The sequence below is a fragment of the Melospiza melodia genome, chromosome 18 (genome assembly GCF_035770615.1).
Source record: "Melospiza melodia melodia isolate bMelMel2 chromosome 18, bMelMel2.pri, whole genome shotgun sequence".
In the NCBI taxonomy this organism is placed as follows: domain Eukaryota; kingdom Metazoa; phylum Chordata; class Aves; order Passeriformes; family Passerellidae; genus Melospiza; species Melospiza melodia.
In genome coordinates this window covers 2,317,002-2,424,244 of record NC_086211.1, presented here as the reverse complement: position 1 = coordinate 2,424,244, position 107,243 = coordinate 2,317,002, and the positions used below count along the sequence as shown (strand labels likewise).

The 107,243-nt window shown below is 48.2% G+C and overlaps 5 protein-coding genes across 8 annotated transcripts; 3 read left to right on the top strand and 2 right to left on the bottom strand.

Moving 5' to 3' along the window:
* Nucleotides 1-2,432: 2,432 nt before the first annotated feature.
* Nucleotides 2,433-58,764, bottom strand: TOM1L2 (target of myb1 like 2 membrane trafficking protein). Of its 4 annotated transcripts, XM_063171645.1 has the most exons (16): nucleotides 58,645-58,764; nucleotides 39,971-40,055; nucleotides 38,992-39,070; nucleotides 37,248-37,397; nucleotides 32,956-33,090; nucleotides 31,876-32,034; nucleotides 31,080-31,196; nucleotides 28,330-28,463; nucleotides 25,751-25,799; nucleotides 24,636-24,759; nucleotides 23,688-23,805; nucleotides 21,366-21,441; nucleotides 18,237-18,302; nucleotides 10,703-10,762; nucleotides 8,196-8,232; nucleotides 2,433-7,664 (listed from the first exon to the last, which is right to left on the bottom strand). In XM_063171645.1, exons 1-16 carry the CDS (start codon nucleotides 58,694-58,696, stop codon nucleotides 7,516-7,518), a joined length of 1,590 nt encoding a protein of 529 aa, XP_063027715.1. In that variant the 5' UTR covers nucleotides 58,697-58,764; the 3' UTR covers nucleotides 2,433-7,515. The 4 variants fall into 4 exon arrangements, with proteins under 4 accessions (XP_063027715.1, XP_063027716.1, XP_063027718.1 ...); XM_063171646.1 differs by lacking the exon at nucleotides 10,703-10,762; XM_063171648.1 differs by lacking the exon at nucleotides 18,237-18,302.
* A 371-nt stretch (nucleotides 58,765-59,135) lies between these two features.
* Nucleotides 59,136-75,112, top strand: DRC3 (dynein regulatory complex subunit 3). Its single transcript, XM_063171408.1, has 13 exons — nucleotides 59,136-59,197; nucleotides 60,255-60,428; nucleotides 62,345-62,461; nucleotides 63,755-63,921; nucleotides 64,502-64,648; nucleotides 65,839-65,958; nucleotides 67,037-67,149; nucleotides 68,445-68,619; nucleotides 71,011-71,142; nucleotides 72,288-72,358; nucleotides 73,150-73,273; nucleotides 74,601-74,732; nucleotides 74,845-75,112. Exons 2-13 carry the CDS (start codon nucleotides 60,272-60,274, stop codon nucleotides 74,953-74,955), a joined length of 1,566 nt encoding a protein of 521 aa, XP_063027478.1. The 5' UTR covers nucleotides 59,136-59,197; nucleotides 60,255-60,271; the 3' UTR covers nucleotides 74,956-75,112.
* Nucleotides 75,113-75,947: 835 nt separating this feature from the next.
* On the bottom strand, nucleotides 75,948-81,598 carry ATPAF2 (ATP synthase mitochondrial F1 complex assembly factor 2). Its single transcript, XM_063171644.1, has 8 exons — nucleotides 81,409-81,598; nucleotides 80,132-80,176; nucleotides 79,672-79,817; nucleotides 79,157-79,254; nucleotides 78,257-78,337; nucleotides 78,019-78,131; nucleotides 77,152-77,267; nucleotides 75,948-76,551 (listed from the first exon to the last, which is right to left on the bottom strand). Exons 1-8 carry the CDS (start codon nucleotides 81,551-81,553, stop codon nucleotides 76,414-76,416), a joined length of 882 nt encoding a protein of 293 aa, XP_063027714.1. The 5' UTR covers nucleotides 81,554-81,598; the 3' UTR covers nucleotides 75,948-76,413.
* A 158-nt stretch (nucleotides 81,599-81,756) lies between these two features.
* On the top strand, nucleotides 81,757-89,939 carry GID4 (GID complex subunit 4 homolog). Its single transcript, XM_063171643.1, has 6 exons — nucleotides 81,757-82,110; nucleotides 83,307-83,366; nucleotides 84,113-84,220; nucleotides 84,950-85,051; nucleotides 86,003-86,133; nucleotides 87,356-89,939. The coding sequence occupies exons 1-6, from the start codon at nucleotides 81,757-81,759 to the stop codon at nucleotides 87,417-87,419; spliced, it is 819 nt and encodes a 272-aa protein (XP_063027713.1). The 3' UTR covers nucleotides 87,420-89,939.
* A 660-nt stretch (nucleotides 89,940-90,599) lies between these two features.
* Nucleotides 90,600-100,782, top strand: DRG2 (developmentally regulated GTP binding protein 2). The gene is made up of 13 exons (XM_063171642.1): nucleotides 90,600-90,701; nucleotides 91,732-91,892; nucleotides 92,739-92,828; nucleotides 94,171-94,231; nucleotides 95,137-95,227; nucleotides 95,927-95,999; nucleotides 96,118-96,208; nucleotides 96,383-96,480; nucleotides 97,263-97,339; nucleotides 97,991-98,079; nucleotides 98,851-98,909; nucleotides 99,321-99,374; nucleotides 99,462-100,782. The coding sequence occupies exons 1-13, from the start codon at nucleotides 90,638-90,640 to the stop codon at nucleotides 99,546-99,548; spliced, it is 1,095 nt and encodes a 364-aa protein (XP_063027712.1). The 5' UTR covers nucleotides 90,600-90,637; the 3' UTR covers nucleotides 99,549-100,782.
* Nucleotides 100,783-107,243: the final 6,461 nt, after the last annotated feature.

The following is a 107,243-nucleotide window of genomic DNA, read 5'->3' as shown; positions in this document are numbered from 1 at the left end:
ACAGACCTTTAATAACCCATGCAAGATCCGGGGCACAGCCTTCCCTGAGGGATGCAGAGGGACAAACCCACACAAACACAGAAGGGGGGAAATAACACACTTAAACACAGCTTAACGTCTGCACAAGCTGCGTGCAAAGCTGGGTTTTGCCAGTCCCCATCCCCATCCCATCCAGAGGGTCCGAGGATGCCGGGAGCCCACCGGTGATGCTGTCCCTGCCCCTGGGCTCCCCCAGCCGCCCTCAGCATCCTCCGCGTACGGGGAAGGAGCGGGCGGCTCCAGGGCCGGCTTTGGGCCGATGATTCCGCTCGGGGTGGGGCTGCCGGGGGTTGCGGAGCAGGGAAACCCCGCCCGTAGGACCAGGGCCACGCAGCCAATAGGCAGAGCGGGGCGAGTGGAGTGATTCTGCATCACGGCCCGCGATTACATCATGTCAGTCCTGCGGGGATGGCGGCCCGGCCACGTGGGCGCTCCGGAGTCGCTGAGACGTTTTCCTGAGCTCAGGCTGGGAGGAAACCGCAGCATGAGAAAGAAAACAAACCGGCCCCGGCACGGTTGGGCTCTGGCCACCGGGGCTACCGAGCCGGCCGGGCAGGCTGGTGCGGCTCCGCGGGCATCGGGAGCGTCTCCGTCCCCGAGCGGCTCCGGCCGTGCTGAGCCCGAACGCGGCAGCTCCAGCACGGAGCAGCCCCGTCCTGCTGCCCCTCGCTCTCCCAGAGCGAGCCCCCGGCTGTTTGCCACATGCCAGCACACCTCAAACAGCGTGCCGTGCTCCGTGCCCAGCCTCTGGCATCCTGCCTGCCCCGGGGCTTGTTTTGCTCCGGCAGAACGCGGCGTTAATCATTAATTTGTGTCGCAAACCGATTCAGAAGCCTCTTCTCTCCTTCACTGCGTGTAACTGGGCTTTGCCAACTGTCCCTTCCTGAGCTGCCAGCTTTGGTGGCACTCCAGTGCAGCCCCCACTGCAGGTTTATTTACCCTCGGGTTAAAGGGGGAAAGGTAAATGACCTGTGGCCATTTCCTATTTGCACTGGCATCCAAACCTGCTGCCCAATGCCAGAGAGCGGCGACACTCAGCTTGCCCCAGGCTCTGCCCACGTGGGGCTTGGTGCCATGCTCTGTGCCCGGCTGGCAGCCCACGGTGGAGGGCAATGTGCGATGTGTGGAAGCCCCCAGACCATGGTGGGAGTTTGCACAGTTGCTGTGGGAGCAGGCTGGGAGAAGAGAATCCCATCAGGGTGCACAAACCTGGGCTCGGTTTGTGGAGTTGGATCACCAGAGGCTGGAGGGGCACACATGGGAAAGGCAAATCCCTGTGTGCTTGTGCTGCTCCTACACTCTTGCCTTTGCACCTGCTCTGGCCCCTGTTGAAGGCAGAATTTGGGGTTTTTGAGGGTTTTCCTTCATGAGTGTAACTGTGGGGATGCAGAGGACAATGTGGTGAAGACCTGGAAGGAGCAGCCCCCTGCTCCCAAATCCCCCAATCCCAAATCCCCCACTCCCACAACCCCTGCTCCCAAATCCCCCACTCCCAAATCCTCCCCTCCCACATCCCCCATTCCCACAGCCCCTCCTGCCCAGCGCTGGACATTTCTGAGCCGGTGCTTTTTGTGTCATTCTGCGCTGTCAGGGCAGCAGCAGCAGCTCCACACCTTTCCCAGCAGATCCAGGCCAGGAGCCTCCCTGAATGTACCCAGGCACATGATCAGTGCGGGGTAAACAAGCTGGGGCAGGGCTGTTTAATGCTAATCTGTAGCTACAGGGAGGAGAAACCCTATAGCCATTCCAGCTATTCCACACCCCCTTCCCCAGATTTAAACAACCAGGGCGGATCTCCACGTGTAGAACAGAGGGCACCATTCTGCCAGCCTGGTTTGCTTTTGGCCAATGCCACTTCTCTGGGGTTCCTAAGCTGGTGTTCCCTCTCTGCCCATCAAAGCCACCATCATAATGGGGATGTTGGAACAAATTCCAGGCTGATGAGTCAGGAAAGTGGCTCTTGGATGGGCTGGGAACATCACCCATCTCTTTCCAGGTCACCAGGGGGGTGACCCACAGTTGCCCTCCAAGCACTATCAGTTAAGCCCTGCCAGGTGGGCAGGCATCCCACCGAGCACCCAGGTTGTCACCCATGTGTCTGCCTGATGCCACCCTCCAAAGATGTGCCACAATTTAGTGGGACACAAATTTAGCAGCACTGGCAGCACAGCACCGAGGGCAGCACGAGCCATACAGTGACACAAAGAGCAACTGCTGTGGAGAAACCTCCTCCCATGGGAATACCCAGGCTCTGAATCCTGGGGGAGAATGAGGACTCCCAGTTTTGACATCTGGGCTGCACGTGTCCCCTGTGCTCAGGCCAGGCAGTGGAGCCAAGCGAGTCCCCAGCTGACAGACAGACAGACAGACAGACAGACAATAGCAGCCCCAGCTCACACTAACAGTGTATTTATTGGAATATCTCACATGCAGGAACCAAGGAGATGATTTCTGGAGCAAGTTAAACAATGGCAGATTAATACAGTTGTCTCGTCCTTAACAGAAACACCTTCTACTTGAATACAGTGATGTTTTAGTGTTGGGTTTCTCTGCTTCTTGTGTATTTTGTTTCTCTTTACATAGTCAATCTCTTTAAACAGTTATGTCCCCTCTCTCCCCCTACCCCATTCCCAAACAAAAAAATATCCAGTATCTTCAGTAAATAAATATTATCCACTTTTATCTGGAAAGCCTACAGCTGTAATATACAGAGAAGCTATTACACAGGTTACATTTGTAGGGTTAACAACAGCTCATAGGAACATGTAGGGAACGAGGAGCTCGTACTCATAAAAACACGGAGCAGGGTGGGAATTTTGGAATAGTGAGTTTGCCATGGGCTAAAGAGAACCAGCAGCAGAGCCTGGTGCTGCTCAAGGCCAGCTGGCTCCTGGTGACACACAGCCTCACCTCTCTGCAGGTGAGGAGGAGGAGGAGGAGTGTGGAAGCTGGGGCAGGCACAGCCTGCTCTGGAGGCTGTGGGTTGGGATGGGTGGCTGGGAGGGGCTCTGTGGGCACCTCGTCTCCTGGGCTGGTGGGAGCCCACAGCAGAGGATGGGTTACCTCCAACACAGCTCTAAATCCACTCACTGCTTCACTATTTCCATAAAAATAACTGTTGTGAGCTGTTTTTTTCCAGGGGAGGCTCTGCAAGGCTTGTGGTCAGCCCTGAGGAGGTAAACAATGACGGGGATGGACGGCAATGGAGACAGCACAAGCAGCTCCCACTCCAGGGCTCCCAGCCACCACAGCAGACTCAACAGCTCCCTGGATGGAACGGAGTGTTGGAAATCCATCTTGTTTGCTCTGCTGGGCTGCACATGCTGTCCCTGCAGGTGACACCAGGAGAGCAGGGCACAGAGGAGCAGGGACAGGCTGTGCTGGCCAGGAGGGAGCATCACCCCTGCCCTGGGCCTGAAACCACGGCCTGGATCTGTTCTTCCACCACTGGAGGGAAACATCTCGCCACCACAGCCAGCTCCCAGGCCTCCATTTTAAAGTGGAAACAGCCAGTGTATCCCATCAAAAATGCTGAATGAAGTAAAACAGAAATTCTCACTAAAAATTTACTTCAGCTTGGAGGTGCAAGACCAGCCCTGGGAATGACAGAGCTGGTCTGAGCAGCTCATCCTAGGGATGGAGGTGTGATAATCAGAAGGGAAAAGATTTGTTGGAGGCTACGTGAGGGTCCCAGTAAGGACCAGTCTCAGCATTTACGCTGTTCCCTTTAGAGACACCGTGCTACGTTTTTATGAGCAGTTCTCCTATGAGCCTTACCTACACCCTAAACACCCTAAATGTCTGTACAGCACATTGTTACCTATTACACCTGCTGAAGATGCAGCTGAAATCTACACAGAACAATTTAAAAAAAAACCCCAAAACCCAAAGGATATATTTAAATAGAAACCATTGATTCCTTACATCTCAGCACATGAAGAGTTAACAGAAGAGGTTAAAAAACACACTGGAAAGAAAATATATAGACAAAAATAAATATTTTAACCTAGAACAGGGCGCGATTAGACCTTACAAAGGACCCCGAGAATAATTTAGTGTCATTGAGAGTCAAGCTGTGATTCCTAATATGCCTAGAAAGCACTGGGATGTTATTTCTTATGGAAAGTGGATCAGGCTGCAGCTCCATCCCTGTTCTCCCAAGCACTGGAGCCACATGAGTCCTCTGCCCACTTGCACAGAGGAAGCACTTTAGAGTGAAAGCAGAGGAGGGATGAATGGAGAGGTTGGTCCCCTGAAGTGAAAAACCCCTTCCCTTTGCCTCACACAGTTCCCACTGCTCTGGTTTTCAGCAGACCACGAGAGGACAGGGAAGATGAGAGATCCTGATACAGGACATTTGGGAAGCTCTAGCGTAGCTCTTGTATTTGTTAAAGAAGGTTTTGGGCTAAACCACCTGCTCTGCCACACTCTGTTCCTTCGGTGCTTCCAGCCCTGAGAGCCCAGTGTGGTGGATTTGGGCTCCAGATCCATCCCAGGTCTTTCCAGAAGTGCATTTCCTGCCTAGGAAGGCATCTCCTGGGAGCTGCCCTACTTCCAGCAGAGCCACCACTTGTGCTGGTGGCACCTGTCACTCCCTGCAAGCTTTCCAGAGGATAATGCACAGTGTCAGCAGGGACCACGGCTTGCCTGGGGCTGCACACACCAAAAGAGCCCCCTGAGCTCTGCCAACACACTTTGCTCTGTATTTTCCCCCCAGCCTCAGCCTATTCTCATTCCACCTCTTTTCCTCCCAGCTGGAGAGAGAAATCACCGACAGCTCTGCAGAATCTTCCAGAAAGGGACCAGATTCTCCCTAAAGCAACACCTTGGAGGTCCCAGGACAGGTTTAGTGTGACAGAAAAAATGGGGCTTGGTGACAGTGACATCCGTGCCACTCTGCACCATCTGACAGCGTCCCCATGCCTGAGCAATGTGATTATCCTCTCTGGCTTGGCAGGGAAGCTGGATTAACATGCTTAGAATCACCTGATGTGGCCATTTACAGGGTCAATGTGTTTCAAGGATTTAGAAAAGAAAACACACATTTAAAACAGCCACAGAGCTTTCTGCACTGACAGCAATACCAGCAATTCATTCTGTGCTGGCAAAACTGCTTGGGCCATCACCAGATGCTGTCTGAAATCAAATCAGCCTTGCCACAGAAGTTTCCTCAGCTCTCTGGGAGCTGGTGGCCACATCTGACATGTTGCAGCAAGCTGGCAGTGCCAATCCCTGAGCGTTGGGCTCACCTTGTGTTGAGCAGTGAGGGCAGTGGGTGAGAGCAGAAGTGTGCAGTGCAGCCAAGGCAGAGTGTTCCATTGGCCATGGAGAAGATGGAATGGGAGAAAGCCTCTGCAGACCCACACAGGAGAGCTTCAACTGGAGAGAGGGCCAGCAAGTGGGGAGAAAAGCTTGATCCCCAAGTTATCTCCATCCTTGAACTGGTTTTGCCTGTCCATTTGTAAGCTGTGCTACACAGAGCAGTGTTGAGGTGTCACATCAGCACAGAGGGGCGGCAGGACAGCCCTGCCTGGGCCCAGCTACATATGGAGGGATCCTGGAGGAGGCTACAGGCAGGGCAGGACAGAGAAGACAATGAGCAGGGAGAGCACAGAGTGAAACCTGACCTGGGATGGCCTGGAAATCCTGCACCAAACATCTCCCTTCAAAGATTAATGTGTCCGCTGTCCAAGTCCATCAGCTCTGCAAGTCAGGCGTTTGGTAACAGGCTTTGTGTGTCACAACGTCCCAAAGGGGGTGGTCCTCAGAGAGCGTGGTATGGGCTGATAAAATGCTGTGCTCAGATAAAAGCTTCTATCACTTGGCCTAGAACAACTTTCAAGAGAGCTTGACACACATCAGCATCCTGGGAAGCTCAGACATGTCAGGTCAGAAGGAGGTTGCCTAAGCCAAGGAACACCCTGAGGAAGAGGGGCTGGAGCCTGCTGCCTGCACGGGCTTTTAGCTGATAAAGTGCCTCTCTGTCAGGATGGGAGATTCTCCTGCCATGCACTGCTCAGCTCTCTCTTTGATCCTGCCATCCTGCACCACTGGCTCCCTGCCAAGGAACGCGCTGGGGGACGCGGCCGTGGCTGGAGCTCCAGCCCTGCCTGTCAGCCCAGCAAGGCAGGCACACACGCTGGAATCCCTTTGGCAGCCCCAGAGGAGCAGGAATCCTGGCCATGCCTCTGGCAAGCAAGGGAATATGTTTGTTTGCACAGAGGCTGCAGCCCCGTAGGAGCTGGGAGTTAATGAAGGGCACAAGGATCAAAAGACATTCCAAAAATCACAAATAGCACAGTCACAATCATTTCAGCACTTTCTCAGGCCTAAAGCTGGAAGGAAATGAGGAGTTTCACCTCCAGCCAGGCTGGCACAGCTAATCCCTCCATGGTAACCACTTCCCTCAGTGTTCCACACAAACCTCTGAGGTTTGCTCTTTTCCTCATGCCTACCCCCAAGAACCAGCATATCTGTCCTACCAGGCATGGCAGGGAATCCAGGAAGCTCAGTTCACACCCAATCCATAAGCAAGTCCCATCCACCTGCACGGATGTTTACACCAAATGCAGAGCTCTAGTCACCAAAGAAGCAATCTAAGGTAAGGAGAAAATAACCAAGCTATTTTAAAAGGCAAACACACCAGGAAAATTCCTGTGTGAGAATGGTCTCCCAAAGAGCGAGGTGCTTCCTGTGCCATCGTTACAGCATCCACTTAGCCCAGCATTTTCCATCCTTATCAACTGCCAGAGCTACTGGACATGGCCAACAGACTGCTTCAAATTAGAGCAAGCCCAGATAAAACACAAGGCAAAAAATACCCTGTGAGATTTAGAAATGAAACGCCACAGAAAGTGGGGAAAAGCGACCACCATATGGTACCAGGAGATGTGTGAGTGGGAGAGTAAAGGATTTTAACTTGTGAAGCACATGTTGAAAGGGGAACAGTTGTTTCTTGCTGTCGAATCCAACACGAAAGCCAATACATTAACATTTTATCTAAAAATAAAGACACACTCCTCCTGAACATTCCAGCTCAGTCAATTACATGCTGATTGACAGAGCCGTCTACTTGGCAGGACCTGCCTACAGAAGAGGATGATCCCTACATAAATTGAAGGGCAAGGCTGCTCTCTTCCCCCTGGGCTTTTGTTTCAGCCCAGTGTGACGTACTCGTGCATTCTGAAGGGGTTTTCAGCATCAAGAGCTGGTTTTGTGCAGCTGGGACAGGAAGGAGGGGATTAAGCGAGTGCTGGAGAATCGTGGTCTGGCAGGAATAGTGTTGGATTTAAATAGAAAGAGTCAGCTCGTGGGGGTGGATCATTTGGGGAGGGAGGGAGGGAAGGAGAAGCAAACTATGGAATGGGGGGGACGGGAGTCGTTGTTAGCCAAGGGCTGTGGGAGGACAGGGTGGCCGTGCGGCGACATTGGCCGGGCGGAGCTCGGGGCGGGAGGGAGGGCGGCTCCGCGCCACCTTCACAGTGCAAAGAGGGCGTCCTCCGAGCGCTCCTGCTTTTTCCTGCTGGAAGGATTTGTCGGAGGGGTGGGGGCTTCCAGGGGAGGGGATGGCAGGTTGGGAACCATCTCCGCCGCTTTGGCTCGCTCTTCTAAAAATTTGTCAAACTCTGCAATGTAAAAACAGAAGGAAGACAGGTAAGGATGGGGGCCGTGGGTTTGGCCCCAGGGACAGAGGTTGGCAGGGGCTGAAGTTCCAGGGCCTGGCATCCTGTCGGGCTGTGTTTGCAGGCACGAATACCGGTACAGCCTGACTTCCTCGGGAAAGGGTACAGCCGTCCTTGGAGACACCCGAGCTCAGGCAGCAGCTGGAATCAAACCCACACTGTGCCACCGGCTGTGACAGAACCAGGGAAACATCATTCCAAAGGGCTGAGCAGCTTGGGGACACATTCCTGCTGGCACAAACACGGAGCACAGCCAAGGAAGATGGCAGGGAAGCACTTACAGCCAGGAGGGCTCCCCACACCATAAATAGGAACCTTTTGCTGTGAAATGCTCTCCTCCCGCCTTTCTGAGCATAGAAGCATTTGCTGGGGAACATCAGGCAGGGAGAAGGCAGCACCTCAGCAGGGATCACAGCAAATTCCATCTGAGCACTAACCTGGGAATGGCTCATAGCCAGGGGCATCTCTGCTTACCTTCACTGGTCACTCCTTCTTCCAGTTCGTTGCCTTTCTGCAATGGAACAAAAAGGCACATGAGCACAGGCACTGCCTCCCTTCCCTGTCATCCCCTCCACCTTTAATACAACTGGACAGTTTCCACCACTTGTTTCCACATATTAACCATGGGAGCAGGGTGACCTGGGGAAATCACAGGGCTCCCACCTCGGGAGGCCGGTGGGGACTGACATTTCACTGTGCTGCAGAGCAGGAGGGCGAGCACTGAGGTGCCTCTGAAGATTGCTGGTGGACAGCTAAGCTTTCCCTGTTGGATCTGAATGCCAGTCCAGCGCTGTTTCCCCTTCAGACACTAATTCTGGTCCAAATCTGAGCTGTGTGAGTCACACACACACTGTACCAGATGGCATCTTTTCTGTCACACAGTCCTTTAAAAAGTCAGCTGTGGTTTGCATTGTGTCTTCAAATAAAATGCCCTTTTAGCTGACAAAGGACACGTGCAAAATTGTTTGGGGTCAACATTCCTCTTGTGAGAGTTCATTTTAGGCTTCATACAAAAATATAGCAGCTTTCATGTGCCCATGCTGCACAAAGACAAGAGCAGGGTGAGCTGGATGAAGGATACTGACAGCAGTTGGTGTTTGTCCATCAGAATCAAAGGCTGGGAATGCCACAGGGTCACTGCATTTCCACCAGTTTGTGCATTTCAATGTGCTTTTCAAATAATAAATTAAAAGTCCAGGGATAGGCATCCTTGTCAATCTATCAGGATGTTTAAGATGGGTAAAAATACCGGTGGAAAACCTGATGTTGAAACTGCTTTGAAAAGTAAGGTATTTTCTATACTTGGCTTCTCTGCCAGAGTGGGAACACACTGGCTGTCCTCACATTTTAGAGCCTGAGCATCTCCTGGCTTCCTACTGCACTGAGGTTTCCAAAGGTTCACAGCAGCCTCTTCACAGGCAGAGCTGCTGCTTGTCCCAGTGTACCCCAAAAAAGGGTAAGGAAATACCAATTATCTAACCTAACCTGCAGCTTCCTCACCTGGGAAGCAGAGAATTGAAATGAGCTGTTAACAAAACAAGGAGGAGGGGACCCAGAGTGAAAAACAAAAATCCAGTCCAAATTTTCACAGGCATCTCTCTGCTGCACCCACACAGGCTGGGATGGGGGACCCAGGGACATCCCCAGGCTTGCTCAGGCATTTCCAGGACACTTCTCTGCTTTGTTCCTTTTGAGCAAGCCTGTGCTGGGGATGACAGATGCACAGAGCTACCTCCATATCTTTCCTCAGGTCTCCTCTCCCTCTAAATTAATTTAAATGGCAAAGACAAAAGTTTATTGGTTAAGCAGAGTGGACATGCTACATTTACTGAATTTCTTTAACAAAATGAGGCCAGTTTGTAATGAAATTTGGAAGTGACTCCTGTAGCAAGGCCTGACAAACCTACCTGCAGCTGGAACCCAGTGACATTTCAGAGCCAGCCAGTCAGTCTGCCAAAATCAAACACTGAACCTGGAATCAAACACTGAACCTGGAATCTGTTTAAGCACTTCAGGCACCTCGGGAGAGCTGCAGGATTTTCTTCCTTGCCGTAGAGCCAGCTCCTCCAGTGCCAGAGCACAGGCTGACGTGCCAGAGCGTGCCTGCAGCTGAATCCCACAGCTCAGGGGGCTGGGGGACACCCTAAGGAGTCGGGAGTTTTCTGCCTCAAGCTGGGAGAATGGAAGGAGATGATCCTTGGGGATGTGGTGAGTGCAAGTTCAGTTCACTAAAACCATGTTTTGAAAGAACAGTGTGAACACAGCCCACCACCCACCCCTCAAATTGCACTTGGCTGATTTGAGTCATATGCTTACACTGAAAAAACCAAAATAGAATAAATGTGTACTAGTTTATCCTGCTTAAACCAAATGTGTGTTGGGACAGCAAAACAAACTCCAGGGTGAAGACAAAGCTACTTTTAGTTCTGCTTTTTGTTTGTTTGTTTAATAATTACTAGACAATAATCATTTAGGAGAAAGTTATAAACACTGAAGAGAGACTGTTATAAATCTTTATTATTACTATTATGAAACATGTCAAGATTGCCTGCCAGTTTAACAAAGACATCTTGATTTGAAAGGAATCTAAGCCCTGATCCAGCATCTCTTAAAAGCATGCCTCAACATAAGCATGAACTTAGATCCTGTCTAAATAATGAAGCTTTAAATATGGACTTTAAGAAAAATTCAGGCCATATTTAATGCTTCCCTATTTGAGGATCACAGTCCCACATTTTCTGGAACATGTGCTATTCTGTGATGTTCACATGGAAAAGGGAAAATAAAACAGCTCAGAAAAAAAGTGTTTTGATTGAATTGCTGAACACGACCCTGACTCCTCTGCTTGGATATTCCCTTCAAAGGGAACCAAAGTCTGTTTGGGAAGTTTCACTGCTTCCTGCTATGAAAAGTACCAGGAACTCAGCAATGCATTGAAAGTTACCCGTGCAAGTGAAAAATGAAAATATAAAGAGTCTCACCAAGTCGGTACTGAGCCACTCCTCAATGTCATCCATGACAGAGGACTGTGCAACAGGGATCTAGGGAGTGCAGCGAGAGAACAGCAAGGCAGGCAAAAACCAAAACACATCCACAATCATGGCCACAGAGCGATGGAAAACGCCAGAAATAAGATTAAAAACAAAACAAAAACAAAGATGTAAGATGTGCTGGAAAAAAAAAAAAAAAGAAGGCAACAAAATATAAATGGCATTTCAAATAAAGAAACAACTTGGAAAGGAAATTATGAACAACAAGGCTAAAAAAACCAGGAGAAAGATTATGGGGAATGACGTGACTGGATGCCAGTGTAAGATGAGTAACTTCTCGACCACATATTAAAACCATCAAGGTGGACTGATGATTCTAATCTTGATCGTGAAATGCTTTTAAGGGTAGAATACTGGATATCAGTTAGGTTTTGAAATGTTAAATTTACACCTTTTGTTTTTATAAAATGTGTATTAGCCACAGTGAAGGGTTAGAAAAAAGAGGGGCTCAAAGTCTTCAGGCAACACTCCTATGAAAACAAAATGGTTTTCCGTGCAGGTGGAGAAGTCAGAGCCCAGGGTGCAGTCATGCTTCCTCCCAGATCCTCCTCCCACCACACCACCAAGCCCTGGCAAGCCCTGGCACAAGGGTTTAAAGCAAAACTGTCCCAGCTCCCAGTTCCCACTCCTCAGCCAAAGGTGACCCCTGGCAGCAGAGCCCAGATTGTGCCAGTGCAAAGTGTGGAGTCTCAGGTGAGGGAGGAAGAGGATGGGGCAGAGGAGGAGAGCACAGCCCCAGAGCTGCAGCAGGGTTCTCCAGAGCAGCTCAGGCTCCAGGGATAGTTTAACACTCAGGCATGGAAGGTTTGCCTCTGCTCCTGCAGTGGAACTGCTCATGGTACCAGTGTGATTACACCGGGCAGCACAGAGGCAGCTGAAGGGCAGCGATGTCACGCAGTGCTGAGGGTAACTGGGTCAGCAAAGGGAAATTACTGAGTATTAGGTGTAGAATTTCCTGACTTAACTACACTGCTTAATGCAGCAGAGGCCTGCCGAGGTAAACAGGAAAACACCACAATAGATCTGGTAAGGACAACCTGAGAAATAGTTGGAAAACAATGTCAGACATGTGAGTTCCAGGCCAGGGCATGGCAGCTGAGCAGCAGGGCTGGCAGGGAGGAGACCTGGCACTGCTAGAGGGACTCTCCTAGGCAGAAAAGCTGTCAGGAGCTCCCCACAGCTTTGCCTGAAACCTCTCACAGGAATCCCACCCTAGACATGATAAAAAACCTTGTGGATGTGGTTAGGACATGGTTTAGTTGTGGCCTTGGCAGTGGTGGGTTAATGGTTGGACCTGATGGTCTTGGAGGTCTTTTCCAACCTTAATGACTCAGTGATTCATTAAGAAAAGCTGGAAGAGGCTCTGCAGATTAATTTCCTGGGAGATGGAGTTTTCTCAGGCACTTCTAGCTGGGGGAGATGGACAGGTGCTGGATCACACAGGCTGAGGCTGTTTAGCAAAGCTCCTCAGGAATTTTTGCACAGAATCAAGTGGCCCTTTGTACTGAGGAGGCCAGTTAAGCCCTTGCTTGAGGTGAGGTGTGCTAAAGTGGGTTAGTTGTGTCCAAGAACTGGAAAATCAGAACTCAAACCAAAGCATCTCCCTCAAAGAGCAGCACCAGGAAGGTGGCTGGGGTCTGACTTGACAAGTTGCTGGACAAAGAGACAGTCCCCAGGGTCACAGGTACAAGTGACATTTTGCTTCCAGCGAATTCATAAAGAACCCAAACAGAAAATAAATTCCTACAGTTTCCTCTGGAATGGGCCAGATTTAGGATAACTGTCCCTTTCTGGTTTCCTGAATCATGCACACACAACACTATCACAGCTGGCCACTCACAAGGGAAGAGCTCCAAGCACCTTCCAACACATTCCTTCCCAAGGACAAGCTGCATCTTGTAAAACTGTCTCCTTGGTTTAACAGCTTTATAAACTACTGGCTTCAGAGATATAAAGTAATGATTTCATTCATCCTACAGCAACCTAAAACCTACTGCAGATGTTGCACTGCTGCCTCTCTCTTGTGTTGCTTAACCCTGTGGAAGGTGCAGCCTCTGAGCTGTTGCTTGGGTTGCAGCTCAGAAAGGTGATTATGTTTCTCTAAGGATAAGAACATGTACATGGAAGGGAGGAGGGAAAAACCTGGTTTATTTTTCCTTTTCTGTGAATAAAATTTACAGGAACACAGGGGGCTCCAAGAGAGCTGGAGGGGGATTTTGGATGAAGCCCTGCAGTGACAGGACAAGGAGGAATGGCTTTAAGCTGAAAAAGGGTGGATTTGGATTAGATATTAGAAGAGATTATTCCCTGTGAGGGTAGGGAGGCCCTGGCACAGGTTGCCAGAGAAGCTGTGGTAGTGTTCCAGGCCAGGCTGGATGGGGCTTGGAGCAACCTGGGATAGTGGAAGGTGTCCCTGCCTATAGCAGGGGGCTGGAATAAGATGATCTTTTTTTCCAACCCAAACCATTCCAGGATTTTATTAATATAAGAGCAGCTGTTCTAAAAAGTGTGGGAGTACACTGCCCCTGTATTAGAAGGAACAGCAGCTCAAATCTTGATTATCCTCAAAACATGACAGATGACTGATCAAGTACTGAATTCCTGAGAATCACAGGACTCTTGAATTTGCAGAAGTTCTCGAAGAACAGCTCAGCAGCACAAGAGTTTGTGCTGTGGTGTTTCGTAAGAATTTTTAAAAATGGAAATAAAAAAAAAAGCAAAAAAAAGGAATTCTACTTTCAGCTACAGCTACTTATAACAAACAAACATAGCCCTCAGAAGTGCAAGAGCACTTCTTGCAGAGAAGCAGACAAAGCTGTAAGATAAACATCTGAGTGTGTCAGCCGTTTGCTATTCAGCACTGACCTTTCAAAAAGCTTTCCCTGTCTCCCAGCACACCCACAGAAGTGCTGAGGGCTCCTATCTATTGCTCCTTCCATGCACAAACTTCCAGTTTACCTTCCTGAGACTCTGAGCCCCATCTCCTCATAAAACATGGGTTACATGTGTCAGGTTTAATTTGTTCAGGAATAAAGAGGGAGGAAACTCTCAAAAAGCAACTGGAAGTTTAAAATTAGTTTAAGGATAACATTGTAACATTTATTTTTCATTTTAAACTGAGAAGAGAAGGTACAGAGAAGCTCAGGTTATGCCAGTCAGTTGGGCACTTGGCAAGTCTTCCCCTTTCAGAAGCCCTAAACTGAAAAACGTGCAGGGGAATTTTGTTACAACTAACCCCTAAATCACAACAGAGAAAATGTAAAAATAAAATAACTAGTTTGCACATTAAAACAAGGCAACAGTTTCTGGGAACAAGCAGTAGTTGCAGCCACAGACTACATGGAAAGAACTCTGGAATGGGACACTGCCTTGTTAATATTTTGATTATGCAAACTTGCATGGTCTAGTGAAGCTTTCAGTCTTGGCAAGAGAGCTCCCCAGATAGTGCAGGCTGCAAGAGCTGTTTGTGTAAAGATATTGTGATTTTTTTTTTTTTTTTTTAAGGCTATACTTACAGGAAATGGAAATTAAGTCACAAAATATTTTTGGGTACTTCAAGTAACTGGCTCTAATTAAAAGCTGGTCTGATTGTTTAAATTCCTTTTTTATTTAGTCTTTGGAAAATCCTACAAATGGGATCATCTCAACAGTCCTGAAAGAGAAATGGTTTTAAAAGGAGGGCTGGGAGAATAAAAGTAAGTGCTCAATCCCACAAAACCCATAGGAACCTGGAATTCAAGTTCCTACTTATCTAAGCTAGATTGTGTTGATGTTCTCACTAGCAATCAAAAGCCAAAGAGTATTGCCAATATTTTTCCTCAGAAGTCATAAAATCCAATATTCTACCCTTAAAAAGACAGTTTAAGGTTATTATTATCACATTTTATTTCTATTAAAAATGATCCCACTGGAAAAGAAGCAGGTATGAAATGACAATTCAGGTCTCTAGGTGAGCTCATTAATGTTCTTAAAATGTTTAACAAGGTTTATGCTAATTGTTGCTAGACTACTGCCTTGTAATAGCTTAGTTAATTCCACTTCTTTCTAGGTGTTTAACAAAGCTGACACCAGTTCTTGGTTAGTTGCTACTCACTCCCCCTTGCTGGTTAGCAGTAGTAAAGGTCTGTCATTCCTACAGCAGCACTAGGAGCACACTAGCAGGCTACTCCAGCTTATTACTACAGCCTTACCATCTATTTAAAGCTGTTGTCATCTTGAAATAGCTGCTTGGCCTCAATATTAGACTATGCTTGACTTCATGTGCAAGGATTAAATGAACTCCTTGGTTACTCCTGAGTGTGTTTGCACACTGCAGGGCAGGAGCTGGGCTGCAGCGTGTCCCCAGGCTGTGCCCTGGCTCTGACAGCTGTACAACAACAGCCAAGCTGCATGTGGCAGGCGTGTCCAGGCAGTGCCACCACCACTGCCACTGCCACCAGGGCTTGGGCTGTCCCTGCACAGAGCTCTGCAAACACCACAGAGACCCCTGTGGTGTTTGGAGGCTCCTGCTTGCCTTCAACAGGGAGAGGGGTCCCACCACATGGGAGAAATGAGACCTTCACGTGCCTGGTTATGGGCTTATCCACAATTCAAGCACTTCAGTCTCCAAGAAGATGATGTTATTCAACAGTCTCATGTTACCCAAGTCATTTCCACATCTCAGATCCTATCTCTCTCTTGAAGGCACATAGCGGCATCCCACTTGGTTACTAATTAACAGAGGTTTCATTTAATCTTCACTCACCTATCTTCCCTACAAAGAGGGCTCTCCTGTCTAGCCAGGCATGCTGCTGCCAGTCAAGATAGAATGCTGAGTGGTGTTCCTATCACTTTCCGTGAATTCTGGTTCAGTTTCATCCTTCCCCTGCCACTGTCCCACTTAATGTCCGAACATGGTGTGGCTTAAGCAACACCTACTTCTCACTTTCATAACAAATAACCCATTTGGTATGTGAGTGGGTTGAGAGATTATTCTAAGAAAGGAATATATTAATGCAAATCTCTGTCCAATCTCATGAGAAGGGAACTGAGACCACCTAAATGTGGCTCTGTGGTAAAGTCTGTGCCTGATTGCTGCTGATAGGGACCCCTGTATGAGACCTGCAAAACCCAGATCTGCCACTGAACAGCTCACCTCCCATCCCTCAGCCATATAAAAACCAGAAACATTTTCTGCCAATATAATTTTGTCTATTTTAGTTTTGTAGGTAGAGCTGAGATGGATAAAAGTGTGGCTTGTGTCTGTCTCCATGGTTCTGGCATCATCTTGATGGCAGAACTGAGCCACAGGTTAACTGGAAACAAGAACAACACTGCCAAATTCACTGGGACTGCAAAGGTGTGTGGTGAACTGGGATGCAGAGAAATGGAGTGGGAAGGATTCAGCCCAAAGCTGAAATGTATCACAGCTTGTAGAGAACAATGTCAGGTTGTGAGGGATGTGAGAACCACTCTGGCAGGTGGAGAATTCCTTTTGAGTGGGTCTCAGTGCTGTGCAGGCACAGGGAACAGCAGTGTCAGCTCACCCCTTTCCTCACCAAAGCACAAAAAGTACCCACAGAGTAGGCAGAACAAGTTCATACCTGGGATTCTAGTTATCCACTGGCATTGTAAATGCTACAGGTCATATTAATAAACACTGTTAAGAACTACAGCCAGTTAAGAGAGAAACTGAGTTAATGATTAGTTCAGTTTTATTTTAGGTATTTCTCTCTTGTGTTTAGCATACAAACAAGGTGGCAGGTTTGTAAGAGCAGTGACTGGTTGACAGCCAGGCCCCCTTCCCTCCCCAGATCCATATGCCTCCATGAATGCTGCAGTATCCTTTTTCCAGACTGAATAACCACAAGCCAATGAAGGAATATGCTGTTTGCTTTTTTAATAAAGCACTGGTGTGAGTGGTGTGAACAGCAGGGGTGCTGATTTCATGCTCCCCAGCTCTTGTAAACAGTGGAAAGGCAAAGAAGAAGAACTAACTCAATCACTGGATTATTCATTATGGATGAACATCTCACAGTGGCACAGCACACCCCTGGCTGCAACAGAGCCACTGAACAGCGAGAGCCTCTGAGCCACAGCCAACAGCATCAGAGGCACAGCTGATCCTGCTGCTCATTTTACAGCTTTTCACCCTCACCTTGTGAGCTCTGGGTGCCTGACAGCACCAAAATGACACTCTGGCTCCCAGGGACGGGTACCCACAGTGGGCTTATCCACCTGTGTGAGCAGCCATGGAGCTGCTTTTGGGCAGGCAGAGACAGCACCTGTCCCATCACTGTGTGCGCACCAGCCGTGCAAAACTCTGTCAAATTCCCAAGCTGGCCCTGAGAAATAATCTGGATTAGCCCTAAATCCAGAAGAATAAATGCAAGTGTTTCACAGAGTAGATACTGCACACTCTGGATTTTCTAAACTTTAAGCTTTCTGGGATGTTTCTCTTTTTTAAGCACTGGGCAGCCCAGTCTGGGGCATTCAGGGCTCTCCCTGGAGTGAGACATTCCTGTTCCTGGTGCCCAGCCCCACATGCTGCCCTGCCAGCATACCCCAGAGCAAGGGAATTCTCCCTGCACTTCTCTGAACTCAGCTGCAGCCAGGACTGTCTCAGGAGGATTTTCTATAGTTAGGTCACATTATTGGTACTAATCTCAAACACTTAAAATGATGGATTACATGGTCCAAAAAAAATGGTCTCAGAACTTGGCTTTAAGGCACAGCTGAGGGTATTTTTCCTTTCCTCTGGCTTCTGCACCTAAAGCAAGCTTTGAACTTCTCTCTGCAAGCACATTGATGAAGGACAACTTCAAACAAGGTCAGAATGTGCACAGGTTCAGTGATCTTCAGAAGCCTGATTTTATCAAGGCACTGGCATCACCAGACACAGGAATTAAATCCTTAAAGCCAGAAACACTATTGTACCTTTTGGAGTCTGATTCCTAATGCCAGTGGGGTTGAAGATGCCAATCTGGGCAGCAGTTCTCCCATCCCCTTCCTTGCATAAAGAATGATCCCTGCATTACTCAGTTCAATTCAATATGATCCTACAACTTCCCTATGTTTACTCCAGACCATGAAACTAAGCACTACCAGAAAAAGCTGCTTTACAGACAGATAGCAATGTCCTCTTTATGAATAAGATCCATGAGACTTGTGTTTATCCCTCGAAAAGTGGATACTGCATAAATAAATCAAGACAGTAGAAGGAACCAATTGGATCCCCATGCCTCTTCTGAAGGTGATGTGGGATCCTACAAATGATTCAGTTATTTACAGGTCTTTGTGCTGTATAAACCAGAAATTGGTGCAAATGTTTCCCTTTGCCCCAGGTAATGATGCAGGTGGGAAATAAACTCCTTGTACTGTCCGATTTGAAGCGGTTCAACAGGGCAGGACGAGAGGTGAATGGAGGATGGTTATTCTAGGTCAGGGACTGGGGTGGGCAGGAGGAATTCACTGGTGAAGTCCTCACCATTCCTTGTGTAATTAGCCACTTGTCTATGGGCTCCATGTCTGAGTTCCCACCTTTACCTCTCCTCTGTGTTGAGAACAGAAAGGTCCATAAAGAGAGAAACCACAGCAACAACCCGTGATAAAGTAATAAAACAGTTAAAAACTTCACATACACAGACACACACACAAACACACACAGAGTTGCCTACAGTAGCTTCTGGCAGCAGCTGTGTCCCCCTCTGCCTGTCAGCTCTGTCCATAAGGGGACAGACCTCACCCAGAATTCTGCACTTCCTACAGACAGCTCACAGCGTTTTAGCACTCCCTCCATGATGTCCTTAAAAATAAAAATAATAATGATAAAACAAACCAATCGCTGGCTAGTAGTGAGGCTGATGTTTGTCATCTTCTTAGAAGAAGGAAAAGCGAGGCTGTACAAGCTGCTGCAGGCAGTGAGACTGCCCTGGAAACTCTTGTGTGACAGTCTGTGGAGTCCCCCTTGTTTATGAGGCTGTGGGTTGCAGCACCCCCTGCTCATGTCCTTGACCTCAGCAGACAGACTGTGCCCCACACAGACAGCACAGCACCTCTGCAATGGTGTTGAGTGGAGGCAAGTCAGGGCAGTTTGCTGCAGTGTCCTGGCAGCCTTTCAAACTGCCCCTCTTGAAAAGCACAGAGGTGAAAGGACTGCTGATGCATCCAGCTCCCCTGAGCAGGCTGCAGACTGCATGGCACAGCACCACCAACACTCTGAGGTGGTTTTGTGTCCTTCAGCACCTCCTCCCTGAGCCAGGGGATGCAGAGTCATCTCCAGCTCTGGAGGGGCTTCTCTGGGCTCAGCAGAGTGCAGTGGCTCCAGCCCAGACCTGGGTGAGCTCAGCAGAGAGCCATTGGTGTGTTATGTACATCCACCCAGATAACTCCCTGTCCCCACTAACACAGGTAATGGAGAATCAGCTGCAATCTTTTATGTCTCACTTTATGAGGGGAAAAAAATAAGGGGAAATCATTCCAATTTCATCTACTCTCTGTGTAACAGCAGAGAATTGTTTCTTGGACACCTCTCCTCCCGTTTGTGATCATGCAACAACTCAGTGGCAACAAAAGCAATTCCCAACATGGAAAAGCAATATTAAGAAAACAGTGTATTTTTAGCTCATCTTGTTTCCAGCTGCTAAATCACATTAAAAGCCAGCTAATGCCACGTGATCAGCCCTGTCTCTGCAGACCATTCTGAGAATGAATGCATTAGAAACGTTGGATGTGCTGAATTCTGCCACTGGACAACTATGCTGGAACGAGACGTGTGTGAAGAATGTGTTGCAAAGCTTTTGGCTCCTCCCCAGAGCTGTTCTTAAATTAGCTCTACCCAAATTAAAGCCTGGCTTTTCGTTTACTGAGCACTGCCAGTTTTTTGCTCCACATGCTGGGGCTGGTAACTTTAGGAGAGTTTAATTCTTATTTCCTTTAAGAAGAGACACCCACAAGCCTCGCAACAGTTGAGAAAAAGTGTTTACCAATTACAGAGCAACTGCATTTCAAAACAAGCTCTTCTGATTACATGTTACAGTCTCCAGGACCTTTGAAAAGAGGCTGAAAGTCTCAACATCTCATAGCCCCAAGTTCCACAACCCAAAAGGCATTTACCCCAAAAAACTTTGACCCTCAGATGAGCTTAGCCACAGCCCTTTGAACTGACAGCACTTGGGGCAGAGCAGCAGCTCTGCTGGTGTGAATGACATGTTGTGCTGGTGCCTAAAGCAGAACTGGCTGGGAAGAGAAGTGTTAATAAATAAAGACATGACCCTGAGGCCACTGGGGGATACAGCCCTCTTGACCAGATAAATGCAAGGCCCTTGCATTTGGTTAGCCAGGAACAAAGAGCAGGATCTCAAATCCTTCCCCAGGTCCTGCCAATAACAGTTCAGTGATATTGGAGGCTTGGGATGTCACACTGGATTCAGGAATTCCTGTGAAGGAATATTTCTGCCCCTGCTCCTCATGCTTCCCCTTTTCTCTCAGTACTGCTGCCATGAGATTTTGTGGGGCTCAGCTCCAGCTGGCCATGGGGCTGACCTGGGTGATAAATTGCCCTTCCTGCAGGAGGACAGGGACAGGAGGATGCAGGCAGGTTTGTGGGGTGGGGGATGCTCTGTGAGAGCTGAGGCCCTGCTCCCACTGAACGATGGCCTGGGCAGGCAGGCAGCTGTGATCTGACCCCAGCTGGCTCCCAACACAAATTCCCCCTGGCTTGGAGCACAAGCTGCCAGGCATGCCAGCTGCCCAGAGCACTCCCACTTCATGAAAGAACCAGGGTGGGATCAGCCAAGGCACGGGGAGGCAAATCTCCCCGGTGAGAGGCATGTGCACACTGCATTGGCTCTTCCATGCTATGCTGGCTCTGCCGTGCTCCCTAGTGGTCAGCACAGCCCAAAACTGGACTGGAAAAGGCTCTGGCTCTGTTCTCTAAAACCTCACACACAGCTGTGTACAAAAGAGCAGCAGAGTTTTTAAAAGCAGGATGGTAGAAAGGGGTTGAGGGATGATCTGAAAGCTCCTTCACTTCTGCCTTCAGCGAGGGATGCAGACAAAGCTGCCCAAGCTCTCTCACCCGTGTTTGAAGTGTCAGCTGCTGTGAGGTGACAGCACATGGGGCTCTTCTGCCCACACAAGAGAGCAAGAGCTGCCCTGGGCAGACAGAACAGGCTGCAAGCAAGGGCAGTTATGGCAAGGAATGTGAAGCATTAAAAGTCTGCATCATTTCTCTCCCTGTAACTTGTGTATCCATGCACTTGAAGCAAAATCTAGTAGATTAAGACTTTCATAAGCAAAACCAAACCAAGCCAATGCACATCAGTGTTCACAGTATATTCCCCACTTAATTCTCCTCAGCAGTGATTCCAGGCAAAGAGCTGGACTCCCCAGACAGGCTGCAAGGACACAGGAGAATTTACCCACTGTGATTCTGAAGTCTTTTAGACTGAAGTGCAGCATCCCTTTAGAGATCATTACTGAGAAAGTACTTACTCCCAGATATCAATTCAAAATAGCCATTACTACCACGTTGCTGGAATACAGAATGAGAAGCTCAGTCAAAGCAGCCAGCTTGGATTCCACGTGGATAACAAAACTCAGAGCTGTGACCTACCCCTCCTGTGTTCTGTTTCCGGACATCCAGGGCAGATGCCAGTCCTTTGACAGCCTGTGGGTCCTCGTACGTCACGCTGGAAGAGAAGAACAAACCACAGAACTAGCAAGAAACTCCAGCAATCACCCATCAGCAATCAGGCCTGTGTTGGAAGGGATGTTAAAAGATCCTCTCATTCCACCCCTGCCATGGGCAGGGACAGCTTCCACCATCCCAGGTTGCTCCACACTCTGTCCAAACTGGCCTTGGACACTTCTAGGTATGGGGCAGCCACAGCTTCTCTGGGCAACCTGTGTCAGTGCTTCAACACCCTCACAAGGAAGAATTTCTGCCCAATATTCAATTTAGCCCTTCAAACTCTCTTAGTTTCAAGCCATTCCCCTTTGTCGTGTCACTCCAGACCCTTGTAAATAGTCTCTGCTCATCTTTCTTGTAGGCTCCCTTCAGGTATTTGAATTAGGTCACCCCAATTCCTTCTCTTTTCCAGGCTGAACAATCCCAATTCTCTCAGCCTTTCCTCATAGGAGAATAATACCCTGGATACCCTGATTTACTCCCCTGGAAACCAGAAAGCAAATTCTTTTTCTTAACAAGACTTGGAGGGTACTGTGTGCACCCCAAGAATACTGTGTGTACCCCAAGGAGAGGAGCTTGCTCTGTACAAAGGCCACCCATCAGTTTTGGAAAGCACCTTGAAGCAAAGAGAGTAAGATCAGCATTATGAAAGGCAGGCAAACAGGTCACAAGGCACCCTAAGAATGTCCAGGAGCAAGTGGGGGACTGTGAAAAGAGGCCTGATTGCAGATTATGTTTAACAAAGACTTGGAGATGACATCTGGAGCCTGACCTTGCCGTGTGCATCGGGGGGAGGCAGAGCGAGACTCAAAGAGAGATGGAATAAAGCAACTGCAGTGAAGCAGACAAAGAAATGCACTATTTACAGAGCTGTTAAAAGCTTCTTAAATTGCAATGCAAAAGGGACATGTAGCAGTCAGGTGACAGAGGCAGCAGCAGCAGCATCTCCCAGAGCACAGTGGTGAACCATGAGCTGCAGCAGACACAAACACGTGCCCATAAATCCGCTCCTGGGAGGGGCTGCTGAGCAGGGGGAGCCCTCTCTCCTCCTCCTGCTGGCTTCTCCCAAGCTGTGACAGCACCCAGAGCTCTCACACCCAGAGCTGTCACCTACACACCACAGCAAGTCACACTCATGCCTCTCCTCCTCCCTGCTGCTCTGTTTATACAGTGCACAATCCAGGGAAGGCAGAGCAATCCTCCCTTGTGAAATCACGGGTGATCTGTGCTCCTTGTTCCATTAGGTACGGGTGGGAAGAGTAGTTTTGTGCTTCATTTAGCACAAGAGACAGAGGGACCTTGATTAGATCTCTCCTGCAATGCCTCTCCTTTCTAACTCTACATTAAGGCTCCCAGCCCAAAATCTCCAGTGGTGGCTTATCCCTCTACATGACAGAATTTCTTCTGATACCATGGCTGAGGCAGTACCAATAGCTATATTGATAACTGCAAATAAAAGAGCCCAATAAATTTGTAGGCTCAAGTTTTCTGAATTTTTGATAAACTATTTAACAGCATTTCTTAGCTTGAGACAAGATATTGATGATGTTCTGACTGCTTCCTCTAATGTCTGAAGCCAGGAGGCAAGAAATAATATATGGAAGAAAAATACCTGAGTGTGTCTTTTATTGAAGATCACTTGACAGGGATCAAAGATTTCTTAATAAGTGCATAGATTTATTTTACATTAAAATAATTTGACCTGTTAAATGCCCTTGAAAGTGCCAGATTTGCAGCTCTAGAGATGCAAGCCCTATGCATATAAACAAATTAAGGGTAGCATGAAGCCAGGCAAGCTACACTGCCTTGACAGCCTGTGAGAGTCTGATTGGGGCCAAAAGGAGAGTTAACTGGATGGTAATTCTGTTTCCAAGCCTTTGATGACAGTAATTCAGCCACCAAAGCACATCCATGACCTTCAGGTGAAGGACCCTTCTGCTCCTGTATCTCAAACATGGGTGGATGGGATGACAAGCCTTAGGAGAAGGCAGAAGTACAGGCAAGCACACTTCCAAGTTTCCAGTGAGCTCATTAACTAAGTCAGTACCCAGCCAATCTGCTCTGTCCAGCAGCAAGAACTTCATCACTTGCTCATATTGATAACAACCAAAAGGATAGGGATTGGATTAAAAGCACAAAAACATACACCAAAATTACTTTTTCAGTCTAAAGTCAAGAAGTTTCATACTTATGCCCTTAGAAAACAGCAGTGCCATGACTCAGTGCTGAAGACAAACTCCAACTTACTTCTTTCTCTGGTCAGCCAAGGAGCTGCCTCTTGTCTGTGCAAACATGTCAAAGTCATCACGAGGATTACTGTGCTGGAGGGAGCTGAGTGTGCCACTGACACTGTTTGTGCCCAAGTCTGCAACCAGAGGAGAAAAAATAGTGAACCAGTGAAATAACAAACCATATTGTTATGGTTATTATTATTATTGTTATGGTGGCAAACATCATCATTAACAGCTGCAGCACTGAGGACAGTTTTGTTCAGGAAAGGCTGGAGGATGCTAATCAGGTGTTCTTAAAAGAAAAACATAGAGATTATCTAATTCATCCTGGAAGCAGCACTCCATAAATGCTCCTCATCAAGAAGCCAGCATTTGGGAATTGGTGTGAACCTGCTGCCAATATCCTGAGATATTTAGTGGTCAAGTGGTCACTAATACAGTCCAAAATTTTGGACATGGACAGTAGTTTTCTCCACAATGTTTCTCTCAGTTTCTGACTGTGAAAGCAACACTTTCAAACAAAGGGATATGGTATTGGTGCAGTGCTGAAAGAGGTGGAGAACCTTCAGTCAAACCCAGTGATCCAACCACACAATCTTTGGTTTGATTTAATGCAAACCACCTAAGAGTGTCATAAAACCTTTCACCCAAAGGTTTCAAATATTATTTGTAGAAGGGGAATCAAGAACATCACCAGGCTGATTTCACAGAGAACTATAAGCAGAAATAGCAGTAGTAGTACAAGTTCTGCCATGAACAACAACCTGCACCCTCTCCATCAGTCTTCCCTCTACTTAATAAATCCCTCCCTCTGTGCCAGGCTGGTTCTCAAGTGCAGATTGCCACAGTGCAAGAGAGTGGGAATGCCTTCTAATCCCCCTGTGAGCAAAATACCCAAACCTTTTGGAGGCCACATGGCAACATTAATAGGTAGAGAAGAGCTTGTTCTAGATCAGGCACTCACCAAGCCCTGCAAGCTGTGAAGAAAGTGAAGATGGAGGTGCTGAGTTCCCAACCATTGGGCTCACCACAGCTGGAGAGCCAGGACCCAAATCTATTAAATTATCTTCTGTCACCTCATTCAGTACCTGTCAGGACACAAGAAACACAGAAGTTTCAAATGCCAGAAATTTCTTCTTGCAGTACAACATTAAACACCACAATTGTCCACATTAGGTATAAACTGTTTTCAGAAACAAAACTTCTTTGTTGTGACTCAAGTGTCAATACAGAATCTTTGCTGAAGTTTGCATCACAATGCAGAAGTGGTAAAGCACAGTAAACAGAGGAAATAGTTATGAATGCAGAAGAGAAAACATAATGGAAGTACAGATTCATCATGTACTCAGACCTTGAACACTATAAAACAACTACAAAAGAATTTTCATTTAAAGAATAATTAGAACACTTCAGCTTGGAAAGGGGCTGCTTAAATAGGAGATAAGAGTGGTTCTTAAAATTATGAATGGCAGGAAGAAAATTAACCTGAACAGTGGCATTGTAAGACACAGTGAAGAAAAATTAGGTGAAGCAAACAAAGATCATTAAATGACTTGACCAAATGTAAACAAAATATTTTTTATATATAAATGCAAAATAAATATGTAAAAATGTATAGTGAAACTGTGGATCTTACTGCTTAAGGGCATTGTGAACTCCTAAAGTCCACACAGACTCAAAAGCAATCAAAAAAGTTAATAGAGGAATGAAAATCCATCAAGGATTGTAAACACAGAGATGTTTTACTGTGAAGTGACTTCCTGAGCTAAAAGTTGTCCCTTGGGATTTGCCACATTCTTAATTTTCCTGGCATCCACCATTAGCCAGTACAGGCAGGACACAGAGCAGGGCAGGTAGAAGGTGTGATACTACTGATAGTACCACAGCTGATATTAGAGAATCAAAGCAGTGAGGTGTGATACTACTGATAGTACTGCAGCTGGTATGAGAGAATCAAAGCAGTGAGGTGTGATACTACTGATAGTACTGCAGCTGGTATGAGAGAATCAAAGCAGTGAGGTGTGATACTACTGATAGTACCACAGCTGGTATGAGAGAATCAAAGGAGTGAGTACTTACTCCATTGCTGGCATTCTGTGTTGAGCGTCCTGATCTGTATCGTTCAAATCTGTTCAGGAAAAAAAACCCCAACACAGATTATCAAAGCCACCAATAAATAATAAAAAACACGAGTTTATAATCAAACCATGACATCCTTTCCACTGAACTTAGTTTTCTCTGGCTCCAAAGGGAAGCCTGAAAGCTTTAACTCCAAGCCAAGACAAAGGGAGGATTGCTGAGAAGTTGCACTCTTGGCAAAGGTGGATTTTAAGTTGACTAATCTGATCTTGCAGCACAAACATGCTTGAAAACCACTGCAGGATTTGTCTTTTGGTTTGGGGGGAAGGGGGGTGGTTAATCATTAAGTGCTTTGTGACAGACTGTTGTGTGAGCCAAGGGACAGGAGGAACTGCAGCAAGATTGATGCTCACAGCTCAACAAGCCAAGCACTGCAGCTCGGCTCACTCCCACTTACCAGCTCCCTCTTGCTGCAATAATGTAAATGAGGAGCCATGTGTGTGTGGCACGAGTGACAATGGGCAGCAGATTCCCTGCTTAAAACATCCTAAGACAGCTCTAAGATGGTCACAGCCTATGCTCAAATAGGTTGGTACTTTCCAACAAGGAAAAGTAATGATGTTGGATAAAACCTTTGTACTTCTAAGGAGAAGATGTCGGGTTAGTCAAGCTCTGATCTCTTCTTTACTCTGTGCATCTGGGGCCACAAACCTAAACCCAGCTTTTACGAAAGTCTTCAAGGCCAGGCTGGATGGAGCTTTGAGCAACCTGGTCGAGTGGAAGGTGTCCTCACCCATGGCAGGGGGTGGGATTAGATGAGTTTTGAGGTCCCTTCCAACCCAAACCATTCTGTGATTCTATGAACTCAAAACAGCAGGGGAAGTGCCTGCTCCCATGGCCTGTCTGAGGCCAGTCTGATCTCCTTCCTCACCATGGAAAAGCACCATGATTTCTTGGAGGTTTGAATTTTTCAAAGTAGTTTCAGAAGCAGTCTCTCTTTCCAGCAAAAAGCCCGTAATATTCATATAGTCCTACAGGTTTTCTCCCAGATGGACAAAATACAACAAGGAATGTCACGCAAACTAAAATGTTTTCTTAATGTAACAGAGGAAAATACAGACTTAAAAGGCAGCAAAACCAAATTCAGGCCCAAATTTCAATTTTAGGAAACTGTGGGTGTTTGCTATTACTGGAAATCCAACTCCCTTTGCTGGAAACCTAAGACACCTCCCACCTCATTTCTCACCAAAAGGCTTCTGTTCATTTACATCCCAAGGCTTCACAGCAAAGGCCAGAGCTCCTGCTTGAGTCACTAACAGAGCTTGGTCCCTGTGCTAGAAATCAGCATGATGGATGGGGAGCTTTTGGAATAGCACAGGAGGAACTGGAATTTATTGAATGCTCAGACCAGTGCAGCTATTCCACCACAAATGGCTTGCTAACATCACTCAGCTCCCTTTTCATGAATAATGACTACAAACACATCAGCCACAGTCAGCAAAGTCGCAGATGGGGGGGAAACAGAAAAAATATTAAGGGTGACCAGACTAAACCTCACTGATAGTTACACTCTGCCACTTGTAAAACCCTGCTTGTGCATGAAACACACACCATTTCACACAAAAAGCCAGCATTTGTTTCAAAGTTTGCCCCATCTCCTCTGAACGACGAAATCAAAGGCAAAATCGAGGGCACCGAGTCGTCTTTGCAGCCTTTGCCGTGACAGCACAAATTCACAGATCTAGAGTCTAATTTATTTTTAAAGGCTTGAGAAACAAAGCCCTGCGCTAAGAGCAAGGAACAAAGGGTACTCTTTGGTGCCTCGCTCCCCAGGCCTGTCATTAAGGGGAAGATTAAACTTTCCCAAGACTGCAGCATCACGTGTCACCTCCTGCAGCAGATGTGCCTGACAGCGCCTTTGTCTGACATGTCGAAAGTCCTGTGCCCCAAGTCCTGTCCCTGGGGATCATTCCTGCACACCAGCTCTTCGAAACATTAGCTGTGCACAGACAGGCTTTTTTTGTTTTTCAAGATTTTAAGTGCTGCTTTAAAACAAACCCTTTGCACGCTCAGTGCTCCCGCCCACCTCAGGCAGCTCCCCTTGCACCAGCACTGGGACTGGAGAGCTCAGAGATCAGAGGGCAGAGAGAGCTCATGGGAGCCTCCCTAAGCAAGGAAGCAGCACAAAGATTTGTGCAGAGCCTGGGCTAGCAGGGGAACTTGTGATTGTGGCTGTGCTATTTTTGGTCCCAGGTCTCTACACCTGTACAGCCCTGCACAACAGGGACTCGCAGACTCGAGCGTTTTCACAAGGTTGCCTTGCATTTTATGGATATGCCCTACAAAAATTCTATGATAGCACACACAAAAAAAAAATATCAAAGTATTAAAAGAATCAACTGAAACAGGAATGTTACCCTAAAAGGCCATAAAATACTCTGTAAATGGTTCCTGTGGTTTGGTTCTCTGTGTCATGATAGACCCTTGGCCCAGAAGGCCCAATTTCACCAAATGACCTATTTTATTCTTATGTGAAAACCCTGAATGAATGTAACTGGTTGCTGGGAGAGATGCCCCACCTTTCATATCGGAGGAAGACGTTATTTAAATCATCATTCACATGCAGCAGCTCCTCTGTGACTTCTTCATTGGACACTCGTGAGATAAGCTCCACAATTCTCTGCTGCATGGCTCTGCAGGTTCGGTTCAGCTCCTAGGAGGAATGCATTGTGCACACACAGTCTGATAAGCAACAAGCAATAAGTAGATTTAGTTGAGCTCTGTTCACAGCCAAACATATCCCCCAACTGAGAAACACTAAGACAAGTTTATCTTTGCATGATTAAATGTCACCCAAAAGCACATCTAATCAAACGCCCTTCAAGAGATGCTGGCATAAAACCTTGAGAGCCTATTCACAATTCAACTTCCTGATTCTTCTTTAACTCTGAGTACTTCAGAAAATAAATATCTGTATTTTAGTCATCTGTTTTAAGAATAAAACATGTTAATACAACACATTCCCAGAGGGGAGCTTTCAAGGAAAATTCAATCTGCTCTTTCTGGCAGCATCATCCTTAAAAACTAAATGATGTGTAAGATGGAACATGTGGGGGGGAAAAAAAGCTCATCAGGGCTACCACAAATACTACGTGTGTGCTAGGATGAGAACTTACCAGCTTCAGAGAACATGAGGGTAAGGACAAATCAAGGAACAGGAGCACGAAAAGGTGAGTGTTTCACACACCCTCCAGCACTGAGACACACAGAAATGTTCCCTTCCACTGAGCAAGTGCACTGACAAGAGACTGCACAAAGGCAACGGGGAGTTTCAGAAGAACATTTTAAGGAATGCAGAGGGAGGGCATTTATTTTAAAAGCCTGTCATCAAGAAATCTAGATTTCAGTTTGCCTAGACCAGGACTTCTCATGCTTCCAGGACATCTCCTCCATCACCAAATACTTAGCAGAATTCTGTAGTCCTGAAAGGCCTCAAGACCAAAGGTCAAACTGGTCTGCTGAGGAGAACAGCAAGAAGAAACATGACGTAGGGCAGGGTGCCCCTGATCAGGCCAACGGTTTTACTTCAATAAGCACTGACACATTCCAGCTAAAGCATGTCCCTCTGTCATCTTCCACTCCTCCCAGCTCCACTTCACAGCAAAAATTCAGCACTAAACAAGGATGACTTGTTGGTACACAACCTTCAGGATGAAAGCAAAAATGTGTTTGTTTTCCTTGCATGGTCTGACATCCTAAGCTCTGGATAAATTTCACCTAGTGCAATCCAGCTGCCTTAACAGCTTGAGGAATGTGTTCTCCAATGTCAGTTTTGATCCCATCACTTTGGAAGCAGATTGTGACATTTCAGAGGTTTGTTTGCTGCCTTTCCAAGAGAGCTGACAGTACCTATCTATTCTGCTCAGAGCTGGCTCTCTCACAGGCTGTTTACATTTGATTGTTGGAGAAAATGTCAGGAATTATTTAAGGAGGAGGGCTATATAAACCTCAAAGCAAGGAGTCCCTGCATGCAGCACCCAGCTCACAGCTCTCAAAAGGCTAACCAGCCTTTGTGATCAAAAATGGGCTCTCCCCAGCTCTGTGATTCAGATTTAGGCTGCATCAGTCACAGAAGGGAACCAGCTGGAGTAAAGAATCATTGCTGTCACTCCATTTTATGATCAAGTTCTTTCACCTTAAAGCTGTGCTCTAAGGTTACACTGTCAAGATGCTGGTGGTTGTTTCTCAGTGTAAGCAAACTGTTCGATTTCGGCCTGTCATGGTTTCCTGGGAGCTGCTTTTGTTTTGAGCAGCTCGACCCAAATGGGCAGTGACTGAAAGGCTCTTTATTGCAGAGCCTCTCATCAGCTGCCATGATGGCTCTGAGACAAACACACAATGCCACTGCATGGGAGAGACCAGTTTTTGGATGGATTTCAAATTCTGATGTATCACAGAGAGCAATTCCCTGCCTTCCTCCGAATGGACTGCTGTGGGAGCCCATCCTCCCTGCTGGAGGATCAGAACAGAAGGCTGTTTCTGAAGCTGTGGAAAGGCAAATCCCACCTTAAGGGCAGCAGCTGGAATGTCAGATTGCAGTGCTCCTCATCTGTGGGACTCTGTGACTTTCCTCAGCCCAAAGGCCACCCCATGACCACCAGCCTTGGGAAACAGGTGTCAAGCCTGAGGCATGAGCTCAGTTTATCCTGTTTTCCTTCTTGAGATGCACAGTGCTGCAATGGATTGCAGAGAAATCCCTCCTCATTACCCAGTCTAGCCCTCTGGACACCATGGAACTTCATCTGAGCACCTGCCTTAAGACACCACACCTTCAGAAAAACACATCTTCTGGAAAGACAGTCAGTTCATAGATAAGATTTCAAGTGGCAGAGAATGCACAGACCCTTAGCATTCTTTAGTCCAGATGGAAATATGGAGTGCTTTTTCCTGCATGGTGACTGGGAATTTTTGACACTGTACAAATGGTGATGGGAGTTGTAAAAGAAGCTGGAATGCTCAGGGCTTACAGAACCTGTGGCAATTCTAAGCTCCTTACTGGTAAAGGAGACGTGATATTCAACATTGGGAAAAATTTCTAGCCACACAAAGAGGAAAGCACTGGAACAAGTTTCAAGGGAAGTCAGGAAATCCTTGTCACTGGAAGCTTTAACAAATGAAGAAAATCAAGTGATGGCACTTGCCAGGGTCAGGCACAGCCCAGATCCATTATGAATCCAAGCACAGGCTGTGGAGTGAGCTACAACAAAACACACCCCCAGAGAAACACAAACACAGAAAGGATCAGAATCATATTTTCTAGGAAACTTACCTGGAGTAACTCAAGGTCTGAGGAATCCTCTTGTCCAGGTACCATTTCTGTCAGCATTTCAGACATCACTTTTGTATTGCCACGAACAATATCCAGCTCACTGCGCAGCCGGGCAATCTAAATTGGGGTAACAAGACAGCAAAACACTGCATAATCTTTTAGTTGAAGCAGTTCATTTTCAAGAACTGACTTTGAGATATCTCTGGTTCTGTCTGACTTGATATCTCAGGCTCCAGACATTCTAGCAGGGAAAAACCAAAAGAGATAAAAAGTTTACCCAGGAGAAAAGGAAGAGAAAAAGAGAAGAATTATCATCACAAACCCAGATGTGCTGTGTCTGTATGGAAGGGAAGAAATTGCAAACAGCACCTAAAGCCAGACCTTGGCTGTGGTGCCTCATTCCAGTGTGGGGAAAGATGTACATATTTTAAGTAGAATCTTTGGCTCTGAAGTTATAATTTTGCAGGGAGAAAAGAAAATCCTGTATTAGGGCATTTGCAAGGGTTTGACTTCCTGCATCTGCAAGACATTCTGTGCCTTGAAAGGAGAGGGGTTAATGGGAATAACTGCTAAAATACTGCTGAGGGGGCTGGACCAGCAGATTGTGCTGCCATTACCAGGCCACAGAGACACATGCACAGCCCAGATTTTACAGTATAACAGGAGGAATGGTTACTAAGTACAGCCAGACCTAGGAGACAAAGTCCAAAGGGTTAAAATGAAAGTTCCTCTGCAAATTAGTTTCTAATTTGATTTGCTGAAAGAGTCCCACTCGAAAGAATCAACATGCCAATACCTGTTCAGAGTTAGCAGTGATGGGACCAGTCACGTTCAGGGCTGGGGCCTGAGGAGCAGAATAGGCCGTTGGAGAGGACGAAGAGTAAGAACTGCTGCTCATCCTTTGCTGAGACTGGGAATTGTGCATATTTGCTGCAGGATCAACTTCAGGAACACTCTGCCACATCAGAAAGACAGGAGTTCAAAAGCTGAGCTGGGACAGCACTTGCTTTGTCAGCAACCTCAGGCCAAACAGGCTCAAATATAGAACATAATTGCACCTTGTGGGAAAGGTCAGTGCAGCTACTGGAAAAGACTGGCAGCTTCAAAAATCTTCCATGCCCATCTCTTTTGACCCAACCCACAAGCATTTAAGTCCATTTAGTTTTACAAGAAAAGCGAGAAGCAAAATAAAAACAAGAGCCAAAGAGAAATAATTATAAATTCTTTTAAACTAGGAATTAAGTTGCAGGCTTCCAAAAAATGATGTGATACGTAGATACTGAATTTAATTAACCTTGACACAAGAATTGTAATCTCTCAGTCCTTGATCACTTGCATTTGCTGCTTCAAAGATTCATTAACTTCTGTTTTCAGAGTGAATAATCAGAACACCTGTGATCATTAAGTTACTTCCAAGCAGCAGTTCTGTCAACTTTCCAGACCTAACTTTCCAGAGATGTAAAGTTCTCACATTACTGTGGGATCAGAGAGATTCAGACTCTGTACACCCCTAACAGACAGGCAGACCTTGGCTCAGGGTTATCACTAACAGAAGCAGCCACACTTTTGAGCAAAAGAAGTAAATCTCAAATAATAAATCTTGCTGAGCTCTCTTTGAACAAATTAGTTGCATTTGTTTGGTGGTTTTATGGTACAAGATTAAATGTAACATTTTACAACTTCTCAGATTGATGATTGACTCAAGGGAGGAGATAGCTTATCAGTCTGTATTATGCCCCTCTTACATGCCCTTTCACTATTAAAATGTCCTTCCAGGAGTGAGAAAATGAGACAAATTCACAGAAATGGGAGGGGAAAAATGAGTAGTTATCCAATCCTGGGAAAACACCCCCGGAATTGCAAGGCTGCAGCTTACCCTCTGTGGTGTGTGTATTGGAGACAGAGCATCAAGATCTGCCATGGGGAACTCGATGCCTTTCCTCTTGAGTTCTTCATAAATATGCACTACCCCAGTTAAATCGGGGCTACTTCGGAAGGCATCAGCCCAAGCCTGGAAAACACGAGGGATTATCCATAAACCTCCCAAATGAAGCTCCAGCCCCACCCTGGCCTCAGATACTGACTGGAAAAGCTTTCATAGATTTCAGCTTCAAAGGAAAACTGGAATCATCAGACCTGGTCTAAAAGGTCCTGCAAATATTAAGACAGTCACCCATACATTTTATTCAGATATAAAACAGACAGGAACCCAGTGCAGAGTAGCTGTGAGTAGCTCCTGACGTCATCAAAATCTGTGAACATCATGAAAGTCTCTTCCCATCTCCTCTCCTCAGCAGCGATTGATGCTGATCTTTTCTAGCATATTGTACCAGAAAAGGTCTGTGTGAAAAATTCAACAAATCTAACCAAAATTCACAAAGCTGTACAATCACAAGTAATCTCCATTCACTTTGTGAAACATCCTCATTTGCTGCCAAAGGAAAGACACAGCCATCAAGTTATCTTCAGTGTTTTATTTGGACCAGACTTAAATTTAAAAAAAGGTCCTTTCTGAGGTTCTTGTCCTGTGAAAGAGACAGTCCCCTGAGCAGCAGAACTAAGGACGCCTGGGCTCTGACAGAGCATATCCAACACTCAAGGCACCCAGTGGGTCACAAAGGATGAATTTAAAAGAGAGAAATTCCCACAGCCAGAACATTCATAATATCTCTCCTGCATGAATTCTCTGGTGTCTAAAAAGACTTCAATTCACATTTGAGCTTTTCCTTCAGTGGGAGTACTAAGTGCTCCTCTTGGCTAGCCAGCCTCCTGCACTCACAAAGCTGCAGGGAGCACAGTATGCTAAAAGCCTCAACCCCTTTCACTTGTGCTGGAAATGAACCAAATATTAAAAAGGTAGAGGAAGGAAAAACTGAAATATTATGACTCAATTAAAAAATGAAGCATTCCACAAACCCCCACATGTGTAAGAGCAGGGTATCAGTGTGCTGGATCCAGAACTACTGCGAGACGCATGTGGGCTCAGAACTTAATTCATTTAGTCATCACTTTTACACTAGTTCTTTGACTATTTTTACTTTAAAAGCTCTTTGAGCCGTTTTTTATATTGGAGAGAACAGAAATCCAAGATAGAAAAGTAAGATCAAAAATAATATAAATTTTTAACTTGCATTCCTATCCTGTTCAATTCTAAGAGAGCATTTCCTACCATCCGTGCCTGGGAGACAATCCATTATCAGGTGCAAGCAGACAATCCTGGGTTTGCTTCTCAGCTTTGTTAAGAGTAAATTAACTGCATCAACTGTTCTGATGCAGTGCAAGTCCAAACAGCCCTGCTTGAGCCAGGGAAAACAGCTCTGACAGCACACAGCCATTGTTTCCTTGGAACTGACCTTCCAAAACATCCCCAATTCTGATGGAGGTTTTGACTGCACAAGTAACTCCACCTTTGCCATTTCACTGCCTTTTCAATTTACATCAGAAGCCACCTGAATGATGCTTCTACATAATGGTGTTCATCACTTCAACTCTATTTGCAAGCAAGAGTGAAAAGTGTTAGGCAAGGGATGTTCTATTTAATAATCATCACTCAAAGGAAAGTTGGAGGCAAAAATATGCTGCATTCTGTCCCCAGATTTTAGTGAAGCTTGTTTGTCCACGAGGAAATACTAATGCATCCCCTCTTTCACTGGCTTCCTGTGGATTTTGCAAAATGATCTCATTTCATCTGCACTCTACTTTTTAAAAATATTCTCTCTCCTGCAATTCTCTTCCCTGGAGAAAGGAGACACTTCCATTTGTATTCTTCTTCACCTGAGCTGGGAGCATTATATACATTAGTGTGTCTCAGAGGTCACAGGCAGGACAGGCACCATTGTCCTAAGTGCTGTCTACACATATTGTAAGACAATCCCTGTCCTAGACAGCTTACAGCCCAACCAGGCAGCTGCAATATCAGCTCTGCTTTATGGATAATGAGCTACACTAGAGCTTAGGAGACCTGCCCATTGTCCAAACACGTGTAGGACAGAGGGGAGATTGAATTCAGAGTTTCTATAACTTTAGGCCAGATGTAGATACTTCAGGATAAATCCCACTTGGAACCTCAGTGTGCCCAAACAGGTCATTTAAACACCATTGTAAATCAGCCCCCTAAATTTGGGACTATGTCAATGTTTGGACGCTGGGTGACAGGCCAGCTCTTACCAGGGGCACACAAGGAATATTTCCAAGGCCTCCTAGCAGGGTGAGGAAGGAAGGATAAGCACTGTGTAACATATGCTAATTCATGTACACTGGGAAATAGGTTGAGAAAGTGAGACACAAGATGCTCAACATCTCAAAACAAGTCTCTAGATAAGAAACTAGATGGCAGCTTTATCTCCCCTTTTTATGGAAAGACCCATGAATTTGCCAGCTGTGTGCCTGAAGATGTGTGCTGTTTGTACAGTTCTCTTCCATGCTTCCCAGTCTGGGCTATTAATCCTCTCATTTCTGTTCTTATTAATTCCCCAGTAAAAAACACTGGATATAGAAAGGGATAAATACAATGTTGGTGGGACAAAGCTGAGATCAGCCCTTTGGGACAGGGTTAACTCCAACCCCAGAGCACAGCCTGAGCTGAGTGAAGCTGTCATGGGGTATTTTGGGGAGGTGTGTCCATAGGGCACCTGGGATGAGTGGCTGCCATCACTCTTCCAAACGTGTCAGGCAACCTGGAAAACAAAGTCCCCTGCCACCTCCAGCTAAAGAGACACGTACAGAACCCACCCACAGGCAACCTTCATCATTCTCAGGCTTTTTATATCAAAAGGCATTTAGTACCCAGAGTGAGGCTTTTAGCTCTACTGCACTAAGTCTCCTCAGATAAAGCTCTGTTTAATATACTGAGGCAATGACTGTGGCTTTCTGATTATGTTACAAACACTCCCATTTTAGCTGCATTCACCACTGGGAATCCATTTAAACCCAGAGCCCAGCAAAACCAACATTCCCTAAAATAACACGGAAACACACCCAGTTTGTCTTTATGGGGCAGTTTTTAACCTCATCTCCTGGTCACTGCATGCATCCACTCTCCCACCAAGGGAGGCAGAAACCTGAGGGCTCAGTCAGATGCACAAGAATTGTTTTTAATAATTTCATTAATTTTGCGCTATTTTTTTGAAAAGCCACAAAATCATACACCAGAAATAAAGGGACCCCACAGACCCCAACTCAATGCCCATTAATTTGACTACCCTACCTATCTCCTGTTTGAAAATCACTTATTTACATTGTCATGCTCTAAGGATGCCCTATCCCTGTATCCAAATAAGAAATAAAGCAGCAGAAATCCAAGTGCATGCTTTGCCATAAAAATCAGAAGTATATCTGGCAAATGATGCTGTGCATTTGTAAATACCTCCCCACAAGGAACACTGCAGCAGGTTTATATCATTTTAAATACGCAGTGTCTTTTAGTCTCTGGTGTATGCAGTAGCCTGTGGAAGCTTAGTGATAAAGCTTCCTATAATTGTCAGATTTCCTCCAGGCAGGCACCAATGTTTCCTCATGTGTGGCTAATGGTTTGTGGAATTAACACGGCTGTTTATTGTTGTGCTGCACAGAAGGAGAAGTGGCAGACAGGCCCATGGCTGAACTTCCCACTGCAGGCAAGGATCTGACAGTGTGCTTTTACTGCACAATAACCACAGAAAAGACAACAAAACCATCTTAATTCCTATATGGTCATTTACTTTTCTATAACCATCTTTGAAAGGAATGCAGAATGCTTTCAAATGGAGGGAAACAGCTCCATTTTCCGGTCAGGGAAACAGCCACAGAAAGGCAAGTGTTCTGCAGCTGCCACCAAAAGCACAATCCTCTGAAATCTCCTGGCTTCAGATGACAAGCTCATCACCGAGGCAAGTCTCCAGCTTCTAGATATGACTGGTAAATTGCAAAATCATCCATTTACCTTTTATTAAATCCTCCTGTTTTAGCATGGTACCTCTCTTACTAGAATCCAGACAGCCCTCCCTGAATAAAATATCTATGTGTGTACATGTCTGCTTTTCCCCACCAATCTGGATATATTGTTTGAGTTTATATATAAAAAACCTGCCATATTTTTAACGATGACAGCATGTTTAGTGATGCGTAGCATCGAAGCAGACAGTCCTTATTTCAGGCAGCAACATATGGAAGCAGAGACAAGCTGTGTACCTGAATCAGTGCTAGGACTTTATCCTGTACTATAGTGGGGGGGTTGTTCTTGGGTGAGATGATTTTCACCAGAACTCCATCGATGAAGTCACGATTTGCCACCAAGACATGGAAGCGATGGCCGCAGTTCTTCACACAGGTCTCCAACACCTACACACAAAAAGAAACCCAACATTCATTGTTGGAGCAAAGCTTGATCACACACACAGCACCTGATTTTTTAATTTATTTTAGATTTTTTGATGGGAGGGCAAGCAGATAGAGGGGAGATTACATTTATACTCTTACTACTCTTCTTCCCCAGTTTTGCCAAAAGACTTCTCTACACACACATTCAGCTGTACCTCACCCACTGTTAACATTTTGGGCATTTTTGTGATCCATCTTTCCTGTTTTCAAGGTAAAGAAATAGTCAGTTTCTTTGTCTTCAAAGCAGAACTTTCCAGCCAGTGCAGCTGAAGAACAGCCAAGTACACAGCAGCACATCAGGAGCAGGTAAGACAGAGGACATCCTGTCACAGTGAGATATTATCGTGCCGTGCCACTCCACCATTTTCTATGTGCCTGGAACACAGCTGGACCCAGTTGCTCCGAGCTATAAGCCATGTTTTAGAGCTGGGAATTCAGGTGAATGATCTTCACTCATTCAAAACACTCCCCTGTGAATGCTCTGACAGGTTATACTTTGACACATTTTCCCCCTGCAACCTAGCTGGAGGCACCTTCCACTTGCCATTCAACTGCCATGGAAGAACAGCTGTTGATTTCTCTCTGAAGAACATGATTAGCATGGAGATAAATCCAACGCGTCACTTCTCCTTACAGCCATGCCTAATAACCACTGCGGCTCTGTACCCAGGAATCTGTAATTACTCTCCTCCTTCAGCCACTTTCATCAGCCATGATGACACGGGCTCATTCCTGATGGATTTTGCTCTTTCCTGCACAATGGATAATCTCATGGTTTGGACTTTGGTAATCTGTCAAAATGACAATCCAGGATAGGAAATGGCAAGAAGACAGAAAGTACGGTCACGCCTCGTCAGGGAGATGCAACAAGAGCTCTGTGAAAGAATCCTGCAGATCACCTCCCCACAGCAGGATAACTCGATCTAGCTACAGCCAGAGCCAGCCCAGCACCCCACTCAGGAGGGCTGCACTACCCAGGAAAGCTCCAGCTAAAGCCATCAGCAGGAAAGGTCACTGCTAAATTATCCCACACCTTAGCAGTGCTGTCTGAATGCACAGAATATAATTTACACTTTATTGAGTGAAATTAGATCAGCATAAATTAATGCATTGTCTCCTACAGAGATTCATTCACAAGGGAAATTGTGCATCAGCTACTTATGAAGCTGAAAATATGGCAAGTTCATCATCCTCACTTGCAGATACGTCCACAGCTGCTGGCTTGGAGTGGAGGAATGGTTGGAGACAGGGAAATGAGAGTAGAAAGGAAAACCTCAAAGAGTAACAGACCCATTTGAGCCACTTTAACTCTCCTCAGTCAGTACTTGGGATGAATAAGAGCCACGAAAAGAAGCAGAAATCAATTGAGTTGGAAAACCACTATGCAAAGCTTCTAGCAGCTCTCCCCAAGGAAGTGAGGAGGCAATTGGAGAGAAGAAAAGGGCAGAGCAGTGGCTGTTAAAGGAAATAGTGTGTACATTCAAGAGAGTGCCAGGAAGAGGAAAATGACAAAAGGGTTCTGCCCTTTGAAGCATTCCAGCCTGCCCCCACTCACCGTCAGCGCCAGCATGACCTCTCTGTAATTTTTGTTTCCATTCAGCCTCTTCTTCAGCGCTCGAATGGCATCCTTGGGCCTGGAGGAGAAACACACCATTTTAACAGACAGCTCAGACAGGCTTTTCACATCCCATAAACGGTGGGAAAATGAATCCTTTGCCATTTCCAGCTGGACATAAGAATGTGGGTTAATTTCAGATCATCTGACTACAACCAAAGCAGGGTTATGGAGAAATATGTGAGGAGACAAGGTACCACAGAAATCAAGACTGGAGGAATGCCCCAAGTCTCCAAAAATTCAGGCTGTTGATTTGGCAGGGAAGACTGACAGCCAGTCTGACAAGTCCAGGGAATAAGAGCAGTGATCAGTTCTGCAGACTGCAAACAGCAAAGCTTTCTGGTGCTGGAGGTGTGTCAGAAAAGCTGTCTACACAAACAGCTGAAATTAAAGGCACTGCAAAGAGATACACCTGCTGAAAAACAAAGGTACCACCGTCTCCAAAAAGTTTTTCATGCCAGCCCTCCCAAGCAGAGACTGACTATAGAAAATATCACGGAATCATTTGGGTTGGAAAAGCCCTCAGATCATTGAGTCCAACCATCAGCTCACTGTCCTACATCCCAAAATGCCACATCCACGTGTATTTTGAATGCTTCCAGGAATGGTGGTTCCACCATTTCCCTGGGCAGCCTGACCACCCTTTCAGTGAAGAATTTTTTCCTAATACATCATCTAAATAAGTTGCTCTCCTGGCACAACTTGAGGCCATTTCCTCTCATCCTGAATCCTACAGGTATCCTCCATCATACAGTATTTTCTGAGAACAGGAGAGGTCTAAGGAGCAGGAAAACCAAGCAAGCTGCATTGAAACCATGAGCATCTGTCTCCAGCCTCACTGCACCTCCTCACATGCTGAGTACAACCAGAGGAAGATTGTGTTCAGGGACCTTTCCAAGTCTGCTGAAATGGCACATACCCTTCTTCTGTCTCGTTGATAATGTCACAGATCTCCATGTTAAGTGTCCAGTCTTCACTCTGCAAAGAGCCATCTGTGGCCTTTTCTGTAAAGCAAAGAAAAATACATCTTTTCACATCTTCCTGATTAGGTCTATACCTCAATCCATCTTCAGTTACTCTGAGCTGAAACTATTCGGTAACAGACAGAAAAAAACTAATCCCTGCTGACAGTAAACAATGTCAATCCTTCCATCTTGGTTTTAGGGATCAGCATAGAGGTTTCCAGACAGAATCAATTATCCCTCCAGCCCACATAGATGGGCTGTTTTTCAAAGACTCCTGAATTCCTGGGAGAGTAGGAAAATGTCAGCTAATTCCAATTTAAACTCTTCAGATGCTGCATTGCTGGCAAGTTATGAGCTAGGAAAATATCCCCCCAAACCAGCACGACCTCCTCCCTGTTTCAGCAGATAATACCTCCACAGGAATTGAGGGAGGAAAAATACCAACCTGGCGACAGAATTCAAGGAATTTCAGCATGAAAAGACCCACCAGAACATGAAAACATTTAGCACATAACAGTACAGGTCATGATATCATGACATCTGTCCCATGCTATGTCCCTCTCCATGCTGGGGCTCTGTACACACCTCTCAATCTCTGCCTTCCTCCCAGACCTTCCCTCACTATTTTTGTGGCAGGTTAAGTCACTCTGGCATCACTCAATTCCCAGGGAAGGATGACCTATAGCACTGTGACAGTGGCAGATGCCAACTGCTGGCAGTTTAATTTATAGGTGTCTGCAGAAGTAGCATAACCATAACTTGTAGTAATCAGTTGACAAGAACTATTTCCTCCTTGGGATTTCCTCCTAAATCAATATAGTTCTGTCTAGCAGTGCCTGGAACATCCCTGGAATTTTTCACACTCCTTACTTGCAGTATTCAAATCCTATCTGCTACCCACACTCAGCAATGATGTCAAGTTGAACATAAAAGCCTGTCAGTAGCAAGATCTAAAAAGGGGACCTTTGAGCCAAGCATGACCTTCTCTAAATTACTCTGGGTTTTCCTACAGATCCCTGGCATCCAATGCTGGAAGGCAAACAGGGTAAGCAAATCCACTTTTAAACATTTCAAAGCAGAAACAAAACCACAGGCACCATCCTCTCCAACTCTCCTTCTGTCTCCATGTAACCCCAATCTGTACCCCAGGACAGGGTAGATTTTGTTTGGAAAGACCAGGCTCCAAGGACTTCACACTTCTCTTTTTGTTTACCAACAGTGTTGCTTCCTATTAATATTTCCATCACTGTGACTGAGGATACAGATGCCCACAGGCCATAATTATGAGACATTGTTTGGAGAAAAACTGTGCCTGGGTAATTCAAATTTCAGTGACTTGTCTACCCCAAAATCATGGTTAAAGCAGCTCCACCAAGGACAGCAATTACAGAAGTTTGAGACAACCCAGACAGTTATGCAAAACCTCAGAAGGGAGAGCTGAGCAGAAGGGAGAGGACACCATGGAAAAGGAGATTATGGAACAGGAAAATATTGGTTACAGACCTCACTTCTCATTCTGAGAAGCAGCACTGCAGTGTCTCATTGGGGAGGGAATTGAGGCAGAAAATCTCCCAGCTGGATCCTTTTCAGCCATCACCACCTCACGGTAAAATTCACTTTGGTCAATGAAAATTCTTTATGCTTGAGAGATGCACAGCTTCCATAATGTCCAATAAATACTGGACAGTTTACTGAGCATTTTTAATTTACTGCATTTACAGTGCAGGCAGAGCTGTTTAATGTTTTCTAGGATACAGGAATTTATCTTTGTGCAAAGCTACTTGTAAGCATCACTTGTTAGTTGCTTTGTGCTCTTACAGCCGACATAAGGTTTTATTGCTACAGAATGTGATCTGCCTTCACCTCCATATAATCCTTATCAGTTAAGAAAACATTTTATGCAACATTAGAAAAAACCCCTTAACATTCAGAGATGAAAATAAAAAACATCACTACATCTGATCTGCTAGAGAAGGTGATCCCCAGAGCTGCAAAGGATTTACAAGCCAAATGTTCCAAAATAAGAGATTGTGCCTTAAATAGAGAGTTTTCCCTAAGCCAGGCACATCATTTGTTTCCTTAATCTTAAACTACATTAAGAAATTTGTGTGTTCTTGACAGTATTTGGCATCAGGCAGCAACTTAGCAATGTTCAGCCTCTCTGGTCTGCTATAATCACTTTTATATATGATTTTGTGAAATGCTGATGCTGCACAAAGTTGTGCTGGCATCCAATTCACTCGCTGGTCTTGTAAAACCCATGGAATTAAGGTTTATTTTGACAAAATGTGGATATGGCATCACTCCATAGGTAAAAAAGTGATATTTTGAAGATAGCAGAGTGAAAAGATGCTGCTGCAGCATTGTACAGAGGCTGGCACCAGAATGTTCATCTGTGGTCCCTGATAACCTTGGTCATATTCCCTTTTTGAGATATTCCAGGAAAAACAAAATCCCCTTTCTCTCAAAAAACTTGGTTACTACCTCTTTATTTTTGCATTTCTGCATACACAGCTGAGACTGTGTGGGTTTAAGACATAACAGTTGCCTTCTTGAGAAATAGTTCTTTTCCCCTTGGGTAATTTTTAATTCGAGTAAGAGTCAGAAGCTAATTTTAGTCTCTTCTTCAGCAACAGAGAGCACACGAGCACTTGTCATCTGGAGTTGTGTGTCCTTTGTAGGGTGTGTGACCCAGATTTGCTGCTGCAGAGCTCTCTCAGCTGTACAAAGGAGTTCACTGGCTGCAGAGAAGGTTTGGGTGGGATTTGCCTGAAGAGCTGCATTGTGCTGCGACGAATTGAAAGCCTGCAGAGCTCTTCTAGAACCAAAACACAGCAGGTTGTAATTCTGGATTTCCAGTGAAACAGCTCTGCCTGCACTCAGCTGTAGGAGAATCCCTACCCAACACATCCAAAATGCAGGAAATTAAAAATGCTCAATAACCTGACCACTATTTCATGGACACTTTGGAAGGCTCCTCCTCTAATAGCACCCAGATATGACTGACAAGATTAATCAGATTTTGGAAACTAACACAGAAGGAATGGCACACAAATCATGCAAATCCCTTTTGAAAGAGGAATCAGTTCCTCAACCCCTTCCACACCCATTAAAAGGCACCAGTTCATTCACACATGAACTCTGGAACGTGACCAAAGGACTCCAGGGTGCAGTAAGAAACGTTAAGAGGGAGGGTGATGAGGAGGAGTTTGCCTTAAACTATAACACAAACTCTTCAGTTCAGTTGCATCACAGAAGGGCTGGCAGCTCCCAGCCTGGTGCCAAGGGCTCCCTGCACAGCTCCTGCCTCAGGAGCAGCTCTGATGAGCACTGGGATAATGCTGGGTTTGTGTCTCACACAGAGACATGATACCACCAGTGAGATTATCAGAAAGTCTCTCTCTGAAACAAGATGCTATCGGTTCCCACCACGTGTCCCAAATTAAAGCATAAATGTTCTGGTGGGAAGAAAGACAATCTGGCACTCCATGCCTGACACACAGCAGACCTTGGGCACTGCATATGCACACACAGCATCAGCTTATCTGCAGTCTGTGGGGAAAAGGAGAAAAAATGGTGCTATTTTTTTCATTCACACCTTCCCTCTGAGATCCAACTCTTGTGGCCGCATTTCCACGCTCTGCCAAACGGCAATATCAGCATTTCCCTGCTCACACTGAAATCCTGTATAATTTACAGCACCCAGAGGGTTCAACAGTGTAAAGTTCCCAGTACAAACAGTCTCAGAGCACACACCCCCAGCCAAGCCTCTGCCCAAACACCCTGCTCCGACCTGAGATGTCACCACAAGGAAACCAGGTCAGAAATTCCTGTACAATCACCATGTAATAAACAGGTTACATAGGGCAGGGCAGGGCAGCAATTAGCTTCTAAATGCAGGAAGAAATCAGAAGAACTTTTATCACCCATCCTGAAATCAAGGCAAAAGCAACCTCACAAACACCAACACTGGTTATCCTGAAGAAGCTCCTCTCTGCTCTCTCCAATCCACACTACTGCTCCATGTGCATATTTGTACAGCTGAGATTGGAATTCTGACTGCTGGAAGCACTGAGAGCAGCTATTCCAGCCTGAATGATGACAGGACCAGGGTAAAAACCTCTCCAAAAGTCCATCTATAAGTACCAGTAAGTCTTTATGGTGCTGTAGAATGGTCTTGGGAGAAAAGGCAAAAGGGAAAGTTAAATGTGGCACTTGCTAGAAATAACATTAAACGGAAACAGCACAACTGCAGTTTTCTGTCTGAATATCAGAATCTCATGAATGAACAGATCTTTGTGTTCAGAGAACTCACAGTTTTCTCTCTTGGGTCTTCTCCAGATGTTGCTTCAGAGACTCTCAATTCATACATTTGGGGTGAACTACACACACAAAATCACCTTCTATTTATGCAAGAAACATGCAGACCAGTGCATTGTGTTAGAGAGATCCAAAACCAAGGAAGCTCCAAGTCCAAACTTCTCCCCTTCCCTCCAACAGTGTTTGGTGTTCAAATAACAAAACATCTTAGGGTTTGTGGCTGTTTTTTCTTTTTTGCTTGCAAGTTCATAAGATTGCACATCTTAGATCTTTGTCTTGTCTCTTAACAGTCCACCTGCCTACCAGCTGTGCTCCACCACTGAAATTAGCAAATCAAACAGCCAGATATGTTATATTTCACTCTGCATAATAAGGATCAGAAGGAGCCACAGTGCCAGCAGGTTTTTGCTTCCATCCTGCTGGTTCCCCTCCCTTCAATGCAGTGTTGCTCTCTCAGAAGTGAGGGGCATCTGCTGAGGGTAAAAGCAAAATGCTTCTACAGACTGGGCTTCCAGGAAAAAGCAAGAGTTTTGCAAGGCAATGCAAACCAGACAGGATTGCTCAAATGAACAGGACAATGACATCTCTGAGCTGTAGCCTATAGTTTTACACTTTAAAGCACCATTACATTTTGTGGCTGCAGTTGTCTCTCTTGGATTCAATCATCAATGACCCCCACAGCACCTTCAATAAGATCCAGGGAAAAACCATACAGAGGCCATGGAAACATATTTCAGCTGTCCAAGCAAAATGAAGATAAGACCAAAGACCCCCAGCATTCAAAAAGCTGCTGAGTTCAAGGCATCTCACTTGGGAGACAGAGACACACTCAAATAACACACTTGGATACTCCTGGACCCAACAGTCTATTCTTGTTTCTCTGTATTTGCTTTTAAAAAGACAGTCACGGCCACTTAGACATTATGGTAACCAACAGGAGGATTGTTCCTTTTTATCAAAACGCTCCTATTAAAATATAAATGTGACTCATTCAAAATTCAAGATCAAAACTCAACTCTGGAGTGACTTACTCACAAAACCCTGCCAGTTTCTTTGTTAGAGCGCACAGCTCCAAGAGCATTTTTCAATTAGCCACCTCACTGCTCCAAGTCCTTTTTCTACATTCCTTATTTCACACTGCTCTGAAAATGCTGAGCTTCACACTTCCAAGGAAAAAGGCAGTCAGCTAGAACAAACGGGCTCAATCTGAACGGCAAAGCACTACAGAAAACGTGATTTGGGTTGGACTGCTGCAGCACCGGCCACCACTTGTCATGACCACTGTGATTTTGCACTTGGTTTTTAGCTATGCTCACGCTAAAACTCTTTGGGATCAAATAATTTATCTTCCGTTCATTGTTTTGCCAAAGTTTCTGGTGCTGAATAAATGAATAGTTGGTAATGGCTGGAGAGTCTATGTTAAAATAAAATAAAGAGACTCTGTGGACAGGCACACGTGCAATCCTAAAGAGTATTTAGCTCGAGTGCTGTTGGAAGGCACAGCAGTAAACTGGGAACTGTCATTTTCTCCAATTAACTTTTAGGTTTTCTTCTTTTTGAAGGTGTCACCCAAATGCCAAACTTCCTCCAACCTGCTTTCCAGATCACACATACCTGCAATCATGAATATATAGCACATAATTACTGTGCCTTTTTAAGGACCTCGTGGTACTCACAGTCATGCTACAACATTCTCGTGATTTAGATATGCTGCAGAGAAAAACATCACCCACAAATTCAGCCTCTCAGGTGCAGGAAACTGCAGGTGATTAACTGAGCATAGCTGCACTGCAGGGTCAGAAGCAGAGCAAGGTGAATGGATTAATATATATTAAACAAATATTAACATCTGTACAACAAAGATGACTTTTCTTTCATACTCAGATCAGAGCCTCACCTGAACAAAAAGAAAACCAAAACAGAAAGCCTTATAATAATATGAGAGCAGGCAAGGGAACATATCAGCATGGCTCACTTAGTTTATCTCATCTCAAAGGTCATGATACATTTGCAGGGTGTAAAACCAGTCGGACCTTTCCATCTGCAATTGTATTGCACAAGAAAGGCCTGGCAGGACAACTGGTCCAGGCAGCTTCTGTGCTCAGATGTCTCTCATCTCAGGCATAAATGGTAGTTTAGTCACAGTCCTTAAAAGCATTTGGAAGCTGGATCCCAAGCAGAACGGTGTGTTTCTATACAATAAAGACTTTTGTTATGAATCTTCTCCCTGAAGTTCCCCCATCAGCAGAAATTGTTGCTGCTGACAGCAAACTCCACTGAATGACATGTGTATGTGAGTTGCTCTCTTCCAAAACAGATGGCAGAGAGACACTACTGCTTCTTTAAAACACAGTGAAATCCATCTGACTTCTCCATTCCACACAGCTTCACAAACAAAGCACAGAAAGCCACCTTCCTCCCATGCCCTGACACTCATCAGAGCTCACATGTTGACCCATGTACTGTAAATAGCCGTCCTTCACAGCGAGGTCATACACAAGCAGCTCCCAGCTCATCGAGCCATTTGCATGATTCAGAGGCACTTTTCCCCAAAATTCAGCCTTCACTGCACGTTTCCTCATCTCCTTGAGCAGTGACCTTGGGTAGATTCCCACCTCGCTGCCAACCCACGATTTTCAGATGCTGGTGCTGCTTTCTGATTGACAAACAGGGCCCTGCTCGCGTCAGGAATCGATACATCCAAGCCTTCAATCAGAAATGTCAAAGCAGTTTTCAAATCTGCACCCTGTATTAATGGATTTGAATGGATTTGAATGGGGATGTTTGATTTACAGTAGGGGAGCAACAAATCAATGCTCCTTTATGACATGTCACATCTCGTGACAGTGTCCCCTGTCCCGCTGTGTCCGGGGGATGATGACTTGCCTCTTCACAGACATCTGTGATCTATTAGGCAACACTTCCAGCAGTTTAATATCATCCCACTCCGAGTGTCCATCTTTCTTCTCGGGATGAGAGGCATGAAAGCATAAATTAAAATCTCCAGGGTGATGAAATGGTCTCCTTCAGATTTGCCTTTTCTAAATTTAACTGCAATGTGTCCGTACGATTCTGTGTGGGAGAATTTATCAGCACAGTGTGGTTTTAGCAGGTCAGTGCATCAGGATGGGTACTCAAATCTCCTCTTCCTCTGAACACTGTCCAGCAGCCAGTGTTTCATAGCATTTCATCAACATTTAGTTATTTCCATAGCTAGAACTTAGATTGTAGCACACCACTTGCCAAAGTTTTCACCCTGTTTTAGTTTCTGGAATTTGGATGGTTGAAGGGGCTACCTCATTCCTTAACTTGGGCTACCAGTTCCTTAACTGGGAATCTCAGGTATTAAAACACTGACATACTGGATTAATAACATCTGTTGATTAACACTAGAAATACCAGATTTTTAACAGTTTTGGCTCTCTGAAAAACCTCAAAAACAAACAAAGAAGCTGAAAAAAAATCATCATTTTCCAAACACCCATTAGTAGCTGAGAATTACTCATACAGACAATCCCAATAATCCAAAACCAGTGACTATATTAATTTTTCCTAATGCCAAAAAAAATCAGCTGCTAAAAAAAAAGAGCAGACTCCATTCATTTTATCAGCCTTAACTTATGGATCTCAGAGAAAGCAGGAAAAGCAGGCAGAGGGGTATCACAGTTCCATATCCCAGCAGCACAACGTGCTGTAATCACCATCAAGAGTAAGGAGGTGTCCTGATCTGCGACTATCTGCTCCATTCAGGACTTCAACAGCATCCAGTAATTACAGGTGAGCCCAAAAAAATGACTTTATGAAAAGTTATGGATAATCAGTGTGTCAGTGAGCTATATTTGAAATCTATCAGCTCTTGATGGCCAATTTTGTACTACATGAGTAAAGCAAGTTCTAATAACTCACTTGGGACTTCACTCCAGTACTTACAAGCTACGTGCTTTTCATATTCATAAAACAAAACTAATTGCCTTTCATGGATGAAATGTTCTAAGAATTTTTAATCCATGTCAGCTGCAAACTTTAAAAATCCATCCCCATATATTTCAAAATCCCCCTCCCACCTGCTCACTTGTAACATGTTTGCTGCAAACAAAATATGAGGCAGAAAGATTCATCACGCTCCTACATTAGAACTATTTGTATTATTTTTTACAGGTTACTCCTAAAATCAGTTGCCCACATTTTCACATGCTTAAAATAAAATGAAAATACTATTGAGGGGGAAAAAAAGGCAAAATCTCCATTTCTACAAGAAGTCAGTTACAAGAACAGGTTTAGTCCTTTGCTGCAGCATGCTACATGGGATTTTTAAGCAAGTGTTCACACGTGGTAATTAAAATGTGTTACAAGTGAAATGAAACAACTCCTGCAGTAACTGTTCCACGTGAATGTTCCCACCCCCAGCTCTGCTACAAGCAGGAAGGTGAGAGCTGCATCCTCTGGAAAACCCCAATTATCCCACACGTAGAGTGAGCTAGACAGAGGAGTCTGCAGCTTTGCAGAGTTGATGGGTTGTGTTTTCTAGTGTGAAGGCTTCAGTTTGTATTTCAATTTTTCAGCCTTCCCTTGCACTGCTCTACAGAACAATAGCAGGCCTGTGAAAGGGGCAAAAGCTCCAACCCCATCCCAATTCTCCAACATCTCCACAGCTCGAGGATCAGCATCTGGAATTTCTGGAATACTTTAAGTGTTTTCACCATGGGAGGAGGGAAGAGCTGGCTCCTCTTCCACCAGGTGACAGGAATTACTTTTGCCATGCTGTGGCCACTGGAAGGCTCCATGCCAGCTGCCCATTCTGCTCGCTGTGCCTGCAGAAGCTTAGCAGATAAACACTCCCAAGCAATCTCCTCAGGAAACCCGAGTGCAAATAAGGCAACGGCAATAACAAGACACGTATGTGCAATCCCATCTTGGGGGCTGAGAAATGTGGATTTCTTGGTCTCTAATAACCCTACTAAAAATTCTGTTCCATTTTTACAGCCCTGCTTTCTCATGTGCCACTGCTGTAGATAAGCCTGAAAAAGACTGATAAATAGAAAATGTAAATACCAGAAGTTTAGGTCAAGTATGCAAATGCCTATTTCTGAGACTGTCATTTTAATTTTCCCTTAAGTCCCCATTCACCAACTTGTGCTATCTAGGCACACAACTTTGTAAATTCTTCAGGTCAGGAGCTGTCCCAATCCATTTCATGTTCTACTGCAATTGCCTCTACTACATCACACCATTAGTGTGGCAAAATTAATAAAAATGCAAATGTATCAGGGGACTGCAGCATAATTTTGGAAAATAACTCCACTGGTTTAACTGTTTTGGACAGTTAAAATTCTAACTAGAACACAAATTTTGAGCAAGGCTTACAATCACTTTGGCTTATTTAACACATGCAGCAGGGAAGCAAACCCCAGCAATGAAACAGCTGATCTGGTGCAGGGTATGGATGGGAGGGTAACCTTCCCAATGGGAACACATGCAATATTTTGGAACTGCAGAGAACCAGCTCCTCCTGCTTGGGAAAGCCATCAGCAGCCTGCCCTGTCCACGGTGACCAGCTCTGGCCAAGGTCAGCCTCTCCTGGGCTTCCCCTCCTGTTTCTGGCTGAATTCTGCACTTCCTTTGGGTTTAATGCTCATGCACACTGTGCACATCCTTCCCCTGAGCCCAGCAGCAGCTCCCTAAGCAACCAACAACTGAGTAATGCTGCCTCTAATGAAAGGAGCCTTTGGAGGTGCAAAGGCTGAGCCTGGCTGTCCCAGCTCCCTCCTGGTGATCACCACAGCCAGGAGATGATTCTGCATCCAAACTGAGCTTTGCTTTAAGGAATGCCACACGTGAAATACCTCATTACCCACAGCAAGACTCCAGGCCAGTACCCATTAAGGAACCTGGTAGGAAAAAGGGGATTTTCTACTCGTTGGCTATGCCAAGTCATTGGCAGGGATGGGGATTTAAAAGGCAGTTTTAATTATAGTAGGTAAAACCCACAGATGATCAAGCTGCAGTGTCAGAAAACCATCAGAACTGAACACTGACCCATTTGGGTTGTTTGCTGAACTTTAATCACTTTCCAAGTCTGACAGCTGCTCAAACTTAATTGCTCATTACACTTGTAAATAAAAACTGATCTCACTCTCTGATTAGCCAACCATCTTATAGTTGCCATAACAACTCCTTGTCTAATAAGTGATTTCAGATTTACCATTATTTGTACTAGCAGAAAATTTCACAAAGGTCTGAGTTCGCTCTTTTCAGCAAAATACCCTTCTAATTAAAACCACAGAAAATCAGGAGAGAAAGGGCAGCTCAAAGATAATGAAAAAAAAAAAAAAGATATTTACTACAACAGCTTAAAGTGAGCTCAGGATAACACAAACCCAAATACATCCAGCCCAACATCTACATCCCACTATCAATCTTATTATCATACCTATATCCCATAACAACTGCTCAGGAAAATACCAAACAAAATTCAGGAATTAACTCAGGTCACAGTGTGGAGATAGATTTCAAAACTCACTCCAGATGAAATATTCCAATAAAATTTGCATATTTTCTCTCCTAATCCTTAAATTAGGAACCAATTAAGTGGGGAAATTCCTTAACACTCTGTTAACTGATCAGAGAGCTTTTTGGTGAAAACTGAGGAGTTAAGGTCCTCAGCAACTTATGTAAAAGAGGGGAAAGTGTTGAGTCCAACAGATTGCAGTCAACAAGGTTTTGGAGGAAAAGCTACTGGATCATCTCAGTCAAAACCTTAGGCAGGACTTCCTGGACAAAACTTCTCCATTATTTACTAATTAAAGCCCTGCAGATGTTCTTAAAAAACTTATCTCTACTTCAGTAAGTATTTGGTCACCAAACTGAAGTAAAATGCTTCTATTTAATACACAGATGTATTTATTAGTCTCAGAAGACAAAGCTATGAAATATCTCTCACCTGTAGGCTCAGAATGTCATAAAACTTTCCAAAATTTGCTGGCAAAGCTGCTGAAGCTTGCAATTTATTTAATATGCTCAAGGTAGCCTTTTGTGTTTATGGGCAAAGAAAGGCAAGGTAAAATAAATGCAGAAAGCTGTAATTGAGACAAAATAAAAGTTTAAAAAAAAAGGTCAGGAAATACCAGATTTTAAAAGGGACTTTCTGCATTTATTAAGGTAGGCAAAAAATGGGAAAATTTTTTTGTTATTTGGGTCAAATAGGAAACCAGACATATTTCTTGCAGTAAAAAAAATAAAGAGGATGCAACATGTTCAAGTTAACATCTTCAACATTCCTGACCACATTTGGGATGCAATGAAGTCTTTCCTGCCTGAAGAACACAAAACCAATGCTCTGAAAAATTCTTGGTATTCAAACACAGTTTGAACAGCTTACAACACAAATCTGGGCCTTCACTTTGTGTATGTCTTCTTTGATCTGAATCTGAAAAAATAATTTCTTCCCAAACTAATTTAACCCAGAAGGTTTCTGAGGCCCAGCTGGGGAACAGGCTGCCTGACTCTCAAGGAATAAGCAGGCTACAAGGTAAACAACTTTTTCAACAGGTTTCTTCTGAGTATCTCCTCATTCCTGAGTCTCCTGATGCTCCCTGAGACCACACTGAGCTGCCAAATGCTGTGAACCAAGAGATACAGGAGCATGGGTAAATAGTCCATACACAGCCCTGCCAGGAATTGCTCAAACACAGACAGGGCATGGATTTTTTTCATCCTTAATCCTTGATTTTGAAATTAGTTACTGCACTGTAGAGCCCACCTTATAATCCTGGCAGGTAGGGAACAATTGTGGAGTGTATATTTAAATTTAAAGGCAACGCTGCCAGTAATGGACTGGCTGGATTTATTTGCATCTCCCCTTCCCAAGCAGTGGGAAATGTTACCTACAGCTGGAAGATCTGACTCCCTGGGTTGGATAAAAACATGAAAGGAGCTGCTCCTAAGGGAAGAGAGACCCAGCTCTAGCAAAGCTTTCAGACCAGTATCTTTTGTGCTGAAGAATCATCATTTTTCAAAGAGCCTTTTGCCGCTGGCAGTAACTGAAATGATGGGGCAGAACCACCAACAGAATACACAAATACAGAAGATAAGCCTTATCTATCCTTGGGAGGATTTTTATGCTCAGCAACAAGTTTCTTTTAAATAGAAAACTAGGAATTCCATAGGCAGATGTAAATGAGAAGAAGGAAAACTGGTTCTGGATGATCTGTGCTGTGTTTCACAGGCTTTTTGGGTCATTTCCTCACTTCTCAGGGCTCCCAAAATGTCCTTTCTCCCTGTGCTCTTCAAACATTGATGCTCTTATCACCTACCCATTGTACAGATTTTAAACCCAACAAAGAAGAGGAAATTACTTTTTGCCAAGCAGGAAACTCCAGATGAGGCAGGAGGTTGCCAGGCCAGCCCTGCAGGTATCAGGCAGCCCCTTCCCATGGAAGGACCATCTCACCAAAACTTCTGCAAGAGCTGCTGTTGTCTCTCCACTGATCACTGACACTGAGAATACCACAAATGCCTTCAACACCTTCAAAAATTGTTCATTAAAAACTCAGCACAGTTTATGAAATCACAGGAAGGTCTGCCTACCTTAAAGCTGTTCCTCACTAAGGAAAACACAGAGTATTTTTATGGGGGAAAATTGTTTTGGGTGGAATATTACATCAGCTGGAAGGGTTTGTGGGGATTTTCTGTGGGTTTTAGGCAAGCATATTTTAAATATGCAGTTTAAAAAATCTGCTGAGTTCATGAAGAGAGCAGTACCAAACTGGGAACAAGCTGTCCTCACTCTCATATATAGATGGCTATTAGAAGCATATGGAATATACATTTAAGTGTACCAGGCTGAAAGAGATAAAACAGCATTACTCAAAAATACATGTTATAATACCTTCATGAACTACAATCTGCTTTTGTGCCTATAAAATAAATCCAGTCTTAGTAACCCAGTATTAAATGGCATTATACTAATTAGCCAGCCTCACACGTGTATGTAGTTTCTCCAAGTTGCCAGACTCATGACTCAGTATTTATTTGCTCCTTTAAAGAGCAAAGATATCCACTTTCCTATTTCATGGAGATTTTCCTTACAACATAATCCATTGTCATGAAGTGAAAGCAGATCCAAATAATCTTATAAAACTAAAAGCACTTTATCAGGCTCTTTTTGCATGACAAGCACAATTCTGAATGAGCAGTGAGGGGCTGGATTTCTAAAAACTGACCAGGAGTGCCTAGAAAAGTGCTTCAGCTCTGAGGAGAGAACTTCTTGTGCCCTTTTCACTGCAGGCAAAGGCAAAATTCATCTTTTTGATACAGCAAGAAAGTTACTGCCACCTTGTATGGAGAAAAGCCTCCCTTAGAATAAGGGACAATGGTTGTGGATAAATGCAAAGGAATTTTTATTTCATTATAAGGCAATGAATGATGAGGGAGAAGATTCAGAGCCCAACAGCACACTGCAAAAATGATATTTTATGTGGACCACATCCTAGGAGTGTAGTGTACACCTTAAATACTGATTTCTACCATTGGGGAAAGGCTTATCTATTAAAAAAATATTTCACAGCACAGCAAAGTAGTAAGTTTACTCTGAAGTGAACTTAGGGAAATTGTGGACAAGAAAGCCTGGATTAATGCCTCCCACAGGACTACCAAGGGCTGCTGGCTCTAATGCATTTCTCTGCTCCTACATGTAGTCATCAACTCATTTATTTAGGAACTATTTTTATTCTAAAAAAAATCATAAAAATCTTAGAGATATAAGAAACCTGAAGAAAAGGCTCAAGTGCTTCTTATAGAAGGGAAAATAAAGGGTGTTTTAAACCCCTTGAAGCACTTTCCCATTAAAAAGGAAAAAAATAAAAGAAAAAAAAAAGGGAAGGGGGGAACAAAACAGCAGCTCTGAAAACAGCCTGTATCCACCATATATATTACCAATTTAACAGCCTTGAATGGAAACTGCAAGTGCTTTGATAAAAATCAATTGAAAAGCTGTCTGCCCCACTGTTGCTTCAATAAAGTGCCTCTGTATCTTTTGCTGAAACCTTGTTTTTGTAGCCTCCTTAAATCACCACACTGTTTCTCCTCCAAAAACACACTCCAAGCGCCCAGACCAGCACTGTGCATTGAAACTTCCCTTCTGCAGCAGGGATCAGGGTGCAAACCAGCACTCCCAGCACACAGGACAGCTTCATTTCTACATTGTTAAACGCAGAAATTATTCTTCATTTCTTCATTGTTAAAAATTAACTTTCAAGTCTCGCTGCTCCTCATTCAGGTGCTGAACTTCACTCCCCGAGGCCTCTGGCTCTGGCTCAGGCAGATCTGGGGCAGCAGTGAGGAGAGCTGAGCTCAGCAGCACACACAGCCCTGACCAGAGCCTGACCAAAAGTGACCCTGTCCAGCACCCTGTGAGGAGCCATTTCACACCTCAGTGCCCCAGCTCAGCCCCCTGCACCTGCAGGAGGGGGCAGCAGCAGGGTTTGCTTTGGATTCAAACAAAGAAGCACTTTCCTGAAGCCTTTGAAACGTCTCCAGAGTAAAACAAACAAAAAAACCTAAACCAGGCCTCCCTGTGTCCTCCCATGTAAGCCTTATGGCCACTATCAAATAAGCAGAATGGCCAAAAAAGAGGCACCAGCACTTCACATTCTCGTAATTCAATCAGCTTTAATCATCAAAGATGTTTTCACTAACCTGCAGCAAGGGCATTTGTTCTAATAACCTTGAATAGAGTGGTGACACTTTAAAGATGGCTCCACTGAACAAAGAAAGATAAAAAAGCAATTTATGGCAGGATGGTGAATCTCAAGGCAAATTCCCACTACTGTAAATTGCAGCTTTTTCTCCAGGCCAATCCCTCTCCACACAGCAAGGACTCTGTCAGAGCTGCTTTGCTGCACATCCTCCTGCTCTTCTGCTCCTCACTGGTCAGGATATTCCTCAAGATGGTATTTGCAGTGGTGATTGGAAAAAATAAACAGTTCAGTCACAAGAACTGGGCCAGCACCCAGTGGCACAAAGGACCCTGTCAACCTCGATGTGCTTGGCAGCCTATGAAACCCATGGCACCCAATTCCAGCCTCTAGACTCTCACCAGCCTTCACAAAAACCTCCTGAAAAACACCTCACAAAACCTTTGGGAAGTGCTGGATTCTGCTGCAAAATCCTGGGTGAGATTTTTGGTGTATATGTCAAATGATGCCATAAGCTCCCTTCACAGCAACCTCCAGATAAAAAGAAATATGGAACAAAAATGGGGTTTTTTTTGAGTTCAGGAATCTCTCAGGTACAGCTGCCTGCCTTCCACACAGCCCCACCAAAACCCAACCACTCTTCTCAGGAGAAGACTTTGCTGGAGACACAAGGACAGCTGAGTGTCCACAAGTCCATCAAAGCATTATAGCAAAATCAGGTGAGGTTTGTAATTAGCAGCCATGGTGGTGGCTTGTATTGTTTCTGCTACGTCACCACTGGGAATTGAATAGAGGGTTCCATAAAATCAGTCCAAAAATCAGGTAGGTTTCAGCCATGAGGAACCTGGCTGCCATTTGAACTGGCACTTCAGATGCAGGAGACTCTATCCATCTCCATTACAAATCCTCTGAGCTCATCCCAGCATTACTTTCCCACATTAAGCAAAAGAGTTCACATAAAAAGCCTGCCTAGCTTCAGACATTATCCAGATAAAGAGGAGAAAAGAGAAAATCCCTTGTATTACCTCTCTCAGCTCTCTCCAAACCTTTTCTGACATCTTTGTTCTTTCAGACCTGGCATTTATCTGCAGATATTATAGAGCCCTAATTAAATCTTCTCCTGAACCTCTGCTACTGCCTGGCAGAGAACACACATTCTTGGTGTGCTGATGGACCTACAGGATTTTCTGCACTCCTCCCTTATGGTGAGTGTTAGGCCTTGCTTGGAAACATCACAACTGTGTACAACACAATATGTTTCAACAGAAATACAGAATTATTCCAATTCTTTCAAAGAATGAAGAGAAGCATAAGTGAAAATTATATTCCACAAGCTCATTGGAAAAACAAACTGTGGAAGCACTGGGCAAATAGCAGTGTCTGAGAACAAGGCATGCTTTTGTTTTACTGCTGTCTCAGAAAGGGATAACTGGCAGCGACAGGAGAAGCAGAAAAATTTGTCTTCCAAAATAAAATCTGCAGTTATCTCTTCCCCCTGGGAGCAAAGGAAAACATTCTGAAAGTGCAGCTGAATTTTGCATTAAGGGAAGCTGCACACCTCACCTTATCTGATGGAAGCAGCTCAGTGTTCAAAGCCTCCGAGCTGGCAGCGAGCGAGGGGATGTGAGAGCTGTGAAAACCTCCAGCTCTGGGCTCCAACAGGCAGAAGGCTAAAAAAGCAGGTTTTACCCTCCCTCCCTGCCCCCCAACAATTCTTCAGCTCCTTCAAACTGATGCTAAGAGAAGCTGCCAATGAAGAGGAGAAATTGGTGCCTTCCCTCCCCAGGCTGAGGCCTGGCCCAGCTGTCCTGGGTGCTCCAAACACAACAAAGCCTCTAAAATCACCTTTCTCTTTCTCTGTTCTCCTTATTCTCCTCTGATCCCCAGCACTGCTCTCCCTCAGCAGAAGAAGCAAACAGCCCAGATGGCAGAGGATAAACAGCAAGTTCTACATATGCTCCACATAGGCTGAAAAGAGAGCCCAGCACAGCGTGAGACTCACCCAGGCAAGGGCCCCTCACCTCAGCCAGGGCTGGCCCTGCACGTGGGCATGAGGAAAGGACCAGAAAAGAGGTTTGAGGCCACCAGCTGATACTCTGCAAAGTTTTCTCCACTGTGGTTTTCAAAGACTTCCATCATTCCATGAATCAATGGAGAACTGCTCTAGATTAGACTATGCACAGAAGCACAGAATGGTTTGGGTGGGAAAGGACAGTAAAGATCATCTCATTCCACCCTGCCATGGCAGGGACACCTTCCCCTCTCCCAGGCTGCTCCAAGCCCTGTCCAACCTGGCCTGGGACAGTCCCAGGCACGGGGCAGCCACAGCTGCTCTGGGAAACTGTGCCAGGGCCTCCCCACCCTCACAGGGAAGGATTTCTTCCCAATATTCCATCTAACCCCACTCTCTTGTCAGTTTGAGCCATTCTCCCTTGTCCTGTCACTCCAGACCTTTTCTCCATCTTTCCTGCAGGTTCCCTTCAGATTTGGGAAGGCCACAAGGAGGTCACCCCAAGGCTTCTCTTTCCAGGCTGAACAATCCCAATTCTCCCAGCCCTCCCTGGCAGGAGCCATGCTCAGCTGAGCATCACCTTGGCTTTGGGACTGCCTGCCCTCCTGCACTGCAGGAACCTGAGCCAGCCTGCTCCTTCCCACTGCAATGTCACACATCTTAAATTTCTTCAGGGCCCAACAGAGGAAAGCAGGAGGCACGGAGAGCCCACCCAGCTGAGGTGAGAACTCAGAGTCACCAAACTCTGCACGAGTGATGCTCAAGCTTTCTCCTTCCTCTTCTTCGCCCCAGCCATGGCAACCCAGACCAAAACACGGGTAGCCAGGAAAGAACACATCTGTGGGAGGGAGGGAGCAGCCACAGCAGCCCAGGGAGGCCTTGGCTGGCCAGGCAGTGAAAGCTGGCTCAGAATAACCATTACCAGAACCACAACTCAGCCTCCAGGCTGGAAAACGAGCACTCATTTGTGTCTCCAGACCACATCAGCCCCCTGCCCACTCAGAGGCACAGGGAGGGTTCAGTACTTCGGGAAAGAGTGGCTCAATGACTGGGTGGTCCATCAACTTCAGGAAAAGGAGATGAGGGATGCAACAGCTTTCCTGCATCCATCTGGACGTGGAGTCACTCTGTTCTCATGGACAGCAGCCTGGTCCCCAGAGTTTCTCTGCCCTCTGATCTCTCCACGCCCCCCATTAACCCCAGAGCTCTGCACTGAGGCCTCCAGCCCTGCCCAGACGCCTTCCAGCCCCTCCAAGCCCCTGGCAGCCCTGGAATCCCTGTTCCCCAGAGACCCCCCCACACCTGCAGAGCCCCCAGAGCTCCCCCACCACCCCCAGCCCCACCATCAGCCCGCACTGATCCCCACAACCCCCCAACACCTCCCCTAAGCCCCAGAGCCCCTCACCGAGCCCGGATCTCCCCCATGGGCTCTCACAGACTCTGCCCCCACCGCTCCCACAGCCCCTCACAGACCCCCAGGGCCGCCCCAGCCCCTCAGCGACCCCCAGAGCGCCCCGCTGCCTCCAGCCCCGCCCGCCGGCCGCGGCCCCCGCGGTGTCCCCGGGCTCCCCCGGGCCCCTCCGCGCTCCCCAGGCCGCCGTACCGAGGCTCTGCCCCACCGGGGTGCTGAACGGGTTCCCCAGCAGAAACTCCATCTTGGGATGACAACAAACAGCGGCCCAGCGCCCAACCCTCCCGCACCTCGCCCTGACGGACAGCGGCACACACCAACCACAGCGCGCTCTGGCAGCTGAGTCCCGCCTCCCTGAGTTCAATTGGACAGCTGCAGGACGCGCGGCAAAACCATTGGTTAAAGAGCGTGTCCATCACTGTCAAGAGAGGGGCCCGCCCCGGGGTAGTCCCGCCTCTTTTCCCGCCCTCCCTTTGATGGACAGCGGGGACAATGAGACTGCCATTCCCTATTGGGCAAAGCCCGAAACTATCTGCAACATTATTGGGCAAAGTGAATGTCAATCATCCGAGCCCTCTCCGCCCCGAGGGCACGGTCCCGGCGCTGATTGGCTGACACGGATTTCTCGCGCTCTGATTGGTAGCTGGCCTCCCCACCCCCTCCACGCCCATTGGCGGCTGAGCCGGTCACGTGCCTCCCTTAGCAACACACCTGGGCTTTCTTAGCGACGGGCGCTGAGGCGCGGGTGGGAACCGGGAAAGGGAACCGGGAAAGGGAATGGGACCGGGAACGGGAACCGGGAAGGGGAAGGGGAAGGGGAAGGGGAAGGGGAAGGGGAACGGGAAGGGGAACGGGAACGGGAACGGGAACGGGAACGGGAACGGGAACGGGAACGGGAACGGGAGCCGACCCAGACCCCCGGGAACCTGCAGTGAGAGGCCTGTGGGGCCAGGATCGGGGCCTCGGTGGGTCCTGGGTGCGGGAGGCGGCGGCTCCTTCCCATTCACCGGGCAGGGGCGGCTGGAACCGGCATTGACCGAAGAAACTCTGGACAAGTGACATCCCTGGAGTGTCCAGGGCCAGGTTGGATGGGGCTTGGAGCAACCTGGGACAGTGGAAGGTGTCCATGGCAGGGGTGGAACAAAATGAGCTTTAAGGTCCCTCCCAACCCAAATAATAATGTGATTGTACAAGAAAGAGAGAGAGGAAGGCCAAGGATGGATAAACCCAGATCCTGCTGCTCTTCAGTGTGTGCTGCACACAGCCACAGAGAGGTTTGGTTTGTTAATGAAACGCCAGAATGAGAATAGAACTCTCCCAACTCTGGCATTTATCATCGCTGTCCTATGCACAAATAAATCAGGACTTACTCTGTAATTACAAACATCTTACACAAGCAAAAGTTTGGAGATTCGAGTCCTTCACAGCGATTCATTAACCCTGCACAGTATGAAAAAGACAAATAGTCTCATTGCCTCCAGGGCAAGATTAGGGATATTTAAATTTCCATGAAAATTTTCTTCACTGAAAGGGTTGTCAAGCCTTGACAAGGGAAGTTGTGGATTCCCCATCCCTGGAAGTGTCCAAGGCCAGGCTGGATGGAGCTTGGAGCACCCTGGGACAGTGGAAATTGTCCCTGTCCATGGCAGGGGTGGAATGAGATGAGCTTTAAGGTTCCTTCCCACCCAAACTATTCTGGGATTCTGTGATTCTATGACTACTGGAAAGTGATTTAATTTATTTTCATTTTTATAATCATTGCCAGGCAGAGATTTAATTTATTTTCTTTTCTATCCTTTAAGGCTGATTCTGTCTCACAATGACTCAGTTTTTCAATAATATTGAGCCAAATGTTATTGATGATGAAATCCTTCAGAAAGCCATTGAGGAGAAGTGTCCAGAGGACCTTGGAGATATTGCCAGAAAGGAAAGTATTAACGTTAACGTTGTGACAGAGATACAAATTAGTTTTAAAAGTGAGTATCAGAATATTTACATATTTTTCCTCTTCTTTTCATAGAAGTGGGTAACTGGCAATTAAGCCACCATTATTAGCTGGGATTTATTATGTGAAAATTAACATCTGGACTTGGACTTTTGCTCATACCTGTACAAAGCAGCTTCATCAGAGGAGTTTTTGCTGATAGGTGACTTCAGAGCTGCTTCACTTCCCACTCTCACTGTCACTGCTGCTCTCATTTAACATTTATATTGTGGTGACACCTACAGGCCACAGCCCTGTTGGGCCCCTCAGTTCGTGGCCAAACCCAGCCCTGGGCAGGCTCTGCCGTGGCTGGTGGTTGTGTGGGAGCTGTTTGGGAGATTTTGGTGCTTACAGTCCGACCTGATGGCATTCTCTGCTCATCCACACCGTTTACCATGGCTTGCCTCTTACTGTCAAACCTGTCGTAAACTTGCACTCAAAAAAATGGAAAGGAAGAATATTTGGCTAAATATTTGAGTATTTGAGGGAGGGGGGTAAGTTCAGTTGATTATTCTTTGTGTGCTCCAGTAAAATAATGTGTGTATGAGTTGATTTTCTTAGAAAATACTGATCCTGCACAGATTTGTTTGCAAATCCAAAATCCAGAAGTGTGTGAATATTTTGTGCATGCAATCCCTTGGTTTATGGTGCCCTCACTAAATTAGGACAGCAGGACAGCAGATGAAATCAATTTCAGTTGATTATTCTTTGTATGCTCCAGTAAAATGTGTGTATGAGTTGATTTTCTTAGAAAAGGTTCCCTTGACCTGATCCTGCATGGATTTGTTTGCAAATTCAGAATTGTGTGAATATTTTGTGCATGCAATTCCTTGGTTTATGGTGCCCTCACTAAATAAGGACAGCAGATGAAACCTTCTGGGAAGGCATTGCAGGGGAAAGAGGAATGGGAGTGAGAATATTCTGTATTTCCTGTCACCTTGGTCCTGATCCTTTGCTGTGGTGGCCAACAGCCTGCCCTTGTGATTCTGTTTTTGGAGGAAACTAAATGCAGGGGTATTGATTAGCTCTGGACTGCAGCCTTCACAGAAAGAGAAGAATCCAACTGCTCTGCTGTGCTGAGGATCCCAGGAGCAGGAGAATCATGTCCAGCAGCAGGAGCTGGGCACGGCTGGATTGCAGATGCAGGGAAAAGCTGAGGCTCATCCCAAACCTCTGCTTGCAACTGGAGAGGAGGATGAAGGTCAGGGCGTGCTGGCAGTGGGTTCAGGAGGGCTCTGGAGAGCAGGACCACACTCAGCATCCCCTGCACGCCTCGTTGGCCCCATTGATGAGCAGTGTGTGCTGAGCAGGACACTGGGGGTAACTGGGCTGTTCCACTGCAATCCCATCCAGCCAGGGCACCTCTGAGCTCTCCAGGGCACTCATCACACACTGCAAATCCTCCTGCAGGCAAGACTGGACGTGTTTTCCTTGTGCAAGGCAGTGTGGCTGCTAAACAAAGCTGGAAAGCAATTTTCTTTTCTGTCACAGACATCTTTTATGAAAAATCCTTTCTTAGGTTTTTTTCCTCCTGAAAAGCTGAGAGGCCTCAGGGACAAAATGTAAACAATGGTTATCTGCTGCTGTGGAATGCAACAGGTGGATCTGTGATTGGTCTCGTGTGGATGTTTGGATTTAGTGACCAGTCACAGCAGAGCTGGCTCTCTCTCTCTGTCTGAGCCAGCTGCCTTTGTTATCATTCTTTTCTATTCTATTCTTAGTTTAGCCTTCTGAGATGAAGCCTTTCCTTCTATTCTTTAGTACAGTGTAATGTAATATATATATCATAAAATAATAAATCAAGCCTTCTGAAATATGGAGTCAAATCCTCGTCTCTTCCCTCATCCAAAGACCCCTGTGAACACCATCACACTTTTCTTTTTTTTTCTTTTTTTCCTGTGGCTTTAGACATCCTGCAGATTGCTAATCTGTGGCCATTAGAGAATCTGACTAAGCTGCAGCTGGACAACAACGTGATTGAGAAGATAGAAGGTCTGGAGAGTCTGGTTCACCTTGTCTGGCTTGGTGAGATACAGGCAGGGGAGGGTGGATGCCTGTGCAGGTGCAAAGCAATCTGAGATAAAGCAGCATGTCACCTTCTCAACAGCACTGATAGGAGCTTTCCCTGGGAAGGCTGTCAGCTGTCTGTGTGTCTCCTCATTTGACTGTCAAATGTCAAAATGCCTGACTATCAGAGCTGCAAAACAATCCTTCAAATGTTTAAAAACTGCGTTCAATACATTTGGTGTGGCAGGAACAGGAAGCTGAGGTTTCAATGTTGTTTCCAAGGTTTCTATTGTGTTTAGGGGTGACTTTCAGGAATATTTATGGAAACTCCTCTGTGATTTAGAAGCCTGAATTCTGTTTTCAAAGCTGCTGCAGGCATTCCAAATCCTACAACCCTTAAGGGCTGGGTGTCAATGCTGTCCCAAGGAGTGCCCATCCTTGTGGCCTGGTGTGACTGCTTGCAGCTACACAGATGCACAGCTGAGAGCATTCCCTGGAACTGCAGCCACATTGCTGGCTGGAATTCTAAATATATCCTCAGCATGCAGAGCTGGAGCTCATAATCACATTGTGAAATGTCTAATGGGCTCTTCCACCCCGTTGTCTGCACAGTTCTGCTCCAGAGATGACTGAGGCACTTGTGAATCACCAAGTGATCAGTGTGAGCACAGTGTTTTGAGGCACACTCTCATATTTTGTTTGCCCAAAGGCTGCAGTGGCTCAGCTGCTGCTGTACAAGTGTCTCAGCCACCCAAGAGACCTCATAAACTGGTTTTGGGCTCTTGGCTCGCTCAGTACTAATCCTCAGGCAAATCCTGCCCTTAGTCATGGTGAGTGTGGGTGTTAGGAGAGATGTTCTGGCAGGGGAGGAGGACATTGCAATAAGTGAAACAGCTGAAGTGAGCCTTGCACAACTCCACTGACATGGAGCTGCCTTGTCTTGGTGCTCTGGGAGTGACCACAACTGTGGCAAGAAACAAGAGAGTGCCAGATTTATCACAGAAATTCCCCTCTAAGGGCATCTCTCCACCTCTTGTTTTGTGTTTCCTCATGAGGCAGAAGTCCCTTTCAGGCTGTGTATGTGGACTCTGCATGGACTAATTTCAGCTTTTCCTCTCATTTGAAAGCTGCACAGACAATTGCAAGGAGGAGATGGGAATAAAGGACCATTTAATGCTGAGCTTTTCCTGTGAGGCCTGGACCACCCCTGAGAAAAATCTGTACATAAACTCCTGCACCCAGAACTAAAGAGCAGAATCAGGGTGCTCTGCAAGAAATAATTTAATGTTTGATTTATAAATTCTTCCCCAGACCTGTCCTTCAACAATATTGAAGTAATTGAGGGCCTGGATACTCTTGTCAAACTGCAGGACCTCAGTCTCTACAGTAACAGAATATCTACAATTGAGCACATGGACACACTGCAAGAGCTGCAGATTTTCTCCATAGGGAACAATAACCTGACCGTGCTGGAAAATGTGAGTGTTCCCTGGCTTTGCAAATATTCCCTGCTGAAGGATCAGATATTCTAAAGCTGCCATTTGCCATTGTGTCCAAGCCCCTCCTTAGGTGATAAAATTCTCTTTAGGATTTCTAAGCAGTCTGAGCTATGGGTTTGGTCCTCTGGTGTTAAGTGCTTACTGCAGCCATTTTTCTTTTAGATTATTGACTCGTGGGGGCCCAGGTCTGTGACTGCTCTCAGCCATGGCAAAATTCCTATTGGCTCCCATGAAAGCTAGAAAAGGAATAAGTGGCTACATAAGAGAAAAGGGGGGAGGCTAGGATTTATTTGGGGTTCTTTTGAGGGCATCTTACCAATTTAAGATCTGTGATTTGTGCACCCCATCTGCCTTCTCTCTCCACCAATTGTCTAGATATTACCAATGTGAATTTAAGTATTTCCTTTCCCAAAACCATTAGAAACTCATAATTGACTGTCATGTGAATTTGGCAGCAGAGCAGAATGCATATTGCAGCTCAACTGTAATAAAAGCAATAAATTCCAAGGCTGTGCTTCCCCAGCCCTGGGAAACACAGAGCTCTTTCCCTTTGGCACAGGTTATCTACCTCAGGAGGTTAAAAAGCTTGCAGACACTGAACCTCAGTGGGAACCCTTTCTGCAGTGAGGAGCACTACAGGCTCTTTGTTGTTGCTCACCTTCCCAGCCTGGTGTACTTGGACTTCAAGCTGGTGAGAAAGTCCACGGTGAGATTTCTGCATTCCCTGCCTGGGAAATCAGACAGCAGCATCTTACAGAGCCTCTGCTTTGTTGGTGTGCCAGCAATATTCCAGCACTGGGGGCAGGTTCCCTGCAGAAATCAGGCTCACAGAAACACACAGTGTTTATTCTGCTTCCACATAACAGCTGTGAACCTGTAGGCCAAATTCTGTCAAATCTGACAGAGAGGTAGAGGTGTCAGAAGCATGATGTCTTCACAGATTCTGTGAAAATCAGCAGCTGTGTGTGGGAGAGGGGCCTGGTTCGTGTTGCCACAGAGAGGCTGCAGTGTGAGTGCAAGTCTTTCTCAGAGAATCTCAGAGGAAATCAGTCTGGAGAGCTGGATCCAGGGGGAAGGAGCCTTGGTGCTCCTGCTGCTCACACAGTGATTTGTTTCAGCAGCAACCTGACAATCCAGGCAAGCAGGTGCCTGGATGCACTTCCCACTTTTGATTTCTGAGAATAAGACACTTCATCCTCACCTGTGGAGCTGCTTTATCATCCCAGGACTCAAAGGAACAAAGATGGGATTTTTTGTTCAGGGTTTGTTTGGGGTTTTTTTTTTTTAGTAACCAAAGAACATGATTAATTGTAAATTTGCTTGGCACAGAGCAGGAGCTGTGCTTGGAATGTGCATTGCTCTTACCACAGGACTGGAAGGGTTTTCCAGGTCGTGGAGTGCAGTCCCTGCTCATCAGGGATGTCTGAGAATTGCACACTTAAATTTGTCAAGCTTCAGTTTCAAGCTAATGAGGTTCTTGCCCCTGGTACTACCTTGCCATCCACTCCTCCAAAGAATCTGCTCCTCCCTAGAAAATGAATTAACCTCGCTGACTGATCAAATTGGAGCTCAGATTCTAGAAGTCAAAATAGAACTTCCTGCTAAAAGAGAAAAAAAACCCCAAAAAACTCTAAAGATGAGAAAATGGAGAGAGAAAAGCTTCCTGGGACTGAATTATCTCAGATGCATTGAATGCAGAAACAGATAAATGTGCCAGCAAAAAATGGGATGAGGATTAGATTAAAAACTTCATAAGTAGTTTAATAAAAAGCCCATGAGGGAATGGAGAGGCAGATGCCACTCTGGTGCACGTTCTAGAAAGATCAGTTGCTTACACCCTGACTCACTGAGCAATGCAGGCTAATCCAATACAAATATTTTATTTATATTTCTCAGGCAAAAGCTGCAGCTTTAAAGTATCAACATCTCACTAAGCCATTGGAGGAAGAGGAGGCTCAGGTCCTGGCTCTGCAGGAGGTGGAAGATGCAAAGCAGAAAGAGCTGGAGCAACAGCAGGTGAGTTTTCTTTGGCTGGTTGTGTCCTGTCCCAGGAGAAAGAAGCACAAACACATATTGCCTTGTCTTTTCCCTGCTTGAAGATTTAATGAGAGGTTAAATTTGACTCTGCTAAAACCAAGGCTCAGATTAATCTCTGTGATCTCTGACTCTTATCTTTTGGGTAGAAACAGGAGCTGCTGTGGAGTACACATGATGTGGGGGAGCATAATTCTTTGGGCTGAACAATGAAACTACAGATAGAGAACCCTGCAAAGCTGAATAGTAAATCATACCCAGGGAGCTTATCAGCCTCACATGAGATTAGGAAATTACAGGTCTGAGGGAAATGTTAACATTTTCATGGTGAAGTGACTTTTTTTTTCTCCTTCCCACTAAGTCAAGCTTTTCATTAGTTTTATGGTTAAATTCTCCAGGAAATTTGGACATCACTGTAGTCGTGTGACCAGGCTGAAAGCAAGACCAGGTGGAATGGTGCTTTCAATTGTAGCCTGGCTCTGTGTTCCAGACTCTAGAAGATCAGAGTGGCTTACTTTAGTGTTTAGGGCCAGGGAGGATGCTGCAACTCTTCCCTTTGTACTTCCCCATAGTTCACCAAGTCCTTATCTGAAAGGCTAAATAGCCTTGCAGTCAGTGTTTGTATGTGGTGATGTCTTACACAGGCAAGGGGCACAGGTTGCCCAGAGAAGCTGTGGCTGCCCCATCCCTGAAGAGTTCCAGGCCAGCTTGGATGGGGTTTGGAGCAGCCTGGGAGAGTGGAAGGTGTCCCTGCCCATGGCAGGGGCTGTGACTGGATGATCTTTAATGTCCCTTCCAACCCAAACCATTTTATGACTCCGTGATCTGATGCAAGATTAAACAGTGTTTTCTACCCTTAGCTGTAACAGCAAAGCCCCTGGGATGGGTTTCACTCCAAGGTGCTTTTGTGGCTTGTTGGTGTTTCTGCTGTGTTCATGTAACCGTGTCTGCACCCAGTTCTGCTGCTGCTGCTGAGGCTCTTACAGGACAGACACATCCTGAGCGCTGCCAGCAGGCTGGCATCTCTATTTTACTTATTTTGCTCTGTTTCTCTTCAAAGGCAGCCTTTGTTGAGTACCTGAATGGGCCATTCCTGTTTGACAGTCTGCATGAAGAGGAAGGAGAAGCCACCAAACTGGTTTCCCTCCCTGGAGTGGAGGAGCTGCTGCAGGCATATCCTTGCTGGGTTTGGAATACCCACAGCTAACAGGTAATGCCTTGAGTTCAGAAGGAAGTGCATCCACAGGGACTCTTCATCTGCTGCTTTTGTCCAGAGCTGAAAGCTGCATTGATCTAAGATCTGAGACAGTCTGTGTTCAATTTTGGAACAGTACCAAGAGTTACACGGCAAGGCTGCAAGACCACTGACAGCTTTAAGGCATGATATCTTGTGAAATATGAGGGCTCCAAACAAATGGTTTATATTACTGACAAGCTGGCCATCCCAGCTTGAGACATCCCATTTGTAAAACCACTCATTTCTATCCCCAACAGGTCATGAGATCCCAGCTTTTTAAATTCTCACCGTTGTAATTACCATATTCCTTTTCCTTCCCTTGAATCAAACATGATTTCTGTAGCCTCCTTTCCTGACCCTTCAAGAATCAAGACTTTGTACTTTCTTTAAGTCTGGAATCCACTTAAAGTTTAAAATGAGCTGGAAGATAAATCTCTGTCTGTTAGATTGTAAGAGCACAGTTGCTAAAATCATGTTGAAATTGAAGTGGTAGGAGATAGGAACAGACTCATCAGAGTGATACAAGTCACATATCTCACAACCTGCCAGAACTGGCAAAGGGAACTTTCCAGGCCAGCACATTTTTCTGATCATTGCTCCTACACGGGGGAGCAGAAAGCAGACACTTTTTTTTTTCCCTTTTTTTCCTTTCTCATTCAGATTAATAGAGCATTGTCAAGGCCAGTAACTTGACCTTCCTTAAAATTGCATTACACTGTTGGGGAAAAATGCATCACAGCTTAACTACAATAGACTCCAGAAACAATTCCATTGCCAAGATAATAGCAGAAGAAAAATTGACGTTATTTTTGTGATGCTACCAAGTCAGTAGTTTATTCTGTGCTCTGGCTGTGGGCTTCAGAGCTGTATTTATTAACTACACAGGCACTGTATTCACACTTGGGAAGACAGATAGGGTTGTAGGCTTCCTTCTGCTGCTGTGTCAGAAGAGTCAGACAAGTGAATGTATTTTTTTCTCTTCCTCAAGGCCTTTTTCCCCCCTCAAGTTGCCATAGCTTTCTCCATACCCTTAAGGCAGCAAAACCCCATGCATAAAACGTGAATGGGTGACCCAGCCCTGCCCCAGACTGAATATTTGGCAGCTCCCAGCAAGAACCACAGAGTTTACATAGAAGTAGCTCGTAGCTCTTGTTGCTCAGATTTGCAGAGGCAGAAGGAACACAACGTGTTGCTCCACTGAACAAGCAAAAGACCTTGACTCTGCTGTCACATACAAGGAGGAGTTTGTCTCAGTTTGTGAGAGCCTGTATAACTATGGGCTGGAAGAGTATGAAAAACGAGAAGCTGAAGTCTCTAAATTCTACAAAAGACTCCATGAAATTCTGGCAGTCAACCAGGAAGAAAGCAAGAGAATAATCTCAGACTTTGAGACTCGGAACGAAACGGTAATGTTATACTTTGGTTTGTTTGATACATGATTTCTCTATAGCCTGTACCATTAAAGTCACCAATATTTAAGAAAATGGAGATGCTCAACCTTCCTTTTAGTTTAAATATTTTTATAAAGTTGATTTTTAAGATAATTAGATAGATAGATGTTTACTGCTACTCCCCTTCTTTTTGAAGCTCCAATAACTCTTCCTTCATTGAAACACCAGGAAGAAAAGGAAGGAAATTGCAGGGTATTCAGTTCATTTTCAAGTAATTTTCTGCTTCACTTCATTTTCTCAACAACAGCTCAAAGAACTATAACCAAAAAAAAAATTAGAGAAAGTTATTTTAATGCATTTCTAGTCCTTTAAAGCAGAAACTCTCTTTTCATTCTGCTCCACCACAGCCACCCATTGTGGCTGCTCAGGGCGTCGCTTCTAGCTGGATCCCTTTCTAACCATGTATAATAGATTGATCATGATTTTGTTTCCACAGGGAAAAAAAAAGCAAATAAGGGAGGGCTAAAGCCTGGTGGCACTGTCAGCTGAGAGAGCAAGGCCCTGACAAGTGACACCAGCAGAGTCACAAGCGCTGGCTCCCGCTGGAAACCAGGTCACTTTTATTGCAGTGCCTGTCACAGGCTGGCAGCTGCTGAGTCACTCTGCTCCCAGGGCCTTGAACCCTGCTGATTCATGCTGGAAATCTGCAGCCAGCAGCTTCAGGGGCTGGCAGCACCACCAGAGTCACGGAATGCAGGATGGGTTGGGTTGGAAGGGACCTTAAAGAGCATCTCACTCCAACCAAAAGTTTGGTTTGAATATTCAGTGAAGTTGTGCTTGAATTCTCACTGTATCTTCGATGAAAAAACCCTAAACCAGCAAAACAAACCCTGCAAAACAACAACAAAACCCAAAGATACACAGCTGAGGGCAGATTTTACCCCTTCACCTCTGTCTGACCCACAGGCTCAGCGATGGATTGGGCTGCAAGGGGTAACAAGGGAGAATGGCCTAAGCTAAAGGAGGAGTGGGTTAGATGGGATATCAGGAAGAAATTAGATTAAATATTAGGAAGAAATCTTTCTCTGTGTGGGTGGAAAGGCCCTGGCACAGATTCCCAGAGAAGCTGTGGCTGCTCCATCCCTGGAAGTGTCCAAGGCCAGGCTGGACAGGGCTTGGAGCCACCTGGAACAGTGGAAGGTGCCCCTACCCTGGATGATCTTGAAAGTCTTCCTCAACCCAAACCACTCTGGGATTCTGGGATTCTCTATAAACAGGACACAGGGTTCAGCTTGCCAGTTTTCATATAAATATTAGAGGAATTGGTATCAAAACTAACCACAGTGTTTTAACATCATTTCCCCACCATTTAAAATTGCTGGAGGAGTTCAAAAGGCACAGAGGCCCCAGCAGACTGCAGTCTGTGAGCTGTTCTTAGGGCTGTTTGTCTGTCTGTAATCCTTTCATGTAAACTTGGGTAACCTGTAAAATCACTGTGCTCTCTGAAGTTGGTTATGGAGGATTAAAGGCCTTGAACTTTGAAGTTATTGCTCCCAGAGGTGCAGCTTGAGTGGCTCTGGAGCCTTTTGAGCCTCCTAACTTGTTTACATTCGAAAAGAAGACACCTTGCTCTCCCCTTCTCCCTTTTAAACTGCAAAGTTTTGGGTAATCCACCCCATTTCCAGACACAAGCCTTGGCAGGGGTTTTTAACAGAATTCTTTATTTCACCCCATTCCATTCCCACTCAGGAGAAGTGGATTAGACATAATAAAACATATACATTTCCCTCCTTTTTTAGTTGATTGTTAACTGATTTTAAACAGACTTGAAAATAACACATTCAGCACAAGAGGATTTTTTTCCTTTTTTTTTTTTTTTTTTGATCCCAGCAAACATAAATCTTGCCTGATACAAAAGTGACATCAATACATAATTCTGAAGGGCAATAAATCCTTGCTGTAAGAGGAAGGCAGGCAATGATAGGTATTCCATATTCAGAATACTAAATCCTGACCATACTGGAAGTCAGTCAAGATTCTCCTTGGCAGGAAGTGGATCAGGATTTACACCTGCCTTTCTTTCTCCAAAACAATTGTTAATTTCTTCTTCACAGCCTGCAATGTCAATAATTAAATATTGTTCTTTTTTGCTGGAAATGAAGGGAAGCATAGAAGGAGCAAAGTCTTGTGCTGAGTGGAGCATGAGGAAGAGTTTTCCCAATGCCCCTGCAGTAGCAAAGCTCAGAACTGTTGACTACCCACTATGTAAATCTGGAGACTTCCCTGAATCATCACATTTCATTTCAGCTAATCAGCAGCAGGAACTTTTCTCACACGTGTAACAAGTTAATTAAATTGCAATGGAGTGCTGAACACAAACTATAATTCATGTATCTCTCTGTTCAGAGGCTGGATGAGCTCTATCAGGACGGGAGTGGTGAAATCGCTGACTCTAAACGAGCCCAGGGCAAGGAGGAGATCCAGCAGCTGTGGCATGCACTGATGCTCTTGGAAACTCTGGTATCCAACGACCTGGAGGTGAGATCCAAGCTCACACCTGTGGCACTCACAGCCAGAACCTTGTGGGGTCACCTCTCTGTCACTGCAGCCCTGTGTAGCAGTTTACTCACAAAGAGGGGGGCACAGGATTTCCACTCAGGAAAATGTTTCACCCCCATCTTTTCCTCTCTCTGTTCAAAGTTGATGGGAGTGAGATCAGGCCCTGGACATTGCTGCTTTCCAGCAGGTCTCTGTTCTGTACAGAGCAGAGCACAGCATGTCCATCACATCTCTCCAGGCTGATTTCCCACACTTCACAGGCAGGGAGGTTGTGCAATCACTTTCTAGGTCTGCACAAGCTGCTGCATAGCATGGGGTATGCATTTGGAATTCTAGAGGTGTCATTCTTTGAAGCTGATCTTTGCTATAAGATTACACACATTCCTGCTCAGCTTGCTGCATTTGCTTGCATAATAGCTGCCTCTTCCTCCCCAGACTTTTCCTCAAGAACTAGGGCAGGGCTGCTGATGAGCATCTTCATCGGAGGAAAAAACCCAAAATAATCTGTTTAAAAATGAGCAGGCAGGAGCTGTGGCCTGTGTGCAGCAGTTTAGTTTTGTGAGCATGGATGGCAGAAAGCAGCAGCTCAAAATGGATCCTCACTGCATCAGGATTTTGCCTTTTTAGTGTTTTCTGAGTTGGCCCTTACATATCTGATGGGATGAGCAGAAATATTTCCTCCCTGTGTGCCCTGCTGGATTTGCAGGATTCAAGCTACCAAGACATTTAAGTGCAGCACTTCGCAGATTCTCCATCAGCCATTTCTGAGAGGGGGAACAGGCAGCTGCAATTTTAATTTCTGAGGACTAAACCAAGAGCTGCAGTAAAGCCCAGGCAGGGGTTGTGCTTCTGACAAGAGGCTCTCCATGCAGCCAAGGACAAGGAGGCTGCAGCAAGGCAGGGGATGGGAATGAACCCTCTCCAGGCACTGCTTAGGTGACAAAGGCTCCCCTGGCTTACTCCAGACACACAAAATGCTCGAGGCAGTTCAGTTTCTGACTGTGCTAATCACAGCAGTGAGTCCAAATTACAGTAAGCTGTAGATTCCTCCTAGACTCCCTGACTCCCTGTTATGTTTGTGCAAGTTTTCATTGTGTTATTTCCTCTTTTTCCCCTTTGTTAAGGAACTGTTACAGGATTTTAAAAGAAGGCTTGATGTCATAGCATCAACATTCACTGAAAACATCCAAGGGATATATCCTTTTCACAGTAGGTTGGCCTGGACCTCCCAGTCATGCACCTACACCTCACCTCTAAATCCAAAAATGAGCCTCCAGTATAAAAACTTTATTTTTTATTTTAATCAATAGAAAATATCTTTTCCTAGCCTTGAAGAATGGTCATTTAAGGTGCCTATCTTCTTTATGTGGAGACTCTGGAGAGCACAGAAAGATCTAAATTCTTCTGTGCTGGAATTCTGTAGGATTTAGGCAGTTTCACCCTGTTGGGAATCTTCCTTTCTTCTCCATGCAGAGAAGACAAAACAGAGGGAAGATCTGGTTAGATTGTTGTCTAGGTACATTCCTGCCATAGTAAATGAAATATCTACAATTCTGGTTGAATACTCTTTAAATGGTGTTCATTTTTGTATTTTTGATGATGGCTGAAAAAAAGTTATATGAGAATACTGAAAAGCTTGAGTGTCAGGTCATGCTGCTTTAAATCTAGAAATCTGATGGCCTGGTGCAAATAACTGCAGTGCAGTCAGAGCTCAGCTGTCACCTGGAGGCCTCTTCCAATTTCCCTGGCAATCCCAGGTCCTCTCTCAGTCCTCTGTCATATTGGGCTGTAAAGATGAGACTCAGAGTGTGATTCAGAACTGAGAGTGTGTATCCTGATATCCTGACCCCACAGCAGCCTCTGGGAGCAGCCAGGCTCATTTCTGCAGGATCCCCTTGTGCAGGCACTCAGTCCCAGTTACAGGAGGTGATTTAATCCCCACAGATGAGTGGGGTGCTCAGCTTTTTCCTTAACCACATTCTGTACGTTTAACCAGTGCCGGGACCTGGAAAATCAACACTTTGAGAATGTGATGGAGATTGTCCAGGCCATCCTGAAGAAAATCGCCCTCTTTGAGCTTGAGGAGGATTTTCCAGAGGATCTTCGAACGGTGAGGGCACCAAAACAATTCATCACTGTGAGAGAGTAGGCAAGAAAACGAGGCTGTAGCCTCTTCTCTGAAGGGCCAGGATTTCCAGGAGGCCCAGTGCTGCCAGAGCCACACCTGAACCACAGCACAACCTCCTTCCTAGAGGGTCCAGCTGCTTGGCTGAACTGTGGTGCCTCTGAGCATCTCCACTGGGTAGGACAGGGATAGGTGCACTGCAGGTTTCCTTGGGCACTGCCAGAGCTGGTGGCAGCAGCCCAGGAGAGGTGCTGAGGAAATCTCTCTCCTGCCTCCAGCACAGCTCACTGCTCTGGCTGATTTCCAGGCACTCAGGCAGCATCTTTGCTGCACTCCCTCACAGCTGGTTTTGTTCAGACTCTCCCTGCTCCCTCAGCAGAATCCCAACACTGCTCTGAATTTCTTACACCAGGGCTCTGTTTGCCTCAGTGATTTCAAAATCCCTTCCTGGAGCTCCTGAGCCCACGAGCTGATCTGGAGGCAGGACACAGCACTTTAAATGGAGCCTTCCACTGAGCCCTCAGTCTTGCTGTGCAAACAAAGATCCCAGGAGCCTTTCCAAAAGCACCAACACCATTGCAGTGCTCCACTCAGCAACACTGCTGCCCTTTTTGCCTCCATAATTCCTTCATTTAGTGGCTAAATTACTTAAATTTGCATTAGCCGTGGTTTTGCTCTGTCCAGATTATCCCAGCCCCCTGTCACTGCAGGTAATCACGAGCTGACAGACACAAACCAGACCCCTGAGCCCCCAGGGAGCTGCTGCTTTATGGCCTGTGCAGATGGTGCTGGTTCTGCACCGCTGCCCTGCACCCATTTTGCTTCACTGCCATCCATTCCCATGGAGAAGGGAATTCATTTACCCAACAGCTGCACTTGGCTGCAGGAGGAGCCTCATTATGGGCTAGCGAAGCCACCCTCTATTTAGAGCCATGAGGGAAGTCACTGCTTCCATTAGAAGCAGGGACTCTCCAAAAATGAAGATTTACAGCCAGTGCCAGCAGTGCAGGAATCCCTTCCAAGTGTGATTTTCCATTTCCAGGCATGCTGGAGTATATTCAGCCTTTCTTCCACACCAGCTGCATGGCAGCACTGATCTCCCCATTCCAGCATGTGGGGCCAAGGCTGCTGCCTCTGTTTCCCCACCTGGGTTAGGGATAATGCCCAATTTCCAGGGTACAGCCCTGGGTTTATCCCAATGAGAAAGGAATTGCCCGGTTGAGACAGAGGGGGTTTCTCCCTGTGAGCACTGCTGTGCTGCTCATTCATTGTGTGCTCTCCCCTCCTCTCATCCTGTCACGTCACCTCCCAGCTCTTTGAGGACAAAGTCACCGTTGTGAACATCGCCAGCGTGTCCCACAGCATTCGCCTGCGCAAGATTGATAAGCGCGAGAGCGACATGCTCTCCAACACCTACCAGTGGCAGAAGTCAGTGAGAGAGAAGGTAAGAGACCCTCACACTCAGGGGGATGGGGCACTGTGAGGAGAGGCACTCCCAGGTCTTTGCTGGACCTTGAGCTGCCTGCAGATTCACTGCTCGGTTTCAATCTGTCCAGGCTTTCCAAAGGGAGAGCGACAGAAACCGCGCCTGCATCGAAAAGATCATTTGCTTCATGGACACCCTGCAGAAGGAGCTGGATAGCACAGTGGTGAAGCCCAAAGAATAGGGCTGGGGAGCTGCCTCACCTGGGGCACACAGGACAGCCCCCAGCAGGAACAGCTGCCTCTCCATGGCCAAGCTGCCTGGGACATTTCAGTCCAAATCCACATTTCTTCCATCCCACCATAAACTGCAAATAAAAGCTGCTTCTTGACTCTGGAAAAGCATCCAAAGCCCTGTCTCTTCCATCACACTGGCACAGAGCCCGTGCAGACAACTCAGAGCTGGTCACAAGGGGTTATGGATCAGCTGTGAGCTGATTGAACCAAATCATTGTAGCATATAATGCCTGAAAGCTTCGGTACCTGCGAGCTCAGTGGCAGGAACCTGTGAGCTGCTGGCACGAGGCAGCAGCTCAGGAGAGGAACACTCTCCATCAAACCACCCCCGAGATAACAGCAGGTTTCCAGCTCAGCAAGCACAAGGCTGGCGGGGGCTCCGCATGCCTGGGAGCCTCATCCTCTCAGCCCTTCTCGCAATCAGCTTTCTGCAGCGTGAGCAGAGCAGCCCCCAGCCAGCGGGAAGGGAAATCAATGGTTCCACAGGAGCGACAGCCGAGTGAGGAGTCATTAATTCCCCTCCTTGCTCGGTGACAGGCTGCTCCTGAGGAACGCTGCCGGCCGGGGCGCTGCTGCTCCAGGCAGGCAGCAAGGAGAAGGTGGGAAGGTTAAACGAGAGGGTGGCTCTGTGTGCTGCCAGGGGCAGGGCTGGTCTCAGAAAAACCCGTGGCTGATGCTGCCTGTCAAACACAGATTCAGCTCATCGTGCTCTGTGCTTCTGAACATGGCTGCAGCCCAGGTTTTACCCCTCTTGCTCCAGGACTACTCAGTTGTCTCCTTGCTACCTCCTCAGCTGCATGGAATGGTTCACACAGTAGTTAGTGTCTGCTCTGGTCTGTGATTTTTAATACCCGGGGCCATCCCAGCACCTGCCCACAAGCTGGCAGCTCAGGACCCACCCCACAGTGTGGTGAGTAAGACAAAGACAAAGACACTCAGCTTTGGTACCTCACAGGGGCGAGTCTTTAATGGAACACAGAGACCCTGGTGTTACAGACAGGCACGCCGAGGGATGAACAACAGATGCAGTGGAGTCTGTTTTCAGATTTCCATAACAAGTGTGTGTCAGGAGCTGGCAGCTATGAAGACATGTGGCATATGCTGGGTATGTCTGTGCCGTGCCCTGCCCAGGAAGCTGCTTCTGCCGTGGGAGCTCCTCTGATGAGTTACAGACACCAGGAAAGGACAGAGCTGCTGGCTTGAGGATTCAGAGGAGACTCACCTTGACCTCTCCTCCTTGTGTGCTGCACTGCAGCAGGCAATCCAACTGAGGAGCTGCCCACAAAACCACAGCACACAAAGCTGATCCCAGGAAAAGTGGAATGGCAGGAAGGTAGCTACCATCCATTGTGTCAGGCCAGCAATTCCCAGCTGGACATTTTCTTTCTGTGCCCTGCCCAGCTGCCTCAGTCCTGCAACAGCTTGTGTTTTACAGTAGAGCTCTCTGAGCAGAGGTGAACAAAGAGAGTCCCAGCTGCAGTGCGAGCACGCAGCTCACACAGGTCGTAGTCGTGGGCCCACTCCACGTTGCCCCAGCGCCGGATCTGAAGGAGAGGAGGAACATGGATCACACCCAAAGCACCTCAGCAACTCTGAGCTTCCCTTCTCATGTTTGTGAAGCACAGGTAACCCCCCTCAGGAACTGAGATGATCCTTGACTGCTGAGGCAGGGATATCTCGAGATCAGGATGTGCTTCATCTGTGCTGGAGTCTGAGGCAAAGCCTCTTAACGGGAGGATGAAAAGATTCCCAACTTCAGCCACTTTTGGGACAAAGAGAGCTTCACACCAAGCTAATTTCCAGCAAGCTTGATATCTTGGTGTCTACCAAAGCCTCCAGGCTGGATAACCCTCAGCAGGAGAAGTCAGCCACAACTTTGCACTTAGATTAGAGAGGGAGAAAAGCAGCCATCTGGGCTCTGTGAAAAGAAACTGGCAGCCCTGGGAGCACTCTGGGCTGCTGTGCCCGTGGTGCTGCTCTGCAGCAGCACGCTCCAAACGCTCTCAGACACACAGACTGGTGGAGTGGAACGTCTCCTGCTATAGCAGGCACTTCCCCTGCCAGTTATTTGTGGTGGGGGATGCATTTGTCATGCTGAGATTATTGCTATTTGAATTATAGGGCTGTTTTGTAACATAATTTACCTGGTATTCTTCCTCCAGGCGAGACAGAAGCACAGCTTTCTCTACTGTAATGTGCCTGTCAATCAGGCTCATGGACAGAATCAGCGATTTCAGCTGGGTGATTACAAATTCTATACCTGGAAGGGAAAAACCCAAACCAAACAAGATTCATGGCTGTTTTCTGCAGCATTACAGCAGCATCTTCACACACTCTGAAGAGACAGGCAGGCTGTGGTACCCCCTCAGGGAGGGACAGTGATCCTCCCACCTGCACCTGGGCACTCAGGTCTGTGGTTAACACCAGAGCATTGTGCTGGCCCTGCCACCACAGTGACAAAGGCCATGCCCTGGACACCACCTCCTGGTATTCTGCCACAACCCCTCTCTGTGCAAAGGGAAGAGATATCCATGCAGGCTCGAGCATTCTGTGTCTTTTGTGGGTTTCACTGCCTGCTGCTCATTCAGGGCTGGAGCAAAGCAAACCTCCCTTCATTTCTTTATCTTTTGGTGGCATTCAGATGATTCAGGCAAGATTAAGTGGGATATAAGGATAAAAAAGTGAGGACAGTGCACAGTGTGGGCACTTTGGAGTACTAAGCCTGATTTCTTTTCCTGGCAACAACAAAGCTAGGGATTAAATCATTAGAAGGTTTGGCATTAAAGAAGTTATTTGTACTGAGGTGGAGCAAGCAGCCCATGGGACAGCACAGTCAGATCCTGAACACCAGTGGCACTGAAGAGAATCCCTGCCTGTGACAAAAGCAGGTCAGGGCCTGGCCTGCAGACTTAAAACATAAACCTCCACCCTTGGAGCAGGAGAAGAAAAACATTCCAGTCACTCCTCCCCATGGAGAGGAACCTCCTCCTCAGTGGCCCAGCCCCACTCACCTTGCAGGGCCCACATGTTGTAGGATGCCAGGTGGTTCACAAAGGTCTCCTTGGTGCTGGCTGGAATGTTTGGCCCCAGGATGCTGGTGGAGGAGCCAATTGTCACATTGTACCTGCAATGATCACCCAAACCCTCAGCAAAGCCCAGGGCTCATGGAGCTTGAGCTCATAAAGCACCAGAGCTCCTGGGCTGAGCAGGGCAGGGCCTTGAGCAGCCAGGAACCCTCTGAGCTCTCACCTTTTCTCAGCCCAGGCAACCACAGGATCCCATTCATTCTTCTGTAGCTCTGCCAGGGCTGGAGGCTCCTCCACACGATAGCTGGGACATGACAGAACAAAACCACACTGGATGGTCCCCCCCAGGCTGGGACAGGCCTCTGGGAAGGACACTGACCCCACCAGACCCACAGCAGGTGGGCCAGGGACCCGCTGTCCACACAGGCAGCAGTGACAGGGAACAATCCCCCAACTCTTCCCTAAATTCAGTGCTTTTGGTTATCCCAGGAAGGACAATTCTGTCTTACTACAAAACAGCCAGCTGAAAACTGCAGGCAGCCCCAAGCCACAGACTGAAGTGAGATTTAGCAGTTAGAGGAGGGTACAAACCCCACTGCAGCTCTCTGTGGGGCCATTCCTGCTTCTCCTTGCCCAGTGGCTCAGCTCCCCCAGTCTAGCCAAAGCCACAGGGGCAGGTGGGGAACCTGTTCCTCTCTCTCCACAGGAACTGTGGAGGCTGGGACAGGAGCTTGATCCTACAGCTCACAGGGACTTTAAGGAATGAAGGGCATTTTGGGACTGGTACAAGTAGTCTGAGCTATCTGCACTGGCACAGGAATACCAGGGACTGGCTGACAGATCCCCACAGGCCTTTCAAAGATGTTTTCTTTTCTCCAAGATCTTAATTTCCAACTGCTCTCACCCTTGCCCAGTGTTCAACGGGGGACCAAATCCAATGATCCTTCTGTGGGAGCACAGACTCCAACCAGGTTTGCACATGCAGGACTGATCTAAACTAATTCAAACCCTCGGGCAAAAGCCAGCACAGATCAGAGCCATGCCACGACTGGGGCAGTGCAGATGCCTTCCCTCACTTCACCCAGCCCTCTTTCCAAGCTCCAGCTGGGTCCCCATCTCATACCAGACCGTGTCTGTCTCCAGGAACTTCACGGCTGCTCGGATCAGCTGTGTTTTGTTTCGCTGTGTGGGATTGTCCAGCGCTGTGTTGCACAGGGTGGTCTGGGGATAAAAGCAGTTGAAAATGCTGTTATTCTTATTCCAGGCTTGAACAAGCAGCAGCTTCCACAGTACAATGCCAAGAAGAAGCAGAGGGATTTGTGGCAGATGAATAACTGAGGGGTGAGGGCCACAAAGTGCTTAATATAATAATATCTTCTCAAATCTTTCAGGATCCCTGGAAACAGCTCATTAAGCAGCAGGGAAAAGGAGCATGGATTGCTCCAGAGCTCAGTTTCCTCCTGCCCCTCACTATTCCCAATGACACTGTCCAGCCCCTTCTCAAGTTCCCCTAGTGGCACAGATTCCCCCTAGACAGCCCAGAGGAAGCCCCAACTTTCTGCTCACTAGGAGCAGGACAAGCTGCTGCCCCCACAGCCTGCATTTGGAGGCCTCAGCACTGCACCCTGCCGTGCTCACCAGGTGCATGGTGTAGAACTTGATGGTGTCTTTCTGGGAGTCCCACTCTGTGGCCACTGCAATGGCCAAGGCCTCGCTGGGCACGGTGAAGAGCTTGGCCTGGGGCGTCTTCAGCTTCCGGTGGTCCAGGTTGATCTCAAAGCCTCCTGGGGAATCAGAGTAGAAATCCTGGGGAATCAAAGAGGAGCAGGCACTAAGGAACAACAGACAACCCCACAGTGGGAGCAGATGCAGAGCTGGAGCTGACAGGGACCAGGAATACTCAGGTTTTCCATCGCTTGGTCCTGGAAGCTGCTTGCCACTGTGCAGCTTTGCTGCAGATGAGGAGGGGACACAGCAGCTGGTGACAAACCTGGCCCTGACACAGTCTAGGCTGCAGGTGCTGATGTGCTGTGGGTGATGACACCTCTCCCAGGGATCAGCCCCCCCATCCCATCCCCATCCCTGTGGCCACACTCACCTTCCCCCTGTGAGATGCTCACGTTCTGGTAGAACCTCTTCCTCTCTGGGGACAGAAACACAAGGCAAAGAGAACATTCAGAGGGCAAACAGAGAATGTTCAGCCCCTTCCCCTGCTCCCCATCACAGCTCAGAACAGACAGAGCTTTGGTGCTGTCGAGGTGGCCTGGTAACAAAAATTCAGCTCTCCATCCACAGTTGCCAAGCTGTGAGCTGCAGTGAGCTGCACTCAGCAGGGAGCAAACAGAACCAGCTGCACTCCTGCCAGGCTGGGGGCTCAGAGTGTGGCAGAGCTGGTTTCCCAAGCAGGTCTGTCCCACCTCTCCTCAGGAGTTCTGCTTCAGGGTCAACCTTTCCAGATTCTACAACTACACTGACACTGGACAAGTTAATCCCCAAAGGACATCCCAGTCCAGCTCAGGAATTTACTTGCCCCACCTACAAGGTGAGCCTGAGGAAAACTTCAGGTCTGATTTTAGGAGCAGCATCCTTGGCTCCCAGCACTCCTGACACTGTGAGAGCAGGATCACACCCATCCCAAAGGCTCACACCCCTCCCACAAGGCAGGAAGAATCCACGAGCCATTCCCTTGACAACAGCAACCAGGTTGTAAATCCCAAACCCATAAATCTGTGTCGGGAAGGGCACAGCAAACAGGTCAGGCTGCAGGTCTGCTATTCCAGGCTAAAACCAGCACAATTTCCCTGGGGAAATGGAAGGATTTTCTCAGGCTTGGTGACCTGTGAGCTTCGGGGCCTCGGGCACAGTTCTAAAAACAGATTAAAATGTGTGTACCCCAGAGGAGCCCCGAGGCTCATCAGTGACTCCCAAAACTTTGTCATGAGTCAACACAGCTCTGCAGCCTCACCTCCGACAAAATGAAATTAATTTTGCTGTTCTCATACCCACACGATTCCAGCAAAGTCTTTGGATGGGATACACGGGCCAGAACATACCTGAACCCCCTCGTCTGAGTCCCATTCCCTCAAAATCCTCAAAACCCAACAAAAACAAGTGTAGCAAAATGGTTCGATGAGGGCTCGGCCGTGCAGCCAGCGAACCCTACCTGCTCCAAACTCACATTAGCGGCAAGGCTCGTTAATAAAAATTAATTAACGGCACAGGGGAGAGCCTCAGCACCACTCAGCGGCCGTGGGGAGCGAGATCCCCTCGAGGCCGTGCCGGTCCCAGCCCAGTCCCGGGTGACGCCAGGGAAGGGTCCCCAGGGAAGGATCCCCCTCCTCACAAGGCGCTGGAGCCTCCCCTGTGCTCCCTCACCTGCCGGCGGGGCATAGGCCCGGCGCCCGCATGACCCCACCGGGCCGCCCCCAGCACCCACAGGAGGCGGTCGTGGGAGCCGAGCGGGCGGGGAGTGGGCCCACCACAGCCGGCGACAGCCGCGCCACATCACGACAGACGACATAGCAACCTCGTCCCGGCCGCGCTCAGCACCGCTCGCTGGGCGCCGCCATCTTGCCGGCAACGGCGACCAATCCGCGCCGCCTGGATTACAAAAACTACATTTCCCAGCAGCGCCAGGGGACAGCGCGACCAATCAACGCCCGCTGTCGGAGCGACAGCCAATCAGAGCCAGGGAACGCCCCTCAGGCACGCGCGCGGGGGCCAATGGGAGCGCGCGGAGGCGCTGCCAGGAGGCCCCGACCCAGCGGCGGCCGAGGCGTGAGGGAGCGGAGCGAAGCGGAGCGGGCGGCGTCCCCCGGCCGCACCCCGGCCCCGGCCACGCTGGCGCCCGGGGACCCCCCCGAGATGCCGGTTCGGAGCGAGAGGCGCCGCGCCGGAGGGGCGGGGGGCTCGGCCTCCTCCGCTGCCACCGGAGCGGCCGCCAGCAGCCTGGTGCCGCCGCCCCCCATCAACACGGCGCAGCCCGGAGTGGCCACTTCGCTTCTCTACAGCGGGGCCAAGTTCCGCGGGCAGCAGCGCAGCAAAGGCAACGCCTACGAGGTGGAGGTCGTCATGCAGGTGAGGGGGGTGGCGGGACGGGAAGGGCCCCCGCGGCCTGAAGCGAGCAGGGGGCCCGGTGGCCTCAGGCCGCGGTGGCCGTTCCTGCCCTGCCGGCCCCTTGCGACAGCAACCGCATCACCCTAACCCTCGGTACGAGGAGGGATTTCTTCACGGAAAAGGTCATTAAACATTGGAACGGACTGCCTGGGGACGTGGTGGAGTCACCATCCCCGGAGGTGTTTAAGGAGCACTGGACGTGGCACTCAGTGCTCTGGGCTGGTTGACACGGTGGTGAATCAGTCCCAGGACGGGCTGGATGATCTCAGCTCTTTTCCGACCTCAGTGATGCTGTGATGATTCCAAGCCGGCGGGGTATTTTTATGTTCGGTTCTCCGCGTTCCTGGTGGGATTTGCTGTGGTGGGGACATCCCATGGCTGCTCAGCTCCACTGCACGCTGCCACCTCGCAGGGGCTGGCTGTGGTTTTGTGCTTTAAAACGCTGCTTTTGTGCTTAAAACCGCTGCTTTTGTGCCTAAAACGTGGCTGTTCTGCATGTGTCAGCTGAGGAGAGGGGGCTGCCTGCTCTCCCTGTGCTGAGCGCAGGGAAACGTTGCAGTTCTTTGATCACAGGTGGAGAAGATCCATCTTCTCACGGGTGGAGGTTTGCCCTTGCCTGAATAACTCACTGCCTGTTTTGAAAGCGGATCTGGAGATGTCAGGGAAAAGAAAAAATCCCTTGGAAAATCCCTGCTTTTAACAGAGCAGGCAAACCCTTGCCTAGTTTCTGCACAGCACAGGCAGAGAGATGCAGCCTGATAACTCGAAATGCAGGTGGCACAAAAGGTTTATATTCAGGAGAAAGGCCTCCTGCAAAATGCTGGGGGTGTGGGTGATTCTTCCAGGGATGCTTTTCCTTGGAGAGCGCTGTGAGTCAGATCCCTTCCCGATGGAAAGGGGATTTGCTTCCTGCTGGGGAGTTCTGGGCAGAGGGTGTTGCCCTGAGAGCAGGCCTGGGATGGGGAGGCTGCCAGAGCTGAGCTGGGCACCTGCAAATGATCCTTCCAGGTGATTCCCATCATGGAAAAGGGCTGGCAGTGTGAATATTGGGCAGTGGGTACCAGCTGAAGTTATCCTTGGAAGGGTTAGGAACTTCTTTGGATGAGGCATGCACCTTCATTCCTGTTTTTATGGTTGGACTTTGCACTCTTTTCCAGCATGTGGATATGGAAAACTCCTATCTCTGTGGATACTTGAAGATCAAAGGCCTTACAGAGGTGAGTGTTAACTGTACAGCACCACAAAGAGGGGCTGTGTGAAGGTTTTTTATTTTCCTGGTGGGGTGGGAGAAGCTGCTGCCAGAAATGGGAAGTGGATGGATTGGATGTTGTAGATTTGATCACAGGGTATCAGCTGGGGAATGGTGCTGGCTGTAAATGTCACAGGTGATCATCCAGCTGGGAGCTCCATGGGATCATTTAAAGTTGGAAAAAACCCTCTGAAAATCATTGATGCAACCACTGACCCAGGACATAGCCAGCTCCACCACTTCCCTGGGCAGCCTGTTCTGATGTTTAACCTGTCTTTTAAATTGTTCTGATATCCAATCTAAACCTCTCTTGGTGCAATTTGAGGACATTTTTCTTGTCCTGTCCCTGTTCCCTGGGAGCAGAACCTGTCCCCACCTTGCTGCGCCTCCTGTCAGGGAGTTTGGAGACTGAGGCTCCTTTTATCCAGGCTGAGCCACTGCAGCCCCCTCAGCTGCTTGTGCCCAAATCCTTCCCCACAGCCCAGCTCTGACCTGGCTCCTGGCTTCATAAAGTGAGGAGAGGGGCAGGGAAAGGCTGCAAAAAGAGAGTGGAAGGCTCAGCCTCGGAGAGGTGCGGCAGCAGCAGCCTCACATTGCCCAGAGCTCTCCCTGGGAGATGCTTTTTTTTTTGCTGAGTGCATGGAGCTTTGCCTGCTGTTGGGTTTGTGTCTGTGGGTGACAATTGTGAGCCCACCTTTGTCTCCCCTCTGCCAGGAGTACCCAACCCTCACCACGTTCTTCGAGGGCGAGATAATCAGTAAGAAGCACCCGTTCCTGACGCGCAAGTGGGACGCCGACGAGGACGTGGACCGTAAACACTGGGTGAGGGCACCTGGGGGCACAGGGGGCTCTGGGCTGCTGCTGCACTCTGTGCTTGTGCTGGAGCTGGCAGAAAGGCCTGGAGACCTCTCTGGTCTGGGATTTGGGGATGATCTCAGCAAAGGAGAGGGAGGGGATACAGTCTGGGTAAACCATTTGGGGGAAAATAAGGGGATACAAAGACAAAACTGTTACGAAATATAAAAACGCACTACAACACCTCTCCTTTTTGCTGTCTCTCACTGGGATCTTTGCAAATAGAGATCTCTTCAGCAAGCTGTGATCTGTGGTGAGGGAGAGGATGTCTTGTTTTCCACTTGTTGGCCACGGGGTGGGAAGGGAGCAGGAGCAATCCCCATTTCCTGACCCCCTAAGAGAACACACTCCTTATTTTTGGAGACTTATTGTAAAATGGCATGGAGAGGGGAAGGGGATCCCACAAGCACAGGTGGGGTGGTTGGTACCTGTGTCCCTGCTCAGGGCAGGCTGTACCTGCTGCTGTGTTTTGAGGCCATCACCCCCCACCCTTGACCTTGGCTGTTGTTTGCCAAGCTTTGATGTTTGTTATATTTCTGTCAAAATATCTTCTCTGGAAGCTCAGGAGCTTCTCCAGCCAGGCTGGATGTTGCTGTGAGTGTCAGTAGATTTCCCTCCTAAACAGCAGCTGGTACTAGAAGTTCTATTCCTGGAATAAACATCCTGGTTTTATTTTTCTTTTCTTTTTTGTTTCAGGGAAAGTTCCAGGCTTTTTACCAGTATGCAAAAACGTTTAACTCTGATGACTTTGATTATGAAGATCTAAAAAATGGGGACTATGTCTTCATGAGATGGAAGGTAAACCCTGCCTGTCTCCTTCTCTGCTGATCTGCTTTCAAGGCACTGACAGAGACTTGAGGTGTCAGAGCTTTTCCAGCTATGATGGTTTAATGAAAGATCTTGCCCTGCCAACCTCAAAACCCACTGTACTTGCAAGTTCCAGTGTGACTCGTGTCTAGCCAGCTAATTGTGTCCTTAAGGGCTGCAGTCATGGCTAAAAACACAACAGGAAAATCTTGCTTGGTGATGCTGCAGAGGATGAGAGAATTGCTGTCTGCAGTCCCTGTGTGGGGCCTGTGTTTGATGCAGCCTGGCCACTCTGCAGCTCATCCCAGAGTCACCATGGACTGGTTTGGGTTGGAAGGAGCCTTAAAGCTCATCTTGTTCCACCCTCCTGCCAAGCACAGGGACACCTCCCACTGTCCCAAGCCCTGTCCTTGGACACTTCCAGGGATCCAGGGGCACCCACAGCTTCTCTGGGCACCCTGTGCCAGGGCCTCACTACCCTTAAAGGGAAAAATGTCCCAATGTCCCATCCAGGCCTGCCCTCTGGCAGAGCCATTCCCTCTCCTCCTGTCACTCCATGTCCTTAGCAAAGTTCCTCTCCAGCTCTCCCATAAGTGTTGAAAAGCTGCAGTGAGAACTTCTGGAGCCTTCTCTTCATTCTCAGGCTCTCACTCCCAGTTTTGCAATGGGTTTCTGGTTTGCAGGGGACAGGTGTTGAAACTGATCCCTTGCACTCTTAGAACTCATTCTGTTCTCAGTTATCTGCTTCCCTCTGAAGTCCCTGCAGGGCAGGTGTGAAGGGACACTGGTCTCTGCTCTGGGCTGCTGAGAGTGCAGGGAGTGCTCAGCCAGCAATGTCTTCATGTTAGTGGGTGCCAATATTTGGTGTGGGAGGGCAGATTGGGATGGGATGGGGCTGTATTTGATCAACATTTTAAGATGCAGCCTGTGTTTTGAATGCAGGAGCAGTTCCTAGTCCCAGATCACACCATCAAGGACATCAGTGGTGCTTCCTTTGCTGGTTTCTATTACATCTGCTTCCAGAAGTCAGCAGCATCTATAGAGGGTTATTACTACCATAGGAGTTCAGAATGGTAAGGAAGCCTCCTGAAGACTTAAACCAGGCTGTGACTCCTCTCCTGCTTGTCCACAGCCTTAGGAGTGTCCAGGCAGGAGATTCAGGCTGGTGGGCTGTGGGCCATGGCTGGCCTGAGCTGGCTGGTGCAGTCCATTGGGGTGGTATAAAGTGCTGCCCTTATGGAAAAGGGGAGGGAATTTGGGGTGGCAGGATGGAGAGGGAAGATGATACAGGGTCTGGAGAAATGCTGTGAGTGAGCTCAGTTCTCTCTCCTCAGGAACAGCTTGGCTGTTGCTCCCTTCAGGCAGAAATCTTGTCAGGCCAATGTTTTGTATTCTGAGGTCCTTGGGGTGTTGCTGTTAAGACAAGAGAACAGTCAAAGCTAATTGGTGGGGTTTTTGTTGGAGACAAGGAGCTGTGGAGAGCTCTTCCCTTGCATCATTGTCATGAGCAGCAGGTGGATGGCTGGAAGCTCTCAGGGGGAGGGAAGGAACCAGGAGGCTTTCAGACACATTCCCTCTAGCTGAGCTTTGAAAGACTCATGTAATTTGCACTTGTAGCAAACTCTGTTTGAACTTGAAAGTTGTTGAACTTCAAAGGGAGTCCAAAAAACCACCACAGTCAGCCCACCAGGAATGCTGCCTTGCTGCAGGTGGCTCAGAGGGACCAGAGTGGGAATTACAGGATGATTAAGGCTGGAAAAAACCTCCAAAATCGTCAAGCCCAATCTCTGACCCAATATCACCATTCCCACTAAACCCTAAATGGAATGTCTGTCTGATTTCTGAGCATTTCTAGGACCATTCCCACTAAAACCTAAATGGAATGTGTGCTTGATTTCTGAGCACTTCCAAGGATGGTAACTCCACCACTTCCCTGGGCAGGCCATTCCAGATCTAAACCACTCTTTCAGTGAGGAGTTTTTTCCTTGTATCCAACCTGAACCTCTCCTGGCTCAACTTGAGACTGCTTCCCCTTGTCCTATCACCAGTTTTGTGGGAGAAGAGCCTGAGCCCCACCTGGCTGCACCCTCCTGTCAGGGAGTTGTGGAACAATGAGGCACAGGAGGGACGATGCTGAGTCCTGGCAGGATTTTGGACTGTGGGAAGTGGGTGTTGGATGCCTGAACACCCTGGGACTGTAAAGGGGGAGAGAAGAGCAGGCAGCAGTGTGTGTTCTCTGGCTGCCCAGCAGGATCTCTGTGTCACCCTCTCCTCCCTGTCTCCCTCCTGTGGCAGGTATCAGTCGTTGAATTTAACGCACGTTCCCGAGCACAGCGCTCCTATCTACGAGTTCCGATGACAGCTGCCCACGGCTGAGAACGCCCAGAAGACACGGGGCAGGAGAGCATGGCCTGCCAGGAGAGCTGTGTCCCTGTGGGAGCACAGCAATGCACGCTTCTCTCCTGCCCTTGGACTCCAGAGAGAGAGAAAGAGAGCCTGGATGTGAACTCACCCAAGCCCGAGGAGCTGCTGGAGCTTGATTCTCCCTCCTGTCGAGTGGCCATTTGATCTTTGCTCTGGTTTTAAGCTACTTTAATGCACTTTCTTGTTGCACAGCTCGTTTCTCTGTCACTGAAGTTCCTCCCGGCTCTCCTCTGGAAGCTGTTTTCTCAGTAGCTGGAATCAGTGCTCTGGCCTCTAAATAATAAGGAAATGTAAGCTCAAGGCTTATATTATCCTTGTTATATCCTGATGTGGGTTGAAATCACCAGGATTCAGGTTTCTTGCCCAGATTTCCAGCTCTGATGCTCTCAGAGCCAGGTCCTGGGTGTGAGGCTCAGCTGTGGAGTCTGTTGGGGAGTGTTGGCTGAGGTAAGGCTGGAGTGAGGCTTTGCTGGCTAACAAGGTTAGCTGGAGCTGCAGATCTTTCAGGAGCACCAGCCCTTTGCAGCTGGGAGCTGTTCCTGTGTCTGGATACACCATTGGGAATTAATTTGATGTAAGGACTTCCAGGCTCTCAGTAAAAGTGGATCTGAACTCTGCTTGTAGGTGTATATTTGCTCTTTACTTAAGTTAAGGGTAAAAAAAAAAAAAAGTTGAAAAAAAAGACAAAAAAAACCTTTTATTAAAAAAAATATATCTATTTTTATGGTTCCTTTTCCAAAGGACCCTATGGCAAATGTACAAGTACTGGATTCCATGTTACTGTTTTCACATTGAAAACCAGGAATGTCTGTGTTTTTATATCTGTGTCTGTATCCAGCTGAGCTTTGGGAACATAACCCGAGCACAAACGCTGAGCAGCATCACCCTGGGACTGCTCAACGTTTGTACTCCCCCTTCATGCTTCACCACCACTGCTTGACACCTTTTTACAAGGAAAAACAAGAAAAAAGTTTAAAAAATAACCCTTCTCAGTAGCTCCCTCTGGCTCTGAATGTTCCAAGTGACAACTTAAGGCTCCTGTGCCAAAGCGTGCGTGTGTGTGTGGGGTGGTTTTTTTTAAGACACTTTAAAAACTTGGCCTCAATTGTGTTTTTACCTTGTCAGCCCCACCTGTGGGGCTTTGTGAGAGTTTAGTTTGCCTTTTTTTCTGGCTGTTTTAAAGCCCAGCTCCCTCCAGGCAGGCGTGTGGCATGGCTGGTGCTGAGGATGGATTTCCCACCTGGGAGAGGGGATTGAAGCCAGCATGAGGTGCTTTGGGTTTTGCTTCTTTTTAACTAATTTCCCTTTTGGCAGCAGTTATTGCTTGTTTAAGCCTTACTGAGGAAGGATTCAGGGCTTGGAGAGCCCTTTCCTCTGTTCCAGGTTGGGTTTGGAGTGCTTGGTCTGGGGAGATGATGCGGAATTTGCTCGTGCTGCTCTCCGTGGATCAGCCTTTCCTTCTCCCTGGCACCCACATGGACAGAGAAACCTGGGGGAGAGAGGGAAGAGGAGGGACCTGGCCCTTGCCAGGGACTGGGGCTGGTGCCTTGGCTGTGCTGGAGGATGTGCAGGGACAGCACTGAGGTGATTTGGGGCTGTAGCAGAGCACTTGGGGAATGTGTTCCTGTTTTAATTCACTCCTCTTGGAGAAACTCAGCCCGTTCGGTGGAGAGGGTGGTGCTGGGACATGTCCTGGTTTTTAGAGGTGAAAACAGTGGTGCTGCTCCACTGTGACCAAGTGTGGGGGTGAACCCTCCCTCCCAGGTGCTGTGTGAGTGCAGGGACCCAGCTCCAGTGGCTCTTCCCATCCCTCTGGGGCTGTCAGTGCAATGCTGGTGGTGGCACCGGTGTCCCTGTGCTCCCCAGGGCTGTCAGTGCCAGAGGGACACTTGGATTTTTGACAAGGTTGAGTTGAATTAACCCTGTTGGTTGCCAGAAGCTGAGTTGGGATGGTCCTGGGGGTGTTTAACACTTGTAACTATCCCTAAACCAATGAAGTTGGGGTTTTTTTAAGACTTGATATGTTGTGGGAAGGGTGTGGAAAGAGCATCTCCTGCTCTGTGCCTGCCTCCTTCCCCCACCCTGAAGGGAATTTCAGCTTGGATCCAGGGCTGTCTGGATGTGATGTGTGCAGGTGCAGAGCAGGTTGTGGAGCTGAGGGTTCTGCAGGGGCTCTTGGTGTGTGGATTTTCCCTCCTCAAAGGCCTTTGCTTTGTTTTTTTCCTTTTCTTTGACCTGTTTGAGTTGAGGGGAGATGTTCTGTACGTCGTGGTGTGGTGAGAGAGAATGGCCCAGGGGAGGATTTGGGGGGCAGAGGTGGGAAATGGGGTGTTTGGGCTTGGGAGAAGGTGTGGTGTCTCTTGAACCACTCTGGCTGCAGCAGGGTGTCCGTGTGGGGGCCGAGGAGGAGTTTTGTGGAGCGATCAACGTCCAAATTAAACATGAATTCTGTTGATGGGGTCTGTGTCCGTGTGTGTTTGTTCACCACAGCACTTCTGGTTCCAGGGCATTGCTGTGCTTCATCTCCCTCTTTGAGGCCTTCTCCAGGAATCCCAGCAGCTTATGATGGCCTTAATTCACAGACTCAGAATCATTCAAGCTGGAAAAGACCCCTGAGAGCATCGAGTCCAGCCTGTGACCCATCCCCACCTTTTCACATCCAGTCACATCTAGTCTTTCCCTGAGCACCTCCAGGGATGGAGACTCCACCAACCTCCCTGCACAGGCTGTTCCAATATTTAATGACCCTTCTGAGGAAGAAATTCCTCCTGCTGCTCATCCTGTGCCTCCTCTGGCCCCCTGACGCCGTTTCCTCGTGTCCTGTCTCTTGAGTGGCTAAGAGAAGAGCCCGATCCCTCCCGGCTCCGCGCTCCTTTCAGGATCCAGCCTTAATTAGAGGAGCAGGAGGAGTCAGTCCCGCTGAGGAGCTCTCCTGCTTTCTGAGATCTCTGCCTTTGAGCCTGTCCCTCCTGTCCCCACCGGGGTCGCCTCCCTGCGGACCCTCCCGGTGCCCCCGCGGTGGCGGCGGGCGGAACGCGGGGCGCGGGGCTCGGGGCGCGGCCGGAGCTGGCAGCGCGGCGCGGCCCGGACGCGTGACGGGGACGGACGGGCCGGGCCGGCGGCGCTTCCGGCGGGCGCGGAGCGGGGCCCGCCATGGGCATCCTCGAGAAGATCTCGGAGATCGAGAAGGAGATCGCCCGCACGCAGAAGAACAAAGGTGCGGGGGGCGGCCGGGGGCTGGGGGAGCCGGGGACGGCGGGCGGGCGGGTGGGCTGGGCGCTCTGGGGGGCACAGGTGGGCTGTGACTTATGGGGGGCTGTGGGGAGTCCGGGGGTCAGGGGTGCTGCGGGCTGTGAGGGCTGGGAGAGAGCCTGGGGGCTCTGGGGGCTCGGGGCTGGGGGCTCTGGGAGGGGCTCTGGGGAGGGAGGGGCCGGTCAGGGCTGTGGGGAAGGTTGTGAAACCGGGGGGCCTTGGGGGGCACAGAGCGCTGGATCCGGGGTGCTGGGAGCTGGGGCAGGGTGGGGAGCAGGGGGAGCCCTGGGGCTGGGGTGCTCTCTTTCCTTCCATGTGCTGCAGCTGCAGCCCCCACGGAGCTGGAGGGGGGAACATCTCAATTCCTGCTGGCACAGGAGGAGGCTCCGGGTGTCTGGGTGGTCTGAGGGCTCCCCGTGGGCTCTGAGCTCCCCCCAGCGCTGCTGCTGGGGCTGTGTAAATAATAGAAATAAACCTGTGAGCTCCTGGTTTCATGCCCTTACCTGTTACAAAGTGAGACAACCGCCTTCCTTTTTTTCTAGTTCAGGTGTAGATTCAAGTGTCTTGCTCATAATAAGGCAGTAAAGTGCTTTCACATATGAGCTCTGGGTTAAATGTGTCTTTAAAAGTTGACAAGAGATGGGGAAAGTAATGTGGTCGCTTTGGGGTTGAGTGTGAGCAGGTGTGAGGAGGGGCTGTTTCCAGCAGGGGCTGCTCCCCCCGTGACCTCTCTCTCCTCAAGACTCCCTTCATTCCTGCCCCTGCTCTCCCTCTGCCTTGCCCCTTTAACTCAGGAATGTTTTGGCTGTTTCTCTCCACTCTGACCCTGGTTTGCTCTCAGTGCCCAGGTTGGTGATGGAGCAGCTGGGAGCAGCTCTGTGCCTGGCACTGCCTGAGATACTGACCAAGATCCATCAGGGTTTCCTTTCAGGAAGGTTCTCACTCGCAGAAGTGAATCACAGCAACTTTGTGCTCTTGGGTTTGTGTCATTGCAGCCACCGAGTACCACCTGGGCCTGCTGAAGGCAAAGCTTGCAAAATACAGAGCTCAGCTTCTGGAACCTTCCAAATCCCCGGCTGCCAAGGGCGAGGGCTTCGATGTGATGAAATCAGGAGATGCCCGGGTGGCACTGATTGGATTTCCTTCTGTGGGGAAGGTCAGTCAGGCCTTGTGCTCCCTGGGGTGTCATCTCCAGCTCACTGTGGTTTGCAGGGGCTGCAGAGCAGCTTGGGGATCACTAACATGGAATGTTTGGGTTGGAGGCACCTTAAAGCTCCTCTGGTGGGATCCCACCTGGAGTCCTGGGCATGGTTCTGGTGTCTCCTGCATGAGGAGGATGTGGGAATGTTGGAGAGAGGACTGGGGAGTGGAGACAGGCTGAGAGAGCTGGGGCTGGAGAAGAGAGGGTTGTGAGGAGACCTCACAGTTCCTGAAAAGGCTTCAGGGGAGCTGGAAGGGGATTCTTTGTAGTGGGAGGAAAAGGAATGGGTTCCACTGAAAGAGGGGGAGTTTAGGTGAGATGTATGGAAGGAATTCTTGCCCATGAGGGTGGGCAGGCCCTGGCACAGGTGCCCAGAGCAGCTGTGGCTGCCACATCCCTGGCAGTGCCCAAGGCCAGGCTGGACAGGGCTGGGAGCAGCCTGGGACAGTGGGAGGTGTCCCTGCCATGGCAGGAGTGGAATGAGATGGGCTTTGAGGTCACTTCCAGCCCAAACTGTTCCATGATTCTGTGATCTAGATGAGCACTGGAGATGGGGAAACACTCCTTCATGTTGTGTGCTCTGCCCTGTGGAATTTATTGCTGCCTGAACGTTGTTCTTGCCCAGCCCCAGCAGTGCTGAGCAAAGAAAAAATCTGAATTACTTCAGTTCCATGGCAGTGTCACCAGCTCAGTCCCTGTGCCTGGAACAGCCACAACGCAACTTGAGGAGCACTTTGGTGCTGCTGTTTTGCTGAACCTTCTCCTTTTCCTGCCTGCTGATGCTGCTCTCTTGCCTTTCAGTCCACGTTTCTGAGTTTAATGACCTCGACTGCCAGCGAAGCCGCGTCCTACGAGTTCACCACGCTGACCTGCATCCCTGGGGTCATAGAGGTGAGCAGGACCCTCCTCCAGCTCTGTCAAGGTGTTTGTAGGGGGATAGAATATAAGAAAATAAAGCTAGTGTAGAAAGTGATCTTATCCCTAAGGAGCTGCAGCTGGGCCAATTATCAAAGATCAGGAACAGGCTTGACTTTAACGGAGCACACCTGCACCCAATGAGACAAAGATGCTATAAAAGAGTGGGGTGGCTGCTTGAGGAGGGAACTGGAGTCAGTGGCTGCTTTATGAAGAAGAGTCAGTGCTCTGAGGAGATGCCCACAAGGAACACCAAGAAGGTATGAAACTTTTGTGACAGGAGACAGCAGTATGGAACCCCTGCAATGAGATGACAATTGTGCTGCTAATAAGGAGCACACACATCCAGAAGTCTCCAAAGCTGAATTTTGCTTTAAACTTTTCAGTGCTGATGTAGCACTTCCCTGAACTCTCCAGGATGGGCTGCCTGAGCAGGATTTTTGTGCTGCTCTTGGACTGACCAGAGCAATCCCACAATTCTCAACTGAATTTTGTATAACCACTGTCAGTGCCAGTGACCAGCTGGCTGCAAACCTTGACAGATTTGTTTTTAATGAAGCTTTACAGAGGCAATCTGTGCTGTGATCACTTTCAAAACAAAATGCAGCTCTTCCTGTCCTTGGGGGGTTTCATTAGTGGTGACCTCAGCATCCATCAGTAAAGCAAATGATAAAGGCATCAAACTGAAAAGTGTCCAAGAGTAATGAGGAAATCTGGCTCAGGAAGGAAGGGGGAGTTAAATAATGAAAGTAAATGTATTAGTGGGAAAAGGAGTTTGATGTAACACATTCAAGCAGAGCTGTGAGCTGCAACAACAGCTGGAGAGCCAATGCCTTGCAGATCCAGGGAATGAGTGTCAGTGCCTTGCAGATCCTAGGAATGAGTTTCTCCTGGGTTTTTTACCTGCAGCACCCCTGAGTGGTTAGATCTATCACAGGCAGAGATGTGGCACTTGTTCATTACTGAGTTTTCTCATTAGACCAATGAAAGAGGGGTTGTCTTTCCTTTCCATTCCCTGAACTTGGGAATGGGTGACTGCTGTGCTGTTTTCCTGCTGCTTTGTCCAGCTGCAGTCATAGGATGCTTTAGGGGGTCAGGATCTAATGCAAGCTGTGTGTGCTGCTGAGCACAGCCCCCAGCTCTGGAATTGCCTCAGGACAGAGCCATGAGCTTTCTGCAGAGCTCCCCTGCCCTGCCAGTTCCATCCAGTTCCACTCCCCACAGGATGGGGACCCCCAGCACGGATTTGGGGCTTTTGGGGCAGCTCAAGTGCCCTGCAGGAAGATTTCAACTTTGCATCCTTCCATTTCCCTTTCAGTACAAAGGAGCCAATATTCAGCTGCTGGATCTGCCTGGAATCATCGAAGGAGCTGCTCAAGGTTGGCTCATGTCTCTGTTCATGTGCAGGAGGGATTTGCCCTCAGTAGTGCCCCTGGGTGTCTCAGCTTTCCTGGGCCAAGAGTTCCTGCATTGTCTTTCCAAATTTTGGAGTCCTTGATCCTATGTGAGGCACGATTCCTGTCCCTGAGCCCACAGAAGGGTCTATATGTAGCACAAAGATGGTTTTCTGGAGGTGGGAGCCAAAGCAAGCCCGTCACTTCTCACATCCTTGCTTGAGTGTTAAGTGGCTCATCTGTTTTCTGGTACTGAGGAAATCTATAAAAGATGCTGGAGAGGCGGAGGGAGAGTTACAGCTAAACACTAACCTTGAGTAATTCCCTGAGCTCCTGCCAGTCCTGCCATGACTCCTGATTCTGGGAAGAGATGTTGGCTTTGTCTCTGTGCTGTCATTGTCTTCACTGGCTGGTTATGTCTGAAAATAGCTCAGGAAATCAGGGAGTCATGGAACATCTGGGAAGGGACCCACAGGGATCATCCAGCCCAGCTCCTGGCCCTGCACAGACACCCCAACAATCCCACCCTGTGCCTGATGATGTCCAAACCCTCCTGGAGCTGTGGCAGCCTTGGGGCTGTGCCCATTCCCTGGGGAGCCTGGGCAGTGCCCAAACACCCTCTGGGGGAAGAACCTTTTCCTAATATCCAACCTGACCCTCCCTGGCACAGCTCCAGCCATTCCCTTGGGTCCCTGGAGCAGTGTCTGTGCTTCCTAAGGCACCTTCTGGCACTGATCTCTGTGCTGCCAGGGCTCCTAGCAGCAGACTGCAGCCAGAACAGCCCTGCAGGATGTTTTTCCTTGCTTCCAAGCTTCTGCAAGGGGCAGGAGTCCCCATTTGTCAGAGAACTGAGCTGGTTGCTGTTGCTGATCCCCCTCGTGTGTCCCCAGGGAAGGGCAGAGGCCGGCAGGTGATCGCTGTGGCCAGGACAGCAGATGTTGTTATCATGATGCTGGATGCCACCAAGGGCGAGGTGCAGAGGTGAGTGTGGGCTGGCTCTGGGCTGGAAAACGTGCCAGCTCCCTGAGGAATTGTGGAGAGCACCTGGGGAATGAGGAGTTCAATTACTGAGTACCAGATGAGGGTTGTGTCCTGTGACTGTGTTCACAGGGGTCTGAGGATGAGGGAAGAGAAGAGGATCTGACTCTGTGTTTCAGAAGGCTTGATTTATTATTTTGTGATATATGTTATATTAAAGTTATATTAAAAGAAGAGAAGAAAGGACTTCATCAGAAATAGAAAAAAGAATGATAACAAAAGCTTGTGTCTCAGAGAGTCTGAGCCAGCTGACTGTGATTGGCCATTAATTACAACCACATGAGACCAATCACAGATCCACCTGTTGCATTCCACAGCAGCAGATAATCAATGTTTACATTTTGTTCCTGAGGCTTCTCAGCTTCTCAGGAGAAAAAAATCCCTAAGGAAAGGATTTTTCAGAAAATATCATGGCTACAGTGTCCCATGAGAAGCATCCTGCTGGCTGCAGTGGGTGCTCAGCTGGAGGGAAATTCCTGCAGCACGTCTGTCATAGATGGGAATGTCAGCCTGGGTTGCCACCACAGACTGACCTGCATCATGGGGGTTTGTGGCAGGGCTGTATGCACACAAGAATCAGAAAGGGAAAGGTCTGGGTGTCACCTGGCCACTCTCAGCCTCACAAGTGCTGTGTCCCTGCAGGGCCTTGCTGGAGAAGGAACTGGAATCTGTAGGAATCCGGCTGAACAAGAGCAAACCAAATATCTACTTCAAGGTGAGGCTTCCTGAGCTCCTGCAGGCACAGCTGGTCTGCTCAAAGCTGAGCTCACTCTGTGTTGGCCAGGCTGTGGGATCTGAGAGTGTTCTTACATTGCTTTTTTTGTATCCTGCAGCCCAAGAAGGGTGGAGGCATCTCCTTCAACTCCACTGTCACGTTGACTCAGTGCTCTGAGAAGCTGGTTCAGCTCATCCTCCATGAATACAGTATCCTTTCCTAAAAGGGGATACCCTTAAGCCATCAGCAGCTCATGGTTTAAGTGCTTCCTCTGTGGGACAGCCTTGGTGTCCCTTTGGTGCTGCCTGGTTGGCAGCACTGTCACCAGGGAGCTCAGACCCTGTGCTGTGTTGGGATTTGGGCCTTGACAGTGTCCACCTCAGAAATCTTCAACGCTGAGGTCCTGTTCAGAGAGGATTGTTCCCCTGATGAGTTCATTGATGTGATTGTAGGAAACAGGGTCTACATGCCATGCCTCTATGTGAGTATCCTGGGCAGCCTGGCTTCTGCCACACCCAGCATCTTCTCTGTCACAGCAGGGACACCTCCCACTGTCCCAGGGTGCTCCAAGCCCTGTCCAGCCTGGCCTTGGACACTCCCAGGGATCCAGGGGCAGCCACAGCTGCTCTGGGGATCTGTGCCAGGGCCTCCCTGCCCTCACAGGGAAGAATATTTTCCCAATATCCCATCTAACCCTGCCCTCTCAATTTAAAGCCGTTCCCCCTTGTGCTATTACTCCATGCCCTTGTTGCTGGCTCCTAAAACAGTAATGATTTGGGGTTTAAGAGGTGGAAAACAGCTCAACAGGGAGTTTTTTATAGGTTTTGCATGTGCAGCCGTGCTGTGTGTGTTTCCTGGGCCCTCTTGTGGCTGGTGCTGCCCTGGAGCAACAGAGATTCCAATGCTGGTGCTGGGGCTTTGCTCCCACGTGTGGAGCCTCCTCTGACTCCCCTGCTGCCAGCTCTGTGCTTAACTTGTCACGTCTGGTCCCTTGTGTGCCAGAGGTCCCTCTAGGGCTCTGTTTGTAGCCACTGGGTCTGTAAAAATCAAAGAACATGTTCCAAGTCATCCCAAAGGGAGAATTATAAAAGGCCAAAAATTTATATTCAGGCTTCAGAATTTTAATAGTTTGTTTTACTGAGAGTCTTGGCTTATCTTCTGACAGAATCTGTGTTTCTGTTTCAGGTGCTGGAGCTACCTTGTTCTTTGTACATGTTGCTGGGTTGCCTTGCTAAGGGCTGTGTTGTTTTCCCTCTGCTTTAGGTTTATAACAAGATTGACCAGATATCCATGGAGGAGGTGGATCGCCTTGCTCGGAGGCCCCACAGTGTTGTCATCAGGTAGGATGATGACATTCTCATTGCCTTTTCTGCCTGCTGTGGGGTTCATTTCACACCCCTTTCTCTGAATTCTCCAGGAAGGGACTTCTCCCAGGGCTGCTGGGGTGAGAAGCAGTTGCTGTGCAGCTTTTCCCAGATTTCCTTCCCCTGGAGCTTGGCTTCTCTGTGCTGTCTGCAGGACAGAGTCAAACAATCTGGCTTGTTTCCTTGGAAGTGCTGATAGATCTGCTGGGGCTTTGCTGCTTCAAAGCTGTTCACTCTTCTGGACTCATGGAATGGTTTGGGTTGGAAGGGACCCTAAAGCTCATCTCATCCCACCCCTGCCATGGGCAGGGACACCTTCCTCTAGATCAGTTTGCTCCAGGCCCCATCCAGCCTGGCCTTGAACAATTCCAGGGATGGAGCACCCAGAAACTCTCTGTACAACCTGTTCCAGTGCTTCTCCACCCTTTAGTAAGGAATTTCTTCCTAATATCTAATCTAACCCTGCCCTCCTTCAGTTTAAGGTCATTTTACCTTGTGTTTTTCCTTCCCTTGCCTCATTAAAGACTTTCCCCTCATTCTCCAGCACTTTAATAAAGACATTTCACCTTGTTTTTCTGGATCCCTAAATCATAACAGCAGTAAACAGATGATCCTGGTGTTTTGCAGCTGTGGCATGAAGCTGAACCTGGACTACTTGCTGGAGAAGCTCTGGGAGTACCTGGCACTCACCTGCATCTACACCAAGAAAAGGGGACGTAAGTGACCCCAGACAGGCTGCCAGCAGGGCTGGTGCCTTGGAAATGCTGGAATTGCACCCTCCCTAATCATCCTTCAGCCCTTGGGAAATGCTTCCTGCTCTGTCTGATCCTGCTATGTATGGATTCCATCATGGGCCTCCTGTTGTATTTTACAAGAGCTGAATTTTCATAAACCTTTGCAGGATATAAGGGAATAAAGTGTGCAAGTTCACAGCTTTTACCTTGTTATGCACACTGTGATGAACCCACAAGTTTTCTGCTCCTGCAGGAAATTTAGTGATTCTCATACCCTTGGAGGTGCCTTTGATCCTCCTTTTGCTTTATAACCCACTTGCAGCTTCTCCCAGTGATGAAGGCACATCTGTAACTTGCTCTGTTTGCTTGTGAGCAGCTGAACTTGGGTGGATGTGAGGAGATCAAGGAATTTTCTGAGCTTGTTAAGCTCTGAAATCTTGGGGGTTTTGTTTTTTTCCTTGAGCAGGTGTGTTTTGGCTTGGGTTGTTTTGTTTCTCTTAAGTCAAGGGTTTGGGATGGAGTCATTTCAGGTGGGTTGTGAGGAAGCTGCTGACTGTGTGGGGTGGGAAATGGCACTTGTGGGTGCTGGAGAGCTGATTTGATGCTTTTAGGCACTGGATCCCTGTTCTGTCTGGGAGCAGGAAGGAGGAATTTGGGAGTAGTTAGCACAAGGTGATGTGAGGTGGTGTCAGCATTTTAGAACACACTTGATAGAAATCCAATCCTTTTCCCCCCCCTTCTGCTTCTCCACAGAGAGACCAGACTTTACAGATGCCATTATTCTAAGGAAAGGAGCCTCTGTGGAACATGTGGTAATTTTTCTGCATCTTTTACATTTCCCTGTGTGCAGAAGGCAGCTCCTCCTGGACCTGCTGTGATTTGTGCTCCATAAAGCTCAGGACATGTCAGTGTTTGGTTGTGCTTCTCCTTTTGTTGCCTTTTATCTGCCTCAGGTTTCTTTCACAGCTGCTATAAAAGATTTAAACAGTAATTATTTAATGCAGCCAGTGAAAAAGCACATGGAAACAATGGAATGAGGGTTTATGTGGGCTGATGATTCCTGTGTCTGTTCTGTATGGCTTCAACTGCTTTTAACCAGCTCTTAAAGTCTTTATTGTAAATTCTGGCATAGACTTGAGTTTGTTTTAATTCCTGGGTATTGAAAAAGTTGTTTGCAAAGAGATAAATGTAAATATTTCAACTTCTGCCTGTCTGTCTTGCAGTGCCATCGGATTCACAGATCATTAGCCAGCCAGTTCAAATATGCCTTGGTGTGGGTAAGTGTTGGGACAGCAACTGGAATCCCTGTCTTCTGGTGTCTCTGACTGCTCTTCTAACCCTTCTCCCCCTTTTTTGCTTCAAAGGGGACAAGCACAAAGTACAGCCCTCAGAGAGTGGGCTTAACCCATATGATGGAGCATGAAGATGTCATTCAGATCGTAAAGAAGTAACTGCTGGTGCCTGGCCTTGCCTTTTATCACTGCAATTGGAACTGACCATGTAGAAACAAAACAAAACACACCAAAAAAAAAAAAAAAAAAAAAAAAAAAGAAAAGAAAAAAGAAAAAAAAAAAAGAAAGGAAAAAGGGAGATGTGTTCCAGAGCCAAGAAAGCTTCTGTGAAGCTCCTTCTCTTGGAGGAAGGTAGAAAATGAGGCTGCTGTGCTTGCAGGTGGAGATGGGGAAGATGAGTTTCCATCTGGCAGCATTTCAGGCCAAGTGATGTTTCTTAAAAATTTGAAAGGAGCCAGTTCTTCTAGGGCACAGTTCCACAGCCTGCAGTGTCCTGCCCCTTGTGGGGTTTGCACATGAATCCCTGTGCATTCCCAGTGGGAAGTGTTTGGGTTTGTGTGTAAAAATCTGGCCCTGTGCTTTTGGGCTGAGAGAACATTGCTGATGCTTTGCTGCTTATCCATTCCCTTAATTTAAGCATTGATCTGAAGCAGAACCAGAGTTCTCCCTCCCCTGCTCGCTGGACACATCTGCAGCTGAGACAGCCCCAATTTTTAATAATCCCACCTCAATTAACATTAAAACCTGGCACTCTGTGCCTCTCCATAGCCTTGCAGTGGGGTTTGTAGGACACCCTGGTACTGAGAGATGAGAAATTAAACTGGTAATGGTTAATTAGCCTGGCCAGGTTGCAGTGGCGTATGATCCAAGAGCTGTAGTCTGGGGTGAGGATTCTGGCATCTCACTCATTGAGGAGCTGCCTTGGGAGCTTCCTCCTTTGTTGGGCAGGAGTTGTCCTGCCCTTCAGTCCCAAGGTGGAGGTCTCATCAGCCATGTCCCTAAATTCCAGTTGCAGCTCTTTGGAGCTCAAGGTACCACCCCATGCTGTGAGTTTTACCCCAGCCCTGTTAAACATTGCTTGTCTGGATATTGTTCATCAGAAATCTGGGATTTTTGTAATCATGCTTTTCCATTGAATACTGTTGCTAAACAATTCAGAGTGCCTGATAGAGGACAGCTCTTGCCTTCTGGGATCAAGAGCTGCCAATAGCTTTTATTTTCTTTCATTGGAAAAGGGTTTGGTCTGAGTGGATGCAGAACTGTGAGGACAGGTGTGACACCTGTCTGAGCAGGGTTCCTTCCCTCCTCCCTGCTCCTCCCCACCCCTCACAACCTGATTGAGCAGAAATGGAAGGATTATTTTATTTGAGAAAATAAAAAGTTGTTATGTGAATGGTGGGTAGATGGCTTGGTTTGTTTCCTAACTCTTTTTTACCTTTGGCCACCTGAGGAATCCTGGATTCTGTCACTGGAGATTTCGGGGGCAATAGAAGGTGAAGTACAAGAGACTGGTGGTGGGAGATAAACAGATACAATACACAGTGCCCAAGCTGAGAAGGTGACTTTGAACTCTGTGAGTTCCCTTCCCTGTTCCTGGCTTTGTTCACAGCTGGGGTGCAGAGGAAATCCTGACCACGGAGAGGAGAACGAGCTCCAGATGATCCCCATTATCCCTGGCTGGCAGTGGAGAGCTGCCCTTCCCGGTGTGAGCTGGGTGGGATGCTGTTCCAGCACATTAACTCACCCTTCCCATTCCCATGAAGGTCACACAGGCAGAGTTACCCTCACAAAGACTAATTTTGGTTTCGTTTTGTCCCTGAGTTTCTGATTTTTCCATCCAAATCCTGCAGCCTGCCAAGCCTTGGCACAGAGCTGGGCAGGCAGAACTGCTGACAGGGCTTCATGCTCAGCCCAGGTAGTGCTGGGAGCCAGGGGCTGCTTGGTGTGAGGCTGAAATGCACAGTGCTACCTGCTAAAACCTGTCCTTGAATAGCTGCTGCTACCTCAGTGTGAGTTTCAAATTGATTTTGGCATTTCACTGTTAAAACCCCCTCTGCCTAATTAGCTTCATTTAGGAAAATGGGCATTTTATCCTCCTCAAAATGAACAGATACATGATTAAAATTGGAATGGGGATGAAGTAAAAATAGTGAAGCTAGAAGAAGCCAACTTCTTTTTTTCAGAGAGAGTAGCTTTTTTGGCAGCAAGTTTATAGCTGCATTTGAAAATGCACCATTTAATTGCAGTATCCTTCTTCCAGGAGCTTCCCTAATTGTTCTGCACTTACGTTAAAAGCAGCAAACGTTGCAGTTCGTGCTGGAGTGAGTTTGCCTCCAAGAGATCTCCCAGTCCCGAGAAGATCCAAAGGGCAAGGGGGAAATCTGCTGCACCATTAGGGCTGTACTGGAGCCTCCTGTGGCTCATGGAATTTGCAGCATTTCAGTATTGAAAGGGGATTGTAAAAAACATGAAGAGGGACTTTTCACCAAGGGCAGAAAAAGTGGGAATGGTTTTAAACTGAAAGGGGTGATACAGATGAGGTGTTAAGGGGAGATTCTTCCCTGTGAGGTGGTGAGGCCCTGGCACAGGCTGCCCTCAGAAGCTGTGGCTGCCCCTGGATCCCTGGAAGTGTCCCAGGCCAGGGCTTGGAGCAACCTGGGGTAGTGGAAGGTGTTCCTGGAATGAGATGAGCTTTGAGCTCCCTGCCATCCAAACCATTCTGGGATTGTGTGCATTGACCAGAGCCCCTCACTGGGGAGCTGCTGAAGGAAAATGTGATCAGACTCTCCCTGTTTGGTGGGAGAAGGGCTCTCCAGGAGGGTGGGTGCAGGCAGGAGCTGTGGGTTTGCCCCCAGAAGAGCAGCACCCTGCATTTCTCTGCTGTAGGAGGAAAGCCTGGGCTGAATGATGCTCTCACAAAGCTGCCCTCAGCACCCTGCTCTGTGCTCCTGCCATTCCCTTGCTCTTCCAGGCTCATTCCTGCTGCTCCCAGGGGCTGTGCTCATCCTGCCCCATCCTCCAGGTGTGGAGCAGGGTGGATCAGCCTCCCTCCACCTAACGCTGCAGCCAGCCACGACTCTCGAGGCGTGCTCTGTTTAAAATGCCTGTTCCAGGCAATCAAGCAGGTTTGATTGGCTGAACACTCCTCTTATAATTTAATTTAGTCAGGAATCGTTTGCAAGGTAATAAAGAGTGACTCTGCCTCCAAATACATTCATTTAATTCAATGAGAGATGGTTGCTGCGGCAGGCTCGCCTCAGCCAGCTCCCTCACCCCATCACGGTGACATCTCAAAGTGCTGCTCAGGGCCGTATATAAGAGTCACGATCCGCAGTGACAGCTTAATTGTCTCCAATGCTGACAAGGGTCACCCCAAGCAGCCATCGGGAGTGGCACGGAGCCGGCTGGGGAGGCTGCGGAGGGGAGGATTTATGGCTGGCAAATAGTTTTGAATTCCTCTGGTTGCGCCTGCTAAATGATGAACCTGCCCCGAGGGGATTGGGGCTATTGATTGTAATTTGCAGTTAAGCCCTCGCGTTCTGAGGAATCAGCATAATAAATACCCACCGCATTACGGCTGGGACGTGCCTGCCTGCAGGAGGAGGGAGCCGAGCTTTTCCCGGCTCGGGTGCTGCAGCACGATGCTCTCTCTGCCCCTGCGTTTGGCAGAGCCACGGGCTCCATCCCTGCTGGAAAATGGTCCCCAGCTGGGTGGGATGCAGGAGCCCAGAGCTGGAATGGGGAGAATGGAGTGTGCTGCTCATCCAGGGAGGAGAGGATGCTCTGATATTTTTGGGGTAATGGGTGTTAGATCCTTGCCAGAACCTCTGCAGCTGTTTGGTGCCGGCCCACCACTGTGAGGAACTGCGTTTGTTCCTCACTCCCACGTTCTGTGATTTCTTCTGAACTCCCGTTGGTTTGGGGCCCAGAATGGGTCAGGGCCACTTTCCAGCTGTTCACATCTGGGTTACACTGAGACTCACCTACATCCTAGGAGGGATGTGGGACACTCCAGCTGTGTCACCAGGGGCGCAAGGGACAGGGAGCACGGCAGGAGGAGGCCCTCACCCCTGCAGCCCTGCAGCTCTGTGAGGGAAGATCAGCTCCCGTGCTCTGCTCAGAGTGGAGATGACAATAATAGCACTCATCAAATATGCAGCAGCCACGGTCCCGCAGCTGCCGGGGAGGGATGGGGCTGGCAGAGCACCGAGGCAGCCCCAGGCCATGCAGGACAGCTGGGTGCCCCAGGTGAGTGGCTCTGGGTGCCCCAGATGGGTGGCACCTCCCTTGGGCTCTGGGTGCCATGGGGGCTTTGCTGGGAAGGGACCTTTGTGTGTGACAGTGGCTTTAGAGTGCAGTTGTTTAGGTCAAAGTGTGTGGTGTCCCCTCACCCTGCCTGTCCCTGTCTGTCCCTGTCTGGCTGCTTGCTGTCCTTACCCTCCCTTATCTCACCTGCCTTCCCACCTTCTCCACAGCCCCAATTCCCACTGCCCTCCAGAGCAGAGCAGAGCAGCCCCCCCTGAGCGCTCCCTCCTTCCCTGGAACCCTCCACCCCGTGTTTCCCACCCCCTTCCCCTCATTCCTTTCACGTTGGGGTTGTTTTAGCCTAGGAAAGCTCCTGGGCTTGGCTTTGGGACTGAGATGATGGCACAGGGCTGTGACCCGGCTCCAGGGCTGCCCGCCAGCACATTCCTGGGTGCACGCCAGCATCGTGCCCAGCTGCTTTGTACTCCCAGCATCTGCCAGGGCCTATCTCCTCCCATAACACCTCCCTGTGGGGAGCAGGCAGCAGCTGGCAGGCAGGGATTGTCTGTATTGCTCATGTGCTGGGTCCCCATCCTCATTTGGAGGCAGGAACTGGAGAGGGTGGAAATTAGCCAGGTCAGGGGGGTGATGGGTGCTTGGGGAGAAAGGAAAGACCCCGCTGTGCCTCGGGGGCTTGGAGGGCCGGGCCATTGTCACACTGCTGGAGGGGTCCAGCTTATCCCTGTGCTCCCATTGTCCCTGGAGCTGTGACTGGGGTGACAAGAGCTGTGCCTGGGCTGCCTCACCTGCTCACAGGTGTTGGAGAGTGGATGTGCAGCGCTGCAGAGCTGAAGGCAGGGAAGGGGATGCGCTGAGAGGCGCTGCCGCAGCCGGAGGTGCCGGGGCTGGCTCCGTGGTGCCTCGGGGCTGCCGTGGCGTGGCGTGTGTGGTGTGGTGTGGTGTGGTGGCACGGAGCCCCGCTCCGGCTGTAACTGGAACCAGGCTGTAAGCGGAGCCGGGGCCGGCTGGTGTCCGCAGACCTGCCTGGAGCCGCGGAGCCGCTGCCTCTGGAGCTCTGCCCGCCGATGCCGGCACTCCGAAGGTACCGTCCTGCCGGGCTGGGGCGGGTGAACCCCGAGGCCAAAGTGTCCGTCCCCTCCCTGCATCCCCTCCCTGCATCCGCCCACGGCACAGCCGCCGGGCCCTGCGTGAGGCGGCTTTTCCTGCCTCACCCACGTGGCTGGAGACATTCAGGATTACCCGACCAAAGGATGCTCTGGGTACCTTCTACTACAGCCTTGGTACCCACTGGCACCACAGAGAGCCCTCGCTGGCAGGTTTTGCAGCCAGGGTCCCTCCTGTGTGCTGCAGATGATGCAGCCCTGCCCAGACACCCTGAGACAGCCACCAAGGGTGGGTGCCCCCCTGACCCCCTGCTTTGCTTCCATCCCACTGCGCCTGGGCACAAAAACCTCTTGGCCAGCTGTGCTGTGCCAGAGGCAGGTGAACCAGGACAAAAAACATGGGGAGGTGTTTTGGGGTCTGGTATGGAGGCTGGGGCAGTGGGAGGCAGCGTCTGTGTGGGGTGAAGCCCCTCTCTCTCCCTTTATTCCCCCTCTTGGAGAGCCCTTGCCATGCCCATGGGAGGCACCACGGGCACAGCCATGGCAACAGCACAGGAGCTGTGCCAGGGCACTGAGGGCACTGCCAGGGCCACCTTGCCTGGGAGGACAGGGGTAGGGACCGTGGAGGGCAGTGGGGTGGTGACAAGGACTGTGCTGGGATGCAGGGAGTGACCTCTAGCTGCTTTTTACCAGCAAGGTACCCCTTTGCTTTGAGAGGGAAGGGCTGTGTCCCTGCCCAAGGTGGTTCCTGCCCCGTTGTGGTGCCCATGCCAGGAGGAGGGGTGGCACGGTGCTGTGTGGCAGGTGCCTGTGCCCTGGCAGGGCAGGCTCTGTCAGCCCCACATGGCTCAGTGGCCATGGCAGAGCTGTGGACTGTGACAGTGCCAGGCAGGGCTCCTGCTGACCCTGTGTGTCTCTCACAGACCCTCTCCTGGTGCCTGCCAGGCGCCACTCATCCCACTCTGCCCACCCTGCACTCCAGAGCTGCCTCCACCTGTGCAGATCAGGATGTGTCTATCACAGAAATTAATGCAGGGAGTAGGCAAAGCCATGGGACCATGGTGGATGGTGCTCTGCTGTCGATGTGGCACGGGGGACAAAACTGGGGACAACACAATGCCAGGAGGTGCCAGCTTGGGCAGATCCCGGGGGAGACCAATGGGTTCAGTCCAGAACCTGCTGCTGGTTCTTTGGTTCTGCCAGCTGCTGGACGCTCCTGTCTCCCCAAACCTTCCTGTAAGGGGGTGCAGCTGCCCCTGCCCACAGGTGATCCATGTGGGACAGCGAGTTCCCTCTGCTGCTGCTTAAACTTTGATGAGCTGCAGGAATCCAGGCCCGGCATTAACATTTGATGTGGTCACCCTGCTCCCGGGCACGTGTGTGTGCAAACACGCTGCTAGCACTGCCACGGCCACACGTGTGGCACATGCAGCCCCTCCTGCCCGCTGTGTGTGGGCACGTGTGGCGCCCTGCCCATACCTGCCACCTGGCATGGCACACAGGGTGCCCCTGCAGCTCTGGGCTCCTCGGTGCTTCCCAGCAGGGCTCTGGAATTTGGTTTTGTGTCGGGCTCCCCTTGGGTGTGTTCCCGGTGCTGCCTTGGGCTCTGCAGAATTGTCACCTCTCTCTCGGTGCCGCCGTTTGCCTTCACGGATCCCTTCACGGATCCCCGGGCTCCATCCTCTCCGTGCTGCCCGGAGGAAGGGGCTGATACCTCAGGGAGGGGCGGAGGAAGCCCCGAGGCGTGGGGAGGTGCCAGGGTCCCGTTTTGGGGTAACGGCGCTGCCCCTGCAGCGCTCCCTTGGGAGGATGCTCCAGCAGCAAGGACCCTTCCCTGCTCCTTCGGAAAAGTCTCGGGGCTGGCGTGGCGCATCCCTTACATTATTCATGGCCCCGCGAGCCTGGCGCTTGGGTTACAGCCGGATCCCAGGCACCGGGGTGCGCGGGAGGCAGGAGCAGCTCCGCCGGGCTGCCCGGGGCCGCTCCCGCCGCCCCAGCGCCATGCCAAGCGGGCGGGCACCGGCAGCCACGCACGGGCATGTGCCTCGCCAAACCCGGGCACAGGTAAATACCCGAGCCGGCCGCGGTGCCGGGAGCAGCATCCTGCCCGCACCGGGCATCATCCCCTCCCCGCGCCCCGCCGGGGCCGGAGCATGAGCGGCCGCCGGGATGGCCGGCAAGAAGGGGGAGCCCAAAGGGAAGGCGGGCAAAGGGAAAGGGAAGAAAGGCAAGAAGGAGGATCCCAACGAGTCGGAGGATGGCTCGGATGCGGAGCTGCTGAAGGCAGAGGAGAGCGAGGGGACGGAGGTGGTGGAGGAGGAGAAGGAAGAAAAGGAGGAGAAGGAAGAAAAGGAGGAGAAGGAAGAGGAAAAGGAGGTGGAAAAGGAGGAAAAGGAGAAAGATGAGGAGGAGGTGGTTGCAGAGGAGCCCAAGAAGGGGAAGGGGAAGGAGAAGAAAGGGTTGCCCAAGGTAGGAGTGGGAAAGA

What these genes read in the sequence shown, in the direction of transcription:
- TOM1L2 (XM_063171645.1), bottom strand. Translation starts at nt 58,696, where the DNA reads ATGGAGTTTCTGCTGGGGAACCCGTTCAGCACCCCGGTGGGGCAGAGC. An exon ending in AAGTCCTAGCACTGATTCAG is followed by an intron (nt 33,091 to 37,247) that starts GTACACAGCTTG and finishes CGTGTTTTCCAG; the next exon opens with GCTTGGGCTGATGCCTTCCG. An exon ending in CAGACCTTGAGTTACTCCAG is followed by an intron (nt 28,464 to 31,079) that starts GTAAGTTTCCTA and finishes CATTCCTCCTAG; the next exon opens with GAGCTGAACCGAACCTGCAG.
- DRC3 (XM_063171408.1), top strand. Translation starts at nt 60,272, where the DNA reads ATGACTCAGTTTTTCAATAATATTGAGCCAAATGTTATTGATGATGAA. An exon ending in AGCTGGTGAGAAAGTCCACG is followed by an intron (nt 64,649 to 65,838) that starts GTGAGATTTCTG and finishes TATATTTCTCAG; the next exon opens with GCAAAAGCTGCAGCTTTAAA. An exon ending in TTGAGACTCGGAACGAAACG is followed by an intron (nt 68,620 to 71,010) that starts GTAATGTTATAC and finishes CTCTCTGTTCAG; the next exon opens with AGGCTGGATGAGCTCTATCA.
- ATPAF2 (XM_063171644.1), bottom strand. Translation starts at nt 81,553, where the DNA reads ATGTCGTCTGTCGTGATGTGGCGCGGCTGTCGCCGGCTGTGGTGGGCC. An exon ending in CTGGAGACAGACACGGTCTG is followed by an intron (nt 78,338 to 79,156) that starts GTATGAGATGGG and finishes GTCATGTCCCAG; the next exon opens with CTATCGTGTGGAGGAGCCTC. An exon ending in GCCTGGAGGAAGAATACCAG is followed by an intron (nt 76,552 to 77,151) that starts GTAAATTATGTT and finishes CCTCTCCTTCAG; the next exon opens with ATCCGGCGCTGGGGCAACGT.
- GID4 (XM_063171643.1), top strand. Translation starts at nt 81,757, where the DNA reads ATGGGAGCGCGCGGAGGCGCTGCCAGGAGGCCCCGACCCAGCGGCGGC. An exon ending in AGATCAAAGGCCTTACAGAG is followed by an intron (nt 83,367 to 84,112) that starts GTGAGTGTTAAC and finishes CCCCTCTGCCAG; the next exon opens with GAGTACCCAACCCTCACCAC. An exon ending in TACCATAGGAGTTCAGAATG is followed by an intron (nt 86,134 to 87,355) that starts GTAAGGAAGCCT and finishes CTCCTGTGGCAG; the next exon opens with GTATCAGTCGTTGAATTTAA.
- DRG2 (XM_063171642.1), top strand. Translation starts at nt 90,638, where the DNA reads ATGGGCATCCTCGAGAAGATCTCGGAGATCGAGAAGGAGATCGCCCGC. An exon ending in GCTCATCCTCCATGAATACA is followed by an intron (nt 96,209 to 96,382) that starts GTATCCTTTCCT and finishes TGTCCACCTCAG; the next exon opens with AAATCTTCAACGCTGAGGTC. An exon ending in TCTACATGCCATGCCTCTAT is followed by an intron (nt 96,481 to 97,262) that starts GTGAGTATCCTG and finishes CCTCTGCTTTAG; the next exon opens with GTTTATAACAAGATTGACCA.